This window comes from Netta rufina, assembly GCF_964035555.1.
Source record: "Netta rufina genome assembly, chromosome: 2".
Taxonomy (NCBI): Eukaryota; Metazoa; Chordata; class Aves; order Anseriformes; family Anatidae; genus Netta; species Netta rufina.
The window spans coordinates 116,889,983-117,000,973 of NC_140124.1; the positions used below are offsets into that span (position 1 = coordinate 116,889,983).

Sequence of the window (110,991 nt, forward strand, 5' to 3'; positions counted from 1 at the left end):
AGCGGTTGAACTGGGCCAGGGCAAATCCCTGCAGACTTTGATTCTCTGAAGGCCCCATCGATAGCTGTCATCGATACGAAAAGGGCTGATAGGAAGAGGGCTTGTCATTAAGACTGGAGGTCCTCAGGAATGCATGGAGTTTGTGGTGCAATGCTTCTCCAACAAGAATCACAGAGTGTCCTGAGCTGGAAAGGACCCATGAAGATCAAGCCCAACTACTGATTCCACACAGGGCAACATAAGAGTTAAACCATATGTCTGAAAGTGTTGTCCAAACTCTTCTTGAAGAGTTAAAGCTTGATAACTCACCTCTTCCCTAAAGATGAGGAGCTGAGACCCCACACTGGGAGACCATGAGGACCCCAGGGCTGGAGGAGTCTGGCTGGACAGGAGACATGTGCAAGCGTTCAGCTTCCCTTGTCCGCACCAGAGCCCTCCAGCAGCTTCACTGGGGCCTTGTGTTTTATTTCAGCCCTATCTGTGGTGGTGGGAAGGAGCCAGCCTTCCCCAGCCTGCCTGCTGAGGTCTGGACCCATCCTCAGATGTCCTCCTGCCCCATGGCTGGGGCCACCCCACCTCCTGCTCTGGTAGCCACTGCAAGGATGGGGCTCGTTTGGGTCATGCTGGCTGAAGCTGGCCTGTCACAGCCTAGGTATGGAGAAGAGCAGGGCCAGGCCACTGTTCCAGTGCTCCTTCCACATTCCCCGGTGCAGACTGTACGGCAACACTGGGCCGAGTTTGGGCAGGGCTGAGGCCAGGCAGCGTGTGGCTGGTAGCCCCGCCGGCACCGAGCCCTGCTGCAGGTGCTGCCCTGGCTCCCTGCCTGCCTCTGTGCTGGGGACGCGCGTTTTGAAGTCAGCTCTCACCACTCCTCGGGGATGGATGCGCTGCCAGCGGTTATTTGGGCTGTCTCACATGAGGAGTTTGCTCATAACCGGTTACCAAGTCTCAGGCTGAGGGAAATGGTGGCTCCTTACCAGGGGTCTCATTCCTTGGTGCTGCCTCTCTGTGGTGGACACAAAATGTCCGTCTGGGTGTCCTGCTGCTGGTGCCTGTGCTAGCCCAGCTGGTGCCAGGGTGATAGATGGGGGTCCCCAAACTTTGCAAAGTCTGGAGGTGAGCACGGTGCTCTGAAAGCACCAGGAGGGACTGTGGTGGAAGGTGCAACGTGCTCACTTGTCAGGGGATCTTGCACAGTGTCTCTACTGCAGACCAGCACAGACGTAGGCTTCAGCTGAAAGGAGCCCCAGTAACCACAGAACCACAGAGGGGTTTGGGTTCAAAGGGACCTTAAACATCACCTAGTCCAACCCCCCTGCCATTGACAGAGACATCCACCACTAGATCAGGCCCCATCCCACCCAACTCTGAACACTTCCAGAGATGTTACCTAGAAGCTAAGCATTTCCTCAGTAAGAATCATGAAATGTTCTTGATGGAAATATTGAACATACAACTTGCTGTCCTGTACACAAGCTGCTTTGAAACACAGCCTCATCCTACACGCAACAGGCTACAGAAGCAAGGTCTACTTTTCCCTTCAGACCCCCTTATTTCATTCATTTTTCAGTAACTAACAAGTCTATTGCTTTGCCTGTTGCTCCTGTGCATATGTAAAGGGGTGTGATGACACTGAAAGCAGCTGCCCAGAGCACCCAGGGTTTGGGCAGGTGGCGTGGTATGAAAGCTATCATCACAAGGGCACATGGCCTGGTTGGTTGGTGATTACAGAGTATGAAGGGATGAGCTGAGACTGATGGCAGAGCTTGGACAGTGTTACTGCAAACACTGCGGCCAAGATCATGCTGTAGGCATTGAGGTGTCTTGATTCACAAAGCTTAAATCAGAAGATAGGCAAAAGAACCATGTTACTAGTGCTTGCAGAAATATAATATATATGAAAGTGCTTCCATCTTCCCAGAAGTAAACAGAAATTAAAATGTGCTCTAAGTTTGCACACAGAGAATCATTAACGTTGAATAGTTAGGGACTAGAGGGAGGGAGGGAAGGGGGATTTTTGGTATTTTTTTTTTCTTTTTTTTTGCCCTGGGCAAAATTTTCAACATTAACTAATTAATGTTTATAAAGCACTTTGCATATATAGTGCCTTTCATCAGGGGATCTCCAAGTATTAGATTATATTATCTGGAAGGCCTCAGGCCTGTGCATACTAGCCCTATAAAGTATTAGCCTTATAAACTTTAGTAATTCACTTTGTTTTCTTTTTTTTGTTGCCTCTTTTTTTTTTTTTTGGTTGGGTTTTTAATCTTCCCTCTTCTGAAAATGTGCCGAGCATTTTGGCTGTGTATGTAAAAAGGCGGTAAGAGGGTGGTGTCAGCCAGAATGACCATATGAAAAATCAGGGTCCCACAATGCACTTCTCAAATCCCCTAATTGCCGGAGTCGGGGAGTAGCAACCGTGCCAAACTTAAATTGAACTATAAATCCCACACGTCAAACAGGGATCAGTACTGGCTGGGGAAGCAGCGCTGATATTTGCTCTGCATTACCTGGTAATGACAGTGGGGACAGGGAGAGCAAGAGAGACCTCTATCTATAGCAATGTCAGGAAGCAAAGGCAAGCTACTGGGAATGGGGGAAGGAGCTCCTGCATGGGGCAATGTGGTGGCTCTTCTGCATCGCATTCAGCTTCTGTTCTTGAGGGAAAAGGGGTACTCTGCTCTGGGGTACTCTGCCTCCTGGGCCGAGGCAGGAGGCAGAGTACCCCAGAGCAACACCAACGGTAGTGAATCCTCCATGTGTCAAATCTAAAAAGCCTGCTTGGGTGTGGGCTCGGCTGATGACTCAAACAATTACTTAACAATAGCTTGTTGCGTGAGCTGGCAGGGATGTAGCCAGGTTCACAATGGAAAAAATGTGTGGGCATTTCTGCTTTAGCGAAACACATGGGGAGCAGACTTGCTGCTGCATGCAGGAACTACCAACAGGGAAAGCAAGGCCTTGGGGAGCAGAAACTTGACAGGGACAAAGCAGAGGATGTCTTTGCCCTTACTTGCACGTCTTACAGGTGGAATTCCCCCAGCTGGATTTAGCTGGGTAAGGGCTGCTGCTCTGAAGCCAAGGAGCAAGCAGCAAATCCATTCTTTCGAAAAGTCAGCGGTATTCAGAAATGAAGAACAGAGCCATCCCCGCCGAGGCCATCTTGCCTAGACCAAAGCACCTCTCTGCACACTGGAAGTTTGCAGCAAAGGCTGGGAAATCCCTCTCCTTCAAAGGAAAGTTCAGTAGGCTGATGGCACACGTAGCTAAAGCCAGATGAATGTTGCTTCATAAAAATAGCTCTTTCAGAGCCTGCGCACACTGACGAACTTGATGGAGAGCTTGAGATGAGTAAAATTCTTCACTCGCCACTCAGAGAGTCACCCATCAGCTGACTCTCTGAGTCCCAAAACAACCACTGTGGGCAACTTCAGGGAGAGAAGCAGGTGGGAGAAGTGTGCAAGGGGGCCAAAAGGAATGGCTTGCCAGCCTGAGTGCTGGCAGCCTCAAGGAATGGAAATTTGTATCCAGGAAACTGGGCAGGTGGGATTCAGTGAGTAGCTCAGCAGGTCTGCAGTGTGGACGAAAGGCTTGAGAGGGCGATCCATGCACCTTGCACTGTGCACTCCCTGTCCCCAAGGAAGAGTGGGAACCACATACAGATCTGGGGTGGGTGCTTGCTGTGTTGACTTAGAGCAGCATTTGGGCTGAGACATCACAGCCCCAGCTGTCAGGGAGCAGCTGGAGATGGCTTTGCCATGGAGCTCCATGTCGTTCATCCCTGGAGCCAGCACCATGCCCAGTGCCCAGGAGGCCATGCATGGTGTTGGCTGATCAGCTAGAAAGCATGAGGGGCCAGCTATGGGTTGAGAGTGAAGAGAGGGTTAAATTTCCCTCTCTGGAGACTACACTGAAGAGACTCAGCCTGGGAGAAGCTAAAGGTGCTCCATCAAGCTCCAACCAGGAGTGTAGGCTGACTTACTACACATGACCCCAGTAAGCATTGAGAAGGGCTTCTCCTGGTCTCTCTCCCCCTCAGGAAGGTGTGGTTTGGGAGGGACTGGGAGAAGAGGAGTGGAAGCAAGAGCTTCTCTGGGGTGTGGTTGGGTCTGCTCCCCTGGGGCTGTGACTGCGCACGTTGCCTTGGATCTTCACATGCTCTGGGCTTGCCTCCCTCTCTCTGCTTCTGTGCTGCATGCACAGTGTGCCTCCCACTAGCGAGCATGGAAGCAGACCTGTGTATTCATATTGGCAAATGAGACCATCTACCAGATAATGAGACCATCTAACAGATAAAGAGCCTTTAACAAGGTGAGCAGGCATGTTTACAAGGTGCCGCTGGCTGTGCGCATACGCGTTATTCTCACCTCGTCTTTGATGTAGGCACTTCGCTTATGGGACAGGCTAATGTGCTTGGTCCTTCAGGCCAGGATACTCCCACACCTGTTTGTTATGCAGCAGGAGGGAGTGCTTGGTGCTGTTGGTATTACCTCCAACCTAGGGCAAGAGTGGATTAATTCATACTCATCAATAGAGGCCAAGGCACCTTTTCCCTTTCACCGAACTCAGGAAGCAAAACGTCTCTGCACAAGGCCCCGGGGAGCCCAGGGCCGGGCATGACAGCTCACAGGTAACCATAAACTGGCTTTGAGTCATTCCTCCGCTGGAAGCTGACCAGCTCATGAGCTACCGTTGCAACAGCTCCTGCTCCTGTTAGGTTTTAGTGGTTTCGCTGCCCGCTGGTTGCTGTCTCTGCCCACTGGCTTAGAAGTCACCCGGATTCCTCCACCATGGGCGGCTGGTACAAATGCTTCAGTGCATAATGCACCGCTCAGCTTTGAAGGAGAAAGCCTGTGAGGTTTTACCCACTGCAGCTCCACCCTTCTCCGAAGCAGGTGCACTGCCGACTGCAGACTTCAGTCTCAGCAGGTCTGGGAGAACTGGAGCGCTTTGGCTGCTCTCTCCATTTGCATGCAATTCCCTCTAACTGCTGAACACTCTCCCTGTGACAGGTAATTTGCCTGACTGACGGGAGCTCGGGAAGAGCCATTCAGCCTGGGATTTCCCCACATTTCTCACCAATGAGGTCCGGTGTGGACGCTCGTGTAACTGTGAGCTGGGACAGGAGTGACAAGGGGAAAACACAACAGGGTGAGGGTGACGTCTGCCAAGGAAGAAGACATTGGTCCAGTGCAGGGGGGACAATGCTAATGTGCATTGGCTTGGGAAGGTCTCATGGTGGTGCATAGGCAACCAACCTTGGCAGTCTTCTCCCAAAAGGGTCACCACACAGGTCCTCTGGTGTGGACACCTGGAGCTGAGCAGATGGAGCATGACCAGGGAACTTGAGAGGACCAAAGCCATGGCACTGGCAGTGGCTGAGGGACTCCAGAGGAATAGACAAGAAAAGACTTGCAGCAAAGCTGACTCTGCAGGGCTGAGTTGGGCAACAGCAGTTTAGATCAGTGATAGATCTGGAGGCCCTCAAGTGAGGCAGGAGAGGGAGGAAGCTCCCATCTCCTGCCAGCACAGACATATTCGGAGGTGTGGGTGAGGGCTGCTCGCTGCCTCAGGCTTTGGGCTCCAGCAAATTGGGAGATTTAGTCTAGCACTGCCTAAGTATGCCATGGTGCTCTGCTCTTCTGAGAAGGGATGCAGCATTTGGCCGGAAGGTTCCATCATTTGGAAACAAGGTCGTGGTGCTCCCTTATCTTCAGGGAGGAAGGACGGTGCAAGAGGCAGCGAGCTGCCCAGTGCAGGCATGTCGGCTCCAGCATGAGCTTTTCAGGGCAATCTCTGGTAATTCATGTCCCTCCAAAACAGGGGCAGCTCTCCTTGCCCTGGGGAGTGCTGCTTTGGCCCAGGCTATGCAAGTGTTTGAATTACTTGAAGCAATGGCTCTGTCTCATTAAAGTCCATACACCCAAAACAGAGATCCCACTTTCCCACCTACAGAGGGCCCAGACATCCTTCCAGGCAGCTCGGTGGGGATACCAGCGGCAGTGATGTCCCACAGAGGAAGAGTGGGGACAGGGAGCAGTGCAACCTGGTGGGCTGGGGGGACTTGGAGGCTGAGGAGGACGGGCTCCTGTGAGCCTCGCCTCCAGCCCACAAGTGCTGGCTCCAAGAGCCAGGGCATGAGCTTCCCCCGGAGCACTGAAAACAAGGAGGGAAATACCCTTCAGAAACTGCCCAGATTTCATATTTGAAATTCAGACCACCAGTCTTGTGATTCCTGGAGATCTGATTCATGCTTTTTGAATGTGTGGGTTTGGCAATCTCGCGCTCACATTTCGAGCCGTTTCCCAACCCCTTATTTTCCCCAGAGGTGTTCTTACTTTTCCCTTTTTCACTCCTGTATACATGAAATAAACTGCTCGGGGAGTTTGGGGAGTTGTAACCGATAGCAAAACTCAACCATTAAATTCACAGCGAGCTGCTCACTAAACAACACACACACACACACACACAAATTCCCCACAACTTCACAGCATACACTAAGCAGGGGGGGTGGCAGCAGCTCCTCTCCCCCTGCTCGGCCTTAGGGCAGAAGCAGGTGGGGGGCAGGAGGGTGCTGCCCCTGGCCCCAGCCCAGCCCTGGTGTCCCTATGAGCAGTGTGGGGGGCACCGAGCCCCTTCCCCACCTCCAGGCAGGGGCCTGGGGCACAACATACACAGGTCAGCTCAGGGGAGAGCACTAGGGGCCTCTATGGGGGTCACCAAGTGGAGGGTGGCTGTGTTTTGGGAGGGTGAATGTGAGGTTGGGACCCATGTTCAGTCACGTAGCAAAAAATCCTTGTATTTTAAGGCTGAGAGAGCTGGGGTTGTTCAGCCTGGAGAAGAAAAGGCTCCAGGGAGACCTTATAGTGGCCTTCCAGTACCTAAAGAGGCCTACAGGAAAGCTGGGGAGGGACTCTATGTCAGGGAGTGTAGGGATAGGACAAGGGGGAATGGTCTTAAATTAAAAGAGGAGAGATTTAGATTAGATATAAGGAAGAAATTCTTCACTCAAAGGGTGGTGAGGCACCAGCACAGGCTGCCCAGAGAAGCTGTGGATGCTCCATCCCTGGAGGTGTTCAAGGCCAGGCTGGATGGGACTTTGGGCAGCCTGGTCTGGTGTGAGGTGTCAGGGGAGGTGGAACTGTCTGGTCTGTAGGGTCCTTCCAACCCAAACCAGTCTATAGTATGATTCCTCTCAAATTTTTTTTCATCCAGTTGTTGCAGGGTGTATCTTTATCAGCGCAGATATCAATCAGGGCATAAGTGCTAGGTAGCACTCAGTGCAGAGAAACAGCATTAATTATCCAAAGCCGCCACAGCACGCTGCTCAGCTTCCCATGGGCAGCCTGCTGCTGGCAGGGTACGAGGCACAGCCCCACGCCCAGGGGAGTGGAGGCTGCTTTCAGTTCCCTGCGAGAGGCATCCCTGCCCGCCTGGGGACAGAGGAGCACTCAGAGAGCCAAGGGAGCCCCACTGGCCGCATGGGCCCAGGAGGTGCTGCGAGAGGTAGCCTTGCTGCAGGGCTATGGACTCTGCTACCGCTAGCCATGTGCCAAGGAGATCCCCAAAACGTGGCACACTGGGAGGGGAAACTACCAAAACTACCTGCGGGGAAATCCCCGACGCGGGGACGTAGGTGCCGGGCTGCTGAGAAGTGCTTCCTTCTTGCGGCGTTCATTGCAATGCCGCAGAAGCCTAACAATAGCAAGTTTTTGTTGGCAGTACAGCAAAGCACAACTTGAAGGAGACATCCGAGAGAAAACAGCTCGACAGCTTAAAATAGCTACAGCCGTGTGAGACAGCCTTCCTCCTGCTCCTTGCTTTTGATCCATAGAGGGGTCTGGGAAAGGAAAACTGCTCCACCCGTGTTGTCCTTCTCGGGGGGGAAAGGGAGTCCACGTCCCTGACACCTCGGGAGGGCTGGAGGGTGGCGGACACTGAGCTGATGGCGCAGAACATTGCAGCCTCAAGGCCCTCCAGATGTCACATCCCAGATTTGTAAGCTCTCGAGAGGGAAAGTGTGACAGGAGCAACACTGCCTAATAATTAACGAAGATCATGGGAAGAGAAAGTAACTGAACCCTGAATCTCAATTACCGTTTCAACACATATGGAGGGTATCCAAGAGCTCACCATTTCTGTCTGCACAGAAGACATCAGGCCTGCCATAGAGATCTGTGGTCCTGCAACCCAGGCAACTGGCAGCTGAAGAGTTGTGTGTGCAGATGTCCTCCTATGGAAGGAAACCCAAGTGCCGAGCCTAAAGAAAGCTGGGATAGGATGGTCGTCATCGACAGGAAACAAATAATTTCAGGGATGGGGAGGTGAACCAGAGCAGCTGTGGAGGTTGGAGGGGAAGACAAGGTTTTGGGAAGAGCAGACGTGCAAAAAGTGCCTGTAAAGCTGCGCAAGATGAAGGTAGGAACACCCATTTCAGCAATTGCATGGCCCTGAGAGCATCATTTGTGTCACTGCACCCCGACCTCAGTCAGCCACATCTAGGGCTCTTAGCTCAAAAAGCCACAGAGTATTTGTGCCACATCTCCAAATCCCCCAGGGCTCAAGCCCCTTACGTGTTGCTTAATGCCCACGAGAGAACCTGGCTCATCCAGGAGACCTCTTCAACATCCAGGAGCTGAGGGGCAGGGCAGTCCTGTGGCCCCAGGCTGGCTGTGCTAGGCTGGGCTATCATCAGAAACTCAGCTTTTAATTCCCAGAACTTCAGCCCGCTACAGAGAAAAAGCCCCAAAAGGCAGCCATCTACCCCAGGAGGTGAAGAAGCCTCACCCACATGTACCAAGGTCTGGAAGAGTTGGATCCCTGCAAACTTTTCATAAGTTTTGACTTGATCAAGACTATAGAGACATATAAAAGAAAGAAAGAAAAAAAAAAAAAAAGCTTCTTGACTCACTCTCTTCCCAAGACTGCCCTAGCCCAGGGCATTCTCCCTGCCTTGGGAAGTGTTGCAAAATTTGAGCTTGCCCTGGAGGTATCTCACTAATTACTGGATATCCTGGTTTTGTGTAAGGACACAGTCAGAACCTTCCCACAGGTTCTTCTTTACGGCATGGGAAAAAAAACTAGAAACACTGATTTCTGTTTCAGCATCCACAGCAGACTACTGTGAAGGGCTGATTAAACACTCAAGGGGATCTCTTTCTGGAGCCATCCTCCCCAGCTCCAGGGCATCACTCACCAGCAGTCTCTAAGAAGCAAGGAATTTCAAAGGGAAAAACCACCTCGCTTTTAATACTTGCCCTCTGTGCCTGAAGTTTGGGTCACTTTCAAATTTTTTCCTCTGTAATAAAGGCGGCTAAAACTTTCAGATGAGAAGCAAGGACTGAGAGCTCTGTGAGACGAGGCCCGACTGCGTTTGCACCACCTTCCAGCCGTGTTGCAAAGGGATAATGAACCGGCTGGTGAAAGGCAGAGTGCAGACAATTACAGCCCCAGCCCTGACAAGAGGCAGCACGGCCCTGATTACTGTGTCAGCTCTACGCTTAGGCAGATGCTTACATGGGCTGCAAGCCTCCGTCCATGTTTTCTTTTCACGTCAGTACAGGAAAACTGCTTCACCTTCAAGACGTCAAATAGATCATGCTGTATCTACACATCTTCTGCAACTTCCAGCCTCTCTTTCAGCATCAGTCAGGCCACCGTGTCCTGTGAAGAGAGCATGTTCCCCACATCTGGCAGTGTTCCAGCTGTGTGGCTGGAGCGCGGCACCGGGCTGAAGCTGGTGATCGTCTCTCTTGCTGCTCCTAACAGCAGCAGTAAGAGGATTACACGGGATCTCGCCAATTTTTAAGAAACACCAAGTTAAAGAGTGAAAGCCGCATTGGACAGGAAGTAACAATTTAAGGATTTCTTCCCAAGTAGTAATTATGCAATATGTTTGCTTCACTAAATACACAGCCTGCGTACACATACCCACCTACTTTGATGCATCCTTTTTCTTCTTCTTTTTTTTTTTTTTTTTTGCCGTTCTTCTTTCCCTACCTTCCTCCTTGAGGACTCCAGCTGATTAGCTCTTCAAGGGAGTCTTTATTCTCTGCCCAATATTGCACCCAGGTATCAGAGGATTTTTAAGGATTACCTCTTGCAACCTCTTCAAGAATTCATCTCCTTCCTCACCTGCTCCTTGCTGCTGGAGCTTCAGACCTGGGAGCTGTTACAACGCAGTCCCTACAAGTAGTAGGGTATTTCTTTTGAAAAGTTACTTACCCGTCCTTGTACACACAATACATGTGTATTTGCACATAATTACTTGAAAAAAAAAAATACTCCTCCTTCCAGCCTCTAAAGACATAAATAAAGAAACACCTTCAAATAACTGTAAATAATAAACCCGGTCACGCTGAACACTTCAAAGTATAAGCGCAAATATTTCAGCCAGCTTGGGGAACTACACATAATTACGAATTAGCTCTCAAACCCAGATGCAGAAGATCTGTCAGATAATTTTTCACTCCAGATAAACTTTGGAGTGCTATTCTCTGTGACCTGCTAGGGAGAATTGTTTACTGATAACCGCAGTTCTTCAAAGGAAAGCCTGCAGAACGCGAGTGCCCATGCCAAGCTGTTGAGGCGAGGGTGACTTTTCAGTGTTGGCACTACCCATGGAGAACACCCCCACGGTGTGGGGAAGAGAATGGGTGAGCAGCTCTGGTGGGTTCATAGGCATGAACTTTAGGTGGCTCTGAAGAAAGATATCCACCAGGAAGAACAGCCTTTGAAAGAGGAGCAGTACCTACTGCAGCAAGGACCCGTAGAAAACCCTTGACCAATGCAGGGACTAATGGTAGAAGTCTTGGCCACCATGAAACATACAAGAATGAAAAGAAGGCTCCAGAAAGACCTTATAGCACCTTTCCAGTACTTGAATGGGGCCTAAAGAAAAGATGGGGAGGGACTTTTTACAAGGGCATAGGATAAGGGATAATAGCTTGAAACTGAAAGAGGTTAGATTTAGATTTAACATAAGGAAGAAATTACTTAGAGTGTGGTGAGGCATTAGAATATGTTCCACACAGAAGCTGTGGATGCCCCATCCCTGGAGGTGCTCAAGGCCAGGCTGGATGGGGCTTTGGGCAACCTGGTCTGGTGGGAGGTGTCCCTGCCCAGGGCAGGGGGTTGGAACAAGGTGAGCTTTAAGGTCCCTTCCAACCCAGACCATCCTACAATTCTATGGACACTGCAAAGAGAGGAGCAGACTCAGGGCTGATGTGAGCTGATCCGCACCACCACCTCCTTCCACTTCAGAGCAGTCATCGACTTTAAAGTCTAGAATAGAAACCAGCCTTTTCCTTCCTTCCTCCCTGCAAAAACCCTTTCAAAAGCAGGTTTCCTGGGAGTGACCTGGGAACTGGGAAGCAGAGGACCTTGAGAGTGGACAGGGTGGCAAAGTTAGTAGCTAACATGCCAGAATAGCTATAGATAGCACACAGGGAGCGATCAGCTCCTGCCTACCATAGAAAAGAAAAAGTGGTAGGAACAATGACTGATATAACTTGGAAGGAAAAGTCTGGGTTTCTTGCTTACACCTTCAAAATAAGGAAAAAAATCAAAATGGGCACTTGCCCAGCTTGCAAAGGGCCTGCACCAAGTGAAACACTGGCATTGGGACTTGCAGCCTGGCTGCCTTCCTACCAGGTGTAGGTGGGACAAACCACTGACCTGCGGCAAGATGCCCGGTGCCACAAGTGGCAAAATGGAGAGAAGCCAGCTGTGGTACATTCTTCAACCTTTATACTAAATTTTATGCCCACCAGAGTAAAGCCTACACTGCAGATTTCAGTTGGCTCCAGAGCTGCAGGCTCCAGCCACAGGTCTGTGGGTAACAGCCTCAGAAGACGTGTGGGCATCACGTGTGGTGCGCGCAGAGATTGAGCGCGTGCAGCACTTGGCCTCAGAAAGCCAGCAGCCCTCATTTGGAAAGTTGAAAAGTTGCCGAGAGCGAGTCCAATCGCTTGGGCTGCCTGCCCCTTAAGACATCCTCATTTGCTTTTGTCTTTCCTTCTTAATCCCAGCGATCACAAATGAAGAGGAAAGCAAAGAACGCAGCAAACAGCCGGACCTGGAGAAGAGCTGGCAGCATTTTTTCCCAAGCAAAGTGCACTCACGTGGCAGGGCGCAGGTGCCTACGAGAGAGCAGGCCTAGAACAACTCGATGCAAACAGTAGCCTTAAGCTACTCGTGTCAAAGTGTCCAAGAGAGCGCCATGGCTTTGAGGAATCATCTAGCCAAGCCTCACGGGCCCCCGCTACCTTCCTCATTAAACCTAGAACAAGGCTGCAGGGTATGTTCGTGTACTTCAGCTAGTCCTTCCCAGGGGGAGACGGGAAGAGCTGGAGTCAAAGACAGTGCAAAGGGCTGGCAAGTGGATTCGGTGTTAAGACTCAAAAATGGCAGGAAAGGGAAAAGCAACAGCAAGAGGAGAAAGTACAAGGTCCCTTTTGTTCCCACGTAACACACAAAATCCAGTGCAATGCTGTGTTGCTGAAACGGTATCAGTCAAGAGCCAGCAACAACAGCTTTCCCCTCCACACAACCAGACACGCTGTTTTCTCTGAAGGCAAAATACTTGAATGCCACAGATAGTTCCCTGGACAGCTCGGTGCATCAGAAATAGGCACTAGACTAACAGACCATCTGGACAGCAAGAAGTGCCTGCAGTAAGCTTTAGACCCCTTGCAGCATCCGTGGCATAGATGGCTCTGCTGCTAAGTGCCGGAGCTTGAACACAAGCTTCCCAACAAGTAAGAAGCATGGGAGCACGATGGCACTGAGCTTTTTAGTATTTGCAAAAAGAGGGGGGACAAACCCATAAATGCATGGTCACTCCTCCTTTCACTCCTGGTGTGGCTGGCCAAAGCTCAAGCGTCTCCTAAGTGCCACTTCGGAAGACACTTGGCTCTTCTCAGATGCAAACCTTGAATAAAGCACAGGCTGAATGCTTGGGAAGGAGACAAGTAATTTTGAATCTGCAAAAGGCTTTGTCTGCTCCTGTCTGAAATTAGGCCTACGGACCAGCTGAAAAACTTTTTGAAAATGCCTGCTTTTCCTCACAGCCTGAAATTTTGAGGTTTCTTTGGAGGTGGGAAGGGAGAAAGGAACTACCAAACAGAGCAAACTTGCTGTGACAGCAGTAATGAAAACATGTGACCTGCACTGCAGGCAGGCAAGCCCTAAAAGCAGTTGAATTACCTGTCATGCTTTATTACACGTATCTATTAATCAATTCTTTTCTCTGGTATCTCTCATTTCAAGTGTCTCGTTGGTTTGAAGAAGAGGCAGAGCCCATATGCAGATGCTCATCTTTGTTTTCCAACCTGCGCTTAATTAGCTGCGAGTTGCTTCAAGAACAATTTAGGACAATGCTTCCACTGCACATTGTTGAGGTCTGAGAAGCTTCCCGTGTTGCTGCTTCCCAGACACGTGCAAAGTGTTTACCTCTGCTCAGCTGTGGAAAAAAAAAAAAACAGCCTCTACACCAACTGACAGGGGGAAATCAGACAAATGAGGGGTTGCTTTTACTCCCTGTCCCCCTCTCCGCCCCCCACCTTCGAGCAATTCCTTTCTCCGTCACCTAGTTCTGCTAAAAACCTTGGAAGACAGATGTTTATCGTTAACACTCCGAGTTGGGCAACCGTGCCAATCACTGTGATGGGCAGATAGCTGGGGCTTGCTCTCCGAACCACGCCATTAGTCACAGCGATGACAGCCTCAGACGCTGAGTATCTCAGGCTAGGAAACAGACAAAGGGAACTATTGCTTATTTTTAATAAAATAATTGCTTTAATGCAGTATTTAAAATAATTTTAAACATCTGATCAATAAGATACAGTACACAAATATGGAAAATGCTGCACTTTACATAAAAAGTAAAGCTAAGCATTTAATTATACAAAACAATTTTGCCTGACGCTATCAATATCTTGCAAACTATAGCTTAGTCAAAGTACTGCTTTTCTTTTATATATATATATATGCCATATATACATATATAAATAATTTACAGCATTCATTTGCTAGATTTATTATTCACTACTGTTTCAACACAAAAAAACGTAACTGACTCAAAACTTACTGAATTTGGTAACTACCTGCAGTGGTTCTGATGGCAGAGGGCGTTTGAGTTATCTATCACTTTAAAGTTTTAAAGTTGCATGCCAAATAACCATAGGAAGCTTGTTCCTTAAAAGAAAAAAAGTTTCAGCAGGAAGCCATTCAATACAGTCAGTGCCTTTCCCACTGCTCCTGGGAAACAGCCATGCTATGCAGCACTGTGCCACGGGAGGCAAAATATTTGGAGGCTGGGGAGAAAGGTGACCAGGAGGCTTTCCCTTCTACCACAAGGCAGTCTTTACCAGCAGAGGAGATTTTTGAATCTATTCTAGCAGTCTTAATAATTTGGAGTCCTCCTCCTCATTGAACAGAAACCAGGCAACTGGCTGAACTAACTACTTTCTACTTGAAAAGTTTCCCTGTTATACCATATTAAGGTACTATAAACATTAAGATGACAACTAAATCAATACTCTCAATAAAGCAGTGAATCCTGTGCTTTCCAAATATTACTCTTCTCCTTAAGACTCTCCAGCCGTAAAGTTTCAGAACATTTACTAGATCTCAAGCTTTCATTTTTATATTTTTTTTTCAGTCAGCACAGGTTGTTTTGGTTCATTTCTTTCTAAATCTATACTTAGGCTCATTGCTATTTTTTGATATCTACATAAAGAAAAACATAAGGGATCAGTTTAATGTGTTTTCTCTTCCTTTTTAGGCTCTTTCACTCCCTGTATTCAAGTTTAGTAACTGAACATTTTCCCAAACATCCAAGTATGCCCTGCCTACACCATTTGATGTACTTTAACCACAAGAACGACCAATTTGTTCACCTTCCCTCAGTCACTTTGTCAGCGAAAAGGGGAGGGCAGTTGAGGTGATGTAGGGAAGAGAAAGTGTCCCTTGTTCCTTTCACTTGCTACTCTGTTCTTCACAAAGTAGCACTCAGTAGTAATTCTAAACCCAGAAAACCGAGGGAGATGCTGAGTCAGACAGGCAATACATTAGCATGTTGACTGACTGCTGGTTCATGAATAAATACAGTTGTCATGCTATGCAGTGCCTTTAAAATGTTACTCGTTTCCCTAGATAGGGTTGGATTAGAAGAAGGCACTACAGACAGAACAGATGTTGCAGACTCTGGAATACTGAAGCAAGTGATACACATAAACGAGGTACACATATCAAGCCCTCAGAGCCTGCGAGACAGTTAAATGCAAGCAGGTAGTCAGGTGCTTGTGTGTGCAGCTCAGTATTTTCACTGGTTTACAGACTGGGTTAAACCAAGTATTATTAAAAACCCTACAGGTGCTAAGTTAGGTATTTAATAAAAATGTTTATCTGTAAACAAGAGTTATCCTTACAACGGATCATTTTCCAGAAATTGGAATTTCAAGACAGTGCAACAATGCTTCAGTGTTTTCTTTGGCAGTAGACAGCAAGTTGAAATGTAAAATTCAAATCACTTCAGAAGAGCACGGTACAAGGTAAGAGAGTGCTTCATCTCCCTCTCTTGCTCCATGCAGAATATCAAGTCCCTGAGACAGACACGGGTTATTCTTGGACGAAGCAGCTGCTTTGTAAGGCTAAAATTTGACGATCCAGGAGCGACTCCATTGCCATTCAAACCCTAAAAGTGGGAAGAGAGAAAAAAAATCATGTCAACACAAGTTTTTAAATCAAACTGGTTGGGTTGTACTGCTTGCTTGCATAAAAGTAACCTGTTGATGTTCAGCTTTACATGTCAGAAACCAGCCATCCAGATGTCCTTGTACATTAGATACTTCAAAAGACAAAGCAAATACCTGCCAGTTAATGGTTTACTTTAGTCAAAGCAATGAAATGACTTGTTAGAAAAAAATCCTTCACTTTTTTTTTTTAAAAACTGTACTACTGTAAGATAAATAACTGCTGTTTCACCGAAGCCATACCACGAAGACCTGCACTGAGAAAGGACAAGCTCACTGTGAAGGTCGTACCACCACAGCTCCTGCGCAGAGCCCCAGGTTGTGCAAGGCTCTTGCTCCCAACTGCAAGCACCCAGGCTCCAGATGTTTGCACCTCTTCTTGAAGAAAACCACTGCTGAGAACAGGCACTAGCCTTGAAACATGGCCAGGAGACACTCTTATCCCAGCCATCACCTGTGAAACGTCCTTTAAGGAAGCAACAGATGCGCGCAGTCAAAGTGTCCGGGTGTGCAGAGTGCTGTATCTAAGCCTATCCATCTCAGTCAGCTGCCTCACTCGGTTATGAAAGCACAGTCGGTGTGGAGATGATGTTTAGTAGTTGTACATTCAGGCTATTGGAATGAGCAACCCCCATGCATTCCAAAATGCCCCGAGATTTATTATTAGGGGTGGGGACGAGGAAGATTACCATGAGCTGCACAATAGACTGGCTACTTATCTTGGAGCCAATCTATGCTACACAGCCAGTCTCTTATCACTACTGGAGGGTTCTTGGTAATGAATGCAATTTGTACAAATACAAGTGCTCAGTCTCTGTAACTTCAGCAAGGCGATGCCTGCCAGCATCAACACCGCTTGGAGATGGTGCTGCTTGGATGCTGTGTTAACTATATCAATTCTTACCCTAACACTCTCTGCAAGACTTCAGCAAAATGACTTTGCCCACTTTGCTTAGAGAAATCTGGTTAAAAATATATATATTAAAAACAAATACCAGTGGTGGTCTATCTATAGTAGTGAACACTACTGTTGTTAGGGGGAAAGCATTGAAATTTATTAAAAAAATAAAGATTCACCAGAGAGCACATACTAACCGCAGAAAACCCAGGGCATATCGCAGAAATGGAAGCTGTATTTCTTACTAGCAGCATGCAGGGTATTCAGCACCATTTCATTTGCTTTACAGTCGATACTATTAAACACTATGAAATGCCATCATTTGAAGCTTTCAGTTTGTTAAATGGCTTGGAACAAATGCGCGTGTGGGGAAGACTGCTGGCCACGCAGCACAGAGAGGGCACTGCTGTCCTGGTAAGACACAAAAGGGTCACAGTTCAAGTTTGTCATATGACAACCCCGAAGGATCCAGGGAAAAGATAGCTCTGCAATGCAGCTGCCAGCACGGGTTGAAAAGGAGGTCAATCCAACAGGATGCAGCAGAAGGCCTCAGGCAATGTTATAAATGAAACAAACCCCAAGGGTTTTCAGTAACCCAACAGCAATGTCCTTTATAATTCAAAGAACTTTCTGGAGGTGAAAGTATTTTCTCTCTAAATAGTCATTAGACCAGAAGCCTTACCTTTAAAAATATGCAAAACAAAGCCACCTCGATCCACTTATCTCCCTTACAAAAAGGAGGCAGACATCACAGATCCCCGAGCCTGCCCGGGAAGCTATCAGAGCTGCAAGATGTTATAGCAGAGCAGAAGCTCCGAGCCACCCATGTTTGAGACAGAGTTATGGATTTATTTATTCTTAAATTCTTACCCATCATACCAGGGCAGAGATACGGAGCCACGTTGTGCTGTAAAATCACCTCCAAGGCCAATGCTTATGTGGGACTTCTGTTTGCTGGACGCAGCTCGTATTTGCAGCTCGTATTTTTATATTTCATGCAGCAAACAGGCTGATCAGAGCCGAGTACAACATTTCAAGGGCTCTTCAACTAGTTACTGAGCACATCCAAAGCAATGACCACCACATCCAAGCCGAAAGAAAAGGCCCTTCTCTCGAGGTGCGGGATGGTTTAAAAATCAAAGAAGTCCGTCAGCATAGCCGACTCCAGTCCAGACTGGGACTGCAACTGGGCTTTGCCTGGTCAGGAAATTCACCCAACACATTATGGTAGGTTGCACAAAGCCTCCTGCACATGTCTCTGAACACAGCTTACACAGGGATGAGCACTAACCAACTGCATCAAAGTTCTGGCCTTTCATGGTTTTGTTCTGAACACCAGAACAAATGGCAGAGGGTGATATACCTGTCTCTATAACAAATCATTTAAAGAACCTAATGGAAAAACATTTGAAGCTATGGTGCCATCTGCACACCAAAATGAACCATCACACGTGCTTCAGCGTCCAGGACTTTAAGAAGTGCCCAGCTCTGAGCTCTTCAGCTGACACAAGGGAGGCTTCAGGGGAGGGCCCTCTGCAGCTGCATGCTCAGAAGCCTCCTCTTCAGCAAGTTCTGTCTGGGCAGCAGGTCAACAGCCCTGGGGTGCTATCAGTCCTTAAAAGAGAGGACTTATCTGGAGCATTAGCAGCCCTCCCCTTTCCATCTCATGTACTCCTTGCCCAGAAGCTGCCCCATGCTGCTTTTCAGACCTTAGGACCTGTGCTGGAACACCAGTCCATGCCTTGCTCCCAGATCTCTCTATTACATTCCTCCAGTCGGGCAGCAAACATCTTCCTAAGAAAAAAAAAAAGTATCTGCAGTCCTGTGTTTTGCTTATCCTCAGAATCCAGTCAGATCAGCAACTCTGTCGGAGCAATACACTTTCATGATCCTCACAGCCTTCTGTATATTCCTAGCAGAGATGAGTGACTGTCACCAATTCTGGCAAAAGAAAGCACCAAGGAGCTCCTGCAGTCGTCCCATATGTGTTTTGCAGCTAGCGTCAGGAGGTTGCTCCCAAAACGTGCCTTTAAGATCTTTAGAGCTCTCTCCAGTGGCTGGATGAAGAATTAAATACTGAATCTCTCTGGAAAGGCAAGAGTGAACTTGATACAGAGCCACAGCTGTCATGAAAGGCAGCGAGACTTGCAGGACAAGAGTTGTCTTCTACTTGAGCTACCATCGTAGCCTGAATTCCTAGACTCCAAGGTATCTGGAGCACACGATCCAGAAGCCTGCATCTTGAGTACTGGCAGGAATATCAAAGTTGCTCGGAGCTATCGGATAGGACCTGAAACAATGCTCACGGAGGTCAGTAGAAACCTGCCTTCCCACCCACCTGGGCCAGGCCCAGTGACCCGTTCCTGGCAGAGCACACGTTTCCTTCTCAAGTTTCGTGGCTGCACACAAACTGCATGCAGAATTTCAGACCTTTAGAGCAGAATTAGAGAGGGGCACTTTAAGGAAGCAAACTTCAGTCAGACGTTAAAAGTAAAGTCAAGAGCTCTCCTTTTAATTTCTGGTGAGGCATAAATACTTTTAAGTCTTCAAGCTAAGATCCCAAACAAGTGCATAACTGAGGCCAGAGAAAACCAAGTGAAAGAATACTCCAGTGACAAGCCAAGTGCACCGATGCCACCTATTCTGCCAAGCCTCAGCTCAGTCTGCGAGAAATACTCCCACATTCGTAATGCTAAAATACTGCATTAAACAGTGTTTATAAAAACATGAGTTGTTTTTTAAAAAGCTGTTGCATCTTTTTTTAAAATCTTATAGGCCATTAGGATAGATCAAGCTGATGTCAAAAAGGCTTAGATCTCTATTTCCAGGCTGCTTCTCACGCAGCTGAAAACAAACATGTATATTTATGATGTTATCTGTAGCCTACAAAGAAGCCTCCCTGAGCTGTCAGATCCATACAACAGAGGATGCCGTTCGACTGCACGTTTTTCCTCAGATTTCAGTGCAACATTCCTGCAAGTCCCTTCAAACATAGGCAGCAGTACACTTTACATACTGAAACAAATTCCTGCGAGTGCGCCATCAGTTTGTTCACCGTTGTGCCCAAGATTCATGTACGCACGTCACCGCGCATGGCTACATCAGATGCTTAATCTGTACCTGGAGGTAATGACTACTATACAAATATGTCATGTTAGTTAATAGACAATTATTAAGCTGAAATTTTCTGGCTCTTTGCCACATCATTTTAAGCAACGTATTGTCAACTAAATTATAAATCTCTTGACCCTTCACATGTCATCAACGTTTGCGCGTTACCAATATGTTCAGCCTAGAGCTACAACGCAATTAGTCATTTAAATTGCAGATATCTTTCACACATAAGAAGAATTAAGTTCATATCTAGCACAGAGAGAGCACGACACGGGCCGATGAACTGTACTTCTGAAGCTTATGACTGGCAGTCGAGAATATCTGTGCCTGTTTAAGAGGGGAAAGAATTCACGTCAAGTGTATGGCCTAGACTGACAGCAGCCAGGAAATTCGGAGCTGAAATTGAAACTCTCTAGCTGACAGGGGTGTGTGTGCTTAGGTCTTGCAGCATGTAAGATGCTGAAGCCGTATGTTATAATTAGAGCATGCTTTCAGCTCCCCTCTTCCCCAAAGGTACGACAATCCTTGTAGACTCTTCAGTTGTCCAACAGCTTGAATAAGAACTAGGAAGTGAAATCAAGAGTCTGTGTACACGAAGTAGAAAAAAAAAAAGAAAAAAACTCTCCTGTATCACTTCAGACTGAAGTCTCAAAATGAGCTGGGAAAGGGATAGTAGGGAGAGGGAGGCAGACACGTAAGAGAGATAGAGAGAAGAAAATCCCTCAAGTGTAGAAACAGATTTTGTAGTCTGGCTCTGAAGACCTACTTACATTCAAGTAGCCCAGGTCCAATTTAAAGTAATTGATTTCGAATTCATTTTCTCTACCTTTTAAGAAAATACCTTAGTAGACTATCAAGTACCAGTGCCAAGCACCAGTCAGAAGCCTCTCTGTACCCCATGGATATACACAGGGCAGCAAGACCATCCTCATCCACTGTAGAGCCAAGTTTAAGTTCAATTAATTCATTCTGAGTCACTTCCTTTACACCAATAACAAAGCAGATGAATTATGCTAATGTATCCTCATTAGAGGAGCTTAAGGTCAGAAGGGTGACAGTAACTCCTAAAGCTACCACTTCCAGAAGTGCAAAGCCACTTATGTCCCTTCCCTTGACTATCATGCATCCCTCCCTCAAACACCAAAAAAAAAACAGTGATTTGATTATCACACAGCAGGAGAACAAAATGCTTCTCTTGCTCAATCATCTGTAAGGTGCAGGGTTTGCTTTCAGTTTGCAAAAAAGGACTTGTTGCTCGATGGCTTAGTTCTTCCTGGGTCAGCCTTAAGATCATTTCCAGAAGCTTAAACCTGAACCATACACAGAATGTGCTTGAGCCACACACATACTGGCATCCCCATCCATAAAACAAGCAGGATAAATTTAAGTTCTACTAAGAATGATGAGATGTGGCACAGAGCTAGCCCTAAAAGAGAAGGTGACCAGTTTGCTTTCTCCACACACAACGGATATTAAAAGTAGAGCAATGACTAGCACAGAAAACAAGGTATTTCTTCCATTTCTTCTTGCCAAACTTTCCACTAGGAAAACACAAGCTTATTTGTGGCCCGCTGTATCGGAAGATGTGCATCACCCTGCAAGCATCACCTTATTTTATGCTTGTTGACTGGGATTTGAATGCTCAGAAAGCATTTGAGCAGCTAGGTGCTGACCCCAGGATACTAGCTGCACCATTTACCTGAGCAGCGTGGAGGACCACAGGGCCTGCGGATCAGCTGAGGGCAGCATTTTGAGAAATACCTGCAGACCTCCTCAGCACTGCCGCTACAGCCAGAGGGATGGTGTGCAGATAGAGCTGCCTGGTGCTGGTGCACCTCTGCTTCCCATCCCTTCCACTGGGCAACTAAGCACAGCCACATTTACCCCAGAGAGACCTCCGGGACTCCCCAGGGGAAGGCTAAAAGATTATTTGTAAAATCATACTGATGACAGTATGGCAAGACCTAGACTTATTGAGAGAGTAGCTAATCTAGGCTGCAGACTGAAGAGCCACCCACAGTATCTGGAGGAAGAACACTTCCTTTGCCATTGGATCATGCAAGAAATAAGAAGAGACAGAAGATTTACCTGTGATTCTGTCAACATGAGCAACCTGGGAGAATGTAAATGAAGGATACAACATCAAGGGCACTTTGGGGCATGGCAGACTGCATCTCTTCCAGTTGTTTAGGGTGCTATCGTTGAGCCAGGAAACAGGTGAGAAAAAACACTTCCCCAAAAAGTCAGACTGAATGGGAGGCATCCAAGTAAGTTTTCCCTTAGAAAGTGAAAGAATGGTCCTACCACAGCCTTTAGGTGCTGACCACAAGAGTAACATTCGGCCTCCTAACTCAACTTTCAAAAATGTAGGTAGAGCTTTTTCCTCCCTGCTGAGTGGTAACACACAAAAACACTGCTCTCTGTTCAAGGCGGATGACAAGCTGGGAAACAGAATACCTTCAGTTGAGGAAGAAAGTTTACACTCAGAGCTGCAGCCTGTTTCCTCACAGGAAAAAAAAAAAAAAAAAAAAAAAGCTCATTTGCATGAGTTTTCAAACTTTTAAGACTCCAGTAATAGTGAGAACTAGACAAAGACATTCTGAAAATGGCTTTGTCATCAGAAAAGCAGAGAAACTTAAATCAAAAATAACCCTCAAATATTTCTCAATATTGGGAAGTGTTAAGGGGCATTGTACCAACCAATAAAGAATGATGAAACAGAACACAGAATCAGAAAAACAAATCTGTGGCTTCAAATTTACTTTTTCTGATTGTTTTTACAAGAAGCATTCTCCCTTTTCTTCAAGATGAGTTATGTTTGAAGTCTCCCCACCCTTTCATTCATTAGTATTCCCCACATGCACCCAAAATGGGAGAGATAACAAAGTGGGTAACAAATACACATACCCAAAAACACAAATTAATCAGATCTAAAAGACTGACTCATTTGTATCCAAAAGTGTCCAGAGGGACCAGAATGAGAGGGATGAAGATATTACCACCTCTGGAATACAAGTAGCACCAATTAGCACATTTTCACAATAGATGGATTTTCTTAGCAGGGTTTTTCTTAAATTATTCTCTCTGAACAATGCCATTCAAATGTTAAGTTGCAATAAAGTCAACAGGCAAAATAAAGACAATATGCAAAACTACCCCAACTAGTGTCTCAAGCAAGAAAGGCACAGGAATTCCCATTATAGTGTTTTTTGTTTTGTTTTGTTTGTTCGCTTTCTAGGCTTAGAGCAAGCCTTATTTTTTCTATTCCATGATCTTCATGGAGTTCCCTCTACTGCTGTTTCAAGTGTAGCAATACATAGGCAATAACAAGGGCAGAATACATTTTACCCTTTTTTAGTCTTTTTTTTTTTTTTTTTTAATGCTTTAGGTCCAAAATAGTTGACAAACAAAGTCTCCTGGGCAAGAGTTTCTTTCTTCGTTTGTCATCTGCCACTCTACAAAACGATGTGGCAGCTGGTAAGCAGGGTCTCAGTTGTAAAGCACATGTTTGTGCTATACCACATTTTAGTTCCCAGATTAAAATAATTTTTAACAGGTCATCTTAAGGGGCTAAGTAAAGAAACCATAATTTAAGAGAAGAAAGTGGGGTGACTATGTAGGAATTAGATATTCAAATACGTGAGGAAAAAGACTTTCCAGAAGAGGTGCGAATCCAAGTGGTTGAGCGTGGAGGGAGCAGATAGCCGAGGTGGGGAGAACCATTCCAAACAGACAATTGTTTGTGGAGAAAAGAAAGAGTATGCTAACAAAATGCTGGTTTTCCACCCTTCACACTTACTGTTACTGCAAGAGAAAGCATCAGATCCATTCTGACCCAGTCTGTTGAGCTGCAGTCTTCCAGTACCCATTACCTTTTGGTACTGGGCAAAAGCATATATGAAATAAATTTGCTTTCAGCATCTCGCTTTTTCAATACATAGTGTAACTGGTTATTTCTTCCCCATCTCCCCAAATACCTCAGGGATTCCAGTTTACATCAATAATGGCTTGAAACCATTCATTTCCTTTAATTATTATGGTAGGCAATTATAAAAAGCTGAACACACAACTTCGTTCTAACACAGATTTAAGAAATACAAACACTGTACAAAGAACATTAGGCTAAGGCAAGCTGAAGAAGTCTTATATTAAAAAAAAAAAAAAAAACTAATATGGTTAACATCAGTGATTTCATTCAATACTATCAAAGGATCCTTCACATTCAGGAATAATTCCTTCCATCACACCTGTCTGCCAAGATATTAGGCTTTAAAAAATGGTCACAGGAGTATTATGCACAGATTTACTCTTTGACATTGCACAGTCAGGAAGTTCTGACATTTAAGATTACTTGTGAGTAAAGCTGTCTGTATTTGCAATTTGAAATGAGAAAGTACATCCTGCCTGCTTAAATTATTCTCAGACAGGTTGCCCAAAAAGATGATTTTAAAGATGCCCAAATGTGCATCAGCCTAAGGCCATATCGTACTTGCTTTCAGTTTCAAAGACCTCCTTTCATCTCTGAAGAATGGAATGTTGTTTACTGCTCAGAATGTTTTGCCATGTTATCATGAGCGTATTACAAATGTTCTGCTTCTTGAAATATAGTGTTTGTCTAAACCATTTTTTATCCTACATGAGAAGTCTTAAGCCTTTTATAAATCTTGTTCAGATATATTGGGACACTTAAATGCTTAAGTCTAAACAGCCTTCACAAGTTTGTTATCCTGCATAATTTCACAAAATAAAAAAAAAAAAAAAGAAAAAAAAGAAAGGTCCACAGAGAAGCAGAGAATTGCTTTCTGGTAGCATGAAGCCTAAGCACTAGGCACCGGAATGCAAAACTGCATGTGAGAAAAAGTAGTTTCACTAGCAGAATTACTTTCACCTACTGCCCTTACAACGTAGCCTAGTACGGCAACCTATGGGAGAAGCATCTTAAAACACAGCAGGTAAATTTGTGACAATGAAGTGCTATCCAGGTTTATGGTCAGTTTTACAGATGTGGTCTAAAAACATGCTCTTTTAAAATGGCAACGTAAATAATGGATCACCACCTTACCGTGTCAACACTGTTATGTTTCACTTTATTAAAGCTTTACAGACTTGTGCCAAAATAGACACATTGCAGATGATGAGAAATAACTGAAAAGCACCTAAACAGGCTGCCTTGTTAAATATTCAGAAACAAACCCGGCATAATTACAGAAAACCACTACGAAGAACAGGAATAGTTACTCGATAGATGCTTATGGGAAGAAAAGGACAAGGAAAACTGTTCTCATGATGAATTATTTTTTTTTTAATTTTCCAAGGGTATTACAAAAAAAAAAAAAATAACTGCACTTTCAGCTTCATGTGACAGTGCATTAAAAACATCAAAGTGAAGAGCAGCTACCAAAAAGCCTGGCATGTTGTTTTCTGTAGCTTGTTTAGATACTGATTTCTTCACTTCACTTGCTGTAAACAGTGAGCATTCAAGGAGTTGTTTGTGTCTGTGTCCATGTCAGAACAAAAATCAAAGAAACAAGTCAACCTTCTCTCCTCAGAGAGGAGTCTTGACACAGCCCAGGCTGAGGGGAAGCCTAAAGGCCAGGTGCCATTACTGTCCCTGTTACATTACAGGCATTAGCTGAGCTTTATTAAAGGTCTTTATGGACTCCACCATGCAAAAATGCTAGAGTACTTTCATTTATAGGCTTCCTAGGACACAGGGAGGGGGAAGGAAGCCTTAAGTTTTATTAGACAGGAAAACTTCACCACCATTTCCACCACACAAGTTACTTCCCAAGGCTTTTCTGCTCGTTGTGCCTGGGTCACACTCCAAGCACCCATTTGTTCACACGGCGTTGAGGCTTCCTGAGAAAGAATGGCAAAACTGGCAACAACACTTGTGGCGAGGCATTTCTCCCATCTCCAGCCAAGATGATGATCTCCAACAGAAGCAGGCTGTCAGACTCCTTGTAAGGAACTTCTGCAGCCTCGTAAGCTACCCAGGTCCTGGAAACAGCTAATCTCCAGCACAACACTAAGAGGTTCAGACCAAAATCTGTTAAAAGCACCTTCAAGGCATTTTTGAAGTGCTGGATGAGCCAGAAAAGGAGAACTGACACACTGCAGGAACCGAATGGTCTAGCAGTATATACTTATTTATTTTTGGTGCTTTTTTTGGTGATCCAGCCAAGGCGAACTCGCAGCATATTTGAAAAGTCCCTACACACTGCATGTGGAAAAAGGCACACAGACAAATGTGAAAGAGCTGTTTCAAAAAGCCATCCAAAACTGCCATTGTGAGTTCAACTGCTGGTCCATTACAACCAGCTGCTGTGGAAGACCACCACAACTGTGTTACCCTTCCATTGCAGACAGAAGTTTTGCGCCACCATTTCATTTAATCCTTTACACACAGTGCTCTCACCCACAGTTCTTCATATAACACACAAACACACCCATTAAATTTACCAGAAATAACCTTTCCAAGCATCTAACCCATGAACCACTTCGCTTACAGCAAGTAACTGGTCATTTTGTCAAAAGTATTCTCATTTTTTCCTACAGGGAGGGATGAAAATAATTTTATATGAAGATACACCACCACCATGCAAGTCATCGCAAGAAATCTCAGTACCTCCAGCCCAGATCCAGCGTTTGATGAATCCAATGGCCTCTTCTTCCTCGGTCCAATGGCTGCCAAAGCTGTGAGGTTGGCTTCTCTTTGTTGCATTTGTGCTAACTCCAACTGTTGCATCTAGTTTAAAAAGAAAACACATTAATTACATTGCATAGTATCCTAAAGGGTTTGTTCTCTTCATCACAGCTTCAGACAATTGCATTGTTGTACCAACACACTCAACAAAAAGAACCAGCCTCATTACTGGTTCTTTAACTCAAAAGCTATTTCTGATTAATAGAAAATATTTCATTGGAACTGGTTTATGTAGCTGCATTAGTATTAAAAGTTGAAATCACCAAGCTCTGCGAACCAGTCATATTCTTAATTCACAATGTCAACTCACAACTGTACAAAAGCAAGACACGCTCAGCTTCTCCAAACTGTTTTATATGAACCCTGAAACTCAATATTACCGTTTTGAAACATATCCAACTGAACAGGTCGCTGTCAGTTCACCCATGTTGTCCCCACACCTGCCCCAGAATGTATTTGAATATTCAAATGCATCTGAAGTAAGTTAAAGATGCATTGCATACGCTTATTTTCACTCAGCTCTAAAAACCCTCAACACAAAGATATCCTCTTTGAGAGGCAGAGAACCTCTGCTTGGGTTAGGTAGACTTTGGGTGGGATTATTTTTTATTTAAAGCCTGATAAATTAGCCAGCAAATCTCAATGATATTTTAATGAACTTCAAGTAGCACAACAAGGCTTCCTGTTCTTTTAAACATTTGGGGATAGGAAAAAGGCTATAGATCAGAGGAGGAAAGAGAGAAATCCTTAGTCAAGAGCAAAAAATAAAGGTTTATATCTGCATTTTGAGGTACATACTACGTCACTCTACTCAACTACAGATGCCAGCTGCTCTGGAGCTCAACCCCAGGCAAGCCTGCTAAGAGAGTTACTGGCCTGGGCTGCCCTCTTGCTAACACAGCTACACTGCATTCAGATCCTTCATCTGGGAGCACAGGTGGAGGGGAGCGCTCCCTCTGTGCAAAAGGAAGCATTTCTGTTTTGTCAGGCTGGGTTTGTCCTTCAGCACAAACCTCTGGGTTTGACATTAGTCCTTGGATGATCTGACACGCAACTGCACCAGCTCCTTGGCCAATGCTCTCCCCACTCTCAGAGCTTACAAAATGTATTTGGGGCAGAGCTCTCTGCGTGCATGCACGTGTTTTTAGAAAAGAGCACACGGCCACATCATGGTAGTGAGTTATCCAATTCTCCTCCCTTCCTCACCCCCAGTCATTAAAAACATTAATTGGAATTCCTCGTGCAGTCAGTACAGATACTTCACTTACTAAGCCTGCAATGCACTATGTCTTTGCTTGATTTTCTGCTGTCAGAGATCCTGCTTGAAGAAAAATTCAGCTCGTAAGAAGACCTGAGCTTGTAGCACCTACATACACATTGCACATCTTCTCTACTTGCTGTTACTACTAAAATAAGAATCCACAATAAAGAAGTACTGCTGTTTGTTGGGGAGGAAGTTATCGCTGTGGTTTGTTGGTGGTGGTTTGGTTTTTTTTTTTGTAAGTTGGCTAATTTTATTTGAGCAACCATTTTACTTCCGATAGGTAGACTCATTCTTTCTTCAACCACACTATCAGTTTCACATTGAGAATAGCATTAGCTAGGCTACTTTAAAAAAAAAAAAAAAAAAAGGTATTTCAGCGCAAGATCCCTAAATGGACATCATTCCATTTAGGACTCCATTAATATATATGCTTGGGATTTTTCAACAGAAACTGTGGAACGCAAGACTTTGATATACAGATGTTATGAGGAGTTTTTCTTTTCTGAGGATCAGACAAATCATTCAGTTACAAAAACACTACTTACAAGTCAGCTTTGATCACACTATGTAGGCTTTTGCTTAGAGAAACGTAGCAGCGATCCTGCAACACTAGGCACCATCATTCACCTACCGTACACACTACTCTTGCTATATATAAATATATAAATTGTTAGTTTAAAATGTATTGCATATTTATATGTGCAATAAACATACAGCGCATTTATTGTATTACAGCATACTTCTTTTTTACAGCATAATTATATTCAGGAACACAATGCAAATATGACTATGGGGGGATATGGGAGAAATAAGATTAAAAATCGACTCTGGGGGTCGATTAAATTCCAAGCTTCAAGAAAAGGCTCCAGTGGAAAAGAAAACCAAGGGGAAAAGATGATTCGCTTTACTTCCAGGAATCACTGCACCTGAAGGACTTTAAGATGACTGAACTTGAACAAAACAAAGTAAAAGCCTTTTATCAGCCCAAGCCTGTGCTTCCATCCTTGGGAGAGGCATTAGAAAGCACAGCACAGAATCATAGGATCACCCAGGTCAAAAGGGACCCACAAGGACCATTGAGTCCAACTCCTGGCTCCACACAGGACCACCCCAAAATTAGACCACGTGTCTGAGGGAATTGGTTGAAGACTGGGTAATACACAGGCACGAGCACTCCCCTGCCTTGCACGATTCCAGCTGAGAAAGCACGCAGTCGATTTGGGCTCCCTGAGGGGGCAAGTGATGCTGCTGGAGGGCAGTGCTGGAAGAAAAGCCAGCCCCACAAAGGGCAGGATGACACTTGCTGGGAGGTATGAAAAGGATGCATTTTCTAGAAGCAGAACTGATGCATCTTTGACCACACAATTCCCAAAACGATGCTGAAAACACATCAGAGCTATACCATCTCTTCCCAGTAAGTTTTCCACCTCGTAAAGAGTCATTTTTTTTCAAGTCAGTCAGAATCTGACCAAGGCTTCAGAGGAAAAGAAAAAAATAAAAATCACTCTTGTTCCATTCTAGACATCTCGGGGATTTTCTGAGAATATAATTAAGACAAATGAATTTAAACGCTCAATCTCTATAATGGACTCAACAGATCCCCATTAAGACACGTGGGCAGTCATCCAAATTACACTGCTGAAGCCAGCAAAATCATTTTTTCAACAAGTTTTGTTCCATTAAAAAGCATGGTATGAAGTGTCCAAACATCTTGTGAGCAGTTAAAGCAAAAAGGATAAGAAGATGATAACATCAAGGGACACCTGGGGGATACTGGCTGGCTTGCTACTGTTGGATTTTCCTAAACAAGATTAGGAAAGAGTAAGAGGCAACTACATTGAGTCAAATCGGTTTTTAACAGGTATTTCTGTAGCACACAAGTTAGGGCAGAAAGATCATTGCAACAAGTGAAAGACATTAAAAGTAGTATATAAGCTGCATTGAAATATGAAGCAGGGAAGTTGTATCTAGCATTGTTTCCCTTCCAGGGGCTGCTTTTTTTAATATCAGTATCTGACTATAAAAAAGGGTATAAATAGAAACTATCACACTCAGGTATGTACCTTGAAAACAGATTTTTTTTTTTCCCCTTCAAGATAGAAGTGTTTAACAGCAATTTGAGAGGAGCAGGGCAAACCTGTCATACATTGACCTGCAAACTAGCGGGTTTCCCCCTTCATCTCCCGACAGATGCTGTTGTTTCACCATGACACCGAAGTCGATTGCATGTTCTGCCCCAAATTCATTCCTTGGGAACAGCACGAAGAGCAGACAGGCTACAGGCAAGAGGCAAATGAATGCTCCTGCTCTCGCTCCCCCTTTCTGATTTTTACATACACAAAGAACCACAGTACAAAGAGTTCTAAAAACCTGTGTATAAAGATCAAATTGCTATGGAAAACGTCTCAGAACTTGTAAAATAGTCTTTGTTGCTGCTGGCCTTTTTAATAATAAAAATAGGGTTTAAAGTCTGGTCTTGCAGCAAGCAGGAATCTCTAGGGTGACACAATAACCATTTTAGTTAATCTGACCTGCAGCATAAATCAAGAAGTAAGGTATGTTTGAAAGTCCTCCCTTATAGTGAAATGGCATTTGCAGCATGGCTGTAATCACACAAAATGAAAGGTTTTAAAATTGACCTCTCTGTTCTTCACGCAGTCCTCTACTGAGAAAAACATTTCCTTTTCTGCTCGCAGAAACTGTATCTCACTTACGATGCCTCGCGTTCCACGTTTCAGAAGATATGCATAATCTATTTTTACTATTACATCAATGGCGCTTTTGGTGGCATTTTAATATTAAAAATTAAATTTCAAGTCGCATAAGGAAACAAGAAGAACTTCAGCTATGAGATGTGGAGACTTTTTAAAGCGATACTGTGTGTTGCTTTTGAGCTTTCTCAGTTAGGAAGTACATGATAAGCAATTGTTCAAGTAATCAGAGCTTCCTATCGAAGTCATGAAAATTTAGCAAGCTTTTCCCTGAACTCTGCAAGGAAGAATGCCTTAAACACAACAAATGAAGTCAACTCATTCACACTAACCAGTCCATGAAGTGTATAGCAGCAGGTGACTGTAATATCAAGTGGGCCAAAGGGGTAACAAAAGCCCTTGTGCTTAGCCACAAAGTGGAACAGGACTGGTGTAAGACTTCACAGAAGGCAAAATACACGAAACCTTTACTCTCTAGGTCTTCAAGAACAGTTTTACCAGGAAAGGTTTTTGTAAAGCTAGAGACAAGATGTTAAGCATCACTATTAGTCAGCATTTGTGGATCAATAACATGTCTGAGGTTAAAGAAAAGCCAAATAGATGGCACTTGTCCAGCATAATGCTGGCAGATGAGACGCACCTGAAGAAATTCATCCCGCTGCCCACATCTGCAGGAATTCCAATACACAAAGGTACTAGGAAAAACCTGGGGAAATATTCCTTTCATCCACTTCTCACGTTTAAGTGCTAGGAAGCTTTGTTTAGGAAAACAAAATAGTCTTAGCGATGCAATAGCAAATCAGTAGAGCCATGCAGATGGAAATGAGCTCACAAGAAATGCTTGTAAGACAGATACAGTGCTAAACACCGCAGTTGTGGATTTGGGTATAAATTATACAAAGGAAGAGACTGAAAAGCATACGTACATGATTCTGGGTTTAATATCAAGAAAAGAGAGCGGGGACTGGGATGTCTCCACATGTGATATTGTAGGCTGACAGAGTATGGGACAGATTAAATAAAATATTTAAAGTAACAGAAGAACTGGCAGGAAAGGAAAGCAGGGAAGGCTGCAGACAAGTTAATGTATGCCTAAGGGTTATGTGTGCTATCCAGCAATAAGTACATCAGGAGTAATAAAAGCACTAAAGTAGATGAACAAGAATTTGTATAAGACTTGCAGGGGGAATAAAGCAAGAACTGTAGGCATACAAAAGAGGTAGAAGCCCCCAATTCTTCCAGCTTCCACAGTAAAGAAATAATAAATTTATGAATATTGAAATATTACAGATAAATCAAAGCACCTGTCACATGTCAACATTTCCTTTTTACCAGCTTGCATCCATGAAAAGGGAACCTCAATGTGGGTATTTACTACAGCACTTCAGTATATATTTTAAAAGGTAACTTAACATTTAGTTCCTTAAAAGTGGGGCCACTTAGCGCCCTGAGTTCTCTCTCTCCTTTTTATCCATTCATTTTCCAACCACCTTTTTCAAATAAGTTTCACCGTGTTTTAATGCATCCTCCATCTAATGTTCTGAAACTGTTCTCAGTTGCTGTAGTGGGTTTACGTGGCAAGGTTTTGGTAGCAGGGAGCCATAGGGGTGGTTTCTGTGAGAAAGATCTAGAAGCTGCCCCATGTTTGGGAAGGGCCCCATTGTTTTCCAGATCCGAGCCAATAAGCGATGTTGTTTTGCGCCTCTGTGAGAGCATATTTAAGACAGGGAAAAAACGCTGCGCCACACAGCAGCCGGGAGAGTGAGAGGAGCGAGGAACAGCCTTGCGCCAAGGTCAGTGTAGAAGGAGGGGGAGAGGTGCTCCAGGCGCCGGAGCAGAAGTCCCCTGCGGCCTGTGGTGAGGACCATGGTGAAGCAGGATGTCCCCCTGCAGCCCATGGAGTACCACGGTGGAGCAGGGTTCCACGCTGCAGCCCGTGGAGGAGACCACGGTGGAGCAGGTGGCCCTGCACCGATGGAGGCTGCCGCCTGTGGAAGACCCCTGCCGGAGCAGATTCTGGGCCGGACCTGTAGCCCGTGGAGAGGAGCCCACGCAGGAGCAGGTGATCTGGCAGGAGCTGCTGCCCGTAGGGGAGCCAGGTTGGAGCAGTTTTCTCCTGAGGGATGGACCCCGTGGTACGGACCCATATCTGGAGCAGTTCTGGAAGAGCTGCTGCCTGTGGGAAGCCCACGCCGGATCAGTTCATCAAGGACTGCATCCCGTGGGTGGGACCCCACAGCACAGGGGACGAGAGTGACCGAGAAGGAGCGGCAGAGAAGAAGTGCTGTAGACTGACCATAACCCCCATTCCCCGTTCCCCTGCGCCGCTCGGGGGGAGGAGGTGGAAGAGGGTGGATGGGGGGGAAGGTGCTTTTGGTTTTTTTTTTTCTTTGTTTTCTCACTTCTCTCGCTTGTTAGTTGTAGGCAATAAATCTTACTATCTCCTTATGCCGAGTCTGTTTTGCCCGTTACAATAATTATTGCGTGATTTTCTCGTCCTTATCTCAATCCTTGAGCCCTTTTCACATATTTTCTCCCCATTCCTCTTTGAGGAGGGGGAGTGAGAGAGCGGCTGTGGTGGAGCTCGGCTGCCCACTCGAGCGGAACCACGACAGTTGCTTCTCCCCTTCGTTGTCTTCTGAAGAAACCACTCATTTAAAAAAAAATTTTTTTTTTTTTTTTTTTTGCATTCCCTTTAAGCATTTTATAGGAACTTGTGATGAAAATGAAAAGTAAACCTTAACAATCTGTTTTCGGTTCTGAGCCTCTCACACTGGTTCTCATAAAGCTCAACGAGCACCACTGCCTCCAGCCTCTACCTTTTCCATAGGAAATTTTCTGCCCTACAGGTTGAGCGCCGCTGAATCGGAGTTCTCATATGGGGGGCATTCTCCGAGGAAAACTGACATTTGAAGGCTGCATATTTAAACACTTACCATCCTCTCCTCTTGCCTGTAATGCAATTTCTCTTCTCGCAATTGCTTCCTTTCAAACTGTTTTAATTAGCCATACGATTAGTTTCCAGTGACTTTTCCCTCTGTTGTAATTTAGATTTAAAACCAGAAAGGCAGAATAGCATGTGCCGAGCTGAAACGCAGCCTAACTCACAGAGTTGTACACCGTACTGTGGGTTTATTTCACATTGATATTCCCCACAGACGTTTCAGTGGGAAAAGTGCTTTTGTTTTATTTCTCCTTCAACCGATACTTGACATTTTCTAGCATATAAATAGTGAGGTAGCCACAAAACTTGAGAAAAAATCCAGGGTGCAGCAACTTCATGACTCCTAATTTTGCCCATTCTTGTAAGGATTTCCTAGGTTTAGAGTGCATGGTTTCCTTTTTCCAGCTTTTTAACAATTACAGGTGCATTTTTGTGCACTCTAGATCAACTAGAGTGTGGTTTAGCCTGTACAGTCCCATCAGCTTGCCTTACTTGGAGGCCCAGAGAAGTTCCTGGGTGTCTAATATCCAGCACAAAGATCTCTTTATGCATGTTTTTTTGACACAGCCTAGGCTACTTTTGTTGTGAAGCCAAGAAATAGGCTACAGCACCACATCAAAGCAATATATCCAGTAGTTTTTATCATTTCAGATGCTATCACTTTTGATAAAACTGCTCCATCGCTGTCAGCAGACTTGCATTATCACAACAGGACTGTGTCCAGCCCTTGCAAGACATCACTTTAAAACCATTACAGCTCCGGCAAACCCACAATATTTTGAATGATTTTCAGCTGATGTAGCACTGTGTGTTCTCCCATCCTCAAGGTCTCAAAACCAGAAAGTGCCTAAGACATCTTCCATGTGCAGGATCCTCCATCTCACCACACACTCTTCACCCAACATTTCTCGGTACAGAACTCTGGTTCTCAGCTCTCCATTATCGTATTTTTTGGTCACGTTTAGTGCTAACACATTTAGTGTTAACACTTCTTCTGTTAGCGTTTCTAATCCAAGGCCATAGACTTTCAGATGGCTACGCGTTCATTACAGTCTCTCGGAGAAACTGCCAGAAGGCTATTTGAAAACCAAAGAACATGCTTAGTAGGGTGATGGGCGGCTTTTGTTTTTCAAAGATAAAGATAGTTGCTATCACTTCCCAGCCAGTTGGATTTAAAATATTATCTTCATGGTACCCCAACTGTTCTTATCTTATCCTTCTTCATAATACCACGATGAAGGCCACATAAATGGGGATTTGGTTCACTTTTCAGCCCATTTAATAATCTAACTTTTTACATGATTTCCATTCTTAATATTCTGGAAGATTCATTACATGGATCCTTAGACCCTTTCTTACTTGTAGGACTACTGTGCAGAGTAACGAAATGTATACCTGTTCAATAATTATCTTTTTCTCAAATCATGCAGACACAGGTAAGAAACACTCCAGAAAAACAAAAGTGATATAAATCAGTTAATTAAGTAGAAGCTCTCAGAATGTCACTGAAGAGTCATAAGAAGTCCATTGATTGTGATGAGAACTTATTTACTTTTTTGGCAGGTTATGTTTCACGAGGGAGTTTCCTTTTTTCCCTGCCACAAAAGTGGTCTTACAGAATTAGAACCATTAGGTTCAGAAGACTAAATACAGAAGCAGAAGAATTGGGGGCAGGAAAGGAAGTAATTCAACAGCTTTAAAACTGAGGGCTGGGGATGGTAGGGAGAATCGGGTTACAGCTGCTTGTTACCCAAGAATGCATGTGGGAGAAAAGGGAAAGCTAGGATGGACACATGTAATAGACTTCAGTGTTTACTGAGAAGTTTTGTTGTAACAGAAAACTAGAGTTTTCATCCCAATCAGTTGATAAGTCTTCCTAAGATCTCATCTGCTGCCATCTTGTGACATCCATGTCAAAAATCATAACAATAAAATGCACAAGTGTGTCCAGTCTGTACAAACAAGGGACTAAGAAGACCTGTGCAGTCATAAGATCTATGCAAGCCAGAGCAGGAAGGGAGCAGGCAGGTTTGCTGCCTATCATCAGGTACTGCACATGCTCCTTCCCCTTCTTCAAGATGTGGCTGCTCGACTTTTTCACTGATGAAGGCTGCAAGATGCATCAAGGTAAGAGCAGAGGTGAAGGCAGCTGTTAGAGAAATAAGTAAAGATACTATTAGTACAATACCTGTTTGCCTGCTCAACCCTGCAGGTATAATCTGAAAGGTACAAAAGATCAGAGTTTCTTTAAATTTACAGCACACTTGCATACTGCCGTTTTTACTGGTCCTCTTTGATGCACTGCTCACATCACATGCTTGCTCATTTGATAGCATCCCACACCTATTCAATTTAAGTAAGCTCCTTTCAGGGAAAGAAGAAGTCTGCTGATAAGCTACAAATATAGCTGCAAGAATTATTATATCAGCTTAACATTTTGTTTATAACTAGAGGTATAGGTGAAAGCAGAGCAGGACATAGCAGAAATCACCTAAGAAAATAAATTTTAAAAGGACAAGCATCAGGGACAGCAGAGCAAGGACTGTATCCTCTCAGCCTGAAGTGGCAGATAAGGCTGAATGAAAAGCAGGGGCAATTTACCCAGGCTTTGGGAATGCTGCTACACAAAGAGCTGGCCTGTGAGGTGAGCAAGGACAAAATTCTTGAGTGGATAAAGGAGCAGCTTCGGGCAAGCCCAGCAGCTGTCTCAGAAGGAATGTGCACTTTCTGTAGGTATTAAAATTTGCTGAAACAGGTGAAAGGGGGAAGTAAGTACAGACTCAATTCATGGCAAGCTACAGAGACTAAAAATATAGGGAAAACTGACTTATCACTGGGGAAGTATGAGGTAATAGGTTATGTGAAAAGGGACAAAAAAGGTCACAGCAATTATGTACAGCCTGTTGGATAAAAGAATCCACTGCCACATCTCTGGATGCACTTCCAGCAATTTCAAGAAGTTGCCTACAGCTACTGGATGACAGCACATCCTGGATTTAAAAGTATTCATGGTCATCGTGTACACCTTGCATTCTGGGAAACATCCCTTTAGAACATGCTTGGCACGTCCAGTGGCATTACCCCACACCCTCTCCCTCCTCCTAGTAGGTTACCATTAACATAGAGAAGACAGCTCTGAGGAAGAAAGACCCATATTTTTTAAGAACTATAAGGGGACAATCAGGTTAGGCGTTCCAGTGAATACTGGACCAGAATGGCCTGGAAAAGATCCATTTCCAGCTGACAGAGGTATCGAAATTCCCATCTCAAGTGAGCCTTTTCAGGCATTCACCCCAGTATACCCTGCACTTCTGAATTACCTGTTTCAGCCTCAGGATATTTGTTGATTTTTATTTTGATCTTATTCCAGTTCTACTCATGCTTGTACTTTTTTACGCAGGTGTGAGCTGATCATTTACCTACAAACCACTGATGAAGTGTCAAGACTGACCAGCTGCATTGGGGCTCACTGCAACTCAGCCTTGAAGCAGACAGAAGAAAGCACTCATGGCACAGAAGGTGGGTGTCCTGCACATGAAACGTGGTGAGATTCTGGCTGCCTCATGGTCAGGAAAGAAGAGGAAAAGGCAATACCAACACAAAGATCTGCATTGTCCAAAGAGGAAAATCTGCCTCCTTCTCTTTTGATGAAGCAGTTGGAGATGATCACTGTGAGCAGCACAGCACAGACAACGCAGGACAGATGTGAGGAAAGCTGTGTTAACCTGGCACAAGATAAGGTATATGAAAGGATGCAAAGTAGAGAGAACTTAAAATAACACTGAGCACTAAGCTCAAGCAGCCTTCTCCACGCTGTTGTCTCCTTTTTTTGTTTACCTGTAAGCCACTTTTAAAGAGATCTCATTAGCAGCACAAATCAGTCTAAAACCAAACCAAAACGCACACCTAGCTTTCTTCTATTCTGAATATCCACATCACAGAACATTTTTCAAGACCCTATACATTATTGTTCAGAGGAAAACAGCAAAGCAGCTGCAAAAATGAATGGTTTAAATGCAGAACTGCAGTGTTTTATTAAAAAGAAAAACACCTCCAGAAACAGTCAGATGATGCAGAGGTAAAGCCACCTACAAGACAAAACAAATCAGCGTTTACCCACTGATTGTTGATCCTGGTGGCACTAGAGGCAAACTGGAAAGGGCTTTAAGGCAACTTCTGTACTCACAGATTGGAAGCATGAAGGAGGAGTTGTAAGGAGGAAAAAGAAGTAAAAGACAGATAGTAAAAGCAAGTTCCTTCTCTCTTCTTTTACAAATTTCTTCTACTTTGGTATAAATCCAGAGCATTGATTTTAATACTATTTTACTGGATTTCCATTTGTTTTGCCTCAGCTCCTACATTAATCCAAACAATAAGGGCCTTTAAAGCATTCATAAATAACCTGCTGCTGCTGCTGGCACCTAGGAGCCAAGTGCAGCAATGTTAAGCAGCAACAAATTTCATAGTTCAAGAGGCACAGTTAAGGAAAAAGGTTGCTCAGAAAATCACTCTCATTTAGCACAAAGATCCTTAAAAATTGCATGAAATCAGTCAAGTAACTATAGAAACCAATTTCTTCAGCTCTGTATCACACGTCTCACACCTCAATTGTCTTTATTATCGTCTGCTGTCAGATCCTTAATCAGAAATGTGAACAGGCTTGATGATTTATTCAGCAGGGAAAAGAATCTGTAGGTCAAGTGAAAAATTTCACACACACATACACACGCACACACATCTTCAACCTTAGGTACTTTCATTTCATTCTGTTCCCAGTAGCTCTGGGGGCAACTCCAGTGAGATCCAATATTAAGGCTCAATTAAAATAAGCTCCAATTAGTGGAGCTTTTTTCTCTCAGGCTAGAAAAGTCAGGAAATGGATATTGGGAAATGTAAAAAGTCAGCTACTGAGAGAAGGCTGCAGACATAAATGAACTTATTTGTTGATTTCTACAGTTGCTATGCAGAGGCCTCTGGGAGTAAAAGCTTAACCAGTCTAAGCTATAAACTAAAACCCCTGCAGCTAAACATGAACTGTGTGAAACAAGGGCTCCATTCCAGAACAGAAAACTGCTGGGCCCAGAAAATTAAAAGCCAGAGGCATTTTCCATTTAAAACTAAATCCCAGTACCGCCTCCCAGCCAAAGAATTATAAGCAGTATCAGATTTACAAAACGAACAATTACCCTGGAAAAATGTAGCCTATTGTACAGTCCCAGATGCTAAATCTCAAAGTTTCTTTTTTTTTTTTTTTTTTTTTTTTTTTTTTTCTAATCCCACATTATATTCCTACCAAGTGTACTGCTGTAAGTTTACAAAGAGCCATTTCTAGACAGGACTGAAACTATGAAAATAAAATGTTAAAAAAGAGAGCTCATAACTCATTGACCTCATTTGAAGCACTGCCCTTGCCTGTAGCAGTTCCTGTCCTTCCCCAAGGCCTCGGCAAATGGTATGCAACAGCAAAATAAACCCTGACCTAATTGCCAGGACAGGGCTGCCAACCTTCTCTCAACACACAAAGGCAAGCATGGTAACTTGAAAGTCCTACCTCTTTTGCTTTCTGCTTCAAACGCAGATGCTCTGGATCTTCTTTATTGGAACGGCTCTACCAAAGGAAGAGGAAAAAGATTGAACAGAAATTACCAGCATCCAAACACCGCTGCATCCGTTAAATATTTAATAAATGACAATTTTCTCTTGTGATTGAAAGATTTCGCTCCAGGGGTGAATGCCTCCATCCAGACTGGCTCCCCTCCCCCTCCACACACAGAACTCCCCCCTCCCTCATCTGGGCCGGCTGCCTCTGCTCTCGCCCGAAGCAAGATTAAGCTGAAAATGATGCTAACGCTGTCAGTCAGGTCCAGTCTAGGCATGATGCTGTTCATGTCAGCAGCAGACACTTACAAAGGACAGGAAGTGCAGGAAAGAAAAGGAGTCCTACTTGTGCAAGTACAACTCGATTCTTTCGAGTCTAGATTACACGTCCACCCAAGAGGCTCCAGAATCCAGCTCGAAACAGAAACAACAACGGGAAAGGATCAATTCCCATCTGATGTTGCAACAGCTACTGATCTGTTATTTACTCCTCTGTTCTTCAGGGGAGGTAATGAGGAAGGATACTTATTCCGTACTGTCACTGTCTTGGAGCAGGGATTCTCAGATGCAGGGGTACCAGGCTTGAAGGTAAACACTCTGAGCTGACTACAGCAAAGAAATACACCTGGCAGAGCAGTGGATCTCACCAGACACCAGCCTGGACAAGTATAGAGAATCTGTATTTTCTAACAATGCCAAGCACAGCTATGGAGAAAGGCACAACAGTCTTGGAACCAAAAACTGAACCAGAAATTAAGTTTATGGCTACATAAGTACTTACTTCATTTTGTCCAGTAGGAATAATCTTAAAAGAAGATCGAGATCTTCCCCTACCACTTATCTAAAAGAAGTCCTGTGATCTCTAGAAGGTAAAAAGTTAAAATCCTTTTCTGCACAGCTCAAGCTGTCCTAACCATTAAATTTCTCCAGTTATAAGGTTACTGGTTATTGTATCTAAAGCAGAAACTGGAGAAGCCTACGGATGTTCACCAGTCTGAAGGACAACACTACTTCCTTGGAAAGCAAGGAATGATGTTCTTACCTTGGCTGCTCGTAGTAACATCTCACGTTCTTCTTCATCCTTTCTCTGTTTCTCTAGGTGATCAAGCTTTTCGAGAAATCTCAGCTGTGCTCTGGTATCACTAGATACGATGTACTTATCGCTCCCCTGGAAAGAGAATGTTGTTATAGACAATCAAATTTCTTTTATACACTACTAGAGATAACAAATGGAAACAGCCTGAAAAGAAGAATATTCTTTTTTCAAAGCTGAAAAATTTAGGCTGTTCTAAGAAGATTTCAGGTGGCAAGTAGCCATTCACATATCTCCTCCCCACAAATCCATGCTTCTTTGGATCCATGACTAGTAAGAGGTTATGGAACAACTGCCATTATCAAGATCTAGTTCTATTGTCAATTGATTATAACAACAATATTAGAATTTTAGTCTTTACTAAAAGGCTATTATAAATAGCATTTTCATACGCAGTAAACATATATACAAGATTGTGTTCTTAGGAGGAGAAAAAGAAAGTAGACCATCATATCCTTTCTCCTTTAAGGAGAAAAAAAGATTAAAAATTAAAAGTTTCTGACATTTAATCCTGAATTTGAAATAAGCCTCACCTGGTGGGGAACAGAACTAGTAATGATGAATCTTGGGGTAAGTAAAGTGAGGTGATTAGTTACATATGGTTTACTGTAGCTTCAGGAATACACTATTCTGCATCAGTGTACGTTCTCAAGTCAGAGTGGTTTATTTTGGAAGGTAACCTGTGGAAGTCATCTGGTCCAACACTGCCCAAAACTGGGCCAGAGAATACTAGCAACTGGTTCCAGCACTAGCTGAACATGCATGCACTGAAGCAAGCCTGCAGTCATTTTAGTTTAGATTGAAAAAAGCAGCCATCAGTAGTTTGATTTTCTGATCATCATCGCCCTCTCTGGAAAGTCTGAGTGAAGTGTAACCTTAGTTTGCCTAGATAGGAACTACGATGGCAAAAGGAAAGTTCTCAAGTGGTGTCAGCTGGCAGTGAAAACCTAGCTTTTAGTGCTTCTGCTCTTCCAGACAGGCCACTGAAGCCATAAATTAGTCAAACAGCACCAGACAAGACAAGGAGTCCGTTCCAGAAGAGGCACATCTGTGCCACCTAGCTGAACCACTCTTTCAAATGCACATCACTCTTCTGCCTCTGTTACTTCGTCAACTTCTCTCTTCCTAAGAAATTTACCTGTAGGCTTTTACCAGCCAAACATACTGCACATTTTCAGCAACCCTTTTTCCTTCTACATTATCCCAGTCTCACACTTCAATGCAACAGCCCTGACATGCAATTATTCTGGAACAAGCACAACACATTTTACAATCACATTTTAGGCAAGAATATATTTTACATATATGAACTATCAATGAATTCCATTCCAAACATTTAGTTTTCAAACACAGCATACTCGAACTCTTGTTCCCACACCAGCCATATATTTTTTAGAAGCTGGAAGGAAAGTAAAAGTCCTGTTGTGGGGTACTGCTGTTTCCCAAGCTGAATTCTCACAACGCAGCCAAAGCATGAAATCAATCCCTCTTCTTGTATGAAGTTTGGTCTTTTCAGTGAGCCACCACATTGTCACGTATCACCAATTGTGGCTCAGACCACACCATGTGTTGCAACTAAGGAGACTTTGTCCTTCCCAAGAAGAGTTTGTGGTTCTGCAGAAGTCTGACAAGCCTTTTGCCCCCTCTTTTGTTACTGCTCTTGACTTTTTACTGCTCCCCACAAAACATACATTACTTCGTGAGTCAGCCTCAGCACACCAGTACAATTTGTTTTGGAGGAGCAGTTTATAATGCACCACCATGCTGCAACACTTTTAATGGGACAAAGAAGAAAGCTGTATTACCAGAAGATTATTTTTCAAAGTCTAAAAGTGCTTTTCTAGAATACTGAAAGTCAGAGTTAGGTAATTAAGTTTTTAACATCAAATCAAAGACCCTATGCTAATTAGCAAAGCAAGTTGCCCAAACAGAAGCACTCCAAGGCTTCTTGTCCCCAACTTGTATGGGACAAAAGATACGAGCATTCTTTACACTATTTCCACTCAGGAAATACAGGTGTTTAAGATACCTGATTTCAAGTCTCCTAAGAACATCTGCAGTTATATTTTGTCCTACCTACCCAGCTAACTTGCTCTCACTGATCTTTTAGCACCGTAATTGCTCAGACAGAAAGTACTGTGTTGTGTGCCTGTGCATACCCCACTACCATTATGGTTACGAGGAAGCAAGCTGCATTCAGTTTTTGTTCATGTAACAGCTTAAGTTTCTTCATGTAAGGCCAGATGGTCCCCAGATACAACAGCACAACCGCCAGGAAAACCAGAGTTACGCAGTTAGCGATGGATAATGCAGGTAACCCTAACACTAAGCATGGTTAGATTTGCACATGTCAAAGCTGAGCTTGCATATCTGACACTTTAGAAGTTGCTTTTACTTTAACAGAGCTAAATTTAATCTGGAGTTGACAATAAGTGAAAGTTTTCCTGCTGTACTGAAACAAGTTACTCCTTTCATACAACAGCACATCAGTGCATCTGTACAGACTTACAAAATTAATTCCTCCACACCTTTTTCTTGAAGAGAAATGAATATATTTGAGACTTCTCCACAGATGTGCTTTAAAGTGCTGCCAACTTGTCCCAGAATTTGTACCTTAGCTTTGCACGTATTTGAAACACGCAGCATTGAGGCAAAATGTTCCCAGGTATGTCTTCAGTGAGAAGACCTGGCAACATTTTCAAAAAGAAGCTCTATGCCGTGTCCATGATTTGCAGGTTCCTTCCTAGATTGTCATGTACTTGACAATGAATCTGAAAATCTAAGGCATGGGCAGTTTAGCACCAAGAATATACTGTATGCCATGGGGCACAGAAAAAATAACAGGTGTGAGAATCACACTCTACTTCAGTCCACCTGGAAAGAAATTGGAAGAATCCCATACAGAACAGTTCTCCTACAGGAGCTCAACAACTTCAGTTGTGCTGAAAAGCCTTGCTGAGGACAGAGCGTGGACACCAGATGGTACAGAGGCGAAGCTATTACATGGGAACCTACACAGCCTTGGCTTTATACAAGCAGTTCCTGAACCAAGGTACGACCAGAAGTCTCTTAATCTCTGATGAGTTACTTTTGCACTCTACAGTTTGATGGCTTTGGGAAGAGAGCAGGCAGGAGGACAAGGGGAGGACAAGAAGAAAGGGAAGGCTGTTGGCTTTCACATCTAGGAGCATTTGCCCCTAAGCTATACTACAGTTTATTCCTTATGCCAATGGAGCTGCCACGTCATATTGCCAGTACTGACAGTACAGTGCAGGGTTGCCTTGTTTTACTGCTACTGCACACTAGGAAAACATGGTCTTTGAGCCCTGTTGACAACGCAGCACAGGATGCTCAAAGACAGGAGCTGAAGCCCCCAAGTACAGGAGCATATAACAGTCATCTCATGCTCTGCTGAATTCAACCACAATAAGCATGTTTTTAATCACCGTGCTGTGTAATTGTCATGGCTAATTCAGGTGTTTACTGTCACATGATGTCCCAAGTCTCCAGATTATAGGAGAGGAGCGGCTGAACCAGCTAGCTGATCGTCTTCATGGTCTTACCTGGCCTCTATACAGGCACTGCAACTAGGAGCTGCAGCACAGGCAGCAGCTCACAGCAATTTGCAAGGCTGTTCACTGCTTGGGATAGAAAGGCCATTGTAACAATTCTACCCTAATTAATACAGTAACGTCTAATTACATACATACTCATGTGTGTGCATATATATATTTATTTATTTAGCAAAAAAGGGCAAAAGTGAAAAAGTGTACATGGCAGCAAGCTATGACATAAAGCTTTTACCCTGCCCACTCTCTCTGAAGGGCCAGCCATCAGATGGAAGCTTCTAGGCAACAGCTGAACCAACTGGGAAAAGTTTTCTGAGCAATAGCCTATGAATTACTGGCTATTTACACCAACTCCTACCTTTACAATAGTTGCCTCAGTTTACCTCAGTTGCACAACACTTGCCATACTGTTATCTTTTTGTAATGAAGGCAGCCCCATGAAAAGCCTTGCAGGGCAACTAACCAATCCTCTTGGAAGGTCTCTGGATAATTCTCCAAAATATGAGTCCACATCACACAATGGTACCTGCCACGTGGCAAAAGAGCAGCAGCAAACACTGTGGGAGATGGAATACAGGAACACACAGATACATAGCAGGGGGCTAAAAACCTGAAGTGTTCTGTTCTTGAAGGCAGGTTTCCAAAAACCTGTTGGCATGCTTTGCAATATTATTCATGTGGGAGTGTTCACCCATGTCATCTTCTAGAGCACTCCCCTGCAGTGTAATACATCTTCCTGCCAAATGAGGGTACCTGTGTCTCTAAGATTAGTATGTCCAGTACAGCCTTTTCCTCTCTCTCTTTTTGAGGAAAGGAAAAGCAAATAAGTGTATTGCAGCCTTACTATCTTATCTTGGCTTCTGGCAACTCAATCAGACCAAAACCTATCAGATTTCCCATCATTTTAGTTCAATGAGGAAAGTTAGCTGTAGCCATATCAAGCCCACTGTCCCAAAACACCCCCTTGCCACCTCTGGTGTTTGCAAGACATTAAGTCCTACCAGTCCCTTAAGACTTCAGCTTCTACCTCATGTCTGTTCACAAACTTCAACAGATCTCCCACTTCACAGACAACGCAGAACACGCAGATTTCTAAAGACTTCTCATAGAAATTGTACATTTCTGCATTTTTTTGAACTCTTCTGGCAAAGAACAGCATACTCCAGCTGCTCTACACATCACTATAAATACTTCAAAGTTTCTAGATAGTTCCTGCCCTTTAATATTGCTTCTCCTCTGTTTAGAAGCCTATAAAAAGCATTCTGTTCAAAAATAACTCCCACCCCATCAGTTGTTTATACTTTAATATAACAAGAGCAAAGTTCCTATTAAACATCACAAAAATTCAAAGTTGACTGATTTATAACTTTTCTTTTCCTAATACAGTTTGTTAATGAAAAAAAGATTCATATTAATTTAGGTAGACAAAAAAAAGGCTTTGATGCACTTCTTTGGCCACTGTTAAGTTAGTGTTTCCCATTTGTACCATACAAACATCTTAAGGAAACCTGGCTCACTAGCACCTGATCTAGCTTATACTGAGTGGAGCTAATACCACAGAGAGGGAGGTAAGCAGCATTGGTGGGACTAAAAATCTGGAGACTATGATCAAAAGGGTCTCTGCCTTCACCATTCACATGAAGCACTATAAAAATAAACTGCTCGATTCAGTTTCTCAAGGCCTTTAATGGAGACAATACTGCAGTTCCACCCACAGGACATGCATAAAACAAATACAAGCCCCTGGAACAACCCAACCACCACCAACAGCTTTGTTGGTGTTTACCAACTTACACTGGAGGTTACCAATTTAACGTTACCATGTAAGGGAGATTTTATATGACAACCACCATCTCTACGGAACAAGAGAAATGCATTTACCCTTATGTTGGGTTTTTAAGAGCGCTTATCCAACAAGTCGAATAGAAAGCGTAAGGCATAGTTAGAGGCTATAAACAGTTAAAACAAAAATCAGCCTTTGGTAGATACTGGAAATGCACATATTGCGTGTGATGTACCTATGCTTGGAAGAGGTTTAGCTTCAAGGCTGTAAAGCAGGAAAACTTTGGTGCAAAACTTGCTTAATGATTTCCTTTTACCTTGTGGGTTGATACTCTGTGCTGAGCAATTACAGTTAGTTTTTCTAGGAGCCCTCGTAATCTCTCCTGTGTAGCATGGGAGATCAAGTTCACAACATCAGAGTTAAGTTCCATAATGTCATGCCTTTTACCTGTGGAAGCAGAGAAAATCCATTACGTGTTTTAGTAGTAGCTGATAATTGAAATAATTAGCACAGCAGGTATTCTGTTCCCCCTGGAAGTCATACCCATTATGAATAAAGGTTTGGAGATTATGATTTTCCTGGTAAAGTCACAACTTCAAAGATCTTAGACATTACATTAATAAAACTTAGCCTGGAGCTTCAGAAAATATAGACATTGTTTCACTTAGCCTCTAGAATCACTCTCCTTGCAAGGTCATTTATAGGACAAAGTTAATAAGAACACAAATCAAGCTTCATGTTCGGGGATGGGGAGAAGTGGTAGCTGTAGAAATTAGTGCCATATTCTGTTAATTTCAGTAATTAAAAAAAATAGAGAATTACATTTTGCCCTGCTTGACACCGTGCTTGTTAACAACTCATGACATTTATTCAATGAATAGGGATATTTTTCGCAGCACTCTCTGGGCGTGCAAGACTCAGCCCTCCTCTCGCCTACCTCAACCAAGCGGCACATGGCAGACTGACCCAAGCTGGCAACTTGGAAAATAATGGATCTGATCTCATCGGGGTCATCATGCCATCGCCTCCAACCCATTCCCTGGCTGCCACTCTGCAATCTTCCTGCAGACTGCTGATGGAGAAGTGCTCCTGTGCTTGACGTGGTCGGTCACTCAACGTGGCTCCACCAGGACACCTGGACAGTGCTGACTTCTCCCTTATGGGCAAGGCAGGAGGCTGTTTCACCCACTTTACACATAGCACCCATCAAAAGCTCTTTTCCTTGCCCCTCACTGCATTTACAGTGGCTGTAAGACTTTATGATGCAGTACATAGCGTGCATTCAAAATCCATTTTGGTATTTATTGCCCAGTGAAGTGTTCAGAATGGATAAACAGCACACTGTAAAAAACTAATCACCTATTTCATTTGCCTTTATTACACATTTTTAGTTGGCACAGCAATCTCACCAGACAGGGAAAATCTACAATGTTTTTCCAGATAAAATCAAAACGTTCTCACTGTTTGATCTCGGCTGGTAAATATTAGGCTGCACTTTAGCTGAATGCAAAGCGCATTTTGCTCAAGCACCTTTCAACGCTTCCTCTGTAATTCACCACTAGACAATCAGGATACCTGAAACATCAACTTAAAAGCAAAATTAAGCCTCCCCAAACCTCAAGACCACCCTTCCACATGCAATTCCTGAACAGAAGAGGGCTCTCCATTCAAGACCAGAAGCATTTGTTTTCTAAATTGGTGCACTCCCAGACAGCATTCGTTTCCTTGCTATCAAAACATTCCTTCAATAATAATAGTTCATGTCATAAATGTGGAACAGCTATCATGCAAGCCTTCAAAGAGCTCTGCCTGTATTTCCTATCTTTAAATAAACTGTCCAAACACCACAAAACAGTTATTCTAGAAGTACTTTCTCCTTCCACTTTTTAAGAGATCCATTATTTCCTTATACCTGCCTCCCATAGATGACTGGTTAACCATCCATCAAACTTTGAAAAAAGCTTCTAAGGACCAGGTCCAAGATGTCTTTTTCCCCTTTCAACTGGTGAGGGGGCACCGACCCCACTGAACCATGCCCTGCGCAGCCCAGATGGCACATCAACCAGGCTAACTAGTGTGGGGTGTACAGAGGGAGCAGGTTACATACTCCTCACAAGCTAGCTGCTTTCCTCGGACTAGGAACAAGCTGCATGTAGAAACAGGAGGGCTTTGTGATTGTGTGATTAGACCACTGCAACAGAATTAGGGCTGCACACATGAACTTTCTTGAATGCTCAGCTGTGAGCCCACTGTTGCAGTGTGACACTGTACCAAGCAGTGAACATGAGCAAAGGATTGAGCAACATCCATCCAGCTTGCAGGAGATGGCAACGTGATGCTGCACCAGTGCACACTCCCTGCTCAGACATAACACACCTTGCCAAGCAAGGGTTACAGTTTTGCTCAGAAACTAATGGCTGAAGCAACCTATACAAAAAAAAAAAAACACACCTTCCTATTACATTTTAGGCTCAGGCATTCAACACTCATCCCACAGTAGTATTCACTGATACAGACAGATACCTTTAACATCTCTTTTGTATAAAATCAATGAAAGATTCTTCCGCAGAGGGAGTCATTAACAGAAGTCTGCCCTGTGCATATTGGCAGTTTGAAATTTCTTTCTAGCCACACGTGCAGGATGTGCAACATTGGGCAAGAGAGTACATATACCCAAAAAGGCTGGGAAATGCAAAAGCTGTTAAAAAAGCGAATTTAATATATCCAATCAGGAACTGCGGGAACAGAAAAGCACACTTTAGTGTTTGAAATTAACATCTCTTATTTTTTGTGTGTTCCAGTAAATGTAAAAGTAGTCAAGTTGCTCACTTCATCGAATTATTACATGTAGAAGTGGCACCAGCTTCTTTTTCCCCTATTGGGCTTCAGACTACTTCCATGTAAAAAAAGTGTATTTCTTGATTAGAGGGGAAGTAAAAACTCTGTATAGTTTCGTAGAAACTTGAATGGAGATAGCGGAGCTTGGAGTTCCAGCTCCTTCTTCAAAGATCAGAGGTTGGCTGATAAAGGATGCAAGAATACACCATTATCTCCACACACACATTAGTTACACGTGCTTTGTTCTCACCAATGTTCAAGATCTTCTTCTGAAGTGCTTCTGAAGAGAGAAAAGGTTCATCTGCACAAGAGCGGATCACTGTACCAATGAGTTCAGAATTTGTTGCCAGAATGCACTCACTCTCCTCACTCAGGTTGACCCCAGCCATAGAAGTCACATCATTTATGTCATCTTCAGCTCTACCAAAGAGAAAAACAAAAATGTTTTATGTTTCATTCAGAATGCATACAAAGACAAAACCTCTTCTATCAACAAACAGCCATGTTCACATATTTTGGAGGCTCTCTACACAATACATTTTTGGTATGGGAGTGGACAGGGAAAAATGACTCCTATAAAGCTTTCACAATTCTCTCAAGTACCTCAAACATCAGCTTGATCGATGCCTCAGTTGCTAGGTACACAAGTTCTGTAGAAGAAAGTCAAATTTTGAACAATCTTGGAAACAACAAGCTGAGGTAAACCTGGGTTAAAAACCCCCACAAGCTTCCCCTCCACCACTGATCTTCTAGCAGTGGAATTTATTAGCAATAGTATTCAGAAAGCAAAGTCAAAGTTACTGCTGGAGTCACAAAGTTAAAGTCACAAGTAAACTGAGAGTTGTTCTAGAAATCCAATTCACTGGGCAGCACCAAGTGTAGAACAAAGTTGAATATCGCCTCATGAAACTATGAACAACTCCATTTTCTAACAATGCCTATCCTATCAACTGAAGCTTACAGCAGAAGCATATTAACAGAAATGTGGTTAACTATTCTTTCGGTGAGTTCCCTTAAAAATATGACAAATACTTCTTGTCTGTACACTACAACCAACCCAGACCTTGCTCTTTGAATTGGTTGTGTTGTACAATACTTCTGCACAGAGCAGGGAAGACGCTGTGCTTCTGCAGAACAGCAGCAGAGGTCTAATTCTCAACATTCCTTCGTTAACTGGATTCTGTTGCAGTAGCTTTGGACTACATGCTCAAAAATAAAAATCCAAGTCTGGCATAGCTTGTACTAGCAGTAACAGCCAGCTACCACCATTGCAAAGCTCGTGTTAAGCAAATTTTGTTAGAATACTTAATAAATCTTGTATGGGAAGTTTTTGGAGGAATTTTACAATGAAACAGTTATTTTCAGAAAAGCTTAGATCACCAAGAGAAAGCCTTTTTGCTTCATGAAGTGACAAAGGTCCTAATGTTGGCCTCAAGGGTTTAGGACCGATCCATAATAGAGGTCTGCAGTATTAGTACAGACAAGTGGAAGCACTCAATCTGAAAGTATTTTGATCTGGAATAAAAAAAAAAGTCTTTGGAAATGTGCTCTCTGGCAAGGTTCAACTACAGAAGTCACTGTATGGCCTAAGTAACTCTTGAACAAGGGGCAGGTCAGAAACTTCCCATTCTCAGGTTAAATGGGATCTCTTGCAGGCCGTTTCCTAACTGGCATTAAGAAGCTGAAGTTACCAGAAAATGGCTTGGGCTTGAGAGATGCTCAAAAGACACAAGAAAGCACTGTGTCTTTGTGTGTGTGTGTGTTTTTCCTTTAAGCTATAAATGGATTTTCTCCTTCAGACTTCAGTAGGTTTCCTTGGTGTAAAGACTTCTCCCATAACATTCTGAACAGGAGTCTGGCTAGGAAAGGAATCCAGGTGTTCCCTACCCCTCCTGCCTTTCATTTGTGTACTCTCATAGCAGGCAGCTTCTATATAATTTGTTTAGGGGAAAAGGAGACCCAACGGATTCTCAAACTGGCTTCGTTCATTACGTCTAACTAGACATAGCTTCCTGACTGTGCTTGTGCCCCAGATTTATCACATTAAGGAAAGCACTAAGTCCCAGCATTGTCAGAACAGTTGTATGATCACCCTTACAACTTAAAGTCACCACTGTCAGAAGATTTTCCCACCATTTAACCCTTCAAAACTAGCAATTCAACTATTCCAAGAGTACAGTCGTACTCTATCAGCTTCAGTTCTCTACATTTATCCTTTATCGAGTGACTATTTTCTTTTATCTTTCCAACCACAGTCTCTCTTGTAAGTGCACACATAAGAACTTACAGGTAAGCACGTTTTTGCCTGTACTGGTTTTGAAGACCAATTCCAACTTCTTCACTGCTGGACATAAGATTGCATTAAGTCACCAAGTCACTAGCCTTGATGAAAGATTAATTTGCACAACAGCAAACACTGCTGCACTTATTTTATTTAACCCAAAGAACCTACCCCTAAGTGTTCTTAATAGTAGTGCTTACTAGAGATTAACATAACTTTCAAAGGACCTGTGAAGTTTGCACTCTTTACTATTATTTTGTCCATGCTATTTGAACAAACCTCAATCACTGTAAGTATCACATTACATATTTACAGTAAGTTATTAAAATTATTCATTAAAGTGATACATTAAAAATATTCCCTGTATTTTGGCTGGATACTGTCGTGCTTTCATTTTCAAACTCTCCACGAAGTCCCTCTTCTGCACTACATCCATTAATACTTTTTGCACGTTCCTATCACACCCAGAAACCAACAAGAAACACTCTCCTAGCTGTTACAAGCCTCCGGCAATTGAAGTTGTCAGTACAAAGGGGAAAACAGCGCACAGTTCTCTAAGTTACCCTGTACAGAGTCAGATTTGACATGCGAATTGAATATTCAACTGGAAAAAGCAGCTCAAGCAATGCAGACGCACCTCGCATCTACAAATTTCGTTGTAGTGGCTGAAAAGCGAGTCTGTGGCACCCTCTGGTGTTGGAACAATGCACGTTTTCTTCTCAACCCATCTATTTAATACGTTTTAATTGTAGAAATGATAAAACTACACAGGTATCCTTAACCCAAAACTCTGTGCATTGTCACAAACAATGACATGGGACAGAACAATTCCAGCAGAGCAAGAGCCACCAGAGCTGTGCTCCCAGGCACCACAGGGCAGGAGGCACAGCTGCCCAGATGTTCTCCACCGCTGCCTCACTCCTGGCTTGCCCAGTAGCTGTGATTTCTGGCACCTCCCAGACTAAATGCACTTTTGAAAATAAAAGTATTAAACAGAATAGATGCAAAAAATACATAAGTGTTCTAAGATGCAAATATGCGTCTTATTTTTTCCAGGGTGCTCTGGCATACACTTTACTTTTAGGTATGTAAGGCCATTTATAAAAACTCTTGATGCTTTTACAGCAGACTGCCCTTTACAATGCATGCCGTAGGACAACCAAGTGCCAGCAATGCACAAACTTACGTTACCTCCCCATTTTTGGGAGGATTCCTTTTAACTGGAACAAGAAAATCATCTTTCCCACCCCCCATCCTGTCCCTTATCTCTAGCAACAACAACAAAAAACATTAAAGAGCAAAAACAAGATCAAATTGCAGCTCATTAAGTAGAGTTTGGCAAGTATTATACTCTCAAATCCTAACCTAAATTAGGCACACAATGGCAAAGGGATTCAGGATTGACATTACACTGCAGTGAGAGGCCACAGTTGTACACGGACACAAAATCACATCAGGTATGAAGACATGCTCTCTGCCCACAACAAATCCCATCACAAAACCTGAAAGGGAGCCATGGTGTTCTCTGCCTCATACATGATCAACTAGTTGATGGATCATGGGTCACAAAGAATAGCTTTGGTGAGAATATTAAAAGTTGGGATAGAAGAAAGCAAAACACTTCACAGTTTACTGGGGGATGTCTATTGCCCAGGCCAGAACAACACTATGTGGAGCTAGACCTCTTTGGTCACACTGGGCTGTGGAAGCATCAGGGATGTATACAAAGAGAAGTTCTTCAGAGACTAGAGACTTATAGAAAAACGTTAGGTAAGCTAGAGATTTCACATCTGAATTATCATGGACTTGAGAGACTTCAAAATTCCTAGTCCAAAAGTAGGAAGAGAAATCTATTTTGGATCATACTGGAGAAGCAGAGTTTTTCCTAAATAACTCCCTACAAACTTGGTAAATTGAAGAAATAAGCTTAATTCAAACTTTTTAATCCAAGACAGTTGATACATTCTGATCTGAAGAGCACAGAAAAATCTTGTTTCTAGCGAGGTTTTTGTTATTTTTTATTTTTTTTAATGATGATATTTGTAAAGTAAAGCTTGGTTTGTGTTTTTTTTTTGTTGTTGTTTTTGTTTTGTTTTGTTTTTGAGGGATGTGTTGTTTTTTTCCCCAAACATCACTACACAAAATTACATCCCAACTTATATTCTGAAGTTTATTTCATAAGAGCTTGAGGGAGCTAAACAGAGCAATTGCTTTAACATCTTTTTCTTTCAATTTCTGACTACCAATGCTTTAAGTATTTTGTATGAACTGTATGTTACTATAAATAACAACAGGTGTCTGTGTCTGTGCACACCAAGCTGCAGCTTTCAAGAGACAAGTCAATTGGTCAACAAGAAACAGGTATAATAACTGCTTTTATCTCTGGAAGACTAACTTCAAGTCTGCCTTAAGGTCTTAAGACCAGTAACGCATACTCACGACAGTTTGCACTTCTGTCCTAACATTAGATTTTAGAGCTACAAAAATCGTTTCTCCTTTTGGAAAGTGAATCAGTTATCAGAACTAAAAGCTTTCAGTGTTCTTCTAATCTGAAGGTCTAGAGAATATGCCAGAAGCCATAATTAGAGATGTAGTCAAAGACTTTCACCTCTACATACAGAAATGAGCTTGTACGAAGAGCTAATAAAGATATTGTAATACAGCACACAGCTTTAAACAGGTTACTAGCCAGCCCAAATTACAGCTCAATGCTATCTGGCTGTATGTTAGAAGCAGAAGTTGTATCTGATTCAATCCTGTGGAGAGCTTTTAATACAAGGTAACTTTATATTAGTTAATAGTATTCACAGGATCAAGATCAATATGCCTCCTCCACAAGTGAGGAACTGATACATACCGATGCACACTGTTTGTGGAATTACATTTGTGTAAAATCACATGATGAAAATCCTAACTCATCAGGACAGTTTTCCTATACTAAGAGTAATTAAGATCTGCTATGAGGTCATAGTTTTTAGGTCCCCCTTGCCAATTCATATTACACATCAATTGTAAGTCTCTAGAGAAAGCTGCTTTCATCTGGGCTCTGTTCCCACCTCTACATGTGCTGTCTGTTTCTTTTGTTCCTTCCTACAGTAAACTGTATTGTTCATTTTTACCTGAAGGATGTTGTTCCATTCTCTTTTATTTTAGTTTTCTGAACAGGAGATGCTTGAAGCGACAGAATTTTATTTCCTGGCAGGGTAACTTGTTTCAGGATGGAGCCTAGAACAAAACAAAGAGCACGCCATAATAGAACGCAAAATGCTCAGGCAACTGTTTAATCAGTTCATACGTCTAACAAAGGCTACTGCAGACTCAGTAACAACTAATTAAGTCCATTTGAAAACCAGACACTCTAGAGTACTACGTTCTACATGTTCTGTATAGCCCAAACTCCTACACTCTCCAACACCCTCTGTGCTGATCAGCAGAAGGCTTTATTGAGAACTGGCTTTTGAAGGAAAAAGTAAAGTCTGATGAAGTGATGCTCAAAAGCATGACAGTTCAAAGAAAGTTTATTGCAAGGAGCAATAGTACATTAAAATACCACAGTATTTTAAAAAGAAACAATACTAAGGAGCGACATGTTCTTAACAGGCAATGGAGGCAGACATGGCGCTGAGCTACTCATCTGTACACCAGTAAATCACAATCTAAGTAAAATTAACACAGAAATGTTTCTCTCGACAGACAGCCACGTTCCTACAATCTACCAAGAGCCTGTAATTATTTCTGCACCTCCATAAGAAAGGTACCACCATACCTGCAGGAAATTTGTTGGTTTGAACAAGCGTATTCAGCGGCATCCTCTTCTCAGCAGATGTCTGGAGAGTCAGCGTTGAGGGCTGTGGGAGTGTGGATACTTGCTTTACAATGGCTCCTGACGGTTGTTGGACTACCTGCAAGTGGAATATCCAATATCAAGAGTGAGAAGAGCTAAATATACAGAGAAGTAAATAGTATCAACATGTTCATTCAGCCAGAAGTGCTGCAGGGCAGGCATGCATGTCTAGCTTTCAGTTTATAACAAACAGCATGCTCAAAAAAAAAAAATAAAAAAAAAAATCAACCATCACTGCTTTTGACTTTAGTGACGAGAAACAAAATCTTAGCAACTGGTGGTGAGCTTAAAGCTCCAGCTCATTCAGCAAGCTCTAAGAGACATTTCACCCCTACTCTCTATTTATAGCTATACCAGAAAATTTTCACTGAATACTACGCGATCCGTTACACTAAGAGACTTTCCTCTCTAGGCCTTGTTTAACAGACTGCCAATTGAATATTGTGTCTGCCTGCCAACGAGTTCAAAAGGGTAGGTATCACATACATCTAGTTTAAAGAAAAAGAAAATAATAATAAAAAAAAAGACACAGCTAAAAGTCTTGCAATAAATTCTTTTCCTGTCATGAGGAATCCACCCTACAAAGTTCCTAATGCATTCGTGGAGCTGCAAGGTCAATCGTAAATTGAGATGCTGAGCTTCAAAGTGCTAAACAACAGTACACTGAGCATACCAGTCAGTCAGAGGGCACACCAAGTGCTAACCAGCAGCACCTACACTGTGTAGAGCCTCTACACAAAAAGTGGTACACTGCTGAAGGGTGAAAAGGAAGAGGGTCGATAGTTTTGTTTAAAGAGGTTGTTGAGAGAAACAACACCAGCCAGCAGGGTGTCATCACAACAGACCTATAGGCACAGCCTATAAGTACTGATTCTTCCTCTTCAGGGGCAGCCATTAAAATGCATGGAAGGAATAAAAAATGCAGTATCCCCAAAAGCTTCATGCTCTAAGCCTCCTTGGAAAAGCAGAACGCGGACTGCAGCTTCTGATACATCCTTTGCAAAATTCTTGATTACAAGGAGTAAAAAGGCTTTTTACCAAACGCACAAAATTTATCAACATCTCCAGATTGAATCCCAGCTGGTTAGGGGCAAAAAAAGCCAATACAAAGAGTTTAAATGGTTGAGGAAACTTTTTCTTTAAAGTCTTGTAGTCTAACTTCAGGAAGTCAGAATATGGCCCCCCCAGTTATTACTGCTCACAGCATGATGGCGTGGCATCGCGGTGGTAATGCAGAACAGCCGAGCTAAAGGTGGTGTTCGAAAACCAGACAAAGAACAGACAACTCTTGAAGGGAAGAAAAACAAGCACACACAAGATCCATCTCTCCGAGTTTGCAGGCAGATGGAAGAACCACAGGAATACAGGCACTGATAGGGGACAGGGTCAGGTCTCACACATACAGCACTTCATCACAAACGAGTACAGGCACTAACATTTGCTTCTACTGGGGTTTTAACCAAAGACACAACTTGATCTTTCTGAAAGATCCAGCTTCCACAGGCTGGAAGTCCATGAACAACGTGGGGAGCACAGTTTGTACGTTCGGGTAAGTACTAAACCACCAAGCAGCTTGGACAAACTACTCACAGGATCTGCCAGCATCCATGCTGGCATGCACCTAGAGATCCTCCCTACTGCCAGTGAGAATGAGGCTTCATCTTCAGCATACAAAAAACTGAAACAGCACAGGAGGAAACGTAAGCATTGGAGAGCACTGAGTGGCACACAAAAGAACAAGAGATAGGCAATGTAAAGTCAATAGCCTAGGTGGAGGCTGGGAAATACGTCAAGTAACCGAGGACACTAAATCAGCCAGGAGCAGAAAGGAAGGGCTGGCAGTAAAGCTGATTTTCTCTTTGCCATTCTAGCTGCTAGACTTACAAAAGCTGGACATCCCTGGTACTGGCAAAGGGCATGGTGCTAGCAATTTCAACAGGGACCTAATGCCCCCAAAAAGTATTACAAAAACAGTATCTATGAGCATTAGTTTCTATTATTTCTTGCTGCTAACCTGAAGAAGAAAGAAGAGGGACTGTTGCTTCAACCCCCTTGACTAAGTTAATAAAGACATCAGCATAAAAAGCAGCAACACTTGAGCAAAAAAAGCGCAGTGCAACGTCCAGCTGACAGCATGAAAGGCAGCTGCCTGGTGGAGGCGTTGAATAGCACGAATGTGTTGTACCTTCATAAAGCAAAGCTCGGAGATCAGCTGCGAGGTGTTAAAGTATCAGCGTGCACCAGAAGCGATACCGCTTTATGCAGGAAGCCCTGGGAGCAAAAGCATGCACCCAGGACAAAGCGCAGGCTTTTTCCTCATGGTCTTCATGCTTAGCAAAGCTCTAGTTTCGTAGCAGCATTATCACCATTAGAGACAGGGGCTAGTAATATAATTTTTAATTTTATTATGCTTTACTATGGCAAGACACGCTTTATTTCTAAGGTGAAACTTCTTTGGAAGTCAATGCCCTTAAAGGAGTCCGTGTTAATAAAATCACATGGGGGGCACCCTGCAGAACGTGCAGCTGCCAGGGAAGCCACGAGCAATGCTCATAACCCAAAACAGACCCCTCAGTGCCCACCACACAGACCCAAAATCCCAATAACCGCGTCACGAAAAGAAAGGGTCACATGCAGCATCTCTCCCATCACACTTTTCATCCAAGACCGCTGCAGTGTTGCATTCTTAAGCATCACGGATGGAGCTAGCACATGAAAGCACAAAAGATGCTTCCTTTCCACTCCTCAAGCACAAGAGACAAATTAGGAACGGGCATGCAGAGGGAGCGTGTGGCATCAGACAACCCCGAGGGCTGGAAAGGGAAAAAAAATTGCTGGCAGCACTGTATGGACAGATTTGCACAGCTGGCGTGTGCTTCCTTTCAGCTGGCAGTAGCACCCTCCTATTTAGGGAGGTGAGGTCCTGCTTTGTTTCCATGTGGGAGCAGACAGGCCCTCTGTGCTTTTAAAAGGAAAGTCATGGGGGAAGCCCTAGAAGATGCAGCCTCTCCTACCAACTTGCTAACAGGCTGCCTGAACAAACACCGAGCTCCTGATATGGCTGAGCTGCCAGTGGTCAGCTCCATCCTGCGACTACATCCAAGACCAAAATTAAACAGCAGCTCTGAAGAGCAAGAATTATAATCACTACGCCTGGGATGCACCCAAATGAGGATAAAACATGCTTTGTATGCAGGTCAATGTTTGTAACACACAGTAAAGAAAAGCATTAGGCTGCCACGCTGCCGTACTGGAGGAGGCAGAAGTCACTTCTTGAGCTCACCAAAATGCTATTCAAGAAGCATCTTGACTCCACAGCATAGAGTTAAGCTTCCTCATCTATTTGTACAGATGGTCAGTCTTTCCCCTGGATTACAAGGCTTGCTGTGGAGCCAACAAGCCGCTCTCCAGCTCTTGTACAACCTAAGCAGCCCTCATTTTCTTCTGGCTAGAAATTCAGACACAGTCCTTGAAGGCAACAAGGGTAGCAACTCTTTTTTCCAATTTGGCTGTAGCAACTACTACCAAAGTTTTAGTACATACGCAACAGCAGTTGTTTAAAAAACAAACCAAAACACAACAACAAACCCACTCATAAAAAGAAATCTCCCCATATAGTTCAGTGCTTTCTTTGTTTTAAAAAAGTCTGAAAAGGTGAAAAGCTGGCAGAATAAGCTCTTCACTTAGAAGACATTCTTGTACTACATCCACCTTATGTGCTTTGAAAAAAAAAAGGAAAAATGTGGAACACTGGTTGGTCTGAATACTGTTAAATCAAGTATACGAATAAACTACTAATGGAAATACACACAATACAATAGCTGTGGAAAGTAAGTCTAGCTTCAGAGGAAGTCTCACATTTTCCCTTTGTTGGAAGGAACAAATCTTTACAAGGAAGTCCTATTCAAGAAGAGTCATCTGCCAAAGGAGATAGCTCTCCTGATAGTCCTGAGAGCACTACATGCAGTAGACACAGCACACTGCTCAGTACCTCAAACACCCATAAACCAAACCTAACTTATTTTACAGTGGTGCTCTGCTGGGTATGCTGGTGATCCACAGCTTGCTGGCATTTAACACTAGCATCAGTGAGAAATTAACCTGTGCCAAGAGAAGAACGTTAACGCGTTGCTTCTGAGGGTATTGTTTTAATACAGCATTTATTCCTTCTGAAATCTGTTAGCTAATGAGGCCTGATAGAAAAAATTGACTTTTTGATGACTTCATAATTAACAGGTCTTAGTAAATCTGGAGGTCTGAGCTCTCCTCGAGCTTGTTAATACATTCCAGTTAGCGTATCACTACAGATCATCACACTACCTATTCCTGCAAAGCATCCAGTGCAGGATCTATGAAGGTAAGGAAACTGGAACCCCTGGGGGCCAGCTGAGGCACAGCCCTCAAAGGGGAACTCATAGGAATTAACGTGATCATCCCATCATCAATTTGTTTCTGACACAGGCATTTCCTGCCTTTTCCTTCACATACCAACTGAGCCCAGCTGCACATGCACCAGGAGTCCACACACGTTCCCTTCTGTCTCTATCTGGGTGTTCAGGCTGGTTGAATGGTGGTCAGCTCATCTTGCAAGAGACCTAGCTTACAGAGTGGCTTTAGATTCACCTCTTTGGCAAGCGTGCAACACTTCACAACTCTCACAAATGTAACTGGTTCACTCATGACAGGGGGCTTCATACGACAAAAACACACCTAAAATGCAAATTGGTATCACCCTGACAAAACGTTGAGAGTCAAAGCAAAAGAAGCCCAGTTCCAGAGAAGGAGAGAAATTCATCTTACCAACTGTTTCACTTTTACCACCTGCTGAGCGCCCGCCGACTGCGCGACGATGGAGTTTGGCTGGGAGATTTTAATACTGATGGGGGTGCCGATGACTGGTTTCAAAGGCTGGAGAGGGGTTGCTGCTGAGGACGCCGCCGCGGAGACGAGCACTGGCTTTACAGGCTGCAGAGAGGACGTTGCTACAGCAGAGGTGAAGACCGGCTTCACAGTTTGGATAGCAGTCAGCCCCGATGTCACTGTCGTCGTGGTGAGGACTGACGCTGCAGGACGGAGAGAGGCTGTCACCACTGCAGAGGCAGGAACAGGCTTCACAGTCTGCAGAGAGGCTGTCACCGGGGCACTGGGAAGGACTGGTTTTGTGACTGGAGAGGCTGCGACAGTTGCAGAGGCAGAGGCTGGTTTTATAACTGGAAGAGAATTTGTTGCTACAGCTGAGGCCGCCACCGCTGCAGGAGTTGGTGCAGAGGTACAAGTTGAAACAGCTTCTTGGGTTGGGGCTGGCTGCTGCATACACTGCTGGATAAAGCTTTGGGCATTTGGCATCAGCTGCCGTAAGGCAAGCATGCTTTTCTAGAAGACAAAAAGAAAAAACAAGAAGAAAAAGTGGCTGTAGCACCAGAACAGTCTCCCACAATACCAGATCTTACATTAGCAACTGAACCTTCTTCCTCAGGTTTTAATTCTTTTTTTTTTTTCTCCATGAGGCAATAAGCTGGTCATTCCAAACAAGAAGTTCTGCGACAATTCAGGTAGCACAAATACAAGTGCTCTTAAACTGATGAAAGTTTAAGTTACAAATCACCAACACAGGCTGAGCAAAGATCAACAGTCACCGTGTCTTCCCTCCCTGGAGCAAACCCCATCTGTAGGGAAATTTACCCCAAAATTTGTTCTTTCATTTAGATTGTTTCAACGTGGAACTTATGCACCCGAGCAAGACCAGCTTAACTATGCTACTATCTCAATTTTTTTTTTGTTTTGCCGACAAAACTGCTCTCTCATAACAGCTGTGTTTATTCCATTGAGCTCCTCCAACAGAGAACTACAAATTATCCAATAAAATCAGAAACAAGCTCTGAAGACGCATGCACTTGTACACCAATACAGCTGTACCTACACTAGGGGGGGATACCACTTTACTAATGTCTGAATCGCTGCAGCAGCACAGCTTAAGCCGGAGAAGTTCCCTGCAACAGGAGAACATTAGTAAAAGTATCTGGCAACATCTCATTTTTAGTACAGCTATGTTTGAGAAGGTTAATGGACAGAATAATCTTCAAGCCCTCTACAGATTTCCTCCTTGACTATTTGCAATCTGTTATGGCTCAGAACCAGGGGAAATCATTTCTGCAGCTACCAGTATATTCTCACAAAACTTTTTTCCCCTGACAGTTTTTGAAGTCTGTAAGAGCCTCCAGCATAGTGCTGTTGCTCTGGGCTTCATATGAAAAGGAACACGTTATCTCACTTGCTAATATACCGAGTGAACAAATCGTTTGTACATCTGGACTTGCCATGGCACTTCTATCTTTAATGTTACCTTCCCTTTCTTTCAAAAGGCTGCTTAGCTTTCCTCATGCTCTTGATGCAGTTTATTCACCAAAAGCATCCAGCAGATTTGAAAATAAAGTTAGCTTTACAGTGTGTTTTTTTTTTTTTTCCAATTTTTCTGTTGTTTTTTAGAATGTGTTTTTTTACAAGTTATTGGAACAGGCAAAACCAAAAACATGCAACAGCTCTGTCAAAAACCTGAAACGCAAGAGATAAGAGCCAACTCCACCGAGAATCCTCCCTAAAACTCCACTTTACTAGCTAGAAATGTGTTGCTGCTTCAGGGTCTTTGCACCAAACCTACCAATTCTCCGTGTTGGGGGACAACTTAGGAACCCAGGCAGAGCACTTTCGCAACTTCTGAAGCTAAACTTGTCCTGGCAGCTAGCAGAGCTCGAAGACAAGCTCTGCCCATCGTGCTGACCCTGCGTGCACAGCCTGGTCACTCTGCAGCCAGGATGAAACCGTCCACAAGTAACAGAGCTGCCCGTGCTGCGGTTGTTGCACGGACTGCTCTAGGAAGTAACATGAAAACTCTGAACTGCAATAGGCTGTAATAGTGCAGATTGGTTTTATTTTATTATTTTTTACTATTTTTTTTTTTTGCAGGGGCTTTTAAAAAACACTAGGAATTACATTTTCAAAAATGTAACAAATACTGACATATCAAGCCCTGCAGAGAAGACCCTAGTCTCCTGACAAACTTACTAGCAATGCATTTAAAGGCTGTCACTGTAACAGAAATACTCATCCCATACTTGAAGGGATTAGCACCAGCTATCTAAAGCAATACCAGCATTATCAGATGTATTGTTACGTGGACTGTCAAATACAAAGAAAGAGGGCAAACGCCCGGAAAACCTCTATCACAGCTTTACCACGTAACCATTCTTCCTTGATTCTCTGCTGTGCCTTTAATGAATGTCGGAGGAAAGTACAGATCTATCAGGTCTAACAACGCTGTGTGCATTGCAGTTAAGCAAATACAGCCAAGTTTTCCAAGTTTGCACTGGGATTTGGCGGTCGCTATATGACAAAGATGTTCATTTTTATTTTGACTGCCAATAAATTCTATTCTACAACATGCTTTCAAGAAAAAATTAAAGACAGCACTTTCTTATTTTCATGATTACTTGCTTGAACAGCGTGGAGTTATCCCGGGTTACTCTTCTTAAGTGGCAGGAGTCCCGTGGGACATTTTCTGGGGAAAAGGGTGGTTTTTAACCCTGCCTCCCGTTAAACAGAAGCCAGCAGATGAGTGAATATGAGCATTATGCAAATTCTTTAAGGTCAAGTACTGCATAAGCTGGGCACAGCCTCTATTGTCACTCTCCTGTATTAGAATTCAAACCAGCTACAGTTTTGCTAAGGAAGTAAAAGGTCATCTTCGCGTAGCTGCTCTACGGTAGATGTATCAGCTTCCAAAAGACTTGTCTCCAGTAGTTACTGGAGAGTAATTATGCTCCAACATGAGAATACAACTGAAGTTAACTCCTCTGAAATCCCCCACAAAAGTCTCTCCATCCTTCCAAGAGCAGCAGTCAGACAGGGTCAGGCTAAGCACCATTTCCTCAACTGATCTGAGCAAACAACTACTTGAAAACTCTCTTTTCTGGTCCTCCTTCCCCCCATTAAATACCATATATCCACAATCAGACACTTACCTTAAGAAAAGGAACTAAATACGGCTGTGGAGAAGACTTGAGCTCTATGTACAGCTTCTTTGTAAATTCTTCTGGTTCAATTTTTGCTTCCTAAGAGGGAAATATAATTACAACAGTAATTTATAACTGAACCTATCTCCCTTCCTCCCCCCAATATGTGTATTAACAATTCATGGAAGTTTACATTATCACGGTGTTATTCAATTTCAGTATTCTCAAATGCTTTTTTCCTCCTGTATATTTAAAGAACACATTTTAGGATAGAATGATGTTATAATTTAGATACGCTATTTTAAAATTAAATTCCTTTGTTCAACTACAGGCAGTTAATACACTTAAGGATATCTGTTCAAACACCCATTCACTGAAGTGAACTGATAGAAACAAATTTATAAGTAACACTGATCCTTTTGAATATCTCTTTTATGCAGAAATATTTTAAATCCATCAAGAGTACTTTATGCCGTAAAGGTAGTTTATCTGCATAAGGATCAAAATTTCAATAGATCGGAGACAAAAGACAACTCAGTGCTGTTTTTGTTAAACAATTCCAGTCTAATGCTCACTAAAGCATAATAAAGCAGCATACTTAACGCCTTCTTTCTAAAGCGGGAGAAGCCAAACATCAGAACATCACTTTTGCATGCCATCAGGGCAACACTCCTCTGGCTCACAGAGCACAGTCTCCTTGGTGGGGCTCAACAAAAACCTTCACAAACACCTGTTTCAGGGGCCCGAGAGGGTTAGGAAGCCACAGCAGCCTTCTGGGACCCCCTTGTATCAGTGCCACAGCAGTGGGGCTGAGGAGTGGGTAGCCCCAGACACTGCTGCCACTTCTCACCCTCTCAGGTGAGACCGTGCGGTTATCTTCTTCGGGGAGGTACAGAAACACATGAAGAACAGGGACCCTAGTGCCAGTCTCTCCATCAGCAGAAAAATTATGCCTTTCAACCTTATTCCCCCTGAGGACAGCTGTTCCAAGGAGCTCCGTGGTGAGAGGAGGGGGTTTAAGGACCAGATATTTCTTAGAAGAGAACTTTGGGCAGCTCTCCTTTTCAGTTGTTGGCCTCACGGAGCTGCAGATACAGGTTCCCCCTGACACAAAGGCAATGATTTGGTACACCACATCTCAGTGCAAATAAGGTGCTTGACACCCACTCCATGAAATGCTGCCTTAAGGACCACTTTGCTTCACAGCTGGTGTTTACTTGTTTCCCTCATGCATATGAAACATTAATTTATTTTGCATTTACATCATACACACACACTGAATGGCAGAAGAACAGCATTTTAAAAATACTGTAAAAAAAGCAAAGAAATGCACAGTTAAACAATTTATTAATGGCTGGTAATTACTGTTCTTTTAAAAAAAGCACTGTAAGCACAAGAAGGATTAATTCTCATATGTTCCCACGGAAGCATGGTGTATAGTCCAGCAGGGACACACAGGCAATAGAAGAAGGGGAATCAAGTATTTTTGCAAGCCCGCATCTTAAAACAATCTGTTCCCTGAAAGGATCCTTCTTTCACACCTTGCTTTTCCAGACCAAAATATTCCTTTAGTAACACAAAGCTGTCCCCCTCTAGCTGCACACAGCCTTCTGCTGAAGTGGAACAAAACTGCAGCAGTGGTCAAATGCCAAGACCAGGAGTGGCAGAAGAAACTATTACCAAGAAAACCCAGCTGTGCTGAGGTACACCACAAGGCAAGGAGAGAGACATTGGCAAGCCACCACATTATTTTCTCCATCCTGTTGTCTAACGACAGATAATTTCACGCTTGCTTCACTGGAGCTTCACCACCAACGTGCAACTTGGGAGTGAAGAAGTGAAATGGACTCAGTACTGTACTACAACCTCCAGAGTAAAACCCTTGCCACTGAGGACCCAAAACTACACTAGCGTGAAAAAGCAGCTCAGACCCAAAAGCTATGTAGAACATATCAATGCTTCCTGTCATCAGATACCTGTGTGCATGAAATGAAATGGGAATGCAAGGGAGAAAATACAGTATGGGATCCAGCTAAAATGAGTGTTATAACGTAAGACTTAAGAGGCTCAGATGTATTCTGCCATAAATCCAGCTCTTTAGCTGCTAAAAAGAAAAAAGCAGAAAGAAAAGGAACAGGTTTACAAGGCAATGTCAAAAACAATATACAAATGACAGGCACTGCTTTAAAAAAAAAAGTCTCACCAAAAGATTTTGCACCAGATTCTTCACATTCTGCCCCATCTCAGGGGCTTGAGGTCCACTAGATGCCAATTTTATCAGCGTAGCAAGGAAATTCTTGCATTTCTTCACATTCTCTAACATTTCCTAGCGCGGAAATAAAGAGAAGACTGTTAGGTGTTGCATTGGCTCTCCAACCTCTGATGAATATAGAGAATGTTAATTTTTAATTAAATTTTTTTTTCCTTACTGCAGAAGCGCTGGTCTGTGCTACTGTTGTGCCCTCTGCTTTCACAGAGACTGCCTTCTGGGAGATGGATTGTGCAGGTGGTCCTGTAACTGGAAGTTTTACAGGTGTTCCAGTACTCGAAGGCTTTACAGCAGTAACTGTAGTAACACTAGCTGTTGCAGCTGCTGGCTGAATAGAAAAATTAACACTTTTTAAACCAAAGATTAATATGACAAACACATACTGTATTCTGCTAGCATACTAAGTAGCATCTTTCCTCCACACTCGAGATTACTATTTAAAACATAAATGAGCAAGTCTTCCGATTGTTTTTACAACTTCTGATTCATTTCCTTTGAGAAGCTCTATTTAATGCAGTAAGTGACAAAACCAGCACAGCCATCATTCTGTTTTTGAGTCAGTGGGTGATGGGGGAGGACAGAGGCTCACACAGTCCGAAGTCACTGCCTACAACTTCAAGTGAAAAGAGAAAGGTAAAGCTGTCTTGAAGAAACCTAGGCCTACCTAGGCCTTCACTTTGTCAAGCTTAATACTAATTTACTTAATACTAATTTACAGTTTAATACTAATCAATTTAGTCCTAAGCCAAGTTATACTACTCTGAAGATAAAATATGACTTCAAGAGATTATTTATCTCACTTTTTTCCCCTGCAGCTCCTTTCTCAGTTGCAATACCCCTTATATTTTCCTATCATGCGCGCACCAGGTTAAAGATGTCTTCTGTCCACTTTAGAAGGATGAACGTGCCAGTGAAAGCAGCCCGTCAAGCAGAAATACCCAAGTTGTTCCTGCTTTTTCCTTGTGGACACCGATTTGGATCTCTCTCAAATCAGCCCAGACACATAACCTTTCAAAACTCGTTTATGGGACTTTCAGGTCTTTTTCAAACCTCTTTATCTATCAACAGATTCAGACACTCCAGCAGCACAAGAGTCGTGGAGGTTTACAGAAAAAAACTGAACTACAATTACCCTTTGCAAAGCAGGATGAAAAATAATAGCTGCCAAAGAAAACCTACTAAACATGAGCATTAGTATTTCAGATACATTAAAAAAAAAAACAAAAACGAACTGTTCTTCTGATATAATGGTACAAGTAATAGATTTTGTCTCTAAAGAAAATTAAAAATATGCTTTTTTTTTTTTTTAAATGTGTTAACTAAAAAGCCATAGATTGACCCAACAGAAACAAGTAAAAATTCCAGTTCAGATTTGAAGCCTGAAAGTACGTAGTTTTTTCCCTCCACCCATTACTCATAAGGTGGTAATGCAACAGCCCAGCTTATCCTGTCACAGATAAAACAATAACAAATCAGAACTGGATAGAGTTCATGTAGAATATCAAAGTGCCTTTAAACCCATCAGAACAGGGAAAATTAGCGAGCCAACCATTAAAGCTACAGCAAAACACTGGCACTTCTGTCAGGCTCTTTTTCCTGGGTGGATCCTTCTCCCCCACTACACCTCCCCAGGCTGCTGCCAGCTTGACATGAAAGAAGCAGGCAGCTACCAGAAAGCTTTCCAGCTTCGGCTCCCACTGTTGGTAACACTTTAATAGCTCTCTGCAGGATCTTTGCCACCACCACTGCCTCTTCCAAGGATGAGGCTCAACAGCTCGAAGACCACAGGGAGGCAAACTGGGCACGAGAATCCCACAAACAGATGGGAGGGAGGAAGGCGGAAGGGGACAGAGCACAGAACTGTCAAGCTGCAATGCCTTGGGCTTTTAAAAACCGAAAACATGAGGTTTGCTGGAGCTGCTCTCTTGCAAATTCCAGTGTGTTTACACATCAAGACCAGAACAGTATTTTATCAGCTGAGGGAGGGAACAACGGGAAGTCTGCTGGACCCTTTTCCCAGAAAGATGAATATATGGGAATTAACTTCTGTCATCTGCCCTCAACCTTTCTCGCTGCTGACAATTCTCATTCTCACTTTGAGCAACAGAGAAACAGTCACCACACACAAAAAAATGGCATTAATCTTGCATATTTTGAAGTCATTTCAAGAGAAGTGCTCTGCATCTAAATGAAAGTGCCCCAGCATGATGCTAATTAGATACTTTGCAACTCTGTTATCCCATCTGGGAAGAAGGTAAAAAGATTTTTTTTAAAAAGAAGTACAGGTATTTTGTCCAACCTCTGAGCTCAAACACTCAGGAATGATGACTAACATATGCTTTTGTGGATGAGAAGAATAACCCTGCAGTCAGTAAAAGGAGTTTTGCATGCAGTAGTGTACCAAGTTACACTCAGCACAGGATAAGAGACACAATCAAGCCAAGTACTTTTTCCTCTCCATTGTCTCCCACTTTTTGTCATGACATTGTATCTCTACACCAACACTCCTCTTCTGTTATCTCAAAAACCCTCAAGCCTAACACCATCAAGTTCTTTTAGGACTGATGAATGAGACAGCTGCCAAGGAAGCCAGGCCCAAGGGTTCTTCCTTTCCTTCCCTAGGCAGTTCCTGCAACCTGCCACATGGGCTCCCTTGTCAGACCTCTTTCATCTCACCTGCCCCAGGATGAGGACTGAAGCGGCCCTGTGATAGTAGTATGGATCTATACGAACCTATTTACTCTTCATTGTAAAAGAGACTTGTACAGAGGGGTTTGCAATAGTCTGCAAACAGGCAGGCTCAGAGGAAGCTGTTATGAACAAAACAGCAGCGTGCATTTTTCCTAGAGTCATCCTTCTGGCTACTCAAATCCAACCCCACACTCATTAGAAGTGTTTAGGTTTTTACAGCCAAAAAAATAATTTTAAAAAATTGCCAAAAAATACCCTGCCTCTTGAAGTATCTCAGAAAAATCACAAGTTGAACTGATTATAGCAAAACTGAACTAAGAAAGTACAGAAGAACCAAGTCAAAAATGAAAGTTAAAAACAGAGGTTAATAGCGTGATGATCCTCAACATTGATTCACATTAGACTGTGAGGATGCAGGCAGCTTCATCCATCAGATGCAAGAAAACTCTCTTTTTTCCAGGTAGTACAATAGATGACTATTATTTTTATATCCTAAAGACTTCTTTCCATGTGGAGACCATGAACACATGGTTTGCAAGCTAGTAATCCAAAATAAAAATAGGTCAGGAATACATGCTACTGTTCTTGTTAGACAAGAAGAATGTGTTGTTTCCATTCTAAGTAAAACAGAAAAGGTATTAAGAGATTTCTGCGTTTCCCCCTTTAAGCCCAACATTATCCATTTGTAGTGAGAAGGAAGAGAGAAAAGATCACAGACAGAGCTGCAAGTAATTTTCAGTTACTAATACAGAAAAACAGCAGGAGGACAAATCTGTAAGTCAGACTGTTAGTTACTGCTGTCAGCAAACTTATCTCCCCATCTTTCAAACACACTCAAGGTCAAGAACATGCATCCAACATGAGTTGTTTTTTTTTTACTCATTTTCTGAATGCTTGGTCAACCACTATAGACCAGTCCCCCCTTCAAGCTCTTCAAAAAAAAAAAAAAAAGCAAGTACAAGGAAAAAATTCTCAAGGGATAACAGTATCCTTGAGCTGCAGGAAGAAGCATTTTCATCACATAATGCATACCCAGAAATCTGGTGCCCAAGAACAGAGAAAGAAAAGGACCTAGAACTCTCATGCTGTACAGGTAGAAAGGGCCTCTCCAGAAGAGTCCTACAGCATTTTCCTCTGGTAAAAAGAAGTAAGTTGGAAAAATAAAAATAATGCGGCATTTCCAATCACTATCTACAGTCATATCTTTGGAATCTGTCTCCCAAATTCATGTGGAGAACTGAGGTTTTCAGCTATGATCTTCCTTCAGCCTTTAGTAAGAAAAACAAAAAAAAAGTATCAAAAGTGCAAACTTGAAAAACAGTGTGACTGGTGCAGCTAGCTCATCTTCCCCTCAGCAACATCTTAAGTATACTAGTTCCCCCTAAGAAATTAGGGAACCTAAACAAGAAAGCATTAGGAAGCCTCCATCCCCCAGAAAAAGCCTCATCTAGAGCTTGAAGGAGCTCAATCACAAGGCACAAATGCACTGAAAATGGTTCTTTAACCTATTTATTTTACACATTGTTCACTGACATTCTGCAAGTGTTTTCTCCTGCAATAAGGGAAGACCTGATATGCGCTGGCAGAAGCATCATTAAATTAAGAGCAGAAGTTACAAGGTTAGTGAAAACCACAGAGTTAGAAATAACAAGAACATATCCATCCTTTTTCCAGTTCTCTCCATTACTTATTCCTTTGTGCAATGAAGCTTGCTACCTACCTGTATTACAGCAGTTGGCTGAACAGTAGAAACCACAGCATTTGTTGTTTGAGATAATGTTTTCACAGGAGTAACTACTGCTTTCTTTAGTAACTGGGTGCCAGAGTTCTTAAAAAAGAATAAATACATAAATAACAATTATGCACACGCAGAAAACACAGGCACTGAAGTTACTACCTGCTCTTGTTCGATATAAACCAAGACACCTGTTCTTACAGTAATGAGACAAATATCTTTCATATAACCCGTATTGTGAAAACACTTTTCAACAAAGCTATTTGCCTAATAGTTTATGTGAGCACATACTCAGGGACATTTAGCCACAATGCCTAATCAGAATAAAATGGTTAAAGGATAAGCTTTTGGGGAGTATTATGCAGATGGTTACTTTTCTGAACCTTTCACTTTGTGCGCTGACTACATAACAGAAGATGGAAGCAAGAAGCCAGCAGAGCTTAGGGAAGGAGAAGGAAAATCCTGGGGACCTGGGAAAGGTTCTCAGCTTCACTTTGCTTCAGAGAAGTATCCCATAAGAAGATTGGAAGGTTGCAGTTATACTAGCCGTACCCATATAGGTAGTGTGGGTGGGTTTTTTTGTTTTGTTTTGTTTGTTTTTTTTAAACAAACATCTTCTTTCTCATAATAGAGGAAATCCTTAAGTTGAACTATACCATATGCAATGACTAGCAATTCGAAAAACCTAAAAAGCAAAGCACAATTATTATGTGCAAAACCCACCAACCACAATACTCAGGAAACATTCAAATGCTTAGTTAACCCATAATAGCGTATTTGCACACCCAGTTATGACCATGTAATATACAGCTACATGAAATGTTTAATTAAGAGACACTTTACCTGTACAGCACATATTCTGACCGTAGGTGTGCTGCTAGGTACAGACGGTTGTACGCTTGTGTTATTTTGTGGCTGAGTCTGTGCTCGTGCTATTGCTTGTTGAGATACCAGCATTAGTTGACCATTACTGCTTCTGATAAGAACAGTTCCTGTTGGAGAAAAACATCCAGACTGTTAGAAATTCAGCGATATTATGGCTTTGCTATGCATCTGTGGAAGAAATAGCTAGACCGCACTGATAAGCTAATGTAATATTTAGCTTCTTACTCCAAGGAACAATTGCCAAGAAATATAAGAACTAGAAAGCCTACATCAGTTTTACGCTGCGTTTTATCATAGAAAGCAACTCCCGAAGTCAAGTGACAAACTTGACTAGACAGCCATATCAAAACGTTATGTGTGTACAAGATACAAATTGTAAAGCAATTCATTATTTGAGTCAAAAGATGTTTGGAACATGAAAAAAAAAAAAAAAAGACATTTCCCCCACCAGGACACACACACACACTCTGGAATTACTTTAACTGTAGCCTCTTCACGCAGTCCTTCAGCCTGCAAAAAGACATATCACCACTATTGCATGGACTTAGGTGCCTCTATGAACATTTTCCCTTCCTGAGCATTCAGGCACAAGCTTGCAGGTGAAGATGCAGTTTAGAGGAAACCTGCAATGGGAACTGCAGCCTGAGTAATAGCAGCCTACACCAAGACCATGCCCCTCAGTCCCCACCGAAAGCCATTTCAGACATTTCCAGCCATCCTTCTGTCAAGGATCTGTCCACAATCATTTGAATTCATGGATATAAGCAAAGTTGCTTACAGCCAAATAGGAAGATCCCCATGAAAAAGTAACTATCCTGCCTTGTTTTCTCGGGTTTCATTTTTCCTTTTAAACATACAGCAATGTCAGCCCAGCATGATTGCTCCTACAGCCCTCCTCCTGACCCACCAGCTATAATGACCAACAATTGAACAATGAGGTATTTTTACTCAAGCTTTCAAATTACAAGCACTCTAAGGGGAATCAGACGCCACAACAGAGTCCCAGCAGCTCTGCATTTGGGAGCCACTCAGCTACCAGTGCCACCTCCTTCCTCCCCATCCCCCCATGGGCTGGACCCTGGAAATCCCAGACATTTCAGCAGGGTCACAACTACAAAAAGCCAGCTGGGTTCCTGGCCTGGTCCCCTGCAGATCTTCCACGGGAGCTACAGATACAGAGCACCTTCCCTTCGGCCTCACCTCCTTTACCTTCAACAGCCGCCAAGTCCACCGCTACCATGCCCACCACTGCCCATTGCGCGCAGCCGGTTAATGAGGGCCTCATGCAGGAAAGGAGGAAATGTACAGAAGAATGCTAGATAGGTAAATAAGAGTACTTCATTTTAAAATATATGTATTTTATGTATTTATTTTGAGGACCACACAGATCTGTCTTGCAGGTTAGCCAAGGTTTGAAAAACCCCAGTTCTTCTGCCACGCTCGTGGCATTTGCCCGTGCGTAACAACTCTGCATCATGGAGTGGTCTTCACTGGCTGGTTCATCTGGAAGCCCTCAAAATACGCCACACAACCCAACCTAAGCCAATTTTAACCTGAGTTGAAATTAATAGAGCAGTTAGAGCCGCCGGCTCCTAAAAAAAAAAAGTTGATAAATGTGAAACTATAGCCAGGTGCTTAGAGGAAGCTTTTCATCCTTCACATCTAAAAGCATAAGGCAACAAAAAACTTCATCTAAAATCCTGTAAGACCAGCATCCTGCCATTTACACAGCACAAACTAAGGCTGCCAGGGCTGCATCTAGATGATTCCCCCCATTCTCAACCAGCCTTTACTTGGTGAGGTTGTGTATCTTGAAAAAAACTGATACTCCATCCAGCAACTCAGCTTTCCCCTTCTTCACTGAAATCTTGACTATAGTTACATTTAGGTACAGATGGATCTTTTAAACTAATCAGTGAATGCCTGGAATCACAGAAGATTTTCAGTTTTCTTCTCGTGATGTCTTATTTAGACAGCAATTCATAGCATGCAGTTTCCCATCAGTCAAAAAAAATGCCTTTTTCCTTGTTCATATCACATGCTGATGACACCACACATTCAGATAGCAAAAGCCTCTCTCTTTGCTCTAGGTCTACAGTCAGGATTGTAGAAGCAATGCTGCTGGAGGTGTTAGGTTTACCTTTCTCAGCTTGCTGAAAAACGTCATTGCTACCTCTATTCTTATAAGTTTATCATTTAATTCCTTTAGGTAATTGGAATGCGTTACATTTGTTTTCAAGTATTTGGGTATTTTTGTCACTAGCCATTGTATTTGAGGTTGGTTTGTTTTTTAAGCGTAACTGAGAGAAGCACAAATTGTACTTGACTGAATCATACTGCATACAAGACACAGGTTCATTACCAGCCAACCTAATTAATTATAAGGGTGGTTTTCATACTACTGTCATGAAATTTCAGTTAAGCTCTGCCAGAAACAAAGACCATGCCTGAAGAGCATCCCTTCCTCCAGTCACTCAAACAGGGAGGGCTTCCAGCAGGCTCCCCTTGGTGGGAAATTAACTCAGATACAACACAGCCGGAAAGCTCATGCAAATACTACACAGGGCATTGTTGTTCAGTATTTTGAACAACAAAAAAAGCACACAAAAACCAACCCTCTCCACCAGGGGACAGGTCCCAGTAGCCCCTTTATATTTGACCACGACAGCAATGGATTAGCTTATACAAGGACACGCATGCTTCATCAAAACAGTTCAAGAAGTCCTTAAGTCTTTTAAGTTAGTGCACCAGGTGATAGCACACACAGAAGTTACCCAAGGCCACTCCAGTGCAGTCACACAGAACACCCCAGTGTAATACAAACCTTTCTACCTGGAGCAAACTTATATTTTGCTATAATTGTACCTTTTGGCAATTTTTTATAAGGTGGTAGCCTATTCATATGTTAATAGCTTTTTGTGACAGCTAGTGAAAGCAGAACTGTGAAACCAACAAACCCAACATGATGGTAATCTGCTACAACTGCTCTTGCAGGAGCAACACTAGAAAAGACTGATACCAGCACAAATAAAGATGAAGACAAACTTGAAGACAAACTACTACAAATCTATACAGTGAAAAGCCACAAGATATCACCTCAAAGCCTCAAACACAAGAGTTCGGGCAGTTACAACGTGATGTTGTGAAGTGACAGCAAACGCATGGATCGTCTGAAACGATTTGAAAGCTGCTGAGAAGGGCATTTTCCACTTCTGGTTGTGGTAAGCTACACTTTTTCATAGCTGAAAACAAAAAAACACAAACTTTTGATACTTCCTTTCTGCCTCGAAAGGAATGCAATGGCCCAGTGACGAAGTCAATAATGAAGGCTCCAAGAAGAGACATAGGAGATAACTTCTGCCAGGGCAAAATTGCACAGCACTCAGATCTTCATGCGCTGCATATAGCTGCAAGAGTGTGAAATGAAAGAAAAGCAGGTAATGGTATCCCTGAGGTTCTCCAGGGAAACTCACTACAGACTCGTGCAGCTACCAAGATAATACTATTGGAACCGACAAGAAAAATATTGCTTATCAGGAGCTCTTTTCACATTCACTAGAAAGCAATTTCTTGCCAAACTACGCAGATCAACTCTTGCAGTCAGTCACTACAATGTAACTCCACAGAAATAGAGGGAAAAAACCTCTGAAGAGGTGAAACTCAGGTTTCAGGCTACCACCACCCAGCACTTTTAAAATCTGAAGAGATACTTGTGATCTCTGCCCAAAATATTGAACATACTTACTGAACAGTGCTAGGCATCTTCCTAACACCAAAGGTGCCTCTTTCAGGCAGCACTGCCAAGACAGCAATGCTTACAGGAGATGCAGCTTGATAGTTTTACACAAGTTGCTTCAGTGAAGAGAGCTAGGACGTTCCTACACTTTAGTAGCCAGCCCAAGGCACAATCCCTTCAGGGTTGCAAGGCTGTTGTTCCTATTTTCAGATCCCAGGCAGAAAATGTAAGTGACCAGGTTACTGGCAGGGATGAGTTATTCATGGGCTACCTTGGAAGGCTCTGGTGCCTCTCTCAGATTAGAGGCCGTTTTTACAATTCACTGACTTCTGTCACTAGGAATGCTGCCTGCCCCTGCCAGAAACACCTTTTGGGAAGCTACTTATTTTTCCTGACTGCCATTGAACCCATCTGAAATAAGATCAGCCACTTTATGTAAACCTCGTGCTCCCTGCACACCCACCTTCAGCCGCAGTCCTGCAGGAAGGAGCTGGCGATGGAAACCCACCTCAGCTTCCCTCAGAGCTAACCTGAAGGAGCCAGGCTACAGCTTCACAACTTAGGGTCTCACTGGGAGCCTTGCCCTTCATCCCCAGCGAGCTGCCTTCTCCTGAAGAGGAGCTGCTCCTTCAGAAAGAGCACCCGGGGTCACTCCGACAGGGCACAGACCGCCACCACCCACAGCAGCCTTTACACATAGGCACACCAGCAGCACGTGCCCTGGAAAACCACAAAATAAGCCTGAGGCCATTTCAGAAGGAGGACATCCACAAGGAGTTTCTGTGATTTTGTTTCTCAGGTTTCACCTGAGGTGAACTAGCTAGCAGGGGTGCTCCTGTGGAGGCACCAGTCCCTCCTTACGTGGGAAGCTCAAATTGTCACGTTAAATCACCACTTTGCTCACACAATTTCCAACACAACCGCTTAACACAACAGCTCTTTAGCACTGCTTTGCCACGGCACACTGCAGCACAACACAAGAAAGCAAAAACCAGTCTCCTACTTAGGAAATCATACCTTTCACGCCTGCCCCCTCAAATAACATACAGGCAAGAACCAACAAAATCCGACCCACCTCGTTTAAGAGTTACCACAGCTGCTTTCAAACAAGGGCGAGTTGTTTATGTTGAAACGAGGGGTGCATGCATCAGATTTGTTCCCAATGTTAGCAAAGTTCCCTTCAGGAGTGCATTGAAATGCAGAATATAGGTAAAAAAAACAGGAATTATAAAAATGCGGGGTTTAAATGAGACTTGCAGATCCCAAATCGATGAGTGAATAGTTTAACAACAAAAACATTACTGCTGTTTTCAAACACGTAAGCGCTCTCTGTTCCTAAACAAGTCTCCTATTTTCACTGAGCTTCTCAAAACAAAGGGACAGCTTTAAAGGCAATTACAAGGTACAAACAAGTTTTCAAGGGGATGTTTTTAGCAGGAGCTGAACGTCAGCTTGAAAGGAAAATTAGTTTTAAGTTTCTTAGCCTGCCTGTTTAGGATGAATCAAAATCCACAAAATAAAGAGCCAAATATTGATAATCCATGCAGCCACTCTGAAAACAGTTTCTCCCTCTAAATGCATCCTTAAAAAAAAAGGCATTTTTTCTTCTTCAATCCTGCTTCGATCATTTAAAAGTTACAAAAAACACATTAGAGGACTAAGACCAATCTAAAATAGACCTTATTAGAGACTAACTATTTAAATGGTGACCATACCAAGGTGCATTGTGTTGTGGACTGGCTGTAAAAGACTGCTAGACAGGCAGGAAGTGTTAATGAAATACTGCAAAAGACCCGGCAGGTGAGTTAGATACCGGTGTGGCCCACTTTTGCACAACTCATATAACCACTGATACATTGGAGTCCTGTTTTCAGGTGAAGTATGGACTGTGCTGCATGCAAGCTAACTGCTTACTTGCTCACCTGCTACTTGAGTTTTCCCCAATGTTGACTGCAGATTCCTGTACTGAAGAAGAAAAAAGGATGAAGGCCCAATCTGGGGGCAACACCAGTGACAAGTGCAGCCTCTCGCTACCTTAAGAATGATGCTACGACAGTGGTTTGGCTGCCACCTGAGGTGACCCACCCACAAGCTCCCAGTGACGAGTGCCATCTTCTATTCCTAAATCGAACACAGTTGTGTTTAAACAACTGATCTTCCGGGGAGGCCATGAATATTTCCTGCTCAGGGACATCTTGAGGGAAAACATGTGATTGCTCTTAATTTTCCTAGACAAGCAGGACAGAGGGCTTGTCTACACATAGGCCACACTGAGTTGTTCAGCTTGCAGTGCACTCCATTCACAAAGCACTTTATTGCACATGACAGACTATCACCAACCTCTGGAAGTCAATGTTTCTAGAGTCAAAAGGAATTCAGCCAGGGTCAACCAATAATCACACCAGCCTGGTAGCAACCACAACCACTCACCACAGACCCAGGCCTCCAAGCAGTTGATTCTCTTCGTATGTCATTTCACTAACTGCATAATTACATATCTCAGAAGTCACTCTTTGCATTCTTTCCTTGTTCCTTTGTATACTAATAGGTCTTTGTACCAGTGGCTCAGAAACTGCGACTAGCATGGGGATGCTGTGGTACCACCGTGAGGCATCCAATTTTTAGTTCTAATTCAAGACACCTTGTTTTGCCCATAGGTATGGAAGTACGTGAATTTCCAGGTCAGGAAAAGCATTCAAAGGTCGTAATTCCCACTTGCTCTCATGCAACAACAGAATAGAGAGAGGCTCAACAACATGCAAGGGTGCAGAGAAATGCCACATCCCACAAGTACTTTAGAGGAGCTGACTGCACCTTTGCCAATCACACAAATCGTGCAGACTCTGGCCTACAGCTTTTAATGTTGCACCAGCTGTGGATGTCTGGTTGCATCTCAAAGCATTTCAAAGCCAGCCTTACTCGCACATATCGCTGCCCAGGTGATAACAGTACTGTTTTACTAGAGGCACAGTTTCCAGGATTACCTGTGTTATCGTGAGCAGGTTTTTGAAGCACCATCCACCCACAGCTCTGTCACACTAATGGCGTGAGGGCTGCACAGCCCAAACCTCATGAAACACCAACCTTTCTCCACGAAGCTTCTGTACTGACGCTGGGCACCAGCGTCTGAGATGCCCTGCACAGGCACAGCGTTCTCAAGCATACAGAGCCAACAAAGGGATGAAGAAATCTATTGTGTGCAGGATAGAGCAGAGTCAGGTAACCTATTATATTATTTCAAGTAATTTGGCATAACAGATATTGTGCATCTTTCTGAAGAGTACAAAGCCCCCTCTCCCTCCCCTACTCCAGGAACTAGACTGAAAACGCAAATACTTGAAGCCAAGTTTCACAAGTTTCATAAGTCTTATCCAAAGTGCTGGAGCCTAGCTGCTCACCAGTGCATTTTTGGGGATATCCGTTCCATGGACTAGCAGTGGGGTCCCCCAGTAGCACTGATGCCTTTTCAAGGAATAAAGGCCCATGCTCCCATCAAGAGTTCTCCTAGGCTCACACACAGTTGAGCTTCATTATTTGAAAGTACATATTACTGAGTTACAGTAGAACTCCTATGCAAAAATATGACTGTCCCAGATGCAAGGTAGAGTACCTTTTATTTATAGCAAACAACAGATGTCCATACCAAACATCTGAAGAAAATCTGGACATTGCACTGATTCTTGGAGGGGCTGTAAATAACTGAGATCATAGATGTTTTCTGGGCATAGTTCCAAGATGGCACTACTGTTTCTGTTCAAATTCAAAGTGTATTTATTACACTTGAATCCCAAGAGTTTCTGTTTTTATTATGGGTAGGCATATGGTATTCCAGGCCAACTCTGCGTTCCACGAAGCAGTCTTACTTGATACCGTGAGAACATCCAGCTTTTGTCCTTGAGCCACAGCTTTCATCCTCTGGGATTGTTTCCCATCAGCATTTCCCCATCTCATCCTCGTGGCTTGCAACTCTCCTACTTGAGGCTTGGTTGCTTTCCTGCCTAAGTAATCAGGCAGTTCCAGGACTGTCTACAGATAAGATAAACTGACTTCGAGTTCTCATGGACCCAAGTTACTTCATGAAGCAGCTCTGTGTATTTGCAGAGAACTCAGCTGATGGCAACGACACAGTCTCTCAAAGGAGCTAAAGTGACATTTCCTTACCTTCAAGGGAACTCCTACTGCAACAAGCCACTGAATCCATACACCACACCCTCCTCCAGCTTGCTGCGACCTCCTAGTATTCGCTGGAGTCAAATTCCTTAAATAGGGAGTTCGAAGTCTGACACATGGCAGCACACAGCTCTATAAGAGGCACAAGATACGCCAATACCCTGCACTTAGCACTTCTAGAACACCAGGAGGCAATAAGCTGTTACAGGGAAATCTGAAAATCATGGTGTGTTTAATTATGAATTTTAATTTTAGATCAAGAGATGCTAAAATCTGAACCGGTGCCTTGACGGAGTTCTAATAAAAGGCAGTATCACCCCCCCCCCCCCCCTTTAAATCTCTGTCTCCATTAAACAAGAGGAGAATTAACTCAATTAATCCAGACTAAGCTTGCAATGAGACACTTCTCTCTTAATGTTCACATGGGGACCAACAGCAGGTTGAATTTCACTTGATTTCCCCTAAATGCACGCATTTACCCCTTTGTTGCATGGATTTCCACGTATTTCAGAAAGGCAAGCATGGGGATCAACACAGGATTTCTTTTTTTAACACTGGTTATCCCCTTCTCCTAAATGGGATAGGACTAACAAAAATCCTTGCAGAAGACAGCAAATTTTTCACAGACGTATTAACTCCTGTCTACATGGATACTGTTGGAACTGTCACCAAAACTGTGTGATATTTGTGATTAGGATACAAGCCCTATACAGGTGTTTTGAATACACCCACCATCAGCTGCCCTGAGAGGACTCCCTCCTGATACACCAAACAGCAGGACCTGACTTCCAGAGGGCTCCACTGTAGCTAAAAGGCACCTGCCACTTGGCAAGCTGCAAATGAAAGCCTTCAAGAGCTCTGCCAACCAGGACACCCTGCGTCACCCACTTCTTAACCCTGAACATCCACACAAGGAACCTAAATTTTCCAGGCATCACCTAGGAGCAGCCAGTAGCAACAAACCCATCTCCTCTGCCTCCACCCAACTGGGGGCGTGCACTAGATCGTACCTGCAGACATAAGCCATGAAAAAACGAAAAACAACTGCTCTTAGTTCAACAACTTACCCAGAAAGATCACTGGGCTCCATGAGTTCTGCAGTCTTAACAGAAATTAGACCTGCTCATGAGTAACAAGGGTTTTCCATCTGCCATCAGGTTTTCCCTACTTCGGTTCTGATCAGAGTATTTCCTTGAGACAAGACCTGCTAGTGGACTTCATTCGAAAGGTGACAAGAGATAGCAACACAGACCTGAATCATCTCAATCTGGATAACAAGCAGCTTACCTACATCTACTGAGCTCTTTTCTGCTTTGCAAATTAAACAGTTTCCTTGTAAGATCACCAGAATTTTCAGAGAAGTAGCTTCATGCAAAAAAAATTAAGATGTCAGAAACACACAAATACTTCAAGGGCATAGGGCAGGACATATTACTCATTTTTGATACATGCCAGAAGCTTTGCAATTTACAGCCAGACTTGCACAAACAACTCCATGGTACAGTCCTACCCAATAAACATAGCACAGATTTCCATCACATGACAGGGCAAATACTTGGTGCTCTAAGAGAACTTAAAAAAGGCTGGTATTGCAAACTGCTCGATATAACAACTCAGGAGCTTACCTACTTTCTCAGCAACTTTGGAAAAATAATTTTGAAATATATTTAGTATTTTTTCAGCTGTCTCTTGTGCAAGGATGATGCTATTTTTACTGCTATAAGCATCCTTTAAATTCTGCAAAAGCAACAGAAGTCAGGCTCGAGTTCTCTCTTCTAATGATTAAAAAAAAAGTTTAACATTCACCAATCATTAGTTGATTGTAAAATCTGAATAGCAGATAACATTAATTTTACTGAGCATCATATTTCAGTGCTCCAGTATTCACAATGCATCTGCTTTTATGTGAAAACCATAAATACAGAAATCAGCTTTATATCTACTGCCAAGATTTAAATCATAATTCCCATAGGGCAGTGCCTTTAATGATACGAAGGCATTGTTTCACCAGACACATTCAGTCACAGAAGTAAAACCAAACCCTACAGACCAGCTGAAGTTTCTACCAGTTGCAGCTGAAGACATTTACTCACTGTCTTTTAAGTGTGCTTTAGTTACACAGATCTGCCACAGCTTTGCTGACCCCTCCTCAGAAAAAAGGTGACTGGTGTTGCCTCTTGTGAAGAGAGGAGTTGGCAAACAATCCATCCTGATAGAACTACTAAACAGAGGACACTACCGGGATAAAAAAAGGTTAAAACCATGATCATTTAGCAGCTACCGGTCATCCTACAGTGTAAGTGTTATGCTTGGGCTTCAGGAAATTATCTACATTGAGAAACAGAAGACTTTGAAGGAAAGCCTCTAGTTTCTTGACACGTTGAAACAAGAACGCTTTGGATATCCTCCTCCTACACAATCAAAGTAGAAAATAAGAACTTATTTTTAAAATCAGCACTTCCTTCTATTCCAAAGTGAACGACCCGATGCAAATATGAAAACATCAAATTCCTCCTGCAGTTTTACAACCAAGAGACAACAAATAGGACAGGAGGAGGGAGACAGGAGATGCTGTACTTGAGAGCCCCTCAGCCAGCTTCAGGAGGCGGCAGTGTGCAGAGTTTTGCTCGCCCTCACCTCCGCAGATGACCTTAGAGCTACACAATTAAGAGAAACCCGAAGAGATCGAGCCCTGTGCCAGACAGCAGCAGAGCTGGGACACTGCATAACCTTCCTCCCTCCCTCCCACCCACAGGTGCCTGCTCGCTGGCTGCCTGTCTTCTGCCAGAAAGCAGAACCGTGCTTCCCAGTTACTCCCTATCAGCCCAGATAAGCTGTAGGCAGAAGAGAACTCGGCAGAGACAGGCCAAAATACACAAGTGAAGGCAACTGAGCTGCAAACAGGAGCCACGGACCTGTACCTGCTGTTGTTTTGCCTCTGAGGAGGATGGAAGGGAGCAATTATACAGCAGCTGAGTCTTGCACCAGCCTGCCAGCCTAGAGCAAGGCACAGCATGGACCCTGCCAGTGGACATCTTCAGCAATAGTTTAACAATACAGACCTGAGCCAGGTGAACCAGCGCTCTTCTAAGGTAACAACAGAGGACGCTCAGCATCCAGCTGAGTTCTGCATTTTGTTGTCTCATCACAAGAGCAGGTCTGGAGGAGGGCCACGAGGATCAGAGAGCTGGAGCACCTTGCCTATAAGGACAGGCTGAGGGAGTTGGGGTTGTTCAGCCTGGAGAATAAAAGGCTCCAGGGAGACCTTATAGTGTCCTTCCACTACCTAAAGGGGCCTACAGAAAAGCTGGGGAGGGACTCTGTGTCAGGTTATGTAGTGACAGGACAAGGGGGAATGATCTTAAACTAAAAGAGGGGCAATTTAGATTAGGCATCAGGAAGAAATTCTTCACTCAGGGTGGTGAGGCCCTGGCACAGGCTGTCCAGAGAAGCTGTGGATGCCCCATCCCTGGAGGTGTTCAAGGCCAGGCTGAATGGGGCTTTGGGCAGCCTGGTCTGGTGGGAGGTGTCCCTGCCCATGGCAGGGGAGTGGAATTAGATGTGCTTTAAGGTCCCTTCCAACCCCAACCCTTCTGTGATGCTATGTCCAACTGTCCTTTCAACATCTGCCTGTCATCGATGTTGTTACACTGCCCACAGCAAGTGAGGCCAGGGAATAACTTAAAACCCACATGGGCAGACACAGAAGGGACAGACATTCAAGAACAGTTAAGAAGGAAACCAAGGAACAACACTCCCTCATTGTTTTTATGCTTCTTCTCGACCTTCCACCTGTCCAAAGTGGCGTCAGGCCCAAACACACTAAGGTGAGCTATGAACATACCTCACGGCCCTTGAAAACATTTAAAATTACTTCATTAACATAATTTGTCCTACTCGGCTATGACAGAGAAGAACCAGAAATGCCATAAGTGTTAAGAGAAACCTCGCCACTCCTTCCCCTTCCCGAGCCTTTAGCTATTTCCTCCTGTTAGCAGCACAGCCCAACCATTTCCCCCCCAACAATAAGCTTCACTTAACCAAGGGTATTATAAAGCCCTGTTGAAAAGCCCCACCATCCAGTCTGAGAGTATTTAAGGCCAAAACACCACAACCAAAGCTCCAACCTGTCCTGTTGGAGGCACATAAAAGACAGCCCCCAGCTGAAAACACTGCACAGACCTGCATGGTCTCCCACCTCATCACTGCTGGTACATGAGATACCCTTAAGGGCAAAGGAGGAAGGCCCTGAGTACACAGCACTAGTCCTACAGCTGGCTACTCAGCCCCAAACCTGCATTTCACAGAACATGCTGGAAAACCCTTGTTACTCATGAGCAAGTCCGGGTGCTGTACGCACTAGAGAACATGTGAAGCTCAGTGATCTTCCTTGGGAAGCTTGGTAAACTTTGGCAGGAGGATAATCTGTGCTCAGAGAAGTGAAGAGCCGTATCTGCTCATCAGCCAGTAACTCCCCCACCTCCTGGCTCTGCTGTGAGCGAGGGAGAGAAAAGTAGAAGCTGAAAAAGAAAAAAAACAGCCTAAATCCATGACTTTCAAGAGCCCTCGCTGCCCCTGAACAACGTGGTTGAACACAGCTATCCTGGGTGCCTCACTTTTCCCCAGACTGCAGCCCTCTGCAAGCACAGGTGCAACACCTGCTCCAGGCTGCACTAAGTTCCCAAGTACTGCAAAATGCCTGCTAAGAGCACTCCCGTCCACACTTTCTCAAAACAAGCCAATGCAAACATCCCTGCCTGAAGCTCAGAGCGAGCCTACTGTCTGCATGCATTTCTCATTACAGCTTCCACGGGTACCACAGGTTGAATGCCATGGTTTTAAAGCCAGCTGAATTATCCCCTGCCAATTTTAGTCTGCGCGGCTAGATTTTATCATTTCTTTGAAACAAACTTATCAGGATTCAGTGGTTTTATTCCACCGTCTTTTCTAAGCAGATCAGCACTTGCAGCTCTCATGCTATACATCTTGCAGTTAAGTATCTGGATGATGTTTATATGGATTCCATATTTAACAAGTAATAAAGACAGAGGTGGAACATTAACAGTTTATCAAGCAAGAATGCATTTCTAAGTTGTCTGTAGGATGATTATTTTGAGAAATTTCCCTGATCCATGTGAAATCTGACGACAACTGTGCTCCTTCTGCAGTATTAAACTCCCTGCAGTTACTTACAGTTCGCAGTGCTGCACTGCACTGGCACCTCTCAACTTCAACACAAAGTCTGCTTTCTTCATTTCTTGTCCCAAGAGCAAGGAAAACAAGCTGATGCAACAGAAAGGTAATGCTCCTCCTGCTGCATCTGCCTACCGTCACAAACACAAGTCAGGTTACACGCAGGGTGCCCTCACATCACGAAACCGAGCTCACAGGAAAACGACGACGAGAAGTACTGCAGAGCTGTACTTCCCAAATACCAGTGCCTTGCACGTGCCTTCCTTCACCTGCACAGAAAGACGTTTAACTGAACATCTGTCAGTTAAACCAGTACGTTCCGAGGGTCAAAATACCATGTAGAAAACCCGAAGATACAGGGGCCCGTACTATTAAATAACAATATTTCCATTGTGGTTCGTTTCTGAGGAAAGCTGGCAAGGAGTTAAGACTCATCCTTGACTGCTGAATCCTCAGATGTTATAGCATAATGCGTGTGTGTGTGAGTGCTGGGAAATCTGATGGAAAACTTACTTAATGAAGACTTATTTTTCCTTATTAACTTCTTAAAGTTCCTGGAGAGGCATATGTCTTTGATACAGACGCGTGAAAAGAAAAATGAAAAAGAAACGAAAAAGAGGAAATGCACACATGCAGCAGCAGCAGAGGAATTAATGTTAAGTCATCCATCTAGGCAACATCCCACCTGAAAGTAATTGCAAGAGATGCTCCAACAAAGGAACTGTCCTGGCAGAAAGTACTTACGGCAACAGCAGCACTAAACAGTAACATAGCCTGGGATGTCAATGTAGTAAGAATAAGGTTAGTGGAACTGGTCACTGTATTTAAATGCTTAAAATAAAGGAGTCTGGCAGTGAGGAGGAGGAAGATCAGAACCAACAGCACGATCCTCTTGGGACAAAGCGCAGGTAGGAGCACCTGGCTAAGCTCCGTTAGCATCCGAAGCACTAAGCCATCTTTATCACCACTACACACTTCCAACCCTAACCTTTCCTTTGCTGCTCTAGGAAGCATGCCCACAAGCGTGGTGCTTCTCTGAACTCTGTGTTTGTGTGCTTTATGAAAAGGGAAGCGTTTCAGGCTTCATCGCAGATCTCATGCAGAGCAATGCTTCGCCTCGGCGATGGTCCGTGGTGGCCTGGCTGGCTGTAGCAGCAAAAACAGCCCCTCCAGAACTGCCTGATAAGAGCAACTCCTCCGAAACAGCCTGCTTGGAGTAGAAGTAGCGGGAGGCTTGCATGCTGAGGGCAGGTCACTTCCACAGCTGCTGACACAGGTCCACGCTTCACATTATTCATCCCTCCATGCAAGCCTCTGCCCTCAAGTCCCAAACTACCCCATAACTCAGCCGGAGGGCAAGGCTCCCGCCCCAAACCCCCCCCCCAAGCCAAGAGCAGCGCGCCCCACGCAGCCCCCTGAGCGACTCACCTGGGGGCAGCTGGATGGTGGCGGCGGGCGGCCCCTTGGGAGCCACCGCCGGCCGCGGAGCCCCCCCGGCGGCCACCCGCAGCACCGCGGCGGGCGGCGGGGCGGAGGGCGCCTTCGACGAGGAGGAGGAGGAGGAAGAAGAGGAGGCAGCCGCGGTGCTCGCCGCCTGCTCCGGGTGGCCGGCGGGCAGCAGCCCGGCTGGGGCGGCCGCCGGGGCGCTCATGGAGGAGGAGGAGGCGGCGCTGGGGGACGGGAGAGCGGGGGCGGCCGCGCGGCGTGCAGCCCGGCGGCGCCCCGCAGCATCGCTCAGGCGCTGCCCCGGCGGCGGGCACACATGGCCGGCTCGGTCACCCCGCCGCTCACCGCTGCTGGCGGTGGCGCACACGTGGGCCCGGCCTCCCCTGCCGGCGGCGAGAAGGAGGGGAAGGGAAGGGAAAGGAAAGGAAAGGAGGCGGGCGGAGGGCGGGTTGGGGCCGCCCAGCTCGCCCTACTGCGGCGGCGCCTTCCCCGACGCCCCGCGGAGCGCTGTGGGTGGGTGTCGGAGTGACCTTGGGGTGCTGGAGGGGTTGGGGGCAAGCCCCGAGCACCTGCTACGAGGTGGTTGTGGGGTGGGGGCTCGCTGCCCGTCTGGGTTAACGGGGAGAGCAGGAGTCGAGGCCTGGTGTGCAGCACGGTGCTGCAGAGCAAGCCCCGCCGAAGCCAGCCGAAGAGTTTCGTTTCAGAGCCCCTGAGGTTGCTCGCCCGTCGCAACCGGCTGGAAATGTGCACAAGAAACGCACATTTGGGGATGGAGTGGGTGTGAACCCAATACTGTGTGAACCCAGTACAGTGCAGCGCTGCTCCGTGCCCTGGCAGATAGCTCCGAGCGCTGCTGCTCATCGCCTTGTCACGCTGCAGCAGGAGGAGAAATGCTCCTTCCCTTGCCCATTTCCACCACAACCTTGCTCGGTTTCAGTGTTACAGCTTTAAAATGCTGTCAGCAGCAGCTGGAATGGCAACAGAGCAGGAATTGCTTGAGGACCACCAGCACATGGCCGCAGCGCAGGTAGCCAGACCCTCCCAGACTTCGCTGGTACGGACAGCAACAGGCTCGAGGACACGTCGCAGGGGCTGCCTGAGGACGTGCCTCAATCTTTATACGCACGTCCAGCTCAATCTGCCACACTTTCACCACTGTTGTTACACCAGTAGCTGGAAAAGGCTGCAGAAAGTCCTGTTATCCCACCTTCATTTCAACATACCAGCTAAGAGAAACAGCACCAGAGACACATATTCCTAAATCCAGGAACCTAGCAGAACTACTTAGGATCCAAACTTACTGTTCGCTCGCTCACACAGCATCCCCTCACCCTCATCACCATGGCCTTTCCCTTGCCTCGGGCATTCTGCCCTTCCAGAACAAACTTGGGCCAAAATCGCAGAGAGGCAGCAGCAATACCTAGTTTCAAAGTGCACGAGTGGAATAGAAAGACTCTGGAAGAGGATGCCATGGGGTATGGCAGGGAGGAGGCAGTCTCTGCACCCCTTTCAGATCTGCCAAGTCTGAGCTAAATAAATTGCAATTACATGCATGAGCCAATGTTACACGCCCAAGGTAACAACCAGGGTATTAGTTACCTCCCATGTGCCCAAGGATGCTCATAGAACAGAAAGGGAAACCTCTTCCAGCAAAAAAAGAATGACAGTGACTGATGACAGAAGGAGTTGGATGCACAGGCAGGCACGCTGTCCTCAGAATAAGCTCTGCTCTTGTGGGACTTGAGAGCAGAGTGGAGTTGGCTCATTACTTAAGACCAAGTTTCCTCTTCTTGAGGCCATTCAGTTTCTGAAGGAATCTTTGAGACCACTATGAGAGTCCTCAGAAGGGAAAGCATACCTGAAAGAGAAGAAGAAGGAACTGAAGTAAAAGGGTATGCACTAAAGCTGGAAGGAACCACAGTGTGAAAAGAGAAAGGGGAAAATACAGCATAGTGCAAGAAAACATCCTGCAAAACAGCGATGGGAGTGATATGAAAGACAACACAGGAGATGGTATAGCACATTGATAATAAAGAGGAAAAAATAAAAGAAACACTGAACAAATCCCAGAAGATTTAGAAATATACACATCTTTAAAATAGTTTTAAAAATTACTGGGCTAAGTTAAGTGCCATAAACGTCCTCTCCAAACAAAGCAGGCGTACCTGTTGTTCTATGAAACTGCACAGGAAATAAAAGGAAAAGTTCTTTCTCCACACTGTGAAAATGTGCTATAATAAAGGAACTCATATTCCACAATTCCTGTCCAGACAGCAGTCCTTAACTCTTTCAGAAACAGACCTTTATAAAGTCCGTAGATCTGAAGGCAGTTTCACATCCAACACTTTGTTTTAGTGTTGGATGTGAAACACTACAACACTATAATCCGTCTAACGTGCTTCAGGGTTTTTAATCTGTCAGTAATCCTCTTTACAAAAGTTTTATTTTCTCTCTGATTGATAAATCATCAATGAAATACAACCAGCAAATTAGCTGGAATGAGAAACTTGTAATATTTGCCTTAAGCTTTTCTTAAATGACAGAGACTTGGCAGCACTATAGAACTAACTTATGCATGTAACTGTGACACAAAGGGAAGAAACGTGTGAAGATTTAATCTCATTAGTTAAAATAGACAATTTTAATGGGAAAAATGGAAGGGTCATAACTAGGTTTACCATGAAATGTGTTAAATAGCGACAAAGAACATGAGCTCTTCTGGAAAAGATGCTGAAAGAAGTGAGATACTGTAGATAAGAGTAAAAAACATCAGGGAAGAGAAAATTTCACACCAAATAAAAAGAAAAAAGAAAAAAAAAAAAAAAGGAAAGAATGAGAATTAGTTGGTTGGAAATGAAGAAATAGAAGATATAACCAAAAAGATTAAACAATGGGAATGCATTTGCAAATGTGAATTTATTTGCTAATGAAAATGGCCAAGTAAAATGACTGGCTATTTAATATCTTCAGGAACTACACCTCTACATTAAGTTTGCGATTTGAGTAGACTTTTTTTTTTTTTTTTTTAATTTATAGTCAGTGTCACAATCTGCCTTGTTTTTCCTTGACTGATGATCTTTTATGGAGGAGACTTTTTCTCTTTGGACATTCAGGCTGACAGATGCCAAAGCAAATACTGCACTTCCATACACTTACACACAAACACATAAGTCAAACTCTTTGTTGTATGAGGTACAGTACACTGCAGCTTTAAACCTTACAAAACATTCACAAGTAGAACAATAAGGTAGAACAAAAGGATTGGGCTTATACTTTTATTTTGTTCTAGGCTATAAAGCTTGCTTGACTATCCTGAGCTACTAATAACGAGCGAGGTTCCTGAACACGGAGCTTAGCCATTAGGTAAGCCACATTAAGCAGAAGAAAGCCTACCTGGATGTGCACCTGCTGGTTTGGGAAACCCAAAGCTACATTATGAAGCTACAGAAGTGATCTGATGCAACGTGAAGGTCAGGCAAGCATATGCATCTCAGAAGCTAGATTTTAAATGAGGAAAATGGATCAGAAAGCTAAACAAAAGGAGAGAAGGGAGGGATGAGCACAAGCAATAGAAATGGGTAACTGAAAATATGCAGAAGCAAGGAATAGGTACAATTAAAATGCCTCTGAAAGAAAGATTCACAGAATTAAAGTCTGAGTTATAGGCAGAAATATATACTTAATGGAATGCCAAGATAGGTCAGTGTTACTGTTCTTCTGCTAAGGCTTAGCACTGTAAGAATTGTATAACTGTATTAAGGAGTCAGGCAGGACACCACTTGCTTTCCGGTAAAATTCACTAAGAGAAAGCAGTTTCCATCAGCTCCTGGAAAACACGTTAATAAATTTTTGTGGCAAATAACATGTGCACGCAAAAAAGAACAGGTGAATGAATGCCTCTTTGCACAGCATACAGTGAACAAGCATCTTAGGTTTAGCACAACTGTAGCTCCATCAAGTTTCAGGAAAACTACAGAGTTCAGTTTAGGAAGAAACAAATCTGTTCAGCAGCTATAGGCCCTGTAGACAATTACTGCCTATGAGAATTTCAAAAACATTGTAACAGCCATCACAGCTGTTCTGTGACTTGGGTATTTTTCATCTGTTTCTTTTCAGATTCTTTTTCACCTCGCTATTTCTGAAATTTGCGTTTCAGCATCTGTTGTACTAAAAACTTGAAATGAGACAAAAAACAAAACACAGTATCACTGATTTCCATATGTGATGCTATAATCTATTTATTCAGTTATGTTCCTTAGCAAAAACTGTGCTGCTAAATATTTGTGAAACATTTCAAAGAAAAAACAACCATCAGAATCAGATTTCATAGAATCATAAATCATCAATGCTGGAGAAGACCTCCAAGATCACCTAGTCCAATTGTTCCCCTGCTGCCAATATTGCCCATTTGCTTGATTCTGACATGAGAATTGGATGATGGTCGATGAAGAGACTACCTGCAAAGAGCAGTAGGGTCACCAGAGGGACTGAATGGGACTTTTCCACCCTTTATCGCTGTGCAGCAAGCATAGTCTGTGTTACGAAGCAAACCAGCAGCTGAGGATTACCCTAGCCACAATAAGGCTGAGCAAAAGCTCTGACACACGTGCTATCTATCAGATGCAGACAAATCAAAACTGGCATTGTCAATCACCTACATCCTTGAGCAGACACTGGAATTCTGTTGCAGTAGATAGGGCATTTTCCTGTGCCCTGGTATGAAACAAGTTTAGATGTCAGGTGGAACTGTACTCCACTGGTCACTTTCCAAAACTTAAAAACATGTACTCTATTTAATTGTGTCAATCAGCATTTTATAAGCACAAAGGCAGCCATCCCAGCTTTTAGACATTTTTATTTCTAAATGAAAACAGAAACCTCAAGAAATAACATTCTAATGAATATTCCACCTTTGCTGGGAAAATAAGTCTACAGTACAAAGTTATTTTTCTATGGAAAAAAAAAAAAAAAAGAAGTTTTATCAGGGTACATGTCGTGGTTCCGCTCGAGTGGGCAGCCGAGCTCCACCACAGCCGCTCTCTCACTCCCCCTCCTCAAAGAGGAATGGGGAGAAAATATGTGAAAAGGGCTCAAGGATTGAGATAAGGACGAGAAAATCACGCAATAATTATTGTAACGGGCAAAACAGGCTTGGCATAAGGAGATAGTAAGATTTATTGCCTACAACTAACAAGCGAGAGAAGTGAGAAAACAAAGGAAAGAAAACAAAAGCACCTTCCCCCCCATCCACCCTCTTCCACCTCCTCCCCCCGAGCGGCGCAGGGGAACGGGGAATGGGGGTTATGGTCAGTCTACAGCACTTCTTCTCTGCCGCTCCTTCTCGGTCACTCTCGTCCCCTGTGCTGTGGGGTCCCACCCACGGGATGCAGTCCTTGATGAACTGATCCGGCGTGGGCTTCCCACAGGCAGCAGCTCTTCCAGAACTGCTCCAGATATGGGTCCGTACCACGGGGTCCATCCCTCAGGAGAAAACTGCTCCAACCTGGCTCCCCCACGGGCAGCAGCTCCTGCCAGGCTCCCTGCTCCTGCGTGGGCTCCTCTCCACGGGCTACAGGTCCGGCCCGGAATCTGCTCCGGCAGGGGTCTTCCACAGGCGGCAGCCTCCATCGGTGCAGAGCCACCTGCTCCACCGTGGTCCCCTCCACGGGCTGCAGCGTGGAACCCTGCTCCACCGTGGTACTCCATGGGCTGCAGGGGGACATCCTGCTTCACCATGGTCCTCACCACAGGCCGCAGGGGACTTCTGCTCCGGCGCCTGGAGCACCTCTCCCCCTCCTTCTGCACTGACCTTGGTGCAAGGCTGTTCTCTCACTCCCTTGACTCTCCCGGCTGCTGTGTGGCGCAGCGTTTTTCCCTGTCTTAAATATGCTCTCACAGAGGCGCAAAACAACATCGCTTATTGGCTCGGATCTGGAAAACAATGGGGCCCTTCCCAAACATGGGGCAGCTTCTAGATCTTTCTCACAGAAACCACCCCTATGGCTCCCTGCTACCAAAACCTTGCCACGTAAACCCACTACAGTACATCATGAATTCTCCTTCAAAAGACAAGTTTGTCTCCTTTCTTTCCTGGATCCTCAGAAGTCTCATGTTGTAGGAAACCACTGCTGGAGTGCTGCACTCATTTAATTTCCACCTTCTCATGCTTGAATATTGTCTCGGATTAAGTATGTGCATGTTTTTTAGCTCAACGTGGTTTTTTAGCTGGGCTTCTGCTGGCAATTTGTAATTTGATTCACCCTTAATACATACAATACACAAAAGCATGGAAATACCCGATTTCTGAATCTGAACTGTGATCTGTCTTCCTCCTTTTAGTTCCATGGATGTTTCACACAAGTTGGTTTACTTGATCAGAAATAAAAAGAACACCTAGATTTACCTTCTTTATTGTTTTGGCGAATAATAAAAATACAGATTTTTTTCTTCTCTCTTCTTCACCTTCCCCCCCACACATACTTCTCATATTTGGAGGGACAGAGAGGGATTATTAGCTCATTTTAAACTTAGAAAAACTAAGAAAAAACAAAAACAAAAAACAAACCACTAATATCAAAAGCATTAATGCAGAGCAAATTAATTAACTTTTTTTGCATACTTGGGAAAGTGTGTCTACTTACTGCTCCTTCTCCCTTTTTCTTTTCTTTTCTTTTCTTTTTTTTTTTTTTAACAATGAACACAGTTTCAAAGATAGTGCTTTTTAATATTTTATTTTATTTTATTTTATTTTATTTTATTTTATTTTATTTTATTTTATTTTATTTTATTTTATTTTATTTTATTTTATTTTATTTTCACTGACAGAATCACAGAGTGGCTGAGGTGGGAAGGGACCTCTGGAGGCCAAGTGCTCCAACCCCTTGCTCCAGCAGGGCTGCCCAGAGCAGGGTGCTCAGGACACTGTGCAGGCAGCATTTGAAGATCTCCAAGGAGGAGACCCTACAGCCTCTCTGGGCAGCCTGTGCCAGTGCTCAGTCACCTGCACAACACACAGGTGCTGCCTGATGTTCAGAGGGACCCTCCTGTGTTCCTGTTTGTGCCCATCAGCTCTTGCCCTGGCCTTGGCACCACTGAAAAGAGCCCAGCTCTGACCTCTCTGCTCCCTCCCTTCAGGTCTTTATACACACTGATAAGATCCTCCCGAGCCTCTCTTCTCCAGGCTGGACAGTCCCAGCTCTCTCAGCCTCTCCTCAGAGGAGAGATGCTCCAGTCCCTTCATCTTGTTGGCCTTTGTCAGACGGTCTCCAGGAGCTCCAGGTCTGTGTTGTACTGGGGAGCCCCAAACTGGATCCAGCACTCCAGGCATGGCCTCGCCAGTTCTGCTGGCAGCACTTTGCCTGATGCAGCCCAGGATAACTCTAGCTTTCCTTGCTACCAGGACACATGGGTGGCTAATGTGCCTTTCTCTTAAATAGTCAAAATATTTTGTTTATCGAGACCCATCTCTAGAGCTGGACTTCTTTAAGACCTGTTCTCCCACGTGCCTGGTGACAGGACGAGGGGGAATGGGCTTAAGTTGAGCCAGGGGAGTTTTAGGTTAGATGTTAGGAAGAACTTCTTCACTGAAAGGGTTGTTAGACATTGGAACAGGCTGCCCAGGGAAGTGGTGGAGTCACCATCCCTGGAAGTCTTCAAAAGACGTTTAGATGTAGAGCTTAGGGATATGGTTTAGTGGAGGGCTGTTAGCGTTAGGTTGGAGGTTGGACTCGATGACCTTGAGGTCTCTTCCAACCTAGAAATTCTGTGATTCTGTGATTCTGTGAAGATACGGGATAAATAATTGCAAGCTACAACATTAATATTTTCCTTTGAGACTGCGTTGTTTGGTAGCTTAATAAAGTCCTGGGTAGCTCAGTTCAGTATTTTATGTATCCTCTTTTTGTAACACAGTTTTGAGAACATAGCTGTTTGAAAAAGGCAAATAAAACAGAACAAAAAAGCCCTACTGCATTCTGATCACACTTTTAATGTGAATTTTTGTATATACTTTAAAGCCTGCATTTTCTACTTGTGAGGGAAATGGAAGCTATTAAGCTATGAAGGGACCACAGCATGTCAGAAATACGGTGATAAGGATCGCTACAGGATAAAACATTCCTAGCACTTTCATCATTTTCAAAAATAATGATAATGTCTTATAACCAATGCAAATAGCATGTTGCCATACACCTTCCTACACGGCTTTTTGGATGAAATGTTCCCAGCAGTGCCTTACACTATTATAAATTAGCAGCAATCACTATAGCTCCCAGCACTATCAATCTACAGAGACACTACAAAAGTTACCTAACATTGTACCAGCAGATGTTAGGGGAGATTTCATACATCAGGCTGAATGAACAGGTGTCACCTGGAATAATTTGTGAGATTTTGTATAAAGTTTTATACTTATTTCCTACAAAGTCATTACCACATACCTGTGGTGGCTCGTTTCTCCTTATTATAGGAATTTCAGTGTTTTTTTTCAACCAGATTTCAGAGTGCAGTGTACAACAGAATCATTAAAACAAGCATCTTTACCAAGCATTTTACATTTTCACAAAGGAAAGAAACCCAAGCTTTTCCTGAAGCATTTATCACACGCTTTGAACTGGATCGTTTACTTCTAGCAAGGATGATGGTGTCCTTTTGAGCTTTCTTTTCCAAAAAAAAACTATTACACAATTTTAGCATTGCTTTGGCCTATTGAGTACAGAAAGGAAGTCATACATCTCACCACAACGTTAACTAATTTACCTGCTGGAATCAATCTTATAAAGGCCTGTATACATTTCACCCTGGGATTCCCCAAATATCACTATGCAATATGCAGATCAGAAATTGCCTCTCTGCCAGGCAAGATTTCCCCTTGCAACTTCTACCTGGAGTCTGATAATGTTTCAAGATTTGATCGTATGTTTATGTTCCCAGATACTCTGTTCCCAGATGGAGAACTGGAACAGCAGTTCTCCATCTTTTCATGCCACACAACTTTGTCTTTACATATACTACACTAGCATCTCTGTGTTTGCTGAAACAACTTCTGATACAGAGCTAGTGGAAGGGCATACATTTCAAAACCCTTCAACACTGTCCTCTGAGCAACAGTTGAAGAAACTCAGTCTGTCTAAGAGAAAAGCATTCTGAGTAAGCACAATGTAGAATACGTCACTAACCAATGTAGATCCATATTCAGCATTTTACAAACACCTTTTTTGTGTGTGTGCAAAAAGAATTTCTGTTCTGACAACAGCCAAAGTTTGGTACCTATTTCTTTACATCTGATAGGAGGGAAAAAAAATAATAACAGGGTTTCCCTCAAATGGAATTCAAAACTTACTGACTTCTGAATTACTATCATAGTTTCCTGGTGAATAGTGTGGACATCTAAATTACTATCATAGTCTCATGTGTTTTGTGTGCAAGACTGGCTTCTAGTGCTGAAGCTATAGTCTTTTCTTGGGAAATATCTAGGGAAAAAATATTTGTAGCAATTCAAGGGTTATCTTTCCCACTCTAAAGTTTAATAAAAAACATAATAAGAATAGTAAAACCCTAGCACTTGTTCTTTTAAAGGAAAAGGTGGGCAGAAGTTTCATCTGGGTTTACTGAGGAGCTGATTACAACAACCCTGACGCATGGCATTGCCAACTAACCATATCCCTGTTGGCCCAAGTGCTAACGCACCACTGCCAATCCTGTGGTCGAGGATCCATCAACACTTTCTCAAATGATAAAGAAAAGGGCAAAATTGGGCTTGGCACTGTTTACAGTGAAACAAGTACATTCAGAAGGGATCTTTTTTCATGTTTACAACACAGTCATTAGTAAAACAGTTGTCAGATTCTGTAAATCCTCAGCTTTTCAGGGGCTCGTTGCTTGATCTATCTAATGCCTATCTGTAGGCCCCAGAATTCTTGCCCAGCTAGCTCAAAAGCTCCTTTGAAGTATTATGGTAGCTCATGAGTACTGTGGTCTGTGTTTTGGTCCGAGTTCATTAAAGATGAAAGAAATCCACAGGACAAGGGAAAAGCAGATGGTGACTAGAACTTTCCTCCTTTCTGGCTCTTGGGAATCAAGCAGAGAACATGAGCTGTAATCCAATTAACTACACCCTTGAGGCAAAAAAAATAGGGAATAAGAAGCAACTACAGGCAGGTCCTGGCAGGAGAGGGAACCAAAAGAAAGTGTGATGGGCATATCACAGTAAAGAACAATAGAAGACTGCAAAGGAAAAACACTGCCACTTGCATCACTATGTTAACTTGGATACTCTACACCCACCTTTGGAAAAATAATAATTTAAAAAAAATGCCAGAAGAAAGAAAGGAGGAAACAAGGAATTAGGACTTCTCCTTAGCAGGAATAGCTAATACCTGGCATATTAAAAATATTGGGAGGAGGGAGATACCTTTTATGTTAAACAATGACAACACAAAATGTTTATTTACTTGCCAATACCAGCAGCTATGTTAAAGCCATCAAAGGCATTAAGATGTGTTAGGAAAGGACAAAAATATCAAATTGATAAAACTAGCATTTATGGTATCAACACAATAATGAGAAAAAATTACAGCATTACGACTATCCACTTGGAAACAAAGACAGGCCAATACAGAAGTGATATTCACATTTCAACTTTCTCTTTTGATTGTTTATTCCATTGGTAGCAAGAAATTCATAAAATACACAGAAATATATGTACAACTACCATAAGACTTTAAAGAAACATTATGCCTTTCAGTCCTTTGCCTCAAAGCAAACAAGATCTCTGATGTTCGCTTCACTAAGGCATTTACAGTTCTAATCCACTCTGAAAAAAATGGTTCTGATTTACAAGTAACCAAAACACGGAAGGTATTAAAATGTGTTGGCTTACTGTCTTCCTCCCTCCTCTCCTACTACGTGTAGAAGGTCCCTGTATCTTCCTACCACAGAAAATTAAACCAAGTCATTCTGAATGGTAAAGGTGGACGCTGCTCCTGTCTGCGCTGGAGAGATCAATCAGCTGCAGCAGCTAAGGTGCAGCCACCTCAGCTGTACCTATGCCAGAAAAGAGTTGTCAGTGCATGGGCCCAGACACTGGGACTGGATTATCTCTATTGCTACAAGGGTCTGTGGCAGTCTTTCAATATTTAAAGGAGTCTTACAAAAAAAAAGATGTAGAAGGACTCTTACTTGGGAAGATAAGGATAGGACAAAGGGGAATGGTGGTGGTTTTACTTGGGTGGACAGCCAAGCTCCACCTCAGCCACTCTCACTCCCTCTCCTCAAAGAGGGAGGGGGAGAAAATACAATACAAAAGACTCAAGGGTTGAGATAAGGACAGGGAGATCGCTCAACAATTATCGTGTCGGGCAAAACAGATGCAGAGTAGGGAGATAGTAAGGTTTACTGCCTATTGCTAACAAGCTAGATAAGTGAGAAACAAATGAAAGAAACCAAAAACACCTCCTCCACATCCACCCTCTTCCACCTCCTCCCCCTGAGCAGTGCAGGGGAACGGGCAATGAGGGCTGTGGTCAGTCCCTGATGCTTCATCTCCACCGTTCCTTCATGGTCCCTCTCTGCCCCTGCTCCACGTGGGGTCCCTCCCACAGGATGCCGTCCTTCCCCAGCTGAGCCTGCAGGGGCTGCCCACAGGCAGCAGCTCTTCAAGCACTGCTCCCACATGGCTCCGTACCACGGGGTTTGTCTGTCATGAGCAAACTGCTCCAAAACAGGTCCTCCACGGGCTGCAGCTCCAGCCCGGGGCCTGCTCCTGCGGGGGCTCTCCATGGGCCGCAGCCTCCTCCAGGCCACATCCACCTGCTGCACAGGGAGCTCCTCCACGGGCCACGGGCTGCTCCATGTGGGACCCATGGGCTGCAGGGGGACAGCCTGCTCCACCAGGGGCCTCTCCACAGGCTGCAGGGGAACTGCTGCTGTGTGTCCGGAGTACCTCCTGCCCTCCTGCTGCCCTCATCTTGGGAGCTGCAGGGCTGCTTCTCACTCCTCTCTCTCCCAGCTGCTCTGTAGCAGCATTTTTTTTTTTCCCTTTCTTAAATCTGCTCTCCCAGAGGCACAAACAACATCACTTATTGGCTTGGCTCTGGCCAGCAGCAGGGCCCATATCTAACATGGGGCAGCTTCTAGATTCTTCTCACAGAAGCTACCCCTATGCCCCCCTGCTACCAAAACCTTGCCTTGTAAACCCACTACAGCCTTAAACTAAAAGAGGATAGATTTAGATTAGACATTAGGTGGAAATTCTTCACTGTGAGGGTAGTAAGGCCCTGACACAGGCTGCCCAGAGAAGCCGTGGATGCCCCATCCCTGGAGGTGCTCAAGGCCAGGCTGGATGGGGCCCAGGGCAACCTGATCTAGTGGGTGGCATCCCTGCATATGGCAGGGAAGTTGGAACCAGGTGATCTTTAAGGTCCCTTCCAACCCAAGCCATTTGATGGCCCTTTGTTTCAGCTTAACCAATGCTCTCCCAGACAATTCCCCAGCAGCTTTCAGGAACAGCATGTGTTGGGAATGCTCAGCCAGGATACAGGTTGTCCATTTCAGAAACAAGGTACGACTATGGTGTTGGGGACACAACTTGGCCTTTGGTAGTCTTGTTCACTAAAAGAGATGTACCCCATGAGCTCATGCACTGGAAGAGCCTTCAGAAACCACTAGGCACAAAGCCAGCAATGAATTTACTCCAGTAAGTTAAGGTGGTAAATAGCCAAGTACAAAGTACAGACTGAAATGGGTGAAACCACTTCTTCAGCCAGGGTACTTCCCCAGCCCTGCCTCAATGTGTCTTCCTTTAATAATAATAATAAATAAAATAGATACTCTTGGTCATAGCTTCTATGATCAACCAACATATTCAACAATTTCTCTGCAGTTGGACTGGAAACCTAAGTGTAATCGTACAGATGAGTTCTCTCACTGCTGCTTTCAGTGGCACAGCTGCAACACCAATAAGGAAATCTTTTAGTTTAATCAAGCACTACACACAAGGGAACCCACAGCATATGTGTTCCAGGCCATTGTGAGTCAATTATGAAGCCCATGATCAAGAGCAAGATGTGACTCAAAATCCACTACCACAAAACTTCTTGTAATGTTGTCCACTACCACAAAACTTCTTGTAATGTCCTCTTAGTTGCTGTTGGTGTCCCTTCAAATACAGTTAATGTGAGTTTTCAATATCTATAAAGAAATGTTTCTATAAAAAACAACAAGTAAACAAAAGAACCATAAAGAAACACAAGACAAATTTCAGATTGAATCCACTTATTTTTTGGTGTATGAACAGGCTACCATTTCTTGAGGCAAGTATCAAGAAAAGCTTGGTAAAGCTTTTATAGCTATTCATGTATCTTTGTTGTAACTTATTATAAATGTATTTCCCAAACATAGTATGCTTCCATAGCTCGCTCCACTTGAACTTTCTTTCTAATACTGCTGGTGTTTGGTTCAGAATTCAACATCCAATTTTTGATAAATGCACTGACTATGCAAATACTTTTGTTGCGTAGAAGTGATTGTTCATATGGTCCATACATGCAGTATGTACTTACTATATATACATACATTAAGTTAACACTAACCTTCCAAAACTGTTAGCTACCCAACAAATCTACCCAGTACAGCCCAGGACTCCCACTGATATCAAAACCCACAATCAAAGGAGATGCACTAAAAAGTCTACAGCCATTGTTTTGTGTCCAGCATTGTGAAGAGGCCAACCAGTAATGGCATTCCAGAAAAGTAAGATTTTTACACAGGAAAACCACAAAACTGAAAAAGCTGGGTACAGGTACTCACCACAGAGCTACTCATTTCTGATAGACCAATAAATTATTTTGGGTCTTCAGAGGTTGGTTTATGGTCAGCATTCCAGTTTTGCCCTTACACTCAAGGCACACAGAAATAACTAGTGAAAAACTAGTTTCGTAATGCACTGTGCATTCATTCCCTGTTAAAATCACACAGACCTCAGAAATTAAGGCTTAGTCACATTATCCTTTAATGTGACCTCAGGCACAGTCGTGAACAGATTCAAAGGAATATCTCTGATGGTTGTGATCAATCCACTCACTAACAGGTCTTCAGCATTTGAAATTAAGAATCCATATCTACTAGTTTTCCTTTCAGCTTTGCTGTTCACACTGCTCTCTTTTGAAAGAGATTTTATCATTGTTTTCTTTTTAAGTTTACAAGTTTAGCTCAACTCTTTTATATAGTAATATTGTTTGGTGTCTCTCTGCATTATTATTTCCAAATTACACAAGAAAGTTATTCATCAGATCTGTATACAAGGAACAGATATGTTTGCTGATGCTCCTTAAAAGAGCTAATAATAAAAAAATATATATTTTATTGTGAAAAACAGTTGTTCTTCTCAAGGGATATTCACATTTTTAAAGAAGTCATGCAAAGAAAACTTAACCTGACTTCCTCTTTTTACAGGTAAAAATAGAAGCAACTGGTTTGTTTTTGATGCAAAGGATCATCTGAGGCTTTTACACAAAAGTCTAAAAATGTCAGACTGCTTACCTGCTACAGTTGCAATGCTGTGTAGGATGTATTTGACTATTTCTGGACCCTCAAGAGCCCATTAATGGTTCTGTTAATCACTACTCTGGCATCAGCAGTCAGGTCTGCATAAGCATAATGCTAAAGAAATTGCAATGACTCTTTTGTTAGCTAACAACAAATTAATATTCACGAAGGAGCAAACTATTGCAAGGATTTATTTAAGTCAGAAACTGCTGAAACAGCAACGTAGGTGAAGTCAGAAACACAAATTTAAAGCAGTGCATGGAAGTAACTTTCCTATTCTAACTGAAAACCTGCAATTTTAAATAAATTTCAGGCCATAAAAGATTTTTAAGTTTACTGAAAGTTAACGTAGAGCATTAAGTACGTATTTAGAGCCTCCAAAGCCATGTTACAAATAGCCAGCTCCCTACCATACCACACGTTGTGGCTGTGGCATTGTACCACTCCCTGCACCTCACAGCACCAGGAAATTGAGGTGACAGGACCAAGAAGAGAAGGAGATAAGGTTGCCAAGATGCATCCTTGTTCTTCACTACAAAGTACTGTAGAAAATCCAAGACACAGTTTCAGATTATAACTTTCCTGACAGTAAGGCCAGTTGAATAGGTTTCTGATTTCCCAATTTTTTAGTCAGTTATCCACTCTGACTGTGTTAGCTCTCACCTGGTCTGGGTGAGACACTGCACGAAACATTTCTGCCTGGCTTATCTGTCCAGCAGCCAGACTTCTAGCCTGGCTTATGCCTCAGCCAGGCAGCAAAGCCATCCCAAACATGACAATGGAAGAGGACAACCTTCATCTTGTAGTGGCAGAGAGCCATGACCAGTCAGTTTAGAGGTCACACCAAGATGAGGTGTACACTCCAGGCAGATGTGCTAATGAATCTGTTGAGTTTCCATGCTATCCCCAATCCATTCAATCCTCATCTGAAGACAGATACTGTTTGGGGAGACAGATGTTCACAACGGTTAGTTCATATATGGTACAGGGGTCTCATAAATGAGAAGGCCCTGTCAAGAGGTAGGTCGGAGGGCAGAGGAGGAGGATGACAGCACAGGTTGAAGCTCAGAGTTCTCTTCCAACTCTCCAGGAATACTTCTAATATCATCCTGATTTGTTCTGCTTAATTTATTCTCTGGATTTGCCTTTCTCCACCCCTCCAGTCTGCTTACTGGGGTTGCAACCAGTCCAGAGCAGCTTATGCTCTCCAAGGGGCTTATCCCAGCTGATGACATGCAAACAGCCCAGTGTAAGATGTTTTAAAAAAATAACAAGATATCAACAAGTGTTAAAGATCAAAATACTTCCCACTGGCCCCATAAGAATCCTTCTGCTATATTCAAATCAGTTATGTAGGAACCCAAGCTTTCATTTCCTAATACCAAGCTCCTAAATCACTGTGTCTGTGTCCACAATGTATTTCATAAACGCAGCCCTTAAAGCCCTTTTTCATACCCCATACCCACAGAACATATCATGGAGCCATAACACTAGGAACAATACCTGCACAGGCCAAACAGACATGACCATCAAGTGTATAAAGTTTACAGTTCTTTCCTCCTGAAGGTTGGTGACAGATTTTTCTCTATGTACCTAACACAGCTGTATACAGCCCTCAAATTCCAAACTGCTAGATGAGAATGAAGAAATTCTTCTTATTTCCAGTATTAACTTTATATTACGCAGAGGAGGTGTGATAATGCTAAGCCTTTTTACAATGACATGGACAAACAGCTCTGTGAAGGCCATGTCATCCTCCCCAACCAGTAACTAATAATGTCTGACAACTGTTAGGAAGGAAAGATGATACGGTGTGGTAAAACATCACAGCAAAAATTTCACAGTTTCAAAATTTGTGGTTTACATATACACTACGGAGAGGCAACCCCTGAACAAAATGCTTACAACTAAAGTAGCAGACAAAGGAAATAAAGTGGTTACAGGCACATGGGCCCAGGGAGATAGCAGATCAATGTGATAAGCAGCATTCTCGGTATACTAGCTATTTATAGTTGCAATCATGGCTAAGCTGATCTAAAAGCTAACTTCTGACAAAGAAGGGTGATTCTGCTCCACTTTTGTGCCTCAGTAATTGCCTTCGTTTGCTTTGACACTGAAACTCATCTGCTCCCAATTTGTGAAATTCAACGGGCAGAAAACTACTTGTATAGAAAAGCAATTGTTTTTCTGCTCATTTAGCTTACTTACCCAACTCACTGCAAGATCAAATGAGTAACAGTGATGGCACAGGAGGCAAAGTGGGAACGTGCAGCCACAAGTGAGCGTGGAGGGGGCTGAAGGGAAAAACATGGCCTTTGGAAACAGCTAGCTGTGAGGTTTACTTGGCTATACAATAATGCCAGACTGCGACTCATATGCTGTCACCGGTTTCATGGGTATTTCAGTGGGGAAAGGTTTTAAGGGTGGCAGTGATGTAATGTGGATGTTTATGAGAAGCTTCTTCCATATTATACTGGTAGAAGGAAAGAAACATGAAAACCACTGCTTGGAAAACTTCTAAGAAAAGCTAATGGAGAGGATGCTAGACTCAACACCATAAGAGCTGATAAGAACCTTGTTTCTTTAGTGGTTGGTATGAACTTCAGTATTTCCCCTCATAAAGCCTTTTTCTTAGAACACATAAATCAATCCATGCTGAAAAAGAAAGAAAATTTTGTTCTGTGCTTTGTCAGATCCAGAAATGGGTAGAAGAAAATAAATGAATGATGTGAGTGAACAGTGATAATTTAAACAAGGATTTTAAGCTGAAAGTCTCAGGCTTGACTGAGATAGAATATAAGCATCCCTTCCTTCGCTTTCTCAAAGTCTTCCTAAAAGATTCTCTCCTACCAACACTTAGGAATTGATGAAAAACAGGACTTACAGGAACAAAGGAGTAGCCCTTTCCTTGCAGAAATTTATCTTCTGGTCCAGCACTCAAGAAAGAAAATCTCGTTGAGTACCTTATGTACAAAACTCATCCATTTTTCACGTGGCTTCTTCGTGATAAATATTACCTGTATCACTTGACTAAGACCAAAGCTTGGCTACATCGCAATGTTAAACTTCTCACCATTTCTATTTTATATAGAAAACACACAATGTAAAACACTATGCAAATAAATGCAGAAAACTGTACATTACTTTGAAAAATATAAGCTGGTATCTTTGCACATTTGGGAAAAATGCAGATTGTAGTTTCATACTATAACATGTTTGCTCTTAAAAAAGTCCAAACCAACAGGTACTTAAAATTTACCCATCAATTCCATGTTTTAGAGCTCATACAACTGCCATTTTAAATAGGCCAGCAAAAGTTTCCACAGGCAATTTCTTGTTACGTTTTCAATCCATTACAATATTTCTCCTCTGTTCTAGCCCTGCAATGCATTACTTTGCTCCCTAAACAATAAATGCCAGTAAACACTCGTCTGCTTCTCTTCACCAGATGCAAACACTGTCTCTTCCACTTGTCTCTCCTGGTCATAATTTCTGATGAATTTCCATCTTTTATTTCCTATTCTCAGAGAGCAAAATTACCCTTTCATGGTAATTATTCATTGATGGTAATTATTCATTAACCGTATTCATGGATTATAATTTATTGTCTGTGTAAGCGCCTAGTAAATTTTTCAAGTTGATATTGACCAAACACTACAAGAAAGTCTGGGAAAGACAAGTGTCAACCAAAAATAAAATCTGTATTTAAAATTTTCAATAAATATATAAACCCTGAATCCTACAAACCAGACTTGTTCCAAACTGAATTGTTCCCCGTGGCTAAATCACCAACATAAAGCTATGCATCACACGTGGCAGAATGAAGACCCACTTGGAAGGAGTAGGAAAGAATGGGGTGTTTAGAAAACTGCATAATGAACTTATGTGAGCTGCAGTACCTCATTCCTGCAAAAATATGTGCATAGTAATAGCCAAACTGTGAATGTATTTAGAAAGTTATGCAAAATCATATTTTATCATTATCAGAAGACTAGTAGTCTTTAATAATAATGTTTAAAATATGTTATTGAACAAAAGGCTCCTTTTTAATGCTATAGAATCAATACAAGAGAGGCACAGGTGTTATTATTGCCCTCTTTCCCCTCAGCAAGGCTTCTAATTAGTCTTTTAATCTACAATTTTTCTTACTGATAACCAGAGCAAACTCAACTTGATTTTCCAACAGATTCAATAGTAAGATAAATTGCTATTTCACTTGCAAAAGAATATACAGCAATTATGGAATAACACCACGATACTTTTCTAGAGTATCTTTTTAGACTACAGTCATGCTTTCAAATTTCATGCAAAATAAAAGGAAAAGATGGGGAGTGGTAAAAAGGACTGTTACATACTTAAAGCACAGTAAATATTAGAAATCAACACAGTTACTATATTTTTTTCCATTTTTGTATGTTGCTTAGAGAAAATTACAGTTAATTCCTGTCTGTACAGTAGTTCAAAGGGCATTTACCTCTTTCTAGCATGCATCCCTTATTGCCTTTATTTAAGACAAGGCAACACCAAGGCCTATAATAATTATTTTGCAATTTTCCACCTTGATGCAAGCACCAGCTATTGACATTGGAATTAAAGTCTGTTTGTGTGTGCTCCCTGCTTCTCGTAGAGCTCAACCTTCCCACCACCTTTTGGTGTGCCTCCTCCTGTGAGCATGCAGGGAATTTCTCCTGGACAGGCAGGAGGACACCCCACATGCCAGGGGAATACCTGAAGAGTTTGTCATTATTAGGATGCGAGTAAATGGCCCCAGGTTGCCCCAGAAGAGTTTTGGATTAGATATCAGGAATATTTTCTTAATGGAAAGAGTAAAGAGTGAAGAGAGGCACTGGAACGGGTTGCCAAGGGAAGCAGTGGAGTAACCATCCCTGGAGGTATTTAAGAGACCTGTGGCTGTGGTGCTTAGAGACATGGTTTAAGGGTGGACTTGGTGGCGTTAGGTGATGGTTGACTTGATGATCTTATGGGCCTTTTCCAACCTATACGATTCTATGATTACACATGCCAGGACTGGTTGCACATCTGCTTTCCTCAGTGGCTTAAGGGGAAAGGGCAGCGTTCCAGCAGCCCCGTGGTCCCCATGGTCCAGACTTCACCCCAGGAATGCAATCTTCTGCTTGCAGCAGGCCTCCTGTACTCTGGGACCCTCCTCTCACAGACTGCACACACAACATGAAGTATCTTCTTTCTCCTCCCTTTTGCTTCTACTTGAAAAGAAACGCACCTGTATAGATGCATATTTTATACATATATCTGTGTAACACAGGTTAGAGACACTACCATTTCAAGTGACCATTCCCTGTACCTCCACAGTCTACGTTAGAAATTTGGAGTAAAAGAAACATTTCAAAATATCTTAGTCATTTTTCCTAGTGATTTTTTTGGCTCTTGAAAATACATACCACCTCTGTTTTCACTGATGTTGGGACTGCTCAGGACAGAAAGGTATAAACGAATAAAATTTCACAGGAAAGGAGTTTTGGCCTTCAGTGAGTCAGGTGCCTTATGAAGTCCTGGTGGCTAAATTACTGCACACATACCAAATGCAGAAATGGGGTCAAAGAGAAATGGGGACCCTTCCATAAGGCTGAAGACCATGGTACAAACAATGATGTTATATGTGTCTTCAACATAAGTTTATCTAGATTTCTTCTTAAACATTGTAAAATCGGAATATGCTGTATCTCTCACTCCAAGCTAAGAGTGAAATGCATACATAGTGTGTGTGAGAAGTGTTAAAGAGTCTCACCCTGCAACTGGATCTCCCGTTGTAATTATTTTATCCTTGAAAACATTTGGAAGGTAGAAAAAAGCAAGCAAGAAGCAAAAATCCCACAGACATTGAAAGTGGAAAACAATAAATGTACATTCAGTACAACAAGATTTCAGTTAGCGTATATTTTCCCAAATTGGTTTCAAGCACAGTAATACTCACAGATCTTATTTACAGGAATCTGAGTATATTGTTTCTTTGCTGTGTTATGTTGTCACTAAGGTGCTGTATAAGAGAAATGGCACCACTGGTTATTAACAGTGACAAGACTCTCTCTGTAATCTATTTTTGAACAGATATAACTGTATTCCCTGATTTATATTTCATTTCATAATTTATTATTTTTTATTTATCAAGAGAATAAATTTCAAAGACCTTCTGATAAAATATACAGTGACTTTGAGATATCCTACGTATAGAAAGTTAAGGAACACAGTGTTAAATGGCAATGTTATTCTTCTGTGATTTAAAAAGCAATACATAGAGTACATAAAGAATCAGCAGACAGAAGAGAACAAAAACAAATGCCATTTATGTGTGACAACAGCAGAAACGGTGCGTGGGGCTCTGCCTTGGGATGGATGAGGCACCAACTCAGTTCGATTTGTCCAAAAAGTAGATTACAGAGAGAGTCTTGTCACTGACAATGACCACTAATGCCATTTCTCTTATACAGCACCTCAGTGAAAACGAGAGGTGCAGAACAACATTGGTGAAGTTGTTCCTTCTGATCAGGAAGAAGAAGTAGATGAGGCCTTCTTCAGACAGCTGGAAGAAGCCTCATGTTTTCAGGCTCTGATCCTCATGGAGGACTTTATCTGTCTTGGTATCCACTAGTGGAGCACCACAACAAGGCATGAGCAATGCCTTGGAGAGTGCATAGATGACAAATTCCTAAGAAAGATGAGCAATGAGCCAACAAGGAGAGGTGCTCAGATGGACCTCACACTTACAAACATGGAAGGATTTGTCAGGGATGGGAAGGTCCAGGAGATTTCAGGAGAGCAGAATTTGGCAGAGCCCCATGGGATATGGCCCTGGAGAGAAGAGGGATCCATGAGAGATGGTCAGTTTTCAAAGATCATCTTCTCCAAACTCAATAATGGTCAAGCCCTACATGTGGGAAGTTGAGCAAGGAGACCTGAACAAGGAGCCTCCTTGAATGAACAAGGAGCTCCTGACAAAACCCAAAGATAAAAAGGGTGGAAGCAAGGACAGAGGAGGAGTCCTGGAGGAACACAGAGACACTGCAGGGATGGGGTTAGGAAAGCCAAAGCCAGCCTAGCATTGAATCTGCTGAGGGATGTGAAGCACAAGAAAAGCTTCCATGAGTCTATCAGCAGCAAAAGGAAGGCTGTAGAAAATGTGGGCCCACTGCTGACTGTGGCAGGGACCTGGTGACAAAGGACACTATAAAAGCTGAGGTACTGGATACCTTTTGTCCCTTGATCCTTAGAGTAAGACCAGCTTCCAAAAATCTCCACTCCTTGAGACACATGGGAAATTCTGCAGCAAGAACAACATGGTGGAGAAGGATCAGGTCAGGGAATACTTAAACTAAGTGGACTTACATGGGTCCATGGGATCTGAAGCACTCACAAATGCTGAGGTAGTTGGTTGATGTTGTTGTAAGGCTGCTTGATTATCTCTGAAAGTTCAAGAGAGGTTCCTGAGGACTAGCAGAAAGGAAGTGTCACTCCTATCTTCATGAAGAGCAAGATTGAGGACCCAGGGAACTACAGGCCATTCAGACTCACCTCATTCCCCAGGAACGTGATGGAGCAAGTCATCCTGGAAACCTTTTCTAAGAATATTAAGAACAAGAAGGTGGTGGGGAGTAGTCTGCATGGATTTATGAAGGTTACCCTTCATAGCACTTGGCCAACTCGATAGCCTTTTGGTTTGGTGGATAAGGGGACTGTCGCGTGTTTTTTTAATCTCACCCTTAATAAGACTTCAAACAGTATCTCCCATAGCATCCTCATAGACAAACTGCTGCAATACAGGCTATGTAAGAGTACATTAAGGTGTACTGAAGGTTAGCAGAACTGCCATGCTCATAGGGTTTTGATCTGTGGCATGGAGTCCAGCTGAAGAAATGGCAGATATGAACCTCCTGAAGTTCAGCAAAGGGCAGTGCAAAGTCCTGCACCTGGGTAAGAATAACCACACACACCAGTACACGCTGGGGGCAGGCTGCCTGGAAAGCAGCTTGGCAGAAAAGGATGTGGGGGCTCTTGGTGGACAAGCTGAGCATGAGTCAGCAGTGTGCCCTCATGGCAAAGGATAACAGCATCCTGGGCAGCACTGGAAATAGCACTGCCAGAGGAATGAGGGAGGCCTTCTTCAGGTCATGGGATCAGGCCGTCTGAAAGCAAACTGCACTTGATATAATTATCTTTCTGTATTCCCTCAGCAAGGTGTTGATTAGAATTCTGATGACGAGGTAGAAGTACTGTCCTGAAGCTGCCCGGCTGTCCTTCCTCTGTCCTTCATATGGCCATGAGTCTTCAAAAGGCCAGCGATGATGCAGAAGTGGGAGCCCCCAGAAGCATCTCCAGAATACTACACCTCTCCATTGCAACTCCTAACGTTGCCTTTAACAGACAAGAATATTACGTTATATTCAAGATCATCCATACCTTTTCTTCAGCACTGCTTGGCAGTTCTGCTTTGCTTTTGACATTCAAAAAAAAAAAAAAAAAAAATCAGTAAGCTACAGTACTTTGCTTCTGTGTCCTACAATAAAATATTAACCTCCAAGAATTCTCGAAGAATTTTCAGCCCCACGGAGGCTTAGATTAGATTTTCTGCTATTCTTTATTTATTGCATACATTCCTTCTAGCTTCAGATTCCCCTTTGAAGAATAAAATCAGGACACAGAAAGATTTTCTCACTGCAGCTGCTGCACTTACTCCCATTAGTGCAAACTGCTGAACACGGTGTGAGTGCCTTTATTCTAAATATTTGTATTTTCACACTAAAATGACAGATACAAGAATAAAAATTTAGCATCATGTTGACTTTTTCTGGTTTTGTTATTGCCCCTCTGGAATATGGCAGAGCCACCAATTTCCTTGCAGCGTGCAATGCTGTTTGAATACTTCACTTTATATCAGAACATATAGGCTTGCTTTTTAGGTGCTACTTCTTATTAATATTCTATACTATAGCCAGTGCAACATATGCATGGCAAAATTGAAAGAACCAGACAAGAAGCTGACAGAATAAATTCAAGACAAATTCAAGCAACAAGCATAATTTATCCTAATACCAGTTTGATATTGTCACGTAATTTGATAACAAATTACTGTTTATTAAATAGACTCTGAATCATTTTTTGAGGCTGCTTGCTAGCAGGCAGATGCTAGCTCCATTTTCACAAAATCACACAATCACAGAATGGTAGAGGTTGGAAGGGACATCTGGAGATGATCTGGTCCAAACTAGAGCACGTTGCCAACAGATTTTTGGAACAGCCCAAACATCCATGAAGACAGGGCATGTAGGAAATCCCACTGAAGTTACGAGATCAGTAACTGATCATCAAGATCAGTTGGAAAGACAGACTAAACCAAAGATAGCAGTTCTTCCTTTTGCTATCTTCCTTCTTCGTCTACCAAAAGAAGTGACTTCTTCGGGATTTGCTGTAACTGTCACCTGGTTGTATTGCTGATGTTTCCAAACACATGCAGAAATGCCCTTCTTTTTAAATTGCAAGATGAAATGGTCCGTGTTGGAAAAAAAGAGCCTGCATTTTGCCCTTGCATCCTACTAGCAGAAGATCCTGAGCTATCATACTTACTAGAGTAAGGAAAGTGATTTTATTTATTTTATGTATTTATTTAGTCAATTGGAAATGCATACAGAAAATTAGGTTCTGTCACCAGCATGTTAAAGGCTTTATTCAAGAAACATCTAACTCTTAGGGTCATTCTCAGAAAACATTCTCAAATGAGACCTTTTAGTCAAGCAGTTGTAAACAGAGAAGACTACCATAACATTATATGTTATTGTCTTTCCTGTATATAGCTTGGTAAATACCAATTCTGACATTTGAAATTTAAATCTAAGTTTGAAAATAAAGATGAAACAGCATTCTGTATTTGTCTGCTTGTGGAAGGGAATGGTTGCCAATTCCTTCTTGTTACCATCTCTTCCAGAGAATTTATGGAAACTCAGGTAATGACAGAAAACACAAGCAGAGACCAATGAGGGCTTACAATTTTTTCTTCAGATTGTCGGAAGATGGGGTCATTCCAAATATCACAGGTTTCTCAGGAACTAGCTGAAATATAGCCCTCTGCAATAAGGAATATTGACACAATCCCAAGAAGACTAAAATCACTCTACTTTTATGCACTTCCTTTCAGCTAGTTATATCAAGGAATCAATTGTTAAAGCTTTCTAGACCCTAGTCTCAGGGACTTTATCTTTACCTACTACTTGTCGTTAAAAAATGTGAGTTGGAAGGTTGGGAAATAATCTCTCAGAAAAGGGCCCATCCTTCTCTATGCATGTTTGTATCTCTCCAGAAGATACAACATACACAAATGCACATTAACCAAAAAGACGCTATGCTGATAAAGTCAGAACAGAGGTGAAAGAAAGATCAGGATGAAACATATTTGTGTTTGCAACTCTTGGTGATGACCTAGATTTATGCATCTAAATTACAATTAAATAATGTTAAGGTTGCGAGTGACTCACAAGAGCAAAGAAATGTGCAATTAAAGAGAAAATACACCATATGTCCTTTGATATCTAGGCATATTGCTGTGCATTAAGAAAGTCATAAAAGAGACACCCTGTTGTGGTTATGTGTTCTGAGACATGTGGCACATTTCCATTGTAGCTATCTATTTCCCTGCTTGTACGCATCTGTGCCATTATTTACATGTTGATTTTAAAATGGAGCTGTGGAGTCTTTTTCCAATATTTCTTTAGAACTGTTGCTATTTATGAATGTGTAAGTCCAACATTTTAAACATATGAATGAAAAGTCATCACAAAGGAAAGGGAAATAAAGGGATTTCATTTAATTGTCAGGCAAAGCCAGGCAAAAGAGATGGGTTTAGTTATTACAAATGAATGAAATTACGTGTCCGTCTTTCCCTAAAATCAGATATAGTTGAATTCCAAATACCATTCTCCCATATTTTGCATAGAAATAGGAAGGAATGAAAAAGTTTCTCACATTCAATTTGGACCACCTTTGTGAAATTTGACAGGCAACTACTCCTTTCATTTTAAGGTTCCTCACCTGTGGAACCCCACAAGCCTATTTTTTCCTCTGCTCATCGTCAACCAGAAAATGTGGGGGGAACGTAAAGCAACGTTCAGGTCTTAAAAGCAGTATTTATGTGGCTGACATCTAACCAATATTGTCTCCAATACTGTGATCACCAAGATACCCCCCATGCAAAATATCCTGCAAACAGTGGTTGGGTAACCAGAACGTTAGAGGAAGCTAAGTTATACTTGTGGGGAAACACTCTGCTGAATCCTGAGTGTCCAGACTACTTCGTGAGAACGTTTGCCTTCTGGTTACTGAAGGTGCCTGCAGCTTTAGGACACTTTTAGACACTTCAGCAGTTCTCAAGAGCCAAGTGCTCTTCTTCTGCTTCTTCTGCTGAAGAATTAAGTCCTCGTTCTTCTATTTGCAAGTGGCTAGGAGATAGCACCTCCTCGTTACACTCTGGTCACAGTTGTCTTGCCTTCTTCAGTCTTAGGATTCCTTATCGTCATCTGTGATATCTAGAAAAAGTATAAATTTGAGCACAGAGCTATTGCAACCATTATCCTATGAGTTTACTCGAAGAACATTGAGCAATAACCATGAATCACAATGAAGCCTATCAACTTCAGAAAAATGGGTTTCTTCGACCCTTTCTCCTTTGCATTTGGTTTCCTACAAGCATGATAGTGAGGATGATGATAAAGTATGTGGGAGACAAGAGAAAAATAAAAAACCCTGTTAGTATAAATAAAGTAAAACGGGCCCAGATACCACGGGGATGAGTGAAATGGTTAGAAACAAAAAGCCTAATGGATGTGCTGGCATCACTCCTCCTCCTTAGAATGACCTACAGGGAAAGGACTGGGCCAGAGACGTTTTCTGGA

At 43.2% G+C, this 110,991-nt stretch overlaps 1 protein-coding gene across 1 annotated transcript; it reads right to left on the reverse strand.

Annotated features, from left to right (window-relative positions):
- Window positions 1–15,529: 15,529 nt before the first annotated feature.
- TAF4B (TATA-box binding protein associated factor 4b) lies at window positions 15,530–84,737 on the reverse strand (the record flags this gene model as incomplete). Its single annotated transcript, XM_084282973.1, has 15 exons — window positions 15,530–15,697; window positions 26,396–26,515; window positions 38,944–39,000; window positions 40,033–40,158; window positions 45,752–45,882; window positions 48,524–48,693; window positions 53,674–53,779; window positions 54,321–54,456; window positions 59,199–59,771; window positions 62,417–62,506; window positions 64,611–64,733; window positions 64,837–65,004; window positions 69,088–69,195; window positions 69,946–70,094; window positions 84,515–84,737. 15 exons carry the CDS (start codon window positions 84,735–84,737, stop codon window positions 15,530–15,532), a joined length of 2,448 nt encoding a protein of 815 aa, XP_084139099.1.
- Window positions 84,738–110,991: the final 26,254 nt, after the last annotated feature.